The sequence below is a fragment of the Arvicanthis niloticus genome, chromosome 4, assembly GCF_011762505.2.
Source record: "Arvicanthis niloticus isolate mArvNil1 chromosome 4, mArvNil1.pat.X, whole genome shotgun sequence".
Classification (NCBI taxonomy): domain Eukaryota; kingdom Metazoa; phylum Chordata; class Mammalia; order Rodentia; family Muridae; genus Arvicanthis; species Arvicanthis niloticus.
The window spans coordinates 122,760,983-122,882,878 of NC_047661.1; the positions used below are offsets into that span (position 1 = coordinate 122,760,983).

The window sequence follows — 121,896 nt, forward strand, 5'->3', positions numbered from 1 at the left end:
AGAGACCCCTACCCCTCGCCCCATTTTTCTCTTCATTCTTTTCCTCACTTCCTCCCAATAAAACCTCTTCTCATGGGGCTGTGTTAGCCAGGCGTGACCTGTTCGGAAAAGGGCCGCTTGCTAACACAACACCTTTCCCCCTCTAACCTCCCATCTTCTCTGCTCATCTTCAAATGTATATAATATTGAATGCATTTACGTCTTTGTACATACATATATATTGCTAAATACAACCTGTTGCGTTCATATACTGTTACTCGGGCATATGTTTTCAGAGCTGATTATCTGGCTCTGGACAACCCATGTGTGTGCTCTGCCCCTGGGGACAACGTTTCTCTGCTCCCAGCTTTACCCAGTTGCCTAGAGCCCTACGTGTAGGGGTAGAGCCTTGAGGGCTTCCTTGTCCAACTCGGCATGTCCAACGGTGTTCTTTTTGTTCTACTCCCATTTGGGTGGTCATGTTGGTGAGACTTTATGAATACTGTTTCTGATGTTACTAGGAGACACAATCTCACAGCAAACTCCAGAGCGTCTAACCTTTACAGTCTGTCTGCCCCCTCTCCCTCCAAGTCCGTTGAACCTCAGGGGTGGGAATGTTTTTTAGATGTATCTGCCAGGACTGGGCTCTGCTGTAGAACTTCTGTTGCTGAAGAATCTCTGCAAAGCTCTGAGCTGGTGCACACAGCAAAACAAAACAAACAAACAAAAAAACCCCTCTATTTTGATTATCTCAGAGAATTTCATCTATGTATGCAATGTATTTTGATTGTACAACCCTCCACACCTCTCTGCCAACTTTTTATTGGCACATCAGTCGACTCTACTCTCTCAATTCTTCTTCTCTTATATTAGAAAAATAATTTTTTATAAGTCACTGAGTCAAATCACTGCTTCCTGTGGGTGCATGGGTGTCAGACCATCGACTGGAGCCAAAGAAAGACTATTAGGAGCCATACACCTGAAGAAAAACATTGCCCCGCCCCCAGCAGCCATCAACTACCACCAGCTCCTTAGCTAGGGATGAAACCTGGTGAGTTCCTCAGAACCCTAGCCATGCTGGGATGCTAACTGGCTTGATCTCCTGTAGGTACTTGCAGCTGCTGTGAGGTCTGAATGAACTGGCTGTGTCACATCCAAAAGACATTTTTTTTTTTTTTTTTTTTTTTTTTTTTTTTTGCAGCTGTCCTCACCAACCTCTGGCACTGAAAACCTTTCTTTCTGCTTCCTATTCTATCGTAGTCCCTGAGTCTCTCTGCCTCTCTGTCTCTCTCCTGTGTGGTATACATGTTCCATTTAGTGCTTGACACTCCATGGTTGCTCTGAACTTTCATCATTTGTGAGGCTCAGGATTACCCATCATCCACTGCAAAAAGCAGCTTCTCTGATGAGGGATGAGAGCCGCACCAATCTATGGGAACAGAAGTAAGCATCGAGAAGGAAGCCTGACACTATATTGCTCATCAAAATAGTAGCAACAATGTTCTCCTTCAGGACCTTGATATTCCTGGCCACAGGTTCTCAGCCATGGTTCATAGTACCAGACATGAGTTATATGAGCAGAGCAGACCTTAAATCCAGTCAGAAAGTGGTTGGTTACTCCCACGTCATCCATGACACGGTTGCACTGGTGGGCGTGTCTTGCCAGGCTGGTCATTGTTGTAGCTTGCTTGGTTCACAGCTAGGTAAGACTGTTGATGGCTTCTCTCCCAGGACCCTGCATGGTACCTTCTGACTCTCTGCAACCTAGAGAGTAGGGTAGAAGCATCCATGTCCTGTTACAAAAATGCACAGTGTCTTTAGCAATAGGGTCTTACTGTCCTGTTCTTGTGGGCAACCAAGAGCAATGGCAAATTCCTGTATTGTTTTAAAGATTTCGGGGATCCCTTTGCTCGATAATGCAGATGGGGATATTTCACATCTGGTGCTGGGACTTCTGTTTAGTATCTCTGTCTTTCAGGAGGAACACAGTACTAAATCTTCTCAAATATAAGGTAATTCCATTCAAGCTCTTAAACATATTTCTTAGGAAGCTTGTGAAGGCGAAGGTTTCATGTGGACTTTTCAAGCACCTTTTGTGTTTGTTAGCTTTTCTCCGCTCCCGCCTTTCCTTTCCTGCCAGTCCTTTCTCCACTGAAACCTTCCCAACACATTACTTGCCTTTCTTCCTTCCTACCAGGTCCTGTTATCTCCACCTCTTAACAAAGGCTTTTTTTTTTTTTTTTTTTTTTTTACAGGCATTCCAAGTTAACCCACAGTAGATAAATATATTCAAAACTTAATTTAGCACCTGTGAATGCATATGGGTGTTCGCAAGAGTCACAAGACAACTTGAGGATGTTGTTCTCTCCTACCACGTGATTGCCGGGGATCTAACATAGCTCAACAGGCTTGGGAATAAGTACTTTTACCCAATGTGCCACCTTGACTCCCCAAGAGCAATGACCCATGAATTTACTAATCAATTGACTTTAAGAGTTACTGTCTTCATGACCCAACCAACTCCCAAAACTCTAACTCAAAATACTATTAATAAGTGACTTGGAGGATTAAGGTCACTTTGATTATCCAGTTGCCATACAACTTAGTAAGGCAACGTAGGTTGCATTTGCCACGTGCTGTCCAGATTAACGAAGAAACGAGGGAACTAAACATCATTCAACTTGGGGGATATGATGCTCCTTGCTGTTTAAAGCATGAATCTTAACATAATTACTAGTTCTTGTTTGGGGTCTCAAAATACTAGGGCTTTATTAAAGTTGATTTAATTCAAACTCAGAAACTAAGTTTTCTCTCTCAACTAATTTTAACACATAGTTCCTTTTATTGATCATTTTTTCCCACCTAGATGTAATGTAAATTAAATGAAAGAAAGAAACTTATGCGACTTCGCATCTGACTATAATCAGTAAGGTACCTATTGGTTAATTAGTACTAGTGTGAACACACACAACCTCATGGTTCTGTTTTCTTCTCTTAATGTGATAAACACCATGACAAAAAGCAACTTGGGGGCGACAGGTATGGGAGTGCGGCCAGGCAGACAAGGAAGCATGTCATCGGCCAGTAGAAATGGTTCTTGGGCTGCCAGGAGGCTCAGGCCACCACCAGGCCACCTCAACCCTTGGGTTGCCGTGTATGCCTGGGGCATGGAGTCACTGCTGCCCTGTGGCCTCTCATGCTACTGACCCTGCTGGTGGGAGGGGAGCACCGGCAGCTGCCCATGGGCTCTGTGTGTGTATCAGATACCAGTTACCGGCAATGCCTCCAGCAAGAGCGGCACGGTGTACAACAGCCTGGAGCTGGAGCAGATCCTGCCCCCAACGCATGCTGCCCAACTGGAAGACCATCCTGACTTTGAGCAACAAAAGGACATCTAAAGGAATTGTGGATCATTTTCTGAGTTAAGTGTCCTCAAAAGACTTCCACAGTTCCCACTGTGGCTAAAGCCCACATTGGTGTCTTTGCTACCAGAGGCCAGGTTGTATTCTATGGTCCCTGTTGCCACTGGAGACCACAGTGACGTCCATGACCCATGCTGCTGCTGGTTGCTATGGGCAGGCAAGTTTCTTCAGCAGTGGTATCAATGACCACAGATTCATAACTGAGATCGAGAGATGTTGAAAGCTTCTGTGACACTTACACCCTACCCCCCACCCTCAAAGAAACAGTCTAGGCATGAAGCTATTGAAGAGAGTCCTTAAAGATGTGATAAAGATGCCAAAGTTTAGCTCTTCACGGTTGATAGCTTAGGCAGAGGCATCGGACGAACTCCGTTTTCTTCGAGAGGCTGCCCCTGGAGTTTGAGCATACTCCAATGAGTTTACAGTCAACACAGGTCAACACAAATTGGACTTGGTGGGGTTTTTTTGAGGGGGGGTGGATGCAAGTGTGAGAACATAGACCTGGGAGGAATGAGAACCGAATATAATCAAGGTGCATTGCATGAAATTCCCAAATAATTAAAAATATTACGTTGGGTGGGGGGAAGCAGCTGGGAAAGAAAGGGTTTATTTTGGCTCACAGCTCCTGGGTCATAACCCATCAATCAAGGGAAGTCAGGAAAATAACTCAAGTCAGGAACCTAGAAGCAGGAACTGATGCTGAGACTTTGAATGCAGTTTACAATTAGATCAAAGCAAAAGCAAGGCTATAGTGTCAACAGCTCAATGTCCAATGTCTAGGAAGCACTCCTGATTTCCTGGGCTCCAAAAGTGTTGGGCAGCCCCGTCTCTCCACCTCTGCCATTTGCAGCACATTCCACAACTAGTCTTGCAGGCCCAGGTCTACTGATGGGATAGGATAGTACAGAGTAAAGGTCCCAATAGTAATCTTAGCTTCTAACTGCACGAAGATTTATGATATCCTAAGGTACAGACTGCACAGATTCAACTACTATCCATCCATGACAAACCAGCCTGGCGCCAGAAGGACAACTGCGGGCAAATTCAGTCTTCACTTTGAAAGTCATCCGTCTGTCATAATCAAGAGATTCGTTCTTCCAGGCTCTGAAGGGCCAGCACTTCTTAGTCATTAGGAAATGTTGATTTAGCAATCTTAGGGACAATTTTCTATTTGCTAAAGTTGCTTACATTTTATATTCATGTTGACTGCTTACTTAAAATTCGTTTGATGATATTAGTGAACAAGATACTCTCTGTAAGGTTCTCGGAGGACTAAAGTTTCCTAAGTGTGTTTCGGGACAGATTGCGAAATGCTTGTTATTTTGCCTCTACCCGGGGGCAGCTAGTCTTAGAGAAGGTGCTTTCTATTCCCACGGGTGGGGGGAATATTCCTGCTGGTGCTAGTGTGCTGAGGTCCAAGTGGACATGGCTCTGTGTCCTCTAGTTTGGCTCTAATTTTCTCTCAATTTGTTTGTCGGTTCGTCCAGTTGAGAGCTGAAATTGGCTGATCAGTGCCTTCCATGTTGCCTCTCTGTTTTGTCTCCTACCCTTTGATCTGAGTGCTTGTTTCAAAAACCAGCTTTGGTAACTGCCCCACACTACTGAGTCTGTATCCATCCAGTAAAACGCCTCTGGAACTTCACTGCCCCTGCCAGAACCACCCAGTGTTTCAGGGAATCCTTAGCACTACCTGAAAGAATCTGTGACTCTTCTGGTTATGAGGTGCAAAATGAGACAAGATGGAAGGATAGATAAGTGGAAGTCCTTCTGACCAGAGAGGCCCAGCAAAGCACTCCTATAAAGGTGGAGGCACTTTGCTTAGGAAATAGGGCATACTGGTGGAGACACTTCAAGACCAGTAATGATTGTTCTATAGTTCTATGCTGTTTTTCAAGGAAACATAAAATTTTGACAATTTATTGAATTCTTATTGTTGTCAAATCTAAATATTCCACACACACATTACTTTACTCAAGAATTTGAATTGGTATTAAGTAATGGCTTTCTAGAGGTTATAGTTTAGTGTGTACTGGTCTCCTTGAATAGGGGATTATAAAGCATGGCACCTTAACCTATGTTCTTGTTTCTTAATTGGGTCTTTTGTAGCTGAGTTGGTTCAGAAATCCATTTCTTTTTCATTTGAAGATTTTTAAAAAGTCAACTTTTAAATTCTTTCCAGGATGTTAATTATCAGAAATTTAACATTTAAAAAATACTGTAGGAGAAAACACCAGGGAAGGTCTATTCACTGTGTCCAGGTGGCTGTGTTTCAAGGGCTCCCAGTCACTACCCCCACCCTAAAGACAGAAAACAAGAGTGTAAAGAGAATGAATTAATAACAAGCATTTGCACTGTGCCCTTTACCCTGGCGCTTCTGGCAATTTCCCAAGTCACATCTCCTACCCTTTAATAGCAACAAAGCCAAATGCATATGCCTAGAGTGTACTTATTCAGAAAGCAAATGACATATTTGGCTTCATTTAAGGGAGGACTTCCCCTGGTGGCAAGGGACTGGAGAAAATTTCCCATCAGCTGAGAGATGCTGAACCCTTTGTGTTACAGTACAATGTTCAGCAAAAAAAATATTCTTTTGTAAGACCAGGTTGACTTATTCTTAATAGAAGACAGAAGATGTGAAACACTCAGCTACCTCAGGACAGCAGAGACATCTCTATGGATCTCCAGCAGTGAGCTTCACATGGCATAGTGAAAGCACCCTCCCTGGAAGGATCTGAGGTTGAGTTCTGCTGCTCCAACTATATTTCCATGTCTAATGATTGTTGTGAATTCAGTTTCTTCCATATAAAATGGAGAAATAACATTACCCTGGAAAGACTTATAACAGGAGTAATGAGATGTTCTTTTTAAATTGAAACTGGTCTGAATATTTTGCAGAACACTATGGAGACCTCATTTTTCCAGGTCCTCAGTTAGAAGGGCAAGGAGGGGAGTAGGTGACATTTGCAATGGATTTGAGTCTGAGCCTCTCCAGTGTCATAATGAGACTTTGAGCCCTGGGTCTTGCCCTTTGAAGGTTAATGGCATTTTTCCTCCTGTGTGAACCTTGACCTCCTCTGGTTGCTTGGGTGCTTCCTTCTGGGTCTCAGTGTGTTCCTGGAAGAGACAATGCTGAAATGAGTCAGAATGACTCTCCCTTGTGTCCACAGGGAGCTCAGAGTTCATTCTCAAAGGTTCTATCTCTAGGCTGGGAGCTAACCACCTAAATGGCATCCTGGCCCAAGTATTTGAATCATGAGTATAGGATCTTTAAAACAGAAAGGCGTTCTTGCATGCTTTGGTGGTATATTTGAGGACCTCTAGAAACCTTTAGGTCTTAACTGAAGTAATGATATTGATCTTACAACTGTGCCAGATGATTTCATGACTTAAAAATAGAGTCTTAGGGCAAAGCCTTAATACTCCAGCCCCTCACCTTGTGGGCACTCCGAGTATGTTCATCAACATTGTGAGAGCCCTCGTCCTTCTTTGTAACATAGGAGTCAAGATACCCATTTATGGATGTAATAAAAGCAGTAAGTGGATGTCAGACTTAACATGCCCCTCCATATGCAGTAGGACCCCCACAGGACAGTTCTTTATGAGCCAGAGAACACATGGAGACAGCCACAAGGAATCAATAAGGCTACAGATGTTTGCCGGAAGTGCAGCCTGCATATCCTTCACCACTCACATGTGACAAACCATGCTTTCTTACAATACCAGTGGGTTTCCTGTCCACAGTGCCTGACTACTTGAGATGTGAATAGGGGGTGTCACCTAGACCCTCTGGTAAAGAGACCCACCTTTTGTTCCTCTTCAGCACCTTTTCTGAGACTCTTGCAAATCCACACACAGAGCTGCCTGATTCTAAAGCCAACATGGAGGAAAATGAAGAAGAAAGAGGGAATATGAAGGAAAAAAAGAAAAATGAAAAAAGAAAGGATTGGATGAAAGAAGGGAAGAAAGGCAGGCAGAGAGAGGGAGAATCTTGACTGTTTCTCAGAGGTGCCTGGAGGTTTTCAGATGCATGGATTGACCAGTTTTCTCTGTTACTTTGGCCAGTTGGGTTTTCTGTTACTCACAACTAAGGAAGATAAAATTAACACTGGCATCTGGACTTTATACGTCCCAAGGAAAGGATGATGCCTATGTGGCGTGTTCCCAGAGCTAAGAAGAATGCCTGGCACAGGGTAAGTGATTGGGACTAGCCTCCATCATCCCTGTCTTTGTTCCGTTCATGTTCTGTTTTCTGCGTTTCAGGTCTCTTCCTTTCTTGGATAAGGTAATTGCTCAGTTCTGTTTAATCCTGAAAATAGAAGCAAGCAAATGACAACATAAAAAAAAAATCTTCCTTATTATGCTGGTTGTTTCTAGCTTCTTGACCTACTTTTCCATCTTGTCTGAGATTTTCTAAGGCATGATATTAACCCATTGTAGCATGACTGCTGTTACAGCTCTTCCGACATTGTCCCAGTAGTTGGGATATAACTGGGATGATGGCATGTGGCATGCTCTACCAGCTACTCTTCTTACTTTCTCCAAGGCCAACTGACTCCCTTCTGCTTAGACAGCAGGACATTTCTCAGCTTCCCGGATCATAGTTCCATGATCTTCTGTGTGTCTGTAACTCATCATGGGATTCCATGCACATGTTAACATATAACTGAAGGCGTTTGTTGCTTGTTTTTCTTGCTTCAGACTTCCATGGCACTACCTTCTCTCTCCTGGGTGATTTTCCTCAAGTGCCAAAAACACATCAGTCCTTCATCAGACACCATGTCCAGGGCTCAGAAGATATCACATTATGACTTTGAGAATTACAGTTGCTACCTCAGTCTTTCCCTTTGATTAGTTATCAAGCTCCTGTCAGGCCAGGCTCTGAGGATAGCTCAGAACTGGAGATATGCTCTGCAGTGGGTCACAGTTAAGAGAGAGATGTATTTCATTTACCTGGGCTAGTGAACTGCTAATACAGGTAGTTTCAGGAGAGAAAGTATAAAAGGGAGTTTTTCCACACTGATTTCAGAATTCCTTCGTAGATTGATCCTGGCTGTCCTGATCCTCTGAGAAGCTACAGAAGATTCCAGACATCTAAGCAGGGCACCAGCCATAGGACAAATAGTTGTGTATAAGAAATCCAAGTTATTTAGTTTACATAGGCATAAATGAATCTGCTCATTCTGTTAGTATTAGGAAACATTACAGAATTAACAATGTTCATTTAATTTATTTAGCCATCAAATATTTAACAAGTACCTCCAACCCACAAAGAATTTATTATCTACATAGAGGCAAAACATGTAGATAAGTAGTTTTAATAGAATATACGGTCTAATAGAAAAACCATATGGGTTTTCCTCTGTGAAACAGCTCCACAGGGCCTTGAAAGTAAGCATTAAGTAATAGGTATGAGGTGTCTGTGTAACTCATAAAACACCAGGTCACTTCATCAGTGACCAAATCTGGCTGCATATCAGCATCTTGTACAGTAGTTTGGTGTGAACCTTGGGGACTCATATTCTTCAAGGATGTGCCGTTGGTTTGATCATTGATATGATTACAACTTGCTTTCATAACTGGACATGAAAAGTCACTGACTATTGATGACATCAAGGGACTGAGCAGGTGGTGGTAGCTCCCTTCATAAAGTGCTTGTCACAGATGTATGACGAGGACATAAATTTGATCTCAAGAACCCATGTAAACAAGCTGGGTTTAGTGGCTCTCGATTGTATTTCCAGTGCTGAGGAATGAGTGACAAATGGATCCCTCAGACTTAGTGGTTGCCCATTGTAGCCAGCAATTCAAAGTTCAGTGAGAAATCTTATCTCAAAAATTAAGATAGACACATCTTGAGGAAAGATACTGGAAAGCTTGACCTCTTACTTCAGCGCACACACACACACACACACACACACAAATGTACCATGTCTTGATTCTTTATACATACTATCTGACATTATCTTTAGATTATGTTTAGAAAGCCTCATTGGGTAAAGTTAAGGTATCCAGAGCTCTGTTCTGTGAGCTCCAGAGGACTCACTACCAGGCTCTAAGGAAGGTCTGGCCCTCCTCTACTTTCACAGTAATACTGGTCAGGTATCTCTCTCAATGGATAGGTCCCACCATGCTTCTGACTATATCTCTCATGGATCCTCCTTTCCTGCCTTCCTCTGCCATTTTAAAACATTCTTTTACTCCTCCTCAATTGGGTTAAATCCTCCCAGGCTGCCAATCTCCTCTTCCTCTTGTCTCCATCTTCCATGGGCTAAGACTTCAGAGATTGTATTGGGCTCACGGAGAGAGAGGGAATCCTGGACACTGTTTTAAGGACATCTGATGAGCCATTTTAGTTTTCTGTCTGCTTACAGACAGAAAACTTACGGTAAATCCCAGGTTCCAGGAAGTGCACATGACCATCCTTGGGAGAAATTATCTCCCTGCAGGCCTTTTTCCTGTTGTTTCTTTCTATCGCTCTCTTTGTAAGTTCAAGCTGTCTGATAGGTCAAGGGAGTGGAGCAGGGAGGAAGATAGAATGTGGTACTAGATGTCCCTTTAAAGGGGCAACAGTTGACTAAGCCTGATAACATGTCATATTGGAATGGGAGCCCAGTTTTCCCAGATCTGCTTTCTCTTTCACAGAAGCAAAGTTTTCACTCTTTACAACATCCTTCAACTTTAAAATATTTAACAATGGGCTTGTTAAATACTTCAAAGCTTTATGTAAGCTAACCAGTCTGCCTGTATCTGCTGCTATGTCTGGCCTTAGGACGTCCATTTGTAACCTCCTCTCCTTTTTCTCCTGGAAATGATCTCATCATGACCAAAGACTCAACTATTAGCATGCACTGTGCATGGCAGCCTGTAAGGCTGTCTGTCCAACTAGATGTCTGTGATGAGCTGAGACCATCCCAGCTGTACACTGGATAGCCCTATCAACTCAGATCTGCTTCTCAAACTGAGTCAGGCAGTCCTTCCTTCCCTAATGTGCTCTGAAACCATTCCCTCCAGCACACTTTGCAGCCAGTCTGAATTATCTTCTTGCTAGATTCTTATAACACTCTCAGTGTATCTTTTAAGATCCATGTTGCTTCCTGCTTCCAGTCTGCTCCAACAAGATGCTGAAAACACACACACACACACACACACACACACACACACACACACATACACACACACACACACACACACACACACACACACACACACACACACACACACACACACACACAAAACCCTAGGGTTTCTTTCTTATGATTATGAAGGCCAGATGTCTCAGACTATGGTGCCTGCACTGTTGTTTATGGTATAAACAAGGACATCAAAGGGTAACTCCTGTACATTGGTTCTTTCCCTCTACCATGTGCAATCTTGGGATTGAACTCTGGTTACCATGCTTGGAGGCCCCACCTTCTATGTGCTGAGTCATTTCAAAAGCTTTGTGCCCCTTTCATATTTACCATTCTCCAATGATTCCCAACAATCTGTTGGGTGAAGTGCAGAGTCTTTATATCACTTGCTAGCTGCCTCTCATGATAGGACTGAAGATCCCTAACACTTCTTCAGGGCTCACTGCTGTGGCCAAACGTTCACTGTAACTCCCTACACACAATGGTGTTGACCACTCTCTCTCTCTCTCTCTCTTTTTTTTTTCAGTATTTTTTTATTCGATATTTTATTTATTTACATTTCAGGTGCCATTTCCCCTCCCCATTCCCCTTACCCATTAAGCCTCTATCCCATCCCTCCTCCTCCTTTTTTGCCTTTATACTGTTTAAATTACGTGCAAGTATTAAGGTCAGTTCTAGGTTGAGGAACTAGCAATACAGTAGATGCAAATAGTCAAGGAACAAGAAAGACAATAAACCAAGATAATCAAAGAATATGCATGACAATAAACAGAGTCCCGTGATCACTCCTGTGATCACTATTTTTAAGGGCTTGTCAGGATGATCAAAATATCTGAACCTACTTCCCTGTCCTAGTCCAAAGTCATTTTCATGCCTGAAGCCTACTTCTTTGTTCTAGCTTAAGATTTAAATTTCTGCCTAAAATTACTTCTTTGTTCTAGCCTAAGATTTAGATTCCTGCCTGAAATTTCTTCTTTGTTCTAGCCTAAGATTTAGATTCCTGCCTGAAATTTCTTCTTTGTTCTAGCCTAAGATTTAGATTCCTGCCTGAAATTTCTTCTTTGTTCTAGCCTAGGATTTAGATTTTTGCCTGAAATTACTTCTTTGTTCCAGCCCAATGTCAGACTCCTGCCTGCCATCCATTTCCTCATCCTTGGTCTATGTCAGATTCTTTCCAAGCAGCTCATTTCCTTGTCCTTGGCCAATGACAGATTCCTGCAGCCCCAAAAGCTCTCCACATCTCCCCCTTTCTATTGCATAAACCAAACTGAGCCTGTCTTAGGTCATTATGACAAGAAAGCCTTCCTTACCTGTTGTGGAATATGCATTATCAAAAGCAATGCACTTCTGTCTTAGGTTGGCAAAGCTCTGTGCAGAATCTTACCCATCCTTGGGTTGCCAGCCTGTTAAATTAATAACTCTGTCTGGGGGTCCATTTTTAGTTTCAAGTCATGTACTTTGGCTGCCAGCCTGTTGATGTAGTTAGAGACAAGCTTTAACATGATGGGCAGGAATAAAAGCATTCCCAGGACAAGAAGGGCTAGCCTGACCAAGCTATATATGCCATTCCTGAGGTTTTATTAAATTAGAAATATTGACTTCAGGCCATGGACAATTTTGTTGTCTCTATCTGCAGCATCAACGCTCAACAGAGCAGCACTTTTTAAATTCATAATCTCACTATGCAAAGTTGACACACCCAAAGAAGTGTTAGGATTATGCCAAATACCCTACAGGTGTCTTTAAACTTCTTTCCTTTCTTCCTTTCTCTCTCTCTTCTTTCTTTCTCTTTCTTTCTTTCTTTCTTTCTTTCTTTCTTTCTTTCTTTCTTTCTTTCTTTCTTTTCTGAGACAGGGTTTCCCTGTGAAAGCCTGGCTGTCCTGGAACTCACTCTGTAGACCAGGCTGGCCTCGAACTCAGAAATCTTGTCTCTGCCTCACAAGTGTTGGGATTAAAGGTATGCACCATCACTGCCCTGCCTAAACTTTTTTCTAATTATTGTGACAATCATTGTAAATTCTGGAAGTAACACTACTCCAATGATATTTGTCATGACACTTGGAATGGCTCCTAACTCTTGAACCCTGAACCTCCTTCAGATAATTTGAATGGGTTATAGAGCATCATCCATTATCAGATACCTATATAAATCCTTTTGTATACTCAATAAATTAGTAACATTTTTTGCTAGATAGTTAACAAAAATAGTTGTCTTAACTCCTTGTGTCAATGCTATTGCAGAAGCAGTGGTGCTAGCAATTAATGGAATTAAAGCTGTTATACCAGCAATAACCAAGCTCGATACTCTCTTGCTTCTGCTTAAAGCTTATCTCACTTCTTCCAGCATTTTCAAGATTTTTTCAGAGAATCAAGGTTTTCTAATACTCAGGGCAGTGAGACAAAAGCTGGTTGATAGACATGCCAGGTTTCAACACACTAATATAATTGGAAATTATACAGTTAATGCAACTTACAATAAATGCTATAGAAGAGACAAAAACCAATTTTAGCATGACAATTAAAAGAGCCTTAAAACATGTACTAATACTTGCTTGAAATCCGGATCCTGTCCCAACTTTATCTCTTACTATCATAACAGCATAGTGAACTGCAGCTAGCTTCCAAATATGTCTCTGAAAATGTCCAGATCCAACCTTCTAAGTTAATAACAGCCTTCTAAGACTGTTATTTCCATTATTGGATTGATTTCTAGACCAGTACATGATTGAGTCCTAATAGCTGGGCACCTTTAAGAAAAATACAAGAGACATGATAATTTATTTTTTGATTCTCTATCCCACAAGATCTAAAAACTTGAGGCAAGGTGGCTTGTCCCATCTGGGATATAGGCAAGCAAAGGTGGGTCAGGAACATATGTCCAATACAGCTCCCCAGTCACCCTGGTCAGGGCACTCAGCAAGCTCACAGGTCAGCATAATTCTCTGTCTCAGCAACAGCATGTCTCACCAATTTTCTTAAAGTTTCATAGGCCTCTTCCACAATACCTTGTCCTTGAGGATTATACAGAATCCCCATAATAAATTATTGACAAAAAGTCTCAACTGCTCGACTACAATTGCCAGAACCATTATCTGGGTTTTTTTTGTTTTGTTTTTTGTTTTGGATATTTTACTTATTTATCTTTCAATGTTATCTCCTCTCCCATTCACCCAAAACCCCTTATCCCATACCCCCTCCTCCTACTTCTATGAGGGTATGCCCCCACCCCTCCACCTGTTGCCGTCTCCCTGCTCTTGAATTTCCTAACACTAGGGAATCCAAACTTTCAGGGACCAAGGCCCTCCTCTTCCACTGATGCCTGACAAGGCCATCCTCAACTATCTATACAGGTGGAGCCATGAGTCCCTCCCTTTGTGTTCTCAGGCTGGAGGTTTAGACCCTTGCAGCTCTGGTTGAGTATTTTGATACTCCTTCTAAGAAGGCCAAAAGCACCCAAACTTTGGTCTTCCTTCTTCTTCTTGAGCTTATGTGGTCTGTGCATTGTATCTTAGGTATTGTGAGTTTTTAGACTAATATCCACTTATCTGTGATTGCATACCATGTATGTTCTTTTGTGATTGGGTTACCTCACTCAGGATGATATTTTCCAGTTCCATCAATTTGCCTAAGAATTTCATGAACTCATTGTTTTTAATAGCTGAGTAGTATTCCATTGTGTAAAGGTGTTGACCACTTTTTGTGACTGGAATGCCTTCCCCCATTGAGAAACTGGGCCCCCCTGCATTCTTGAAGCAGAAGGTGCCTGTGTTTTGTAAGGTGTTCCTTGTATTTTTCCGAAGTAGCTCTGAGCTTTCATCTTTTTTTATGCCTGTTTCCTATGATTTTATTTGTACTCAGTTTTGTTTCGTATCAGTTTTATGTCACAACTCAGCACAGAACACACACACACACACACACACACACACAGAGAGAATAATATCTCTGAGGGAACAAATGAATAAACAAGGAGTCATCTAAGCAGATGGTATCTGTCCTATTTACGATCAAAATTACTCCCGAGGAGGTGTCATTCTTTGACGTGTTTCTTGTTCCTCTTTCCAAATCGGCTGCTGCCTTCCGCCAGCTGCAAAGCTCTCTGAATGACTTCAAATGTGGGATTCAAAATTGGCTGCCAAGAAATGCTACTTCATCTCTTTTCTAGAGTAATGTGATTTTTTTCCCTCTGATCCAGGGACAACATCAGTCTTAGGTAAGGGAATTTTTTTTCCTAGTGACAGATAGGAGTTAACAGGAATAGCCATGAAATTTGGTCATTTCTTTGGTGTTTCAAAGGTGTCCTAAGGCTGCTCCCTTGTTCAGAGTGCACAGGCAAAGGCCACAAGATCAGAATTTTAATTATATAGTGCGAAGAAGTGTCAGCACTCTGTCAAAGTTGCAGACTTCTGCAATATTATTCCAAATCTAGACATGAAATGAAAATCACAATGTGTTGCTCTCTTAGTTCCAGAGCAAATTGGTCATCCTTCCAAAGCTAGGAGGCACAGACATAAAGGGATACTGTCTACAGGCAGCTGAGCCCACAAAGGCTGTAGACCAACTCAGAGAGACTTATCCACTGTTGTCCCAACCAGAGGGCACTCAGACACCACAAGCAAATTAAAAACCAACGTACCTGAGCCCAGTTATCAGATGCTATATTTTTAAAATGTCTGAGCTTTTCTCTCATTTTCATAGGCACATTGTATAATCTACATGTCCTTCTGGAGGAAGGGAAAAGATGAGCTGTTGACCTTAAACCATAATGTACTTTGGATGACTTAGATGCTTTGAAAAGAAACATGAATTATATGAAAAATATGAAATATGAATTGTATTTTTGACAGAAGCAGCAGAAAGTAGGGTTGGGACTTGTTGGAAACCACTCTGCCCCACGATTGGGGGCCAAAATGTCGGGGACCACTCTATCAATGTTGGAATCCGCACTGCCAAAAGCCTTGGGGGCTAAATTGTTAGAGCCTGCACTGCCCCAAGCTGCTATGGTCCGAGGGTGGGGGTTCAGCAAGAGAGAGAGAGTGAGAATGGACTCGAGGAATGGAGACCAGACAGAGTATGATTCAATCCTGTTTATTCTTCAGTCTCTCTTCCTAGTCCAGGTCCCAAGTCTTGAGTTCCTAGTTCCTAGTGCCTCCAAGTGTCTCAAGTGCCTACTCTCTACTCCAAGTTCTTCCTCCAAGTGCCAAGTGCCTAATACCTAATAATTTCTTCTGTCTGCCTCTTGCCTTTTATATGTCTCACTTCTAAGTCACGCCTTTAAGTCACGACCTTAAGTCTCGGCTCTAAATCACACCTTTAAGTCTCACACACCCAAGGGAAAATCCTTGGTATCTAAAACAAGATGTTATCAGAATGTGCTCAGCTGTTGTAGGCTATTGTAAACAAGTCTCTTGTCAGGGTATATGGCTCAAGATGGCTGCAAGGATGATAGCCGCCTTCTGTCGGCTCCCCGCAGGGACTTGACTCTGGGTAGATACTACTTGGAAGTCTATGTTCATTACAGTTTCTGCTTCTGATGCAGAAAACGGTCATAGAATAATAAGCTTTGTGTTTCTGTGTCATTATCAACAACTTTCAGCACATCATTTACTTCTGATGACACCTCGATGGGTCAATGTGTCTAGAGTATTCTTGGCCTAACAACTGAAGAATCAATCAACACATTAGGGAAGGTACATGCAGGTTGATAGATAGGCCAAGGTCAGCCCCTACCTGCCAGGAGGACCACAGCCTGTCTAATAAGAGGAAGCCAGCAAGGAGACGCACTGGAGCCACAGGACAACACAAGAGTTGTCTCAGGTGATCAACTCAGCAATTCCTTATGCTGGCATGATTCACATGATGCTGTGATCTGGTGTGCCATACACATCCCTGGGTGTCTGTGAGTTCAGAGGCATCGCCCTTTGCCCACTTACAACAATATGTTAGAATGTAAGTGATTGGGAGACTGTTATTAAAGGCATCATTCAAATCTGCTGTAATGTTAAATCAAAATATATCCATCAGGATCTTGGGTGTCTGAGTTATTTGCAACTAAATACCAGCTGCTACATTACCGACAGATGATGGTACACCCATGTGTTCAGAGTTATTATGCCTGAGAATCACTGCTTAGGATGGACAGAAGCCTAGCGTAGACAAAGCTGTTGTAAGAAGAGGGGACATTGGAGGCTAGGCTGGGAAGACTGGGGTATCTTATGCAAATTTGTGATGCTCAGATTAGTGTCTACTCTAACGTGATGCCTGACATAGCAGAAATAAATTGAAAACAGGTAGGGCCTCATGTCAAAATGTAGCTGTCCAGTTACTCCCCTAAGTCCAGTCAGTCTTGCCTCGATGCAATAAGGATGTAATAATGATAAGCCTTCCCCATCCTTCTATCTGAAGATTCATCCATTGCCTCAGTCTTATGGATGATCTCTGAGAAACTGTTTCCTGAAGCAACTTCAGCTCATCAGACTGGATTGTGCTTAAAAATAATATAAGAGCAAATTATTTCTTCCTTTGACCAAATGGCTGGGAGTATTTGGGGATGGATGTACAATTAACTAAAAAATACATAGATTATATTTTCTCTGTCCTGAGTTGGGTATGTGGTATGGCCAGTCTTGGTTGTCATCTTGACCACATCTGGAATCAACTAAAACCCAAGCAGCTGGGCAAACTGTGAGGCATTTTCTTAATTGGATCATTTCAGGTGGAAGGTCTACCTTAAATCTAGGCTTTGCTTTCTGATGCAGCCCATATAAAAGGACATGGACAAAGGATGCTTTTGCTTTGCCTGCTTGTCTTCAGTCTCTCTGGTGAGTTCATTTCTCCTATCTCTAGGGCATTTCCTCACTGGTATTAGAACCATATTCTTCTAGACTCCAACATAGATTGGAGACCAGCAGCTCTCTAGGAATTCTCCAGGACTCCAGCACCAGTTTGGAACTGTTGAGGCATCCAGTCTTGTGGACTGAACAACTGCCTGACTTGACCTTCCTGTCAGGAGACATCTATTGTTGGGTTACCCAGACCACAGCCTGCAATAATAATATTACTCTATAGTAAAGTAATAATAATACTATAGTAAATCCTATATGTGATTTATTATATATAAATATAGTATGTATAATAAATCATATATATTTGATTTATATTCTACACAAACATGTGTGTTCATGTGTCAGTGCACATGTGCATGCACACACACACACATATACACACATACACACATATATACTCTATTAATTTGGTTTCTTTAGAGAACTATGACTAATACAATATAAGATCAATTTTGTCACTTACTTGTATTTGTATTTTCTGAATCTTTGCATATTATTTGCTCTCATAACACTTTCTCCTCAGAGGGTGATGATTTCCCAGAAGCGAGAAAGGTAAAAGAGAAAAGGAATAAAAACCATGAAGGAAAAATTTAGGCGACGTGAACATTCCTTTGTTCCTCTCGTCTATAATATTGTTTAGAATAAATTAATGATATGGTACCTCTTAAGTTTGACATTAGATAAAAAACCACAATCTTCCCCAGAACATAATTAGTTTAGTACAAAATGATTGTTGATATCTTGAGATATGATCTGCCTTGTAGCCTAGGCTACCCCAGGATGATTATATAGCCCAGGTTGGTTTGCAAAATGTAATTCTTTATTCTCCCAAGTGCTGGGATTATAAGCATGCCTGGGTGCAGTGATTACTGAAGGTCCTGTCTAAAGATGTAGACTGTCAGCTAGTCAGTTCCAGTTCTGTTCCTGCTTTTCCATCCACACAGCTCTCCTAAACTCTTGTTCATGTCATTTCTTTTCATAGCCCAGGAGACTTGAAAGCTAGAAGACAGAGTCCCTGTAGGGCTTGCTCCAGTGATGAAGAGGCCTTCTTCCCCCCCCCCCTCTTTGGAAATGCTATCCTAGAGTGTGGCAGGCAGGGGCACAATTCTGATGGCATGTTCCAAACTTCTAGAGCTCACTTAGAGAGAAGACAGCAAGTGGATTTGTTGCTGGTGTGTCCTGGCTTCCCTTTCCTTACTAAATCTGCTTAGCACTGACTGGTCCATCTATGACCAGCCAGTGAGAGGTCTGGATTACCACCAACTTCCCAAATATCTAAATGATACTTATGACTCCCCATCTTTAGCAACAATCATAAGGAATACAAACAATCCAGCAAAGTTTGAAGAAAAAAAAAACTATCAAATAGCCTCAGGTTGCAGATCAACAGTAACCTTCCTGTGAACACATAGATAGGGCTAAGAAAAGAGCTTGAAGAATAACCAGAGGACAGTAATCTTACAGAATTGTACATACATATAAAGGATGTTAGAAATAATTCAACTTCACTAATACTATAAAAGAGTTTGTCAGAAGAAATTGAAATGAAAATTGAAAGGGAATTTTGAAGCTACTTTATGTATTTTTATGTGTGTATGATGGGTGGGGGCATGGCATACAGGTACCATGGCACATGTGTGGAGGCTGGAGAACAACTTCCAGGGCTAGGTTCTCTCTCTCCACCATGTGAGGCTTGGGGATCAGACTCAGGTGATCAGGCAAGTGTCTGTATTCCCTGAGCCTTCTCATAGCACTGTCACTGGGTTTAGCACAGTAAAAAACAAAAGTGGAAATCAAAACTGATAAAGTTCCTTTCCCTACAAAAGATTTACAAAATCATAACAAACACTTGTGGGATTGAAATCATCTTTCAACCACAGGTCTAAATTTAGATGGTTAGTCACCTGCTGTCCATAGCAAGGGAAGAAACTGGATATTTCTAGTCATCTCTTATTTCCTTCTTTTGTGGCTCTCAAGGGTTTTCTTTCTTTCCTTTTTTTTTTATGTTATGTCTGTTTGCTAAAGTTTGAAGCATATCAGCTCTATAATTACAGTGACCACAGCTGCTTTGTTTACACTGAGTCATGTTCACCTGGTTCCCATCGTTGCTAGTTAACCACTTCTTTTTATCCACACCCATTTGGAGATGAAGGAAGGGCTGAAGGATTTGTCACTCTTCTGTTTACTTAAAGGAACCTGTCTTGTGACTTTTAAGTGCAGTGCCATCTTAGCTGGGTATAATACTCTTGTCTCATATATTTCCATCTTGTGACATTGTAGCCACTGTGTAGTTTGAGTGTTAGTAAAGAGGCAGCTGAAGATGAAATCTCTTTCCTGCTCTTGTCTTGGTCTGGCTTGACTTGTTTGTTCATATTGAGACAGTTTTACGCATTCCAGGCTGGCTAAGGACTTACTTATATAGCTGTGGATAACCTTGAATATCTGATCCTTCTTTTCCCACCCCTCCAGTGCTGGGAATACAGTTGTGTGGCACTATGCAGGTTTTTATTCAGTGCTAGGGATCAAATCTAGGGTCATTCCCAGCTGGGGTGGATTGACTGTAATGCACAAAATTTTAATTGTCACAATTAAAAATCTTCCAAGATATGACTTAATGTTGAAAGATCTGTCTCTGCCCTGAGAAAAACCGAGTGCTCTTTCAATATATAAACCATTTTTCCTTTATTTTAGAGCAATGCTTCTACAACACATTTGATACTCTTTCTAGATACATTCAGTAGCTTCTAAATTGAGAAATGTCAACAGCTTCATTTTCTGTATCATTTGCCATTTCTGTCATTTCTTATCTTTTCCTGTTTGCTTCAAGGACCTCACTGTAGTCAGAACGTTTTCTCGGTGTTATTCTGTCCTTTGCCTTTAAAAAATCACTGTGTTTTCTGTTGTGAAGGTCTGATCTGGAGAGTTATCTTGTTTTTATTGTGATTTCTGTACTTAGAGATGTTGAGAACATGCTCTGTCCTTGCTATTTGCTTTGGAAGAGACAGTGGAGGGAAACAAGAAAGTTGTGAATGTCTTCACAGATCTGCCCAACAAGCATCCTCAGCTAGGTCTGAAAAGTAGTTCTGTGTTTATCTCATGTCCCATTCCTAATAAACATGGAAACATATTTGGGGGTTTGTCTCTCTTTTTGTTTTCCATTCACACTTCTCAGACTCCTTTCCCCAACACACAGTTGTAGGGCTCGAATAAGAATTTGTTCACAGAAAGCTCTTTCATCCGGAAGAGTCATTATTTTACCCTAGGTTTTTCCTTCACAGTGATGTCTGGTCATGGAGTACAGGGTAGTATAGGAATGTTGACCCTAGGAACAACAGTCAGGAAAGCAGAAGCCCCTCTACTATTAAGTGGAACAGAGTTATATATGTATGGAAGAGATGGATTACACAGCCATACAACTACTGCACTTTACAGGACAAAAGAATGAGTACATGTTACCCAGGAGGTTTAGTAAGACTACTAAAAATAGACAGGGTGGCTAAGGAAGTGACCCAAGATGAGTACCAGCAGTGTGTTCTGTCAGCCCTAGGAGAAATGAAGTAGAGGTTGTAGAGATGAGGAACTGCAGCCACAGGAGAAAGTGAGAGGCCATGGCAGTGGGTACCAGCTTGACAGTGGAGATCCACGAGATGGCACAGAAACAGAGAGAGCCTTTGGTTACCATTTTCCCATTCTTTAGTCTTTTCCAATCAATCTACCAGTCAGGCCTCCCTGGACCAGAGGGCTAGTCAGCAGGGAACTAGTCTCTCCACACTTGCTAACCCAATAGTAGTTGCAGAGGTTAAAAACTTGAAGTAAAAGACAGGATCGTTCACAACGTTGGCTCTCTGACTTCTGTTGTCTGAGGTTAATAAGAAATCACTCCTTTGTGTATAATCTAATTAGGATTTCATTGCAGAAATATTGCTTTTTTGTTCTGTCTGGCAGGTTATGGGCCAATGATTCAGAGGTGAGCCTTTATCTTGAGGGTGTTTCTTCTGTAAGCTCTTCATTGCTGCCATCTCTATATCCTCCTTTAGAACAGTTAGATAAGTATGTCCCATAGTGAAATCAACATGCTTGTTTATATTTTCCATCTTCAATATTCTTCCTCGGGGGCTGAAGAAATTACTTGTTAGTTAAGAGAGGTTGCTGCTCTTGCCAAGGACCCAAACTTGGCTCCATGCACTCATATGGCAACCCTCAACCACTTGTAACTCCAGTTTCACGTCTACACAGGCATCTGTACGTACCTGAGTAGACCCTTCACAGGAACACAGACACAATTCAAAAGAAAAAAATCTAAAAAAATTTACTAATTTTCTAAACTTATCCTCTTAAAGAGAATTACGGTGGTGGACAGACTTAAGGATACTTAACTGATCTCAAAATGGGACCCGAGTATGGGTTAGATAGATAGGCCTCAGATGATCAAAGACAGTGTTCTCTCTTGGGAGTTGGGGACCAAACCCCAGGCCTTATACCACAGGAAAGAGCAAAATCTCTGAGCTGTACCACCAGCTCTATCGCTTCAGCCCCATGAGCCATACTGTGGATAATAGGCAGCTGCAAAGTAATACATCTATTAGTTTAAGTCACTCGATTTATAAAGATTTTTTAGAACAGCAACAGAAAACTAATACCTTAAGGTCATTACCCTTTCTCCTGAGAAAAACACAGGATTGGACGATTCAGCTAGAGTTATAGAAAACATCACTGTTAATGGGTGAGCTGACTGTAGGTTTGATGGAATTAATGTGCTATTACTTTTCATGTTCAATTTGAACTGCTCTAAGAGATTAGCTTAATACTTAGAGACAATCTGTCTGGGAGTTAACAGGAATTTGAGTGAACCGTGTTGTCTCCAACTCTCATGTGTCCCAGTGGCTCTCCTAGAAACAAGAGAGAAGACACCTTGAGCTTCATGAATATACCTTTCTCCACCTTTTTAAAAACACCAGCTCCATTCTGGCCAAGAGCCAAGCACCTTTTGGAGTATGGGCATGTGCAGTTAGTTCTGTGGGTGCTTTAATTTGCTAGCACATCACAACAGAGCACTGTGGACTGCTGGCACTCACTTCTTGCCGTTCTGGAGTCTGGGAGTCCAAGATTAAGCTCTGGCAGAACTGACTTTTGTGGAGATGCTATGCTCATTAGCTGGTCTCAGCACAGGCCTCATCACGTGTGTGCATGATCATGCTTGGGTCAATTTGGTTTATAACAAAATTTAAACGAAGCCCCTCTGAGCACAAAGACTATTAAGCAGGTAGTCAGAAAAGCTAAAGTAAAAACAAATGTTTATCTTTACATACAACATCTGTGCATACAAGACATTTCATTGTTAATTAGATCTCAAATAATAATAGTTACAGGATAAAGACATGCCCAGAATTTTATTGAGAGAGAGAGAGAGAGAGAGAGAGAGAGAGAGAGAGAGAGAGAGAATGGGAATTTGTACTAAGCCCTGATAATGACTAAAAAACTTAGCATTGGAAACAGAATCATGTTAGAAAATGCATTAGTATTTGTACATGTTTGCAAAGACCATGAAACAGAATTGCAAGCTATTAAAACAATGACCTAAAACTGGTAGTTTCTCAAGGCAAACTGCTGCTGTAGCCATACATGCTGAACCATAAGGTTTAACTGTAAGGGTAGAGGTGAGCTCCCAAGAGGCCCTGAAGAATAAAGCACAAGTTCCCAGCTCACTGGCAATGAGAGTGAGGGCCCCTGCAGCACCAAACTCATAAAAGTTTACTCCTCTGTCGAGAGTAATCAGTAGCCAAATGAAGTAGGAAGACTTCTTAGCAACACCAGGTTGCGCTAAGCAGAGTCACAATGAAGGTCTAATTTGAATAGACGGTTGATTATTCACACTTTTATTGCTCTGGTCTCAGCCAAATGTCTGAAATTTAGGAATCCATAGCCATTTCTCACATCAGCAGTCCAGGATGAGGGGCACCGGACAGAAGACTCGACAGCTTTTATCTTTTGAAGATACTTTAATTTTGCGGTTATTGATGAATTAAAAAACACATTTTCAGCATTTCCTAGCTATAATAGCGCATCGGAAGCTGCACTCTAAACGAAGAACTAATTAATGAAATAACACACCTTACGTCTTACACTGAAAGCTTACAGTTTACAAGGTGCCTTTACATATACATTATTTCATTTGATTCTTACAACAAGCAGAAGGAAAGAAGAACAGTCAGTAGGAAAAGATAACCACTATTTAGGCTTACAGTGAGCTTTTTTTTTTTTTTTTTTTTTTTTTTTTTAAAGACCAAGGGGCAATCAGTACAGGTACATACCAAGAACAAGACAGCAATACCCATAAGCCACGGCATCTTTTTGGTAGGCTGACAATTTGATATCAAGTGTATATTTAGCATCAGTGAGGGAGTAAGGAGTGGCACAGACAAGGCCTTTATGATAGTCAGAGGATCTTCAGCACATTGTCAGAGGTAAGAGGAAGGATGCACAGAAATGTGTCACTGTACAGAAACAGTTCAAAGCATGATATCCCTTGGGAATATTAGCTAAGGAAGGAACCCTGACCTAACTTGGGGAATCAGAGGATCCCACAAAGAGCCTGTTCCTGCCCTCTGTTTGTACTTGATGCCACTCCAGCAAGCTTCCTGGTCTGTCCTACCCAATGCCATTTCTTAATTTTCTGGGCAAAACACCATTTCTTCTGTATTACATAATATAATTTGAATAAAATACAGGATTTTGCCACCAACTTACTATTTCAAGTTTTTAATAATGGAAATTTTAGGCATGTTAAAAATATTCCAATTTAGTGTATTTTTAGTCAGAAATAGACCCCTTGACACAGCTGATGGTTTGCTCATGTACTTCAAACAGAGACAGTAAAATGGAATGGCTGAGAAGCCCCAGAAACCAACATATGCCTAGAAGTCATGTACCTGGGTAGATTCTAGCTGGGTACTAATAATTTTATAGAAAAAAATATTTTTAGGATTCATAGAAATCTGTTCAATCTTTGAAAACTAAATTATAATAATCAAATTGTCATCCCCACAATTTATTGAAATAATTTTACAATAATATACAACAACGCTACCAGAGAATTTGTAGCATACATACAACACATGATTAGCATGTTCTTGGGTTTAAATGAAATACAAAAAAGTAAATAAAGTATTTTATATAAATGATGCTTTTAATTTATTAACACGATGATATATCTTTGTTACATAAAACTTGCTACAGCAGAGTATTTCAATTTTTCTTGCACATTTTAAATACAGGTGGACCAAATGAAATCATTATTTGTTATTGTGGGACATTGCCATGCAGAAACACCTGACAACCAAAACACATGCAGATAGGCAGAGAGAAGGTCTCAGCTAGGACTTTTAATGTCTTCAAGGGTTTGGTGGGGGTGTGTGTGTGTGTTCAGAGGACCGTGAGTGCTGTCAATGACCTACCTGCACCAGCAAGGAGGCAGATAGGCTCTATATACATCAGGGTGTTTGACTTAAAGCCATCTTAGATCCTTGGAGACTCATCATGAAAGGAGTATTTTAAACTATTTAGGTGAGCGGATTATTTAAGGTAGGTCACTGATACAGACATAATGAGACAAGAAAATTAAAAGTAATGAAAATATGGTAAAAAAAAGTTAAGCCATTTATTCACAAAGGAACACTGAACTAAATGTGCAAGAGTGCTTGAAATTTCCTCATGATGGCAACATTGTTAAGTCAATTGGCAAAAAGTATAGAAAAATCAAAAAAAAGCAACCATGGAAACTGTACCTGCATGATCATATACTCTGTCTATGAAGGAGAAAGGTTAGCAATTCTGATGTACTTAAAGATATCACACCTCAAAATTAAATACAAATGTGGCAGTTTCTTAAGCTTTGCGTTCTCCTGTCACTGGCCAGGCAGGGAAACACGTCAAGGCTGCAACAGTGCCGTCTTCTTCCCTCAGAAGAGGAAGCAACAACGACTGTTTTGCTTTTTTCTTACCTGTTACAAACCAAAGCAAACAGAAAAGTTCCCTTTAAGGAGAGAACTTCTAAGCTGCAAGCAGGAATCAAGGCTTCTGCTGACTTAGCATTTATCCAAATCCATGTTTGCTCATTTCCCTTAAGAACCTGCCAATGAGGACTGTCTGAGAAACCTCAAAAAGTGTCACTTATCAGTCACTTTCCTGAAATACTGGCTAAAGCCCCCATGGAAGAGCGAAGGCTTAGAAACCTTAGGCCTCTCTCCTAACCCAGAGATGTGGTACCAAGGGAGACAGCTGGGGTGAGAAGCCACGTCCCTCACTTTTCCTGACAAATGAGGCATCTGTCTGGTCACTTAATGTCTCACGGAGAGAAGACTATTAGAAGGCCAAGGGAACGAAGCCTCTTGTCCAGGAATCCCACTGCTCATCTAGGTGCTTGGATTTACTGCTCCATCAGTGACCCCTGAAAAGTTATCTTCATGTATGCAAATTCCCGTGCTCATAAGACATCCATCTTCAAAATTACTAAGAGTTTTGGCAAAACTGTGTCCAAGCTACTCAAATAAAAATAATCATTGGAGAGTTTATCTTCAAGCCACTGGTCAGCAAAAATATCGCTCAAAACTACAAAAAGCAACATGTAGCTTTCCTTTTAAATATCACAGCCATAACACTGCCCATCTTAAACACCAAGGAAATAAAGGGAGCACTGGTCAGAGAAGTGAATGAGAAGGATGTAGGAGGGTGGAGAAAAACCAAACCAGGAGGACGTGGTGTACACCGAGTTACAGCACAGACAACGCTGTGGAGCACTGCCTGGGTACACAGGTGGTTGCAGAGCGCACACTGATGACGCAGGAAAGGCCTCACGCAGTTGCTGGAATGAAGGGAATGGAACCCGCTCCAACTAGCAGGTCTCGGCCAGCTCCACCTTCCACCTCCACAGCGTGCAAGGACTGAGTGTGACCTCGGGGCAATCTTTCTCCTCCCTAAAATTCACAAAATTCCTTTCCACATTTTTCTGTAATAGACACACGGATTTCTTCTTCTTCATAGTCATCAAAGTTGCTGGTATCACCAGAGCCTCTGAACTTTGGTATGAATGGAGCCTCAACCTGTAATTAATATGAGGAAGAAAATAAGAGAAAGAATGACTCAGACCCTTCCAAACACTGAACAATGAACTCCCAGCATGCATCATTCTGACATCTTTAAACACAGGGAAGTGCTTGAAGTGTGACCCACCAGGAGTTAGCTAGAACCTCACATTTTCATTTGAGAGCCGCAACCAAATACTAGTGTACTTTCTAGGTAAATCAGTGAAAAGCAGCAGATTGCCAGCTCCCAGCTCTAGAAAACTACTTTATAATTTATTTCATTTTTATCAATTTATTTCCAAGGCTTTCATTATTTTCTTCAACTTCCTTTCTTCTGAGGTTAATACACTTTATACTTTAGATGTCTTTTCTAATTCCGAAGCTTACTTAAAATCCCTGACTATGAAAAGTCTAAGTAAGAGACATCTCACAGACTCACAGAACTCACATTCTAAACATTTTCTTTTTTTTGACTCTGAAAATCAAGACTTTCCATATAACCTTATGGTGAGCCTAACGGGCATGAGGGAAAGCGTTCAGAGCTGGAATGACTGCAGCTTTACTGCAGCCATGGATTCACAATCACACACAGTTGTTTGTTCAGTCCCCTATGTCTACTTCCCCACACTGCAGGGAAGCCAAGGCAGCCATTTTTCATTCCTGTTTTAAAGACTGAAAACAGAGCTGACTAAATTTATATCACTAATAAATGACTGAAGCAGGCATCAAACTCTCAAGGGCTTTTTCTTCTGTGAACAGAAGTGATCTCATTAAGTACTTTCTAGCATATCATTACATGGCTATTTATTTATGAATTGTTTCCATGACTGTATCAATATAGCCGATGCTATAGATAAGATAGACACATGAAAAGAAGAAAGTGACAAATAAGTGTGAGCAGAGATTCTAATGCTGTTTCCCAGTTGGACACTTTGCACCGTGGCCTGAGACCATCACTTTATCCTACATAGACTGAGCCAAGACTACGATTGTGTCATTTCTAGCTGGATGGTGGTTTCAAATCAGACCATCTCTAGAGAACGATTCTCGGCCCGAGCTGTCCAGGCCACTTCTGTATTCTGGGCTTTCTGTCTATCTTTCTGCTAGGTACATTTGGCTATTTCATTGCTCATAAACACTTGACAGGAAATAAAGTGTTAGATATAATATAATATAATATATAATATAATATAATATAATAAATATAATATAAAGTGTTAAATATAAATTAAATATAATCCTATTTTTATACTGCAATGTGGACAACTGAAAAGATATTGAAACCAATGTCCACAGTAAGGTAGATTTTACTTTTTGACTATTGCAGCTCCTCACACTGACTTCACTGATAACTGAGATTAAGATGTCCACCAACTGGAATTGTAAGCTGGTACAACCACTATGGAAAGCAGTCTAGTGGTTTCTCAGAAAATTGAACATAGTGTTACCTGAGGACCCAGCTATACCACTCCTGGGCATATACCCAGAAGATGTTTCAACATACAATAGGGACACATGCTGCACTCTGTTCATAGCAGCCTTATTTATAATAGCCAGAAGCGGGAAAGAACCCAGATGTCCTTCAACAGAGGAATGGATACAGAAAATGTGGTACATTTACACAATGGAGTACTACTCAGCTATTAAAAACAATGAGTTCATGAAATTCTTAGGCAAATGGATGGAACTGGAAAATATCATCCTGAGTGAGGTAACCCAATCACAAAAGAACACACATGGTATACAATCACAGATAAGTGGATATTAGTCCAAAAACTCACAATACCTAAGATAAAACGCACAGACCACATGAAGCTCAAGAAGAAGGAAGACCAGAGTTTGGGTGCTTTTGTCCTTCTTAGAAGGAGTATCAAAATACTCAACCAGAGCTGCTAGGGTCTAAACCTCCAGCCTGAGAACACAAAGGGAGGGACTCATGGCTCCACCTGTATAGATAGTTGAGGATGGCCTTGTCAGGCATCAGTGGAAGTGGAGGGCCTTGGTCCCTGAAAGTTTGGATTCCCTAGTGTTAGGAAATTCAAGAGCAGGGAGACGGCAACAGGTGGAGGGGTGGAGGCATACCCTCATAGAAGTAGGAGGAGGGGGTATGGGATAAGGGGTTTTGGGTGAATGGGAGAGGAGATAACATTGAAAGATAAATAAGTAAAATATCCAATAAAAAATAAACAAACAAAAAAACAGATAATGGTTCTGGCAATTTTAGTCGAACAGTTGAGACTTTTTGTCAATAATTTATTACGGGGATTCTGTATAATCCTCAAGGACAAGGTATTGTGGAAGAGGCCCATGGAACTTGAAAATGATTGGTGAGACATGCTGTTACTGAGACAAAGAATGATGCTGAACTGTGAGCTTGCTGAGTGCCCTGACCAGGGTGACTGGGGAGCTGTATTGGACATATGTTCCTGACCCACCTTTGCTTGCCTATATCCCAGATGGGACAAGCCACCTTGCCTCAAGATTTTAGACCTTCTGGGATAGAGAATCAAAAAGAGAAATTATAATGTCTCTTGTATTTTTCTTAAAGGTGCCCAGCTATTAGGACTCAATCATGTACTGGTCCAGAAATCAACCTAATAATGGACATAACAGTCGACACTTGGAAGGCTGGATCTGGACATTTTCAGAGACATATTTGGAAGCTAGCTGCAGTTCACTATGATGTTATGATAGTAAGAGATAAAGTTGGGACAGGATCTGGATTTCAAACAAGGGTTAGTGCATGTTTTAAGGCTCTTTTAATTGTCATGCTAAAATTGGTTCTGTCTCTTCTACAGTATATATTGTAAGTTGCATTGACTGTATAATTTCCAATTATGTTAGTGTGTTGAAACCTGGCATGTCTGTTACAGGGGTCAACCAGCTTTTGTCTCACTGCCCTGAGTATTAGAAAACCTTGATTCTCTGAAAAAAGCTTAAAAGTGCTGGAAGAAGTGAGTTAGGCTTTAAGCAGAAGCAAGAGGGTAGCAGGCTTGATTATTGCTGGTATAACAGCTTTAATTCCATTAATTGCTAGCACCACTGCTTCTGCAATAGCATTAATACAAGGAGTTAAGACAACTATTTTTTTTTTAACCATCTAGCAAAAAAATGTTACTAATTTATTGAGTATATGAAAGGATTTATATAGGTTTCTGGAACAATGAATGATGCTCTATAACCCATTCACATTATCTGAAGGAGGTTCAGGGTTCAAGAGTTAGGAGCCATCCCAAGTGTCATGACAAATATCACTGGAGTAGTATTACTTTTGAAATTCACAATCATTGTCATTATAATTAGAAAAAAGTTTAAAGACACCTGTAGGATATTTGGCACAATCCTAACACCTCTCTGGATGTGTTAACTTTGCACAGTGAGATTAAGAATTTAAAGAATGCTACTCTGTTGACCTTTGATGCTATAGATAATGCCGATAAAATTATCATCCATGGCCTGAGCTCAGTATTCCCATTTTGGTCAAACCTCAGGAATGGCATATATAGCTTGATCAGGCCAGCTCATTTTGTCCTGGGAATACTTTTATTCCTGCCCACCATGTTAAATCTTATCTTTAACAACATCAATATGTTGGTACCCAAAATACATGGCTTAAACCCAAAAATGGACCCCCAAAGTTATTAAATTAACAGGCTGGCAAGCCAAGGACAGGTAAGATTCTGCAGAGCCTTACCTACCTAAGACAGAAGTGCACCGCCTTTGATAATGCATATTCCATGACAGGTAAGGAAGGCATTCAGAATGACTTAAGACAGACTAAGTCTGGTTTATGCAATAAAAAGGGGAAGATATGAAGAGCTTTTGGGGCCGCCTGCCAGGAAATCTGTCATTGGCCAAGGACAAGGAAATGGTCTGCTTGGCAGTAATATGACATTGGCTAAGGACAAGAGTGTAGGCTTCAAGCAGGAATCTGACATTAGACTAGAACAAAGAAGTAATTTCAGGTAGGAATCTAAATCTTAGGCCAGAACAAAGAAGTAATTTCAGACAAGAATCTAAATTTTAGGCTAGAACAAGGAAGTAGGCTTCAGACATGAAAATGACCTTGGGCTAGGATAGGGAAGTAGGCTCAGATATTTTGGTCATCCTGATAAGCCTTTAGAAACAGTGTTTATGGAAGTGTTCATATACCTGGGTTTAATGCCTTGCTTTTTCTGCTTATTTTATGGTTTGTTCCTTGACTATTTGCATCTATTGTATTGCTAGACCCTCAACCTAGAACTGACCTTAATACAGGCATGTAATCAAAATGGTATAAAAGCATAAAGAAAGAAGGGATATAGGATAGGGGGTTCTAGGGAGGGGAAATGGGGAAAGGGGATGACATCTGTATTGTAAATAAATAAAATATCCAATTAAAAAAAAGAAATTAGAAAAAAATGTCCACCAACATGTTTCCTAGGATGACCTGGCCTGTTTCTATGAACCAGTTCTGGGTAGTTCGTGTACTATTTGGGATGAGTCAAGCCCTTTCTGAGATACATGAAATCTACATGAGCAGGAGTAATTCAGTTCTATTACAATTTTAGAAAGATTATTAATAATTCACTGTGTGATATAATTAATCTGTTTCCTGAGTACCAGCAGAAAATTTTATTTAAAAAATATTAGAATGAAAAGATTTACGATATATCAGAACTCTTTGGTTTTTGAGACAGGGTTTCTCTGTGTAGCCCTTGCTGTTCTACAGCTCAGTCTATAGACCTGGCTGGCCTTGAACTCAGAGATCTGCCTGCCGTTTCCTCACAAGTTCTGGAATTAAAGGAGTGCATCACCACACCAAGCTTCATACATCACAACTATCAAATACTAAGAAGCCAGGCTGTGGTGGCACATGCCTTTAATCCCAGCACTCAGGGGGCTAAGACAGGAAAATCTCAGTAAGTTCAAGGCTGGCCTGTTCTACAGAGTAAGTTCCAGGACAGCCAAGGCTATGTAAGAAAAACAAACAATGTTCCCCCTCCAACCCCCACCCACAAACTAACAAATCACAACACATGTCACAGAAATATATACTTAAGTACAGCACTGACTAGCAATAAATACAATAAAGATGATAAAGTCAATAATAACAGCAGGGATAATTCTACAGACAAACATCAGTTTCTAAAACTGGCTGGAGAAAAGTAAGTAAGTAAGTACGTAAGGTTTTCTCTTTTTCTGCTAAAATTTACAAGGGACAAATACAGATAATTTTGTATAAGGAAAGTTACAACTATATGGGGAACTTTAAAATTGCCAAGTAATGCCAGAAAATTTTAAAATAAATATAGAGCCATCGTATGTTTAGAAATAGAGTCAAATGTATAGTTTAGTACTCATAAGGGGCTAAATCAAGGTTACTCAATAATGCTAATAGTAATGTAACAACAGGCTAATTATTGTGCAACAATAAAGAAGAAATTAGATCTCTAAGCCCAGAAGGAAACAGGTGTCAGGCAGGTTCTTTTACAGTGGTTCTGGGATGTCCAGGAAGGCACCTGAATGGGATGTGTGCCAAGCAGCAAGTGTTGGGGGTGGGGACTGACTGTAGGCCCTGAGGTCACAGCTGGAATGCAGGAATGAGGACTAAGGAAGGAGCTGGCAGACACCCAGTGTCAACACAGGTCCTGTCTGCGTGGGCGGAGCCCACACCTGTCCCCTGGGATCAGAACCAGGACCTGCTGATGTAGTCTTTGTCAACACTCCATGCTCCCTGTTGTACTCTCTACCTTACCCCACACTTTAAAGTAACAAAGCTTCTGTTTACATAGCTTAACAATGTGCTCAAGATCATCCTGTAATGCACAGCTGATCTGACTCAGGCTCACAACTCCCTAAGTCCAGAGTTCAGGGTCTTGGTTGGTCTCTCTCCTCATTTCTCTCCCCTCCCCTCCTCTTCTCTGTCTCTCCTCTTCTCTGTCTCTCCTCTCTTCTCCCTTTCTTTCTCTCTCTCTTCTCTCTCCTTCCTGTTGAAATAGCCTTCCCTTTTCCCAAATGCTCAAAGCTACAAGTTAAACAGGTGCCCTGTAAAATCTGAATGATTTTATGAAATATGGTATTTAATGCTTTGTACCTTCCTATAATCCTAGCACCTGGGAAGCCAAGGTCAGAGGATTACCCCCGGCCCCTAGCAGGAGAGTTAAGAATAGACCTATGTAGTTCCAAACCAACTTGAGTTACAGAGTGAGAATCTGTTTCAAGAAAATGACCCCCACAAAACCCAAGAAAAAAAAAAGAGGGGACAGATTTTCAAATAGTAATGTGCTGAGATTTGAACCTGGTGAAGCTGGGATCAAATTGAGAAGCTATGTGGTAGCACTGATATTTAAAGCAGTTATCCTATTTGGGGGTCATGTTTTTAACCAGTAAAATGAAAACATAATAAAACAAAACATGTATTCTCCTTTTAACAGGAACACCTCAAAGACTGATGAGAATCCCTTTTATTAACTATGAAGAACTATCTTTATTCGAGCAAATCTAGAAAAGACACAAAGCATGTTTTACGAGCTGGAAAGACTGTTTGAGTCACCAGGGCCCTTATTTGTGACTACTTAACAGTGTCAGTGATGTCCCAAGCATAGTCCTTTTGCTTGTCTCTGAGCTTTGGGAGTTTGTGGGGCATGGTGACTGTACTGTTTTGGTTTTGCTATGCTATTAGCTGAATTTTAAAATTGTTTTACAACTTTGTTTTTATAATCTTTTAAAATTGTAATGAATCAGGGAAGCTGCTTTCAATATAAAATAAGAGTGTTAAATTATTTTCCTCAGGAAATGTGCTCTGTAGTTGTTCATCAGGAAATGTGGCAAGACTCTGAAACATCAGAAGCTGTGGTTTTTGTGGGGGTGAGGAGGGGAAAGCTAAATATATACACTTCATGCAAGTTATTTTTAACTTAGTATTCAAGAGTGAAAGGAGAGATAAAGTTAACAAACCAAAATCTTTCCTTAGATTTCCCAATTTATTACCATGGTAAAGTAATTACTATTAAGTAACATACTGGTGCTATTGCAGCTCTTAGCACTGAGAACCTGGGAAATAAAGCTAGGTTCTTCAAAACACTGCTGGCCAGCTACAGCGGTCCTCTATTTAATCATTGTTCACAATGATTGTTCACAATTGCTTGATTTTCTAATACTTGAGAGTCTTGGGAAGCAAGCAAGCAAATAAAAACATCTAGCCACTCAGGTGCAAACTAACTAGATTCCTTCAAAATTTATTAGCACAACAGGTTGATTTGCCTTCCATCCCTTTTAGTCTGAGGTCTAAACTGGAGGAGTGAGGCAGATTTCACTAATCACTTAGCACTTTGAAGAGTACGCCCAGCACAGGGTCCAAGCTAAGAATGCTAAGCAAATCAATAAAGATTGAAGGACACACATGGAGGACAGTTGCACATGTGTAAGACAGCAGAGGACAGTTGCACATGTGTAAGACAGTGGAGGACAGTTGCATGTGTGTAAGACAGTAGAGGACAGTTGCATGTGTGTAAGACAGCGGAGGACAGTTGCATGTGTGTAAGACAGCGGAGGACAGTTGCATGTGTGTAAGACAGCGGAGGACAGTTGCATGTGTGTAAGACAGTAGAGGACAGTTGCATGTGTGTAAGACAGCGGAGGACAGTTGCATGTGTGTAAGACAGCGGAGGACAGTTGCACGTGTGTAAGACAGCGGAGGACAGTTGCACGTGTGTAAGACAGCAGAGGACAGTTGCACGTGTGTAAGACAGTGGAGGGCAGTTGCATGTGTGTAAGACAGTGGAGGACAGTTGCACGTGTGTAAGACAGCAGAGGACAGTTGCACGTGTGTAAGACAGTGGAGGACAGTTGCACGTGTGTAAGACAGTAGAGGACAGTTGCATGTGTGTAAGACAGCGGAGGACAGTTGCACATGTGTAAGACAGCGGAGGACAGTTGCATGTGTGTAAGACAGTGGAGGACAGTTGCACGTGTGTAAGACAGTGGAGGACAGTTGCACGTGTGTAAGACAGCGGAGGACAGTTGCACGTGTGTAAGACAGTGGAGGACAGTTGCATGTGTGTAAGACAGTGGAGGACAGTTGCACGTGTGTAAGACAGTGGAGGACAGTTGCACGTGTGTAAGACAGCGGAGGACAGTTGCATGTGCAGAGAGACGGGGCTCAGTGAGGGACTGAGCAACATGTAGGCACGTGTACCAGTGGCTTCTGCCTGGGAGAGGGTATAAAACAAGGGAGATCAAGTTTCTGTTCACATGAAATATTTTAAAACGAGAGAGAAGATACAGCATAGCTAGGAAGGACATGCTTCAGAAAGAATACCAGTGAAGTAATAATTGAGTTCTTAAGCACTCAGTGGAATATAGAAGGTGAGCAAACTGGGGAACATCCTTGGGAGTGGAGAGCAGACATGCAGGAGTCGGATCTGTGAAAAGGTTGGCTCTTTCTGGGGAAACCCCATGGAAAAAGTTGCAACCTTGGTAAATGTCTACAGCAAGGCTAAAGTAAGAGAAAACATTCCCAGAACGTAAGCTGATTTCTGTGTGGCTATGTGCTGATTTTGGATTATATTCACTTATACACTATCTTTTAAATGTGGCTTTTATAAGTTTTAAAATTCAAACCTGTGGAATATTGTCTAAAATCCTATTTCCACAGTATTGTCAAGAGTTAGAATGGATAGTAAAGGTTTACAAGGGAGGCCATGTATGCGTTCTCTTTTACCTAAGAGAAGTTACTCTGAGATCCTGCAGAGAATTAGTTTAAATGGTAAAATAATTATAAATATGCTGAAGCTGACAGCATCTCTGCTACCTGATAAATCACACCTCAAAGGCATTAAACGAGGAACAGAGGCATACCTTTCTCTGGTAAATAGCAATCCAGTCAGTCGTGGCAAACCACTTGTGGGTCTTTATGTCACTCACGCCGTTCTTCAGGTTGCCGAATCGCTTTGTCAGATCCACCTGCAGCAGGTTCCGCAGAAGGTCCTTGAGATCGGAGCTGAAGTGGGATGGGAACCGGACCTGCAAGAACACAGCAGAGGTGAAGCCCAATCCCAGCTGCTGGACACTTCTGTTCTGATTTCATATAGGCTTTATTCAGTGACCAATCATTATGAAAACAGAAGGCAGGGTGACCTCCAAACACTTCATGACATACCAGCTCTGCAGTCATCTTAAAGCATGAACATGATTTAGGTAAAGAGCTAAAACTTCCCTGAAAGCCTTGCTTCAGTTGTGTTAGAAACACAAAATGGTCTCTAGAAACATAAAGCAAACATGCAGTCACCCATCACCATCAGAAGGCTCACCCATTTTCAAGAGCACTCCCCTTGGGCCTCATTATGAAAATGTTCAGAGACGTACAATTTAAATTTGTAATCTAAGTGGAACATGTAGCATATGAAAAACATTAGTAAATGTGTTTTGAAATCAGCTTAAGAGATCTACCAAGGAAGAATCTGAAAAGAACTTTAAACTCCCATACTGCCTTTCCCACCATAGGAATCCATTCCATTTATTAGACATAAAACAAAAACTTTTAAGCGGAATTCTGCTCTTGGGAAGAACACAGCAGTGCTAGGACTGACTACTTGGTGTTTCCTGGCAGAAGCAATTACGACGCGGTGGGGAGTGCGTACCCTCTACTGTCAAAACAGCAAGACAGCAATCGGGACTTAGGAAATGAACAACAAGTTCTCAAAAGATAAAACAAAAAGGAATGGCCGTCATGAGAACAAGTCACAGTGCTGGTGAGGATGACGAGCGGAGGGACCGTCCACACCTCAGGATGTAACTGATTTAGCCGCTATGGAACCTTAAGGAAGGAGGCTCCCCAGCAGCCAACTACAACTACCACAGAGCTGTTTTATCACCCTCGGGGATCTGGCAAAGGAGCCAAGTCAAGACAGCCCCGAGAGGGCCCTGCATATTCCTATATGACTATATTCCTATATGACTGCTAAAGCACTGTCACAGTCACCTAGGAGTCAGTCAACAGGTGAATGCAGAAGGAAAATGTGACCCATAAGGCCCACTTCGAAAATGTCTTCTCTCAGTGGTAGGTACATGCAGTGTGTGTGTGTGTGTGTGTGTGTGAGAGAGAGAGAGAGAGAGAGAGAGAGAGAGAGAGAGAGAGAGAGAGATATGAGAGAAATGACTCTGAGGTTAAGAATGAGACTAGGAGAAAACCAAAGACATGGGGTGCATATATGGGTCAAGAACAAGATACCCCCAAGACTGTTTTGAGGGCCATCACTTTGTGCTTTTGCCATTAAAATTAACATTACTTCCTCTCCAGGATTAAATGAGACTTTTCTTGTGGTGCATCTAAACTTTGTTTAGGTTAAAAAAAAAAAAAAAAAAAAGACATTTCAAGTGTCTCTGACTTGGCTTAGAGTGAAATTTGCATGGAGTGTATGGTGGCAACGTACCAGTAATCGATTATGATGCTCACAGTTGCAGACAGTAATGTACTGCACATAAGTTATTCTATGAATTCAGGTAATGTGCAATATAATGCATGCATCGCACCCAAATGAAGCTGTTCTTTATTCTGCAGTGCAGAGTGATGGCACTGACTAGTTAATGTGGGTAAATGTGTGCACGTTTACATTTCAGAACAGTGACTCTCAAGTGGGCCAGAGTGGCAGTGAGGCCATATTTAATTGGGAACTTTCCACTACACATGTACCTCCATCGCCACATCACACCCTTCAAAGATGCTGACGGCTAGCCTGCAACCTCCATGGTCCATGTGAACACTGGCACAATAACCTGGACCAAACAGTAGTTCCTAAGATAGGAAGCATGACACACTGTTTTTTCAAAACTGTCTCCAGAAGGAAATTAGTTCTGTCATTACTACTGGCTACAAAAACTTCAGAAAGTGAAATCACAAGTGTGGAATCCTGGAGCTGGTGAGAGCCTTTGTTAAGACTGGGACCCTGAGTACCAGGGAGGCCACATTTGGGGAAATACCTCAGTCCTCTGACTTGTATATTTGTGACTTTCTGCCAGTATGTAAATGGGCAGATAGTGCTGAAGTAGCTGTAAAATGCCACAGGGCAAAATGAGGAAGTCTAACCCCAGCAGTCCATCAGGGCAGAGAGATGAGGGCACAGGAACTGGGCACAGTTGGTATGGAAAAGGTGTCTGCAGTGTGGCACATGCCTCTCTTTGAGTATTGGCTTCTATGTTCCTTATTATCATTTCCTGTGATCTTTTCCGAGCTTCTGAGACCATGCTAACTCAGTTTCCTGATCATGCACTGCTCAGGCAGGATCTGTTTCTCTAGTAAACTACAGATGTGCAGAACAAGCTCACAGCAGATGATGAGCATCAGAATTGTCTGCAATGTTGAACTGCACAGAAAACCTGAGCCAGTGACTGCAGGGTGGGGCGCCAAGGATGGAAACCACACAGGTGGGCAGAGACCACAACTGACTAGCTGTACCCAACAGATAGACCCGCTCTGGCATTTATAAATACTCAATAAATACTTGATTCAAAACCACTTGATTTAAACCTACTATGTGCTATGCACTCATGTGCTTGGGGCAGAGAGAAAACAAAGGAAGAGAGAAATCTGCCTTCAGTGAGTTTTTCTTTTTACTGAGAAAGACACATGAATAAATAAGGACAGCAACGAGGGTGATTAGAAATGTGACCAGCATTCCTCACAGACTTTTACTCTGAAGAATACGGGAATCAAGGAAAAAGTTTTTCCTTTACCACTTTGGTTTTGGCTCTGGGGACTGAACCCAGGGCTTGGAGCATGCTGCTGGCATGAGACCTCGGACTGCAGCTGCAGCCTTCCATCACAGGGCTTTAAAGAAGTGACAGGATGGGACTTGTTCTCAAAGAACTAAATGCTCTAGTGGCTTAGGTGAGATGACAGTGGTGACAGTGGACAGGTAAAAAGCATATTCAAAAGCACAGCCAAAGCGTTTCCCCTGTGTGTGAGACACGGGGTCACAAGTTACAAAAGCTATCAGGCTATTCATTTTTGGCTTTCAAGTCCTGACTGCAAAGGTAGGCTCTTATAATGCTGCCTGGACTGGACTGACTCCTGGGGCCAGTGATCACCCTGCCTCAATCTCCCTGACTCCTGGGGCCAGTGATCACCCTGCCTCAATCTCCCTGACTCCTGGGGCCAGTGATCACCCTGCCTCAATCTACTGAGCAGCAAAGATGACAGACACCTACTAGTACTCCTGGTCAGGCCAAATTCTCAGAATATCCTGACTTTCAATCTCAACTTGAATTATATACAGTCTATGACCGATAGAAAACCCATTTACCCTTTTCAGTTTCAATCTATCCTTATAATATGACAAAATAAATTTTATTTGACAGTCTGAAAAATCACATAACATTTATGAAAACAACTTTTATTATGTCCAATAGTAATTCACTTCCCATATTTTTAAGCTTTTCTATTAGATACCACTTTAATAAAAAAAAAAAAAAAAAAAAGCCTGGAAGATAGAAAAATCATAATTTAATGTTTCCAAAATACCAAAATATAGTCATGTCGAAACTGTGGTAGAATGGAGACAATGGATGACCCTAACCATGCTTTATAGGATCAGTGCTGCGCATGCAGCTGATGTCCTAAGTGACTTGTTCAATTGACTTCTATCCCATGTAACGCTCAGCCCAGGATGAGCAGACCTGACAGACTCTTGTGGTCTCAGCACCAATTACAGGCTCATGCATGCCAATTTTGGAATAACTATTATTTTCTACAAATTTAAATTTATAAATTTATTTCTCAAAGGTGAAGTAACAGTCAAACAGCAAGTGATTACAAGCTGTCATGGTATCTATCACTTACATTCACTAACTAGTCATACTGACCCCCTCCCATTTAGCAATAAAATAATTTTGAATCAAATTTGTCTTCACAGAATTTAATATCAAAAGTTATAAAATTGATTTTTGGCTGATAGAGGGAGCATCCTGTTAGTATTCTACAGTTATTGGCATTGGGGAAAGATTATATAAGTAGCAAAATTTCTGTGCTCCTAAAAACTTGTGAAGCTTAAAGCGACTCACTGAAGAGCTTGGACACTGTACCAAGCAGCACTCTGTTAACTTCTGATCACAGCACACTGGATTATGTTATAAGAAATCATTTCTCTAAATCAGCTGTCGCAATCTTAAATAAAGGATTTATTTAGCAAGAAAAAATTATACATTAATTAAATTCTCAAAGATAAAACATTTTAATACCCTAGGCTTTCTATAGATGTGCCAATATTCACACTACCTGTGTTCCTCAGAGGACAGTGAATCAGCCTGCATTCCCTAAGTGGAAAGAGGATGGGGGGGGAGTGGGCGAGTGGGGGGGCAGGAAAGTGTGTCTGTAAACACAGGTACCATGTCTGTGGTGTCTCTACAGATGCAGAGGGCTACTATTCACTCCTTCTTATTCCTTCTCCTCCCCCACAGAAGTCAGTGTTAAACTGTCTGCTCACAGACCAGTAAACGACTATGTGGAAGGAAGTGCGATGGATTAGTAAATCTCCACAACAAAACGTTTAAAATGGCCTGAAGAGAGCATGACTGCTTTCTATTTCATTAGGGCCAGAGATATAGCTCAGCTAGTAGAGAGCTTGCCTAGAAATCATGAAGCCCTAGGTTAATCCTGCTTCCAAGTTCTGTCAGAGAGGGACCTTGAGTGGTGCCAGTTCCTTACACTGTATGAAACTTCCCTGAAGGACAGCATGGCTCTTGGTGCACAGATCTACACAGACACACAGTTTGTCTAAATGTATGCTGTTGTTCTCAGAGTCCAGGACAGCATCATACGCTAAGGAGAGGTGCATGGGTGACGAGCTGCCAGTAAGAACACTGGGCACCGAGTCTCCCATGGCTGTCACTGATAGGTAACACTTTACACGTGTTGATGTTGGGGCAGTTAAATGCATCCCTCTGGTCCACAGGTGGCTCCTGGAGACCTACCTGTCTGTGCCTGGTCTCCTGTGAACTTGTTGGGCCTGCTTCTTCTTTGTACTGATGTGGCTATCTACCTTCTGGCTGTCACAAATCTAAATCCAATTACCAGTATGTGCTGGGCCTTCTGAGTCCTTAGAGTCACCTAACCTAGAGAGAGACTCTGGGATCCATTCCCAGAAGAGAATGACCTTTGGGCTACGAGCAGTTATTCATCACGTGAATACTAATTTCCCTTCAGCAAAAATTAATGACCTCGTTGATCAGTATACATTGAAGTATATGCTCCTACATTTCCTGCAGTATCTTGCTGCTCATGAAGAACAGAATAATATTTACATTATATATAGTAAACCTAAGTCATTTTGCAAGTTACATAAGTCAAAGACTCTAGAATTAGGTTTTCTGTAACAGCTGTTACTTGATTATTCTGTTCTCACATACCATTTTGGAACTCAATATTGATTTTTATATTCCCATCGGTAACATAGCCAGATAGGGTTGCTATGGAAACCATACCTGCCTCTCATTATACACTACTGGCACTCAGGTATGAAATACAAAGTCTATATACAGAAACAGTGTATGCATTGCTAGGATGGGCACAGTAACTACAGGACTGCAAATCCTTTCTGTCAACTGCATTTCCAAGTTGTATCTCTGAGCCTTAATAGTTAAGAATAATCTGACATTTAAATGCTACCTCCTCTGTTTTTCAAAGGCAAAATATGTGCAGAAGACAGTATAAAAGCTGACTGACTATCATTCTGTACATTTAAAAATACCCATTTGGGTTATAATACTGTAATAGAGAAATTGCTTAACAATCCAAAATTCAAATGTATGTATATAAGTGAATTAATCACTTGTTAACTTTTAACATTGCACCTATATTATAGCAGGGTTTCAGAACAGGATGCAATATTACTGTATTAAGTAATCTGCTTTTGAAAAGATAAGCCGAAGCCATTCCTTTGTGTTCCTTTCTGTTGCTGTTGTCCATCCATCCAGCCCAGTCCGGTCTTAAACTCCTTAACTTAGTCTGGCCTCCTTTCCAGTGTTAAGGGCACAGGCATGCACCACCTTTCCCAGCATGAAAAACCAAATTTGAATTAAAACTACAAATATAGAATACCCAAATATAAGACTAAAATTGGATTTTAATGACATGAGCTATTAAAATTAAAAGTTAGTTAACATCCAATTTGGCTTGTATGTATTAATGGAGGCAGCAACAGTCTTGCAGTATGGACAGACAGCCTTCTGCTTAGATCTGAAGCTGAAACAGTATACTGGAGAACTGGGAACTAGGACTTGTATGTCACACAGCACAGACTCTGAAATGATGAGGTGGTGACTCTGTACGTGATCTCAGATAGGGAAATGGTAGAGACTATCTAACAAGGGGAGAGGACCAAACCTTCAGCTAAGTATGACAGCACCGAACATCTGCTGTACTTCCAAATAAATGATGAAAACCATCCTAACATGATGTCACATATTTATGCTATTTTAAAAGTGTGATTACATTTTACATTATTTATTAATGTAATCTATTTAGAACATATTCACTTATTGAATACAAAATATTAAAATTAGATATAAAATAAAAAATTTCACCAACAGCTGACAACATACTACCCAAGGGAGAATGACCGTCAAACTGAGGTCAACCATACCAAGACACATGCATCGGTTTGAACTGGAGCAACTGTTCTAAGGAAACATAAATTTAGTTTACACAGCATCTTTGTTATAGTTTGATTTCTCTTATGAAGAAGAATAAAAGTTGTATAGTAAAGATTCAGGAACTTTATAATTACCTCCGTTAAATTATTTAAAACATTCCTATAATTTCTAAATTTCTGTTCTGGCCATATTTTTACTCTGCATGAATAAACTATTCTCCACTTACAGTTTTAATATATCTCAGTTTTCTTAACAGTCTTCATGACCTTGGGCTCTTATACTCTTCCGAAGAGTATTCACTTCTCACATTCTTTCTTTTTAAAGATTTATTTATTTATTCTCTTTATGTGTACATGTGTGTACCTGCATTAGTTTGTGTGTACCATGTGTGTGCAGAAGCCCATGGAGGTCAGGAGATAGCATCAGATTCCACTAGAACTTGAGTTATCAGAGGCTCTGAGCTGCCATGTGGATGCTGGGAACCAGACTCTGGATCTCTGCAAGTCCACCCAGGTGAGCCATCTCTCTTGTCCCACATTCTTCAAACAAAGTCACTCCCTTCTCTACTGACTTTTCCACCATGTTTTACTTTGTGCATATTAAACGTTCTTACTGTGACTTTCATGCAACTGTGCCCGTTGAGAACCCTGAGGTACAGAAGCTCAAATGTAACAAGATCAGCAGAGCTTCTGTCCCTCTGAAGAAAGGCTCGCACTACCTGCCCGCATCAGCTCAGCACTGTTCCTCCTTGAACGCTAGTCTCAGCTGATTTACTTGCAAGAGGTATTTGCTGTTTAACTATGTCACAGTTAAGGTTAATGTTAGTGGTTAGCCCACTAATTTGTAAATACTAATCTAGCATCAAAGTATCTCAAGAAAATGTAACAAAATGCCAGGAAAAAATTCCCCTAACTCTGTCTCATAGATAGCACAGACAGTGGGAGATATGGAAATACCACTGGTGTGTAGAGGCAGTAGCCCCAATGGTTGGACAGACAGTCTACTGAGTCTTTCCAAGAGGCCTCTCTGTGGCTGCAATTAATTTAAATTTGGATCCTAGCATAAAGGATAAATTATTAAGTTACTGGATATTCACAGTACCTTGTGAATATTTAATGTTGTAAAATTTAAATTCATTGATGCTAAGCTCAACTTTACAAAATGCCAAGTGTGGATCTGGTTAGTTAGAAAGAAATGGAGACTTCCCTTCACTTCTTGGCTGATCAGACTTATCTCTGTCTAAGAAGGTCATAAAGTAAGCAATAACGAAAATGGCAAGTGCATCCATCTCAGGGCAATATCAGAGCCGCAGGCCCATTCCTGGTAGATTCCTCACTACAAACTAACATGAGGGGTGTGGGATAAGTGCTAAGCAGAATGCCTCCTCCTGTGAGTGGCTGAGGTTAATCACATGCACTTATTTCTGTGGGGGAAGGGCACATGAATGGCGCCCAGATGACAAGGCACAGGAACTTCCTCCTCCTTCTATCAGTGAACTCAGTCCCTGGGCTTGGAGAAGCTGCTTTTCCTGTAGAGCTGCTCTCCCCAAGGCCCAAGCTGTGAATGCCGTGCTCTCCTCTCTACTGAAGACAGCAACAGGACTTTAAAAAAGTCTCAGGCATGAGGTAAGGTGAGAAGGAATGACTCTAAGCTAACACTTCCAGAAGAAAAATTAGAGACGAAAAATGCAAAACAAGAGTTGATGGAGTAATTTTGGACAGTCTTATATGCTCAGTCCACTCATGGTCAAGGATAATTGTTATTTTCTACTTGTTAAAAATCAGCCCCAATTAAAATTACATTAAATATAAGTAATTCTGTTGAACTCAATTCTGTGAATTCTTTTTAGAAAAGGCCCATGCAAATTATTTTGACTTTTAATTTTAATGTAATTCAAATAAGACATCTGTTTGTAGAACAGCTACATAAAAACAGACCTAAAACTCCAAGTACAATCCACATGAACTCAGAACTCTGGTTTCCAGGAATACTGAGAATAATTACAATCACAGCTAGCTGCCTGCTTATTTGGACCCTGTTGACCTGCTTGTACAGCAGCTCTTTAGTCCAGAGGAGCAGCAAGCTGGAGAGTTTCTATTTCCCACCAGCTTAGGGCAATAACCTGATATGCCATGATATGGGTTCTAACCTGAAGCTTTAACTTCACTCACAAACAACAGGAGGAAGGAATAATTACACTTACCTTTCCAGAAACAATCTTCTCATAAATCTGAATTGGCTGGTCAGCAAAGAATGGGGGGTAGCCAGCGGCCATCTCATAGATCAGCACGCCCAGTGCCCACCAGTCCACCGCCTTATTGTAACCCTAGGATAGAGCAGTATCAGAGAACACTAAGTCACAAGTAATTTTAAAACGATCTGGAAATATATTAACACGATTATGGCAGTTTTTGGCAAGTGTGTAGAACAAAAAATGATAACTAAATCAAACCTACCACGGCAGGTTTAACTAAATGAAGCAAAGAATTTCCAGATATTGGAATGTGTTATTGGGAAGGACTATTAAATCTGAGCCCTAAAAATCACTGAGAATAACACTGACCGAAAGGGAATCAGAGTAAATTACTGCTGGAGGCCCATTCTAGGCCCAACCCTATGCATTCGGTGTGCAATAGTATAGTTAGAAAGATCAGAAATTAAAAACAAAATAGGATTACTGAAATAGCAAATGATGGGACTGACTTCCGAACAGCCTACATTCTGGGATCTGGAGGGTGAAAACACTTGACATAATCATGTCTTTTCAGTATCTTTTGAAAACTTAAAATTTAATGTGGCTTCTAATCAGTAGTGGTGTCCAAGTCCATGTGAATTTTGCTACTTGCTTGTCTATGTCTCATCCCCTGAAGGCAGTGGAAGGCAAACACGCTTAGATTGTGTGGCAGCGTATCCAGGGAAAAGGGCTGCTTAAAGAGTACACTGTGAGGAAAGACAATGCAGAGGTTCTGTCCAGTCTCACTTGCCACTTGTTCTATCAAGCTTACTGAAGTGCACATGCTGAGCACTGTGCAGGAGGATACCTGGAGATGATGTTCCGATGAACACATTCTCAAGACATAATCTAGTTATACAGCATCAACCATGGTCTCTGCCAATGGAAGACTATGAGGGAATGACAGTGCTCTACCTTTCTATTCAGATGTTTCAAACACCCTTTCACTTAGGTGGTAAGTTTGAGACAAAGGAAGAACTGACCACTGACCCATCTTGTCTCTTAGCTCTGCATCTGGGAGGGGCCTGGAACAAGCCTTCTGCACTAGGATCCTTCCTGTTGGGAAGAGGCAGCATGGCCTGGGCTGCACTAAAAGTTAGGTCATCACTCTGCTTCATCAGGACCCAGAGTCAAAACTAACACAACTTGGAGATGTGTGACCAGCTCTAGACAGATTGCCATTTAGGACTCAGGTCCTGGTAGACTCCATAACTTAAAGGACCGCAGGCTTTTGCCTGCATGCGCCAATAGCACCTAGTACCTTGCTGAGGATGATCTCCGGGGCCAGGTACTCTGGGGTGCCACACAATGTCCAAGTCCTGCCCTTGACTCTTTTGGCAAACCCGAAATCTGTGACCTATGAAGGGAAACAGAAATGTCAAAACTCACTGACACAGAACAGAGGTTCTGTACTTAAATCCAAAGTTAAGAATTCAGGATTAAAATAATATACATGAAAAACAAGTCAACATGATTAATAGTAATTCATGAAGGTGATTATTTAAACCCCATCTCATCTCAAAACAAAAACAAATCTAGCAGGGCCTAGACCCAAGCACCTTACAAGTGAAAATGAGGAGCAAGAGAGAGAGTCCAATACAAAGTAAGTGCTGATAAAAACACCCCTTAGTCCTGCATGTTTCTGCGCACAACGTGGATCATCAAGGGAACACCCTCTGAGGACACGCCTCTGACAGGTAAGCCATAGAAAGCCATGGCCTCAAGCCATTAAAGAAACCAGAGAGAAGATAGCCATTAACTGCTGTGTGCAGTTAGGTCTCAGCCAGCCATATATTTGAGTGGTAAACATTGCTAGACTTTCTGTGTTAAAATTATAATTTTTCCATTCTTGACTATGTACCTGGCCATGACTGAGACTCATTAACTTTAAGATCATAACAATATAAGTATTTATAATTCACAGGTTATTATTAGTATTAAAAAAGGCAACACAGATTGACTACCACTTATCCAAAGTATTTGGCACCAAAAGTGTTTCAGAGTTTGGATTTTTCCAGCTTTTTAAATAATTCCAAATGAGCATCGAGATCCTGGTGAGGGGCCAGACATGGAATTCCTGTTTTAGAGACAATGCACAGTCACAGCCTGGAGGAAGTACAAGCACTGTCATCAGTGCGCCTGACTCTGATCGCACCTGTCACATGAAGTCACCTGAACAATTTTCCACTTAGGGTGACACGTCAATATACAAATGCATTTCAGGTGGTTTTGATTTGCATTTTCAGACTGAGAGGTGCTCAACCTGCACACACAGGACTCCTGACACCCATGCCTACTCTCACATTTAGCCATATTGTTTCTTTTCGCAGGGGCCTAAGCTTAGTTCACAGCCACTGGCTCTGGGAGATACAAACAGGCTCCTCTTTCACGTGGGGGGATATACTCAACTGTAAAGGCAGAGCTATGAATTTACTTCAAGCCTTTTAGATAGAACCAATTTTTTCCTTCAAAACAAACCCAACTAACTAACTAACCAACCAACCAACCAACCAACCAACCAACCAACACATCAAACACTGACACTTGAGGCAAAATGTGTGAAGCTATTTCACTGTTTGCCAAATGTGTCCATGCCATGTGATCCAATCCTACCTGGATGTAACCTTGGTGGTCAATCAAGAGATTTTCTGGCTTGAGATCTCTATAGATGAGGTCGAGGGAATGGAGGTACTCAAATGTTAGCACGATCTGGGCTGCATAGAAACGGGCATGGGGCTCACTGGGAAAGAGAAAACAGTTTCCTGTAAAAATGGGTGAAGAATGCTCACTAGTGGATTATACACTAAATGATAATGGAGTGGATGCATTAGGAGAGAGGGTTTCCTTATTCAAATGTGGGTGAAGAATCTGTCATTCTCCAAACATCTATTGCCTTCGAATAACACGTCTTATTGCAAGTTCTCATTGCCCAAACTAGGAGATGGTGATGTCTTTGTAAACACAGCTGCCCTTGAGAGGATGGAAAAGCAAATGGCCACTCTGTGGTCTAAAAGAGCTACCACTCCAGTTACCAGGTCACAGGCTCCACTCACTTTTCTCACACATTTCAAAGATTTAAGGAATTTCATTATACAAAATTGCTTAATTGCATTCATCTGAAGATCAACACCGTTTTTCCCTATTCTGAAGTACTTTCTACTACTAACTGACTGGCACACACCCCCCATAATATAAAACCCTGGTAAGAGCACACATGATCCTATCTAGAACTGTGATCTTGTCACTCGAGTTTCCAAATCTCCAACTGGGCATGTTTATAGTCACAGAGACACAACCTGTGTGTTTGTAAAAACCAGGTGAGGTTCTTGTGCCTAGGTCATATATCTAGAAACTTTGAGATTAGTGTAATTTTCATGCTATAACCTTTGAGTTATTTGAAAATGGTATACCAAATTTCTAATTGGAATTTTACTTTTCAAATACATTGAGTCTGCCTGATAAACTCTTATGACTTTCAGATTTGTGTCTTTAATGAACAACCTCCATTATTGATAGAATTTCAAGGGATGGCGTCAGAATCAGAGATGCCTAAGAAGACATGAACACATACTGTTCTTTGTGCCCATCAGCACATTCCACAGGGCCTTCCTTGCTGGATTCACTTCAGGTGCTTAAGAAAAACTGTCTGACCTCAGGAATAAGCAGTGATATTTTATAATGCCTCTCCAGTTTCAGCCAGGTCCCAACAAACAGTAAAGAAAGAGGGAGACTCTGGAGTAGATACTGGGGGACTCCTCCCTGGTATGGCAGCATGCAACCGCAGAAGCTCTGAGAATTTGATCTGAAAGGCCCCTTCCTATCTTCTCTCCTCATCTGTAAATAGGAGATCTTCCTGGTGTTGCATTTATTTGTTTATACAACCTAATGCTTGTGTGAAGAAATATAGAGAGTGTAACAATCCAGGAATCAGAATGTTGAGATGTGAGAGAATATTCTAAAAGCAATGCATTAAAGCAGCTTTAAGTGCAGAACCAGTCTAAGTCAGGACTCAAATGACTGACTAGACTGATAAAAGCCACACTGAGCAGTTACTTAAGTCCCCTAGTAGGAATATGCAGTGCTTAGAGTTCACATACAGCAAATGTGAGTTCAAGAATTATTTTAGTCAGCTTGCTTTCCTTCTAGCAGCAGGCAGGGTGTGAGGAGCACAGAGATGGGCAGCCGCGCAGCAGACAAGTGCTTGAGAAAAGGAGCAGTGCCTGTGGAGGAGAGGTTTGGGTGTGGCGTCTCAGTGTAAGCATGGGATGACTATGGGACCAGGAGCATGGCTGCAATACTTAAGTACATAGAACTTCCTTAGAGTCCCAGACAAAGGACTAAGCAGAACCACTTAGACAGGGTGATGGGAAAGAGATGAAGACAGGACATAAAAGAAGACGATCAAGGTCAAAGAGTAGCCACATTTCACTACACAGTCTCCATACATGGTAGGTTCCCCTTGCACTAAAGGTCAATAAATGACTCTTGGCTTAGGCTCAGGCAACTCACATAACCAGTGGCTGCCCCTATGTTATTCTCCTGTGATGACCCAACTCTATGATCCCCTATTATGAGTCAGTCATAAGTCCCATGGAAACTCACACTTAGGTTCAACTGAGTTCTGAATACTGAGTAAAACTTATTCTGGTCTTAATCTTAGATACATTTTATAAATGATTACTAATTAACAGTGGTAGCTATGAGACTTATACATATATAAAAACTGAAACGTGTTAGTAATAACCTGGCACATTACTAATTATATATATAAATATAATGGTATATGTAATTTGTATATCTATATCTATACTATATCTATATCTATATATATCTCAACATGAGAAAAGCTTTAATTAAAATCAAAAAAGAATTTATAACACAACCTCATCCATCACCATATCACTATTATTTCTATGTCTCCTTCTTCATATTCACTCATTCAAATTTCTGTTATAAATGCCCATTAAGTATTATTACAAATCACATAGCATGTGCTGTTATATGTCTCAAATACTATTATTTTTTCAAAACATGTTGCCTTTTTAAATTGAAATTTTTTTTATTTTTTAGAAATTCTTCAACTCAAGTCATAATACTTACCAGTGGGAGGATATTTAAATTAGTTTCACAGTGCTCTCATTTGAAATGTAAAGCTCATATATGGTATAGCTTCCTATTACTGTGTTCACCTAATACTTTCTATGGATAAAATATGGGTTAATTAAATCAGATGCAGTTTTGGTTTAAAATAAACACAAGCATGTGAAAACTCAAGGAAGAAAGTCATGTGCACTAGTTACCTGAACCTTCCAATTCTTCTTAGATGTGAAAACATTTCTCCCCCAGGAACATATTCCATAACCATGTATAAATTAGAATTATCCTATGAACAAATAACAAGTACCGATTATAAAACACATTTTGAGATCATAGCATGTTCAATTAGAAAGGGCAAAGTCAAATCCATTTAACAGGTCAATAGAAACGAGTGGGAGAGACTGGAAAGACAAAGTGCTCTAGTTTTCCACACTCATCTCTACCCCCTTAAGTAGTCCAGACACAGAGAAACCCGAGACTTTGCTATCCTCTTCTTGAAAGAGACATTTAATTCAGAATAATGAAATATTGCAGCAATGACATACTAGCACAGCATATGCAAAGGAATAACAAAATTAAGAAACATTGGAAAAGCTAATAAGAATATTTACATTTTCTGTTTGCAAGATGGATGGTTGTAATACTTTAAGTATATAGGGCTTTAATAGATTCCCAAAACAAAGGACTAAGCAGAAGCAAGATGGCGCCTATTATTCAGCAGTCCTGAGAACTTCTCACTTTATCTGACTTAGCAACAGTGGCACAGAGATTGTTCTCCCTTGTTCACAAAGTACCACCAACGATAAAACCACAAAAGCCCAGAATACAAACTGGTACAGGAAGGAACATCCCAGGTCCTAACAGAAGGAAGGGTTAAAGCTCTGTACAAAGTGTACAGCATCATCTTCACTTGAATGAGCATACGGCTGACTAGTAAGATGTCCGTTCGAGCATCACACAGGTCATCAACAGCTGCTCCAGGGAGAAGCAGAACTCCCCCAGTGTTGCCCAAGCTCACGAGTACAATGGACTAATCCCACAAAGGCTTTTCTTTTTTTGCTCATGTCCATTTTCTAGTTTCATCATTTTACTAGAATTCTCCTACTGTTTCATATGTCCAAAGCATATCTGCGTGTAATACCTTTATTAGACAGTGGGGAACTGACCTTAAAAGAATACTCCAGCCGAACAAGGAATGGAAACTCCACTGCCTGCAGTATTCTCTTCTCATTCAAAGTGTGCTCTATTTGCTTCAGCTTAACGACCTGCAAGGGGAAGACAGACTTGAGTGTACTTAAACAAATGTAAACGCTATTATCATTTCAGAGAAAAATGTCTCCCATGTAATAATCACAATGGATGATTACTAGACTTCAATAAAGAAAACAGTAACCAGCCTAGGAAAGAGTTCCAGCCTCTGTCTTCTGGTCATGTATGTTCCAGCTGTGCTGAAGTGTCTGCTGTCCCAACATACAGGTGGCAGAGTCAGCAAGAGTATCATAAATTCAAGGGTAGCCTAGGCTACATAGTGAGATACTGTCTCAAAAAAAAGGTCAACTATAAATCAAGTTAAAACAAGGGTTAAATGGGAACCAAAGCAGACCCACTACTTTCAAAGTTCCTATGTGAGAATATCTGCTAACGACATGGTCAAATCACTTATTATCTCAGTAAGTAGCAGAAAATTAAAGAAGTCAACTCTAATCACATGAGATATAATATGATTAAGATTGACACTAATTCAAGATTTATAAACTGGTAAGACATATATGCTTAGCCAATTTTTAATAAAAGTTTAAAAAATTAACTACTAAATTGAATTTACTTTCATCTACCATATAAACACCATGAAGAAAGACCCTGAAGGGACATGCTAAGAAGTGTCCGCCTTCACGCTGCAGAGGATTTACCTGAAGGACACATGAATATATAAATAGCAATACATGAGCGACTGGCAAATGACAGCTATGATTTCATAAGACAAGAGAGAATGGTGGTTTCATTTAGCTATGTTTAAGGAGAGTGCTTCTCAAAATGTGGTAAAGAAAGTGCCAAAGAAAACTTTGCAAATATCTCTTGAGATAGAGCTCATATATTAGCTTCAAAATTCATATACAGGCCACACAGTATCCCTGTCCCCTCAGAAAATCAGGCATCCTTTCAAGTCAGAGAAGTAGACACAGAGACTACATCCGACAGCATGAGATAAGAGACCCCAGTACAGTTTAGGAGACACTAAGGACAGGCTAGAAAGTAGGAAGAATAACCTTAATAAATGTTACAGGCTTCCAGGTGAGCTAAACAAATGCTATGGTAGGGTAAAAAACATTGTGTCAGAGAGGAAGGAAATACAAGTAAGAAGTCTGGAGCTTTGGGGATCATGGTATTACTATAAAATACTAGCTGACTAGTTTGACTGGGCATCAAACAAGAAGAATCTTGGAGATAAAATACGCTTTATAGAGACAATAATGAGGTATAAGGCATGGAAATCAGATAAACCTTGGTTAACATCCTGGTCTACCTTACTAGCTGTCAGACACTGGGAAATAATGTGGAGCAGTGGTTAGCTTAAAAGGGAGACCAATACCACATACAACTGTGAAGACTTACTGATACAACAGGTGCATGTTTGTTACATGTGTATCTATGTGCAGACATGTGTGCATATTTGTACACACACACGGGTTTGCCTGTGCTCGTGTGTGTGTGTGTGTGTATATATATATACATATATACACACACACACATATACACACACACACACACACACACACACACACACACACACACACATATATATATATATATATATATATATGCAAGCAATATCTGACACACTTGTACAGAGAAGTGATGTGATAGCCTCAATCTCTGTACTAATTTAATCCCTCCACTTCACGGACTCTAAGGCAGGAGAAGCTAAGCTTAACTGAATGATTTTATGATCCTACTGACAAAGGGGTTATTATAGCTTGTTATTTTATTATTTATCTCAAGCAAATTAAATAGACAAAAATCCAAATATAAAGTTTTCCGTAGTAATTTATGCCAAGACACAGGGTACTGCAGTAACAAAAATGACATTAAACTGCAGTTACTTTTCTGCAAAATACCCATTACCATGATTTATCTACAAGGTAGCCATCTTAGTAAACTACTTCACAGGTTCTACAGTATGACAAGAAGCAGCTAAATATGTCTTTCCAAATATTTTAAAGCTGAGGATGGTAAATATCATTATCTTCTCAATATCTCTGAAGTAAAGCATTTTATAAATTCTTTAAGAAAGATGACATATTAGAAGCTATCCTGACAGTATTTAATAAACATTGTAATGATAAGTTTATGAAAAAAGATGAAGCTGAAGCCTCTTTTCTTTTTGTTACTAGCATGAGCAGGTGAGTTGGTAACCCACCTTGAGATCTATAACCTCATCGACAAAATAAAGACAGGAATTAAATGGCCTGGAAAAGTTCCATGCTCAGACTGAACAGCATAGGAACAAAAAGCCTGAGAAAGGGTTGAGGTTGTTGGAATATATAGGAAGAAAAGGGAAATAAGGAAAGGGAGAGACAGAAAGACAGACACGGATACAGACATAGCCATACAGACACAGACATGCAGACGCACACACACACACACACACACACACACACACACGGCAGGGGGCAGACAGAGACAGAGTGTCATTCTAGAGCCTAGAGAGATGCAATGCTCCAAAAACATGGAAGAACCCAAATGAGGACAGGAAAAAGAAATACAAAAAGGACCTGAGAAGTAGAGGCAGGATCAGGAGAAAGCTCCATTTCCAGGGGCTGGGGCAGGACCATGTCAGGAAGAGTGGCCACCATGGTCACATGCTCCAAGAAAAGCCAAGTAAGATGAGCGGAGGGCCCTGGAGTTGGCAATTTGATTACTGGCCTGGTGACCCTTGGCAGGGACGTGCAGGAAGACAGTGAGGGGACGGATAAGGAACATCTGAAGTGTGGGGTCAGAATGGACAGGAAGTGAGTGAGTGAAACTACTGCTTAAGAAGAATGGTTAGAAAATGCATGACTGAGGGCAGCCAACAACAATGTTCAGTTAAATGTATGTAGTATTACCTTTAATTTGAGAGACGTAAGCCAGTATCTCCTTTTCATGTGAGAGATTAATCCAGTTTCAATTAAAATGAGGGTTGGGACAGGCTGATGCTATGGTGCCCAGCATGTGTGGTTATTTAACATAAAATGCAGCTAATCAAAATGTAAAATACACAACAGATTTTGAAATCTTAGTATGAACCACAATAATTCTGTATTTGTTAAGCATTAAACACTGGGCCACTAAACAAACCAAACTTTAAAATCTATTTCTTATTTCTTAAAATGTGGTTATGAAGTAATGTAGAGCCAGAAGCAGAGCTTCTTTATATTCTAGAGGACCAAGTTACTCTGCATCTGTCCCCTGGCACATCTTCCCACAAGTCAGTTACACTGCATGTCTGTCCCTTGGCTACTTTCCCACGATTCTGCTAACAGTTTCCTAGTAGGATCCCAGTAGGCCAAGAAGCTAGTCTCTGAAAGGTGAGCACTAAGTAACATGCACCAATATTACCCCGGTCTTTCCTAAATTGGTAAGTGATTGCAAGATAAACATAAATGCTTAACATTTAAGGTAGCAAATGCTAACTGCCTCAGACAACCTGATTTATTATGCTGGCTCAGAAACAAAAAGTTCTTTTACATAGAATATAGGTTTTACTGTTTTCCACAATTTAACTGATATTTTACATTGACCAAAACCAAGTCATGTCATGCAAGGCAGTGTCTGTTATAAACTGCAAAGTTTCCACTCATTGGTCTGCGAGTACAGTCTGAGGGGAACTTGTTCTGCACATACCGAATTCTATACTGTCAGTGCACATCGATATTTGCTATCTATTGAGAATTATAAAAATGACATGTTCTCAGACACTAAACCCCACATAATCATCCTCATAATAAAGTCATAATAAATAATAAAACTGCAAACAGCAACATCAAGTATTATTTGAAGGTATCAGTGGCAGGTTTGCTCACTGACTATATTTTAAAGTGAAGGGCGTAGGCCACAAGGTCACCAACCTTCTGCTTGTCTAAGATCTTCATGGCGTAGTACTGCTCAGTGGCTTTATGCTTCACCAGCATGACTCTTCCGAAGGACCCCGTTCCAAGGGTTTTCTTCCTTTCAAAATCCTCAAGCCCAGCATTACTCTATACAAGTATGAAAAAATACAATAAGAAATTAGAAATTCCCACAAAACTACAATTATTATCACTTTGGTGTTATATAATCAGGGTGGACAATTTAATTTGTAGCTATCCATGTAGAAACAATTCATATATACTCTTTAAATTTCAGATTATTAATTCTATATTCTCCTTTGATTAATAAAAGTCCAATAATAGAGAGTATTTTATAAAATGGAGTATAAAATGAAGGAAATAAGAGCCTTGGTTAAAATATTAATGGTCATATTTCAATTCCAATGTGAGCTCCTAACATATCTAATGAACTACTTGTACATTTTAAGAATTAAACCCATAGTCAAATAACATATGCGGTCAGGGAATATCTTTAAATAATTGTACAAATGAAAACTGAGAGATCAATTCTCTCATGCCTCCAAGGAAAGTGGTGTGTGTCTTTGCATGTAGAGAACTAGACAACACCCATAGAACTAGATGAAAGCCAAACAACTATCAGCCATCAGCCGAGGAAGTAAGCAACAGCCATCGAACTATGTAACAGCCGTAGAACTAGATTAACAGCCTTAGGACTTGGTAAGAGTCATAGAACTAGGTAATGGTCTCAGACAGACCAGTGTATGGTCCCAGACTTTCTCCTTGATTGTGATAACCCAGCATTACCTAAAACAGGAAGGGGAGAAATGTCTTCATTCTTCAAAGACCCAAAGCCAGAACAATAACCAGATTCTTCTCCTAGTTGAATAGATGCTTTGTTAAGCAAACATCTTTGTTTGGCTTTGACTAGTGCACAGAAGCAAAAAATTAGAGGCATCAATCTACTCAATTTGTTGCTGCTACAACAAAACTAAATTGCTAGGAACAAATTATGTGCTAGCAACAAGTAGTAATTGCTGACCCATCTGTTCAATAGGCTTCGTTATGAAAACACCCATGAAAATCTCAGAAAATGTTTCCAAGGCTCAATCTGCAGCATTAGCTTGAGCAAAGCCTGATGTGTCATAGCTCTTCTATATGCGATCAGAACACTGCAGTGTGCACTGCAGTAATTTAATCTCCACAGAAAAACAATGTTGCTTTTGAGAGACATCTTATTGAATCATTACGGAAGGAAAGCAATAATATTTTACTTATAAATGTGTTTATACTGTATGTTCATTTCACATTTAGAGACATTATTATCAAAAATAAAAGTCCTTACAATTCTGATTGAAGCAAATTTGTGGTTTTACAACTCATTGTTGGTTTTACTGAAACAGGTGGATTGCCATGGCTAATACAGTCACATTCAAGTAGCGGGAACAAACAGTATACAACAAGCCATCTCTTCACGTTTGGTCACCGCTTTGCATCATATCAGAAGAATGCCCTCCTCGCCCCTTTCTAATGTTTCATGTGACAAGCGGTATAACTAAAAGGATTTCAGAAAGTATTTAGCTTATTTACAGCAACTTGGAATTGGTAGCCACACTTACAACAGTCTTAGCATACAGCCTGGTGGGAGAAAGCTTGTCTTCTAGTATACATGAGGCCCTGTGTTCAATTCTCAGGCTGTGTCAAGAAACAAAACAACAAAACTCCTTCTCCATCTCCAATGTAGGTATCCATAACATTATCAATTAATGAATTATATCACAGCATTATGGTGGAATTGCCACCATATTATATGTTTACCATTAACACTTAAAAACTAAAACTCAAACTTGTGGAGTAGCAATAAGTTAAATAAAAATCATGAATTCACTTCCAAATGCAGAAAAACATACAGCTTCCTTACCGGGGGAGGGTTCTCCCATTTCCTCAGAAAGTCTTCTTTGGCTTTGGCTAGAAACTCTTTCACTGGAAAAATGAAAAGAAAATAGATGGTGCTTACATTACATAAAGCAGACACGTCACACGTGGCTGTATGAGGTACAAACACTCCAGTCTGAGCAACTGTTGTAGGACACGTGTATCCATCAGTGTGATAGCCCAGGGAGCTACTGGTGTCTTGAACTTCTAAAGGCTCACTATTGCTCTACATGGGGAGCACTCTGATACCATCAAACCCAATCACAACAATGCTCCAGAAAACAGACCTAAGTCATGTAAAAGAGGTCAACTGATGACAGACTAGCGACTGAATAAGCTGTGGGTGGGGTCAATGAGTCTGAAACTGGAGCTGAGGACATTCGCATGCCTTGGTCTGTGTATTTTGAGAACTGGCTATGGTAAAGGGCAATTCCAGGTACGGCTGTGTGCATTAGATCTGTGGTCTGCACCAGCAGAGAGCAGAGGAGAAACCATAGACTAACAGGTACAGACAGGATCTACAAACCCATAAACCCCAAAAGGAACAAAACACTAATCACAATACAAACTACTTAAAAACTAGCTCAGAACTTACAACAAAAATTAAGCTGAATGTCTGATTTAAAATTTACATTAAAATAAAGTCAAACAAAAGCAGATTTTTACATAATGGTTAATAATAGCTGTATTTGTAGAGCTGTGGTTTTTATTGTTAAATTTGTTAACCAAAGATGAGTCATTTAAGAATATGTCCTGTTTACACACTCCTCCCATAATCACTAACAAAGGCCTCTGTTTTTAAAACAGATTTTGATGTTTTAAAGACAAATAACTGTAAACATTTAAAAATGCTATATTCTTATTTTTATGCGAAAAAAATGAGAATAAAATTGGATTACACAGGCTCCTTTACTATCTCTCTTGTTCAGCAGATTCCGGATCTTTCCCTAGCTGGCTCTATGGAGGAGCAAAAGAGAGAGCAGGGTGAAAGGCTACAGAACAGTAAGATGCCAGGGAAGACAAGCTGCTACATCAGCCACTGCCCTAGAAACAAAGAATGGCTGGAATAAAGCCAGAATTATGGTAGGCATGATGAGGTCTATAATCCCAGCTTGTTGAAGACTGAGGCAGGTGCACTACAGTGTTTAAGTTCAGGACCAGCCTGGGCCACACCATGATTTCCAGGCAGGGCTAGGCTATAGTGCAAGGACTCTGTCTCATATAAACAACAAAACTATCCTAACAAATTCCCAACTAGGACAAAGCAGAGACCTGGAGGGAACAGTGGGGACCTGATACGCCTTGTGCTGTGCATTACTCTTTCTCACTTTCTCTGCAGGACCTCTGGCCCAACACAAAACCAAAATGGCACTTGACATTCTGTTCTGCCATTTTAATATGATGACAACGAGGAACATCAACAGTAGACAGTAGTTTTGAAAGAACACTAGCTTATGCATTTCTGGGAATAGAATTTTACTACTTTCTAAGTATTGTATTATACAGTATTTCTAAAATGCTTATTTTTAAAAATTAGAGAAAATTAACTTTCAAAGTTAAATTTCTCATGTACCAAAACAGTAAATTAACTGTTGCACCTAATTATCAACATGTGATCTAATTCACTGTAGGACTAAAAAAGTCAAGAGGTTTTGGGTCATAGTCTGAACTCTGATTTTTGGAAAGTTAGTATGCTAGCTGCAGCTGAAAAGGGTTGGCTTGTTTTGAGTGAGCTCCATGACTCCAACCCAGGGACTAGCATGTATTCTACCACTAAGCTTCATCCCGGGCTCAAAAAGGCTGGTTTTATATTTTATAACTAAGGTTTTTGTTTGTTTGTTTTTTGTTTCCATGGCCATGACTTGGAAATAATGGGTGTAAGTTAAATTAGAAACAAAACACATCAGAACATACACCTGCAGTTTCTTAAAAAAAAAAAAAAAAAAAAAAAAAAATCCACACTTAGTGATTCTGAAAATAATACATCTCTAATTTCTTCTGAAAAATATTTCAGTTCCCATGTATAACAGAACTTGTATAAGTTATGGTGTAAACTCTCCAGATTTCTGCAGAGTTCAGATGGATTGGAGAAGGGAGAAATGGAGAGAGAAAGAGAGAGAACCTTGAGTGTCCTGCCATAGCTGCTGTCATGTTACTAGGAGCAGGTTTGAGGGACAAAGGTGAGTGATCAGTGGGAGCAGTGAGAACAGATGACAAAGACGTGTGCTGGGGACAATCTCTTCTGTCTCTGTGATGAGTTCCATGAGAAAGGTTTTGATGCTACTCAGGATTCACTTGTGCTTTGTTCTCCGTACTCGTGAGTATTGTAAGTTTACTGACAACTCATACTGGGACAAGCAAAACAAGTTTTATGTGAAAACATTACTAAGACACATAATGTGCACTGGTAAAATAATAAGTTTCAGTAACGTTTTAACATATAAAGGCATTTTCTTTTAGAATTCAGGATATAATAGCTATAATGTTACTAAATAATACCATGAAGAAGACTGTACTTGAAAGACACTTTTGTCATATGCAGTATGTACAAACATGGAAACTGTAGTAGGTATATACATTATTTAGATGCAAGGCAAATATAATCAGCTCTCAATACCACAGTTGTGATATACATTTAATGTCTTTAAATGATCTTTAAACGACAGACAATCCAGAACCAGATGGATTTGCCATGGACTTTCATTATTTTCAGACATGGGTGGGTTTAACTTCTAACTACTTTTCTATGGGCATTGCCAAACTTGTTACCCACTGAGATGTCCGTGGTAATGAAGGAGAGGGAGGGATGACAGGCAGGCTCACACCCTGGACCTCATTCCATTCAACGTGCCATAAAGCAAGCACTGTGAGGTTCTCAATTTTCAGTTTTCTTTTCTTCTATTATATAATCTGTATATACATTTAACTGTTTGATCCAGTGAGACAAGCTAATACATAGTTTTTGGAATACTTCATAGCTGTGTCATCAGAAGCCTTCAGCAAAGCTTCTGACAGTAACTGATGACTATCCTTAGAATCAGCACATCAGGGTTTTCTGCAAACGTGTTTTGTTCTGTATTGTTTAATAATGGAGCAAAAGAAGGCACACCAAAAACTCAATCAATTCATTCATGTACAATTTTACTTATCCACATGAAATGAGTTTCTCTTCAATTTTTATCATTTCTAGAATCTACCATGTTGCACTTTAAAAGAGCATACCAAAGGAATCTATACACTCACCTAGGGTTTGTTAGCATCAGTCACCTACCCAAGAGATGAGGAAAGATATAACAAGAGACATGTCTCATAGATTTCTACAAGTAAAAAAAAAAAAAAAACAAAAAAACCCCACTAATCTCTTACTACTTTCTGTCCCTGGCACGGATATCCTTGTATATTAGTTGGAAGCAAGTCACAACTTACAGTTAGATTAGTCTGACTTACGGTAAGGTTGTAAGAGAGGACATTGCAGGCTGAGGTGACTTCCACTGCTCTTCACTATTACACTGTCCAGTTAAGACTAAGAAGGATGGGAGGTGCCTGGTCCTGTGGAGGCTCGATGCCCCAGAGAAGGGAAGTGCTAGAGGGGTAATGTAGGAGTGGCTGGGTGAGTACCCTATTAGAGGCAAAGGGGATGGGGTGGGGTATTTGTGGAGGATAGACCAGGAAGGGGGACATCTGAAATGTAAACAAATAAAATAATAATAATAATAAAAGACTAAGAATGAGACAAGAAAAGGGCAAGAGGCAGAACTGTAATTATTTATAGGCAACTGCTACTCAGACAACTCAAGAGACTCTACCAACGTGATCTTAGAGCCCACAACTGTGGTGAGTATAGCTTTAATCTGTTCTTTAAAAATAGTATCAATTAAAAAGATTTAGCTCTTGTCTATATGTACTGTTCTATTAACTTTCATTCATGTCTGTTACTCACGCCACCTGAGTTCTGATCTATCTGTGCTGGATTTTCACCAACTGATTTGCTTACATGGTTCTTTTCCTGAACATTTCATAAGCCATCTTAAAAAGGTAGCTCAAAACCCACTTTAGCCACACTCTATAAATTTTAATATATAGTTGAATTTTAATTTATAAAAGTTACTTCTTGGCTCATGAGTTACTGGTATTTTGTAAGTCCACAAGTGTGATGCTTTGTATATATGTTTGACCTAGGGAGTAGCACTATTAGAAGGTGTGGCCCTGTTGGAGTAGGCATGTCACTGTGGGTGTAGGCCTTCATCCTAGCTTCCTGGAAGCCAGTATTCTGCTAGAAACCTTCAGATGAAGATGTCAAACTCTCAGCTCCTTCTGTACCATGCCTGTTTGGATACTGCCATGTTCCTGCCTTTATTGATACTGGACTGAACCTCTGAACCTGTAAGCCAGCCCCAACAAAATGTTGTTCTTTGTAAGAGTTGCCTTGGCCATGGTATCTGTCACACCAGTAAAACCCTAACTAGACAATAAGCAAACTTTTTTTTTTTTTTTTGTTAATGAGACTTTACTGACTAAACTTAACTACTCTACGTCAAATACTATAAGTAAATATATCTCCACTCTTTGGAATTTGTTGACTATGCTTAATTATGTAATTAGCAGTCTTTATATTTCTCTTTATTCTCAAATGACTAGGAAAGAAATATCTCTATATATAATCTATAAATTTTATATTTTATAATTTCTCCCACATAGGCCAGTTTTGTTTTATACATTTTGAGAAATCTCTATGTATAATCTATAAATTTTATATTTTATAATTTCGCCTAAATAGGCTAGTAGTGTTTTGTGCATTTTGAGACTCGGAGGTATACATAGTTTTCATTTCTTCTTGTCATTGATGTTAAATGGGGACCCATAAATGACCTGAATCTCTGGATCTTACCATAAAAAAAATACTTTGATATAAAGGTCCAGACCCTTCCAAATGTGAACTAAAACCTGAACATTGCTTTACCTGTAGGAAACTTGAAGGGGCTGTCCTAGCAGAGGTTTTGTATTTGTTTCTGCTGTTGTGAGTGTGTTACCAGCCTGGATCTGTTCCAACAGTATGTTTTATTGGTAGTCCATAGACCACAAAATTAATATTCATTAAACTCGAAATGTTCTTGAGAGGAACCTGCTGATTGTCATTTCTTCGAAGAGGCGCCCTACATGAACACACACACACATCCCACCCTTGACCCCAGGGACTCAAGCCAAGCCATGTAAACTTCCTGTGTATCTTGCCAGCAGAAGTTGAGTTTTCTAAGCAACACGTTCACTGAGATGATCATCTTCTCAGGATCCTGACAGCCCACAGTGCCGGAAGAAATCTCATGATGGATAGATTGAAGGGCTTATCTTCTGGTTTTATGAGGACGTTTACAGCAGTCTTAGCTGGGCATGGTGGCAGTCTTTAGTCCCAATGCTCAGGAGATAGACCTCTGTGAGCTTGAGGCCAGTTTGGTCTACACAGTGAGTTCCATAACATCTAGAGCTACATAGTGAGACCCTGTCTCAACCCCCACCAAAAAGGAGAAAAGGCTTTTGGTCAGGGAGGTATGAAGTCTCTTCAGTGTAGTCAATCGGCATCTTTATGGCTTCTTTCCAGTTCCCACCTTCTTTTCTGCACCCTGGGAATTTAATTCTGGTGAATTTAGAATTCTCTTAAGGTGTCCTTGTCACAGAGTCTTCAGCATTCTAAGGTATTGGATCTTCACTATGTTTTCCCCTTGGAAGGAGCTCTAAGTTATGTAGTCTCCAATTCTAGATTTCCCTCCTCCTTCTCTGGAAAGCTTCACGTGAGATTTTAAGATACAAAGAGACCTAGAAGTTTGATGATTGACTTGTTACCTTAAAATTCAAAACTGCCTCCAGAAAGTGCATGGTGCTGCTATCGTGTTGATTTTGTCAAAGCACAATGACTTCTGACTGGCAGATTCAAGCTTTAAGTTTTCACATGTGCTAGGTATGTGGTGGTGTGTGCTGGAGGTCCCTGGCACCAAAACAAAAACTTGTTTTCATTAATTAATTATAAAACAAACAACAACTACTTTCTTTCCTGTACTACTGCCTCATGTGATTCTGGCTCAGTGAATCTGTAGACTGACCTGCTTTTATGTAACATAGTATTCACTTCCTAGGCTCTCCCGTTTGTTTTCTGAGACAGGGCTTTGCTGCACCAGTTGCTATTCTGTATATTTTGAGGCAGAATCTGGCTGAAGAGCAGCTCAGGTTGGCCTCAAACTCCTGAGCCTAGATTACAGACTGTACTGCCACATCTAGCTTCCAATCTCATAATTTCTCCTATTTATATTTACCTGTGGGTGCATATGTGTGTGGTGCATGCGTGCATGTGAAAGAGAGAGAGAGAGAGAGAGAGAGAGAGAGAGAGAGAGAGAGAGAGAGAGAGAGAATGAGAATATGAGAATGCAGGCACATATGGAGGCTAGATGTCATTCCACTCCCTGACTCATGCCACCATCTTATGGCTTTGAGACTGAATCTCTCTCTCAAGCACAAGGAAGTTGTTTTGGCTATAATGGCTGGCTACCTGTCTCTCCCCCCAATGCTGTGGTTACAGGCTCATGAAGCCAAGCTGAGCTTTTATGTGGGTCTTGGAATCCAAGCTCAGGCCCTTATGCTTGCCCAAGTTCTGTTTACCATGGAGCCACCTCCCTAGTCTATACACATTAAGTCTCATCTTGCCCATTACCTTCATGAGGCTGGTCCTTCACCTCATTAATTTACTTTCCTACAATGAGCAGTGAACACTCTCCTGACCTAATGCAGTTTGCCTGTTATCTTGCAAGTACCAGGTGAATTTTTTCATCATTTCTCCTTATCATAATATTATGCTTCTTTTCTATTCTATTTTCAGCCCCCTTTTTCATCCCAGCTTTGTTCTTATGAAAAGATTCATTTTATTTATGAATGTGTATGCAAATGCCTATGTGTATGTGTGCATATACATAAGTGTGCTGGTGCCATGGATCTTTGGGAGTTGGAGTTACAGACGATTGTATGATGCCTGATATGGAGGCTGGGACTTGAAGTCAGGTTCTTACAACTGAGCAGAAAAGGCTCCTAACTGCTGAGCCAGGTCTCCAGGTCCTGCAGGATTACTTCCTCTGTCCTATTTCATAGATTGTGTGCTCACTCAAAACGCTGAAGAATTAATTCAGATGCTAACTGTAGTTTTTTGAAACAAATATTTCTGAATATAACTCCATTCTTTCCCTATCAAAGGCTGTGATTTTATCCTTTAATCATGTATAACCCTTTTTATAGAATCCACATTCCTTTTTTTTTCTTATTTATCCATAAACAATGAAAACGTTTTAAAATCTTTATACACAATCTAAAATAAAGTAGTGAGTTTTTCCTTGGCTCTCTCATTTTCTATATAGGTGCTATTAGAATTAAAATTAAGTTCTTGGATACTTTTCTCTGTATGCACATAAATTATTATATAATAATCCAGCAACTTTCAGAAATGTGGTTGTAGGAGCTGGGGAGATGGCACAGCAGTCAAGAACACTGGCTGCTCTTGCAGAGGACCCAGGTTCAGTTCTCAGCACCCACATCGGCTCATAAGCATCTGAAGCTCTAGTTCCTGGAGATCCAATGGAGATCTGGTGTCTCTGTAGTCACATACATATAAGCAGGCAAAACACTCCTACTCATTAACAACAAAGAAATGTCTAAGTGTCCAGGACCACAAGGAACTTGCTGGTATTGATGCCAGCACACCAAGGGAGAGGCCTATTGTACCCAGACAAAAGGACATCCTTTCAATTTGCAATGACCTAATGAATTGCTGGCTGTCCCAACAGAGCTGGGAGAGGCAGAAGCAGCAGGCAGTGTTGTCCTGCTCCCATTTCCTCACAAGCCTCATCCTGGGAAGTTAGGATGAAAGGTTGCTTCTCTTACTTGAAGGCAAGTAATCCAGAGCAAAACTGACTCTAGAGTGGTCCTCATCTGGCCTGGTCCATTCCTGGGGAGAGAGGCCTGTCCTCACCTGGGGGGCTGAAGCAACACTTTTACTGTTTTGTTCTGTGTTTTCAGTTAGAGGAGAGGGAAATTAACCAGCTGCTAATTCCTGTTTAGGTCTGCACACTTCTGAGAACCATTAATTGATGCTTTCTTCTTCAGACTGACCCTCAATTGAGTTGAAGCAAGAAGCAAGCTCCCCAAGGAGCTTAAAAATTGTACATACTTGCAGTGTGTCATATAATGTTTTCATATGTGGATATACCATATGATGTGCAAGTCAGAGTGAGCATATCTGTCTCCTCATGCCTTATTTTTGCAGTGAGATCATAAGAAATCTTCTCACACTGAAACAATAGACTGCAGAAGCATCTTCTCATCATCCCACTGTGAACAGAACATCCGCTTTTGATCCCCATATCTAGCTGTAACAAAGGACCTGTTGACTAATGTTTCTTCTCCACAGCTTCCTGGCTCCTGTTTTTCATATAGGATTTGGTATGTGAACCAGGAGTGCACAGTAACTGAATGTGTCAGATGACTCAGCTCCATCTTACACAAACGGCACCATAACCTGCTACACACTGTAAGGATAGAACACCAGACACAGAGAAAATAATCACGTGGTCTCAGAAAGAAAAGCTGAGAAAGGTGTTATGATTCCAGGCTCCTTCACCAGTCCCAATGCAGGTCCTTGTCAAAGTTTAGCTCTTCCTTTGCCTTGGAACTCAACAGCTTCTACATTCTGACAACATCTATATCTGTGTATGCTCTGCCTGTCCGATTAGGCTTTTATGTCTTCTTGTCAAAGGGCCTTAGGGAACCCAACTGAATTTTGGGAGAACTCCTTTAGAATTTTTTCACAAAACAAGAGAAAATCACCAAATGAACTCAACTTACAAGGGGGCAGCCAAGGCTCTTCTTATAGTTACAAGCAATGTTTAGATGCCAGAGAGAGAAAAGAGTGGATAAGTATAATTAAAGTCTTCAAGGGATGGCTTTCTCTTAGGAGGTCCAGATCATCTACAGTCACAGACTCACAGGCAAATATATAATTTGCTTTCTTTGCTTTGAAAGTACAGAAACACCACCCTCAGAGTTTGTAATGGAGGTACTGAAAGCTATTATGGGCTTAGGATTTCTACAAAGAATATAAATATGGAAGATCATAACTCATTCATGACGCACAGGTGAATCTCCCCTGACTTGCTAAGGAGTTTAATCTTTACTTTAGTGGCAATTCCAGAATTGCAAGTTTCACATTGTATTAAGAAATGGACTTATTTCAATTTAAAAATCAGTATGAAAAGTCATCTGAAGAGACATGAAACATGAAGCTCAGGAGGAGTACAGCAAGCCAGTCAGTGTAAGGGTGCTCAAAAGAGAGACTGATACCCAGCTCGAAAGGCCTTCCCAGTGTTACTGGGTCTGGAGAAAACTCCTGATGTACAATTAATGGAACTAAATGACCAAATACACAACCAGGGTGACAAGTTACAAACAAGCCCAGATTCTGGCTTTACTTCTTCCCATGTGGGTTGTGGAGTCACTAAGAGAAGTGAGGATCAACGATAAAGGAATAAACATCAAGGGAGAAAGATGAAGCCGACTCTTGTAATGGATGTCTCAGGTAATGACTGAGGCGTGGGCAGGGATGAGATCACTCAGAAGATGCAGCACTGAGAGGGCCAAAGACAGATTCTCAGAGAAGAACATCTAATTCTCAGGAAGGAGAAAGGAATAGCTTTACAGGTATCTCCACATAAACATAGCTGTGTGTGCGCCACACACAGAAACACATTATAATTTTAGACTTAGATAAAACGGCCTAATATTTGATTATTTCTATTAATGATGCCACACTTATAATTTCCCATAATTTAAAATGGCTAGAGCACTCAGTCACAGCAGAGGTGAATTGATTTAAGATTGACCGTTCTTGGAGAAGCCGATGTCTACTTGTTATTAGCACGCTTGTGTGGTAGAAAAGGCTGTAGGGAGGAGACTGTGATCAAGCATGTAAGCACTGTCTTCCAGCCACAGCTTCAAGTAAGAGAGGAGCAGCAGCAGTGCCCTCAGTGAAACATCAGACTGTAAGACTCAACAGCACTACAGCAGCTGGTAAAGATTCTAAGGTTATGTGCAGACTTTAAAAAAAAAAAAAACATAGCTTTATTTAAATAAATACATAGCATGATAACCAGGTTTCATATATGCAGAATTGGAAGAAATGTCAACACATTGCTTTCACAGTATCAGCCTAAATTTCAAGGACTAAATCAGAATATTTATTCTGGAAACAAGAACATAATTATCCAGACAATTCTTAACATTTTGCATGTAAGACAACTCCTTGTGTATCAAACACCATGCTATAACATGGATAGCATTAAGAGGGTAATTTTAGATTGCAGCAGTATAAAGAGCACTTCTTCATTTTAATGAAGTCATCTCTACTTATGAAGAAAAGATTCTTTGGCTTTGAATGTCTTCACTATTAAAAAAAAAAAAAGCAGCCCAAATCTTTCTGATCCAGAGGCCAATCCTGCACGTCTTAGGCATGAACCCTATCATCACAGGGCCACATAATGCTCCCCCTGTAAGGGACACCTGGACCAGCCCTTTCCAGCTCAGCAGAGATACTAATGAGTGATGCTCTGAGCAAACACTCACTCTGACAACAGTGTGTCTATTTTTAGCTGCAGGTTTGCTTGAAATGAACAGCTCCTGCCTCATGATAAGCTGCTGCAGTACACACTATGGCAGATTTTCTCGAAAAAAAAATAAATAAATAAAAGCACTTTTGAACATGCTTAGGAAAATAATCATAGCAAAAGATTAATTTTTCACAAGCAAATTTAGTTTCATAAATCATTTTCCCAAGATAATTTTAACAAAGCCTCCAAAGCCAAAACATACATATTTATTTCATCCTTAATTCACTATCCTAAACCACTTATAATTAAAAGCAACCCTCAAAAAGAAAATCAATAAAATTTTGGCAGTATCTTATTTTCAGAATTAGTATTTTAAAAATAGTGCCCCAAAGAAGCTAACAAAAAAATAGTATTTAGATGACAAAGAGGCATGTTAAATATGGTTATCTTGAACGCCACATACTAAATAAAATAAAACGTCCTTCTAGCATATGGGTCTTCTACTTGTTTTTACAATACAGAAGACAACAGCAGTGTTAGCGAACAGAGATCGACCATAGAGACAATCAGAGCTGGCTCCTGGAGCTGAAAGCACTGTTACTGTTTACAGTTCCTAACGGCATTTACAGGCTCCTTACAATAATGTCTACTTGAAAAGCAACAACACAAATGTCATTACCACAGCGCTGGCTTTTATAACCACCTCTACAAAGCATTTTTCCTTGTAAAATTAAATATTTTTAAAAGTATATAGCTGAAGAGTCTCGGAGACCAACTCACCATTCATGATGCCAGGCAGCGTCTCCAGAGCATATTGCTCAGAACAACAGCGACTGCAAAGGGAGCTATGCTAATCTCTGGAGGCTGCGAGGGTGTAAACACAGACGCTGGAGCAGGCAGCAGAAAACCAAGAGCTCTCTTTTGTTTTAAAAAGAAAAGCCCCCAAAGCAACGCCTCACTGCCCAGTAGGAGGTACTACTAGATAAGACAATAATGCCAACGAGGTTTTATGTAACGAGGTTTAGTTTTTTTCCCAGCTAGCTATCCTTGCTTCCTTCATATACCTCCAGAGTAACTCAAAATGGCAGGGAGAAAATGCAAACCAGGATGTATATTCTCAATCGTACCAGCATGAGCTGTTACCACGGTAACATTAGACCAGCATTATCAGTTTCCTTCTAACCAAGAGGTAGCTTTCCTGAAGCTTTAACCAACTAAAGCCAATAAAATACCTTTTTATTTTAGGGTAACATGATCTCAAAATTACCACATTCTTTCCACTTAAGTGCTGAGCCACCCTCTTCATACACCTTTCAAACATATCTTTAAAATGCTGTTTTCTTCACATACTCACACAAGCCCATGTTGAATCCAGCGAGGAACGACAGCAGAATGATTGCGCCTAAATGCCTTTCATTACAGCAGCTCCTACGGCTGCAGATCTCACGGAGACTCAAGTGCTGTGTGCTGTTGCTAGAGACTATTGACGATGAATCTTACTGCCCAGATCGCTGACAGCTTTCATTTTTCATGAGCCAAAAGCTATACTGCAGCACAAACGTTAACTATTTAGACATTCTGTATCATGGGAGAGGTATAATATAATGCTATCTGTAATCTTCTTTCATAAAGGAAAATCAGGGAATAACACTTGTAAATTTCCATTAAATTCAGCATTAAGTATTACCCAGACATTATTTTAAAAAGCCCACACACAACAAATTTACTGGTAATCATTATTCAAGAGTTGCTTTCCTTCCATAACACAGTACTCTGAGAACAAACTGTATGGCAAGGTGTGTAGGCTGAGAGCATGACGAGTGAGCTGTTCTAATCTCAGAGATCTAAGATTTGTAGCACTAGTGACATGAAGGAACTAGAGAACCATGTCTGTGAGGCAGAACTTCAGCAGGTGAAGCTGCACCTTTAAAGATGCCAGAAAAGGCAGCATTTGTGGTGATGAACAGTCAGTCAGCAAACCTCCCCAAGAAACAACGAGAGTTGCACAGAAGAGCTGGAAAGGACTCTCACTGCTCTGGGACAGACCCATGGCAGACAAGCTGAGAAGGAGGTACTACTGGACTCCGGGGTAAGAACACTCACATCTGCTTTGTTCTGGTCTACTCAGATCCCTCCAGCTTGGTCTGGAAGGTTTAGTTGTAATATTATCAGTAAAAAACCAAGTGAAGTGTAAGGAATTAGTAGGGTTATGCCTAGCTCCCCTAGGTAATGTCGGAGCAGAGGCAGGCAGCAGACTGATGGTCTAGACAGAGGTTCAGCAAGGAAATGGCTGCACAGGGCATTATGAGCCCCATTTGAGAAAATTTAAAGCTGCTGTGGACCCAATGTGTGCTTCCCAGTCTATACACAGCCCACCAGCATGATCTCAGATAGCATACAACACTGAGTTCTGGGACTCAAGGCAAAAACTAAAACCAAGGGTAAGTAACATCCAATTAGAATTGAGAGATGAGCAGCACACACTGTGAAGGACACTAAACCTACAAACTGGACTAAAGATGCTGAAAATGAAATGAAAAGACCAATCCTTGGAGGAAAAAGATTAAACAGAATACAGAGTTACTACAAATACCTTTTTGTAAGGACTTGACTTTTGCCCAAACACACATCATTCATGATGAAAAGAATAAACAGAAATGGGATTTACATACAATTTAAAAAATATTTGCAACCGGTTAGTAAAATGTTCGATGAAACAAAAGGGAGCTGTTTCAAAAGTTGACAATGATACAGTAGATGGAGATTTCAGTACAGAAAAGAGAAATATGAAAAAACAAAAAGTAGAGATGTGACAAATTAATATCAAAAACTTAAACTCACTATAATACTAACATCACATTTCAGAAGGAAAACAATTTAATCCTGTAAATGTGAGCTGCAGACAGATGTGTAAATATGAAGAACAAACACCAAGGAAAGTGAAAGTCTTACACAAGTATTCAATCTGAGGCCCCAACATACATCTAATAGGAAACAAGATAGGAAACATGTTTAAAAGAATAGTGACTGATAATGTCCTATTGAACGATGAACCCTTAGTCCATGAAGCAGGCAAAGCTAACAGTTAAGCTAACTAGGACAAACACAAGATACCCACACCTAGACACTTCAAATTCAAGTTACTGAGAAATGAAGACAGAGAGAGAAATCTTAAAAGCAGAAAGAGAAAAACCAATACTAATGTACAAAGGAAAAACAATTCAAGGAGTGCTAACTTCTCAATTAGAACTAAGAGTGGCCAGAAGACAGTGAAATGATATATAGAAAATGCTAGGAGAAACAAGAAACAAAACTGCCCAGTAATAACTGTATATCCAGAAAAACAATTGTCCACAAATGTAAAATAGAGCATCCATTGTATCAACTATTACATTAAATGTAATAAAAGAAACATAAATCAAAACGCAGTAATTATCAACCTGATTAAAAAACAAGGTTCAAATATGGATCATCTATAAGAGATACCAAGCCTAAAAACACAAACAGGAAAAATAAAAGGAGGAAGACACATCACCACAACACCTACCTAAGAGACACTAGAGTGTCTATCTATATTTTGTTGATAAATATTTAAGAAACGAAAGGCCATTCGTTATACAACCAACACAGCTGGAGAAGTAACAACTGTTTGGAACAACATAGCTCCTACAGTATGAAAACAGACATGGACAAAACTAAAGGAGAAGTAGGTGATTTAAAAACTGTGCAACCATATGCTGTTGGAAGCAAGAATACAGTACAGTACACAGGATGTGTCTGTAAGCAGTTCTGGTGTGTAGACATCTCAACAGTAGACCCCATGACAGACCTACACATATAACAGGTGCAGCCCTGTTGCTCTACCAGCTGTATTCTGGCAAGCAATTTCCTTCCACATTAGCTCACTGTGCAGTTTCCCCTAATGCTTCATGTCTATGAAGACATGACCCAGAGACCACCCATTTTAACTTTGTAATGAATAATGATTTTTAATCATGTAAATACCCAGAGCTAGTAGAAAATCCAACATCACTGTAAAATCCATGTTTCCCTTTCTACATTGCAAATATGAGTGTTGTGAACCTTGTAGTGCTGACAGAGATACACCTGTGCACCTGGTCTTCAGTGCAAGTCATCATGAGAAGTTTGACTTTGTATTTCTATAAAGACATGAACAATGCATTGACCTATGGAATTAGCACAGCTATGGCATCACTATGCAATATGAAGGTTTGTACTACATTATAATCTAGTGGAGCTGCTACTACAGAGGAGGTTCACTGAAACTCAATGATGCAAAGCATGGCTAGAGTTGGCGACTTCAAGACTCTTTCCTTAATAAATCATAGGAAAAGTAGACAGGAAGTGATTACTTGAACAGTGACACTGAAAACTCATACACATAATATATACTACTAAAAGTAAGTAGAATGTCATTCTTTTAAAATGTACATGGAAATGCTCTGTATTCGTATGTAAAACAAAATAATAAATTAATTCAAAAGGCTTTTAAAATATATTCTCTTATCAAGTATAATTAAGGGCTTGCAAGACGGCCGTGTGAAAGGCATCTGGTACCAAGCCTGATGACCTGAGTTTTATCCCCAGGCGTCACAGTGTGGATGGAGAGAACCAACTCCTGTAAGTGCTCGGTCCTCTTATTTCCACATATGTGCCATGGCATGCACATATCTCATATCTATCTCTCTCTCTCTCTCTCTCTCTCTCTCTCTCTCTCTCTCTCTCTCTCTCCCTCCCTCCCTCCCTCCCTCCTTCTTTCTCTCCCTCCCTCCCTCCTCCTCCTCCTCCTCCTCCTCCTCCTCCTCCTCCTTCTTCTTCTTCTTCTTCTTCTTCTTCTTCTTCTTCTTCTTCTTCTTCTTCTTATTCTCTCTCTCTCTCTCTCTCTCTCTCTCTCTCTCTCTCTCTCTCTCACACACACACACACACACACACACATGTTCAATAATTTTTTTAAAGCATAATTAAAGAATCAACAACAGGAGAGATTTTGGAAATCCTCAAATCCTCAGACACTGTATCACAAAGAAATCACAAGGAAAACAAGGAAACATTCTATATAAAAGGAAACAACCTATAATCCTTTCTGCTGTGCTCCCAGGGCTCCATGTTGGCTGCATGTGCCCCATGTCCAAGAGGTCCCACAGCCTCACAGTAAGTGCTGTGCCACCATCTGTGAACCAACTGTGCAGATAGAAAGCTGTGGGTGCTTAGCGGGTCCCAAACTGGTCATTTCTTCCATCTTGTTGAAACTAATAAAAATGGAAGAAAACTACCAATAAAATTGAAAATATGATAGAGATTGAAAATTGTAAGTCTTACCAATAATACAGAAGTAGAAATAATGAGGAGCATTTACATATGCCAAAATACTACTCAATTAAATAATAAAAAAGAATATACTGACAAAAGGCTAGACAAAAGAAACATTATTGGTAATTTCATGCTAAGCATATAAGATGATTTAGGTAAATTAGTAAAAAATATAAATTATCAGAACTCAATCAGAAAAAAAAATGGATAAATTATTTAAAAGTTACAAATTACCAAAAACTAATTTACAAAGAAGTAGAAATCTTGAATTGGCATATAAAAATATTAAAATAGGGAGTGGTGAGATATCTCAGTGGTTAAGAGCACTGGCTGCTCTTCCAGAGGACCCAGGTTCAATATCCTGCCCCTACATGTTAGCTCACAACTGTCTGTAACTCCAGTTCCAGGGCTTCTGACATCCTCACACAGGCATATATGCAGTCAAAATACCAATACACATAAAATAAAAAGAAATTTGAAAAAGATTAAAATAGTTAAAAGGTTTTCCCATAACTGAAAGCTCAAATTCAAATGGGTTCATAAAGGAATACTATGAAGTTATCAAATACAAAACCAATTTTATACAAGGATTCAAAATTATACAAAATTCACAGAAAAAAAAAACCACTTGTGACTCATTTTAGGAGGGCTGAAAACAAAACTGGGCAAAGACTTAAACAAAGCTACAGATCAGTATACTCCACAAATAGAGACTCAGATCTCTACCCAAGTGCCTGCAAGTCTATAGAAGGCATTATGCTCCTGGTCATGCAGGCTTATCTCAGGAAGGCGAGACAGTTCCTTACAGAAGACTAAGGAATCAAACACATTAGTGGCACAAAGGACAAAGCACATGACCACCGCATGTGCAGAGGCAGCATGCTATAAACTCCTGCAGCAATAAAATCCTCTCAAGAACTAAGAGTACAAGGGGCTTTCCAGACTGATGTGCAGAGAAAATCCCAGTGATTTATATCACACTTGACAGTGAGAGATGGACTGTCTTCCCATAAGATGGGCACAAAGCACTCATCTGAATAAACTTTGTATAGCCAAGGGAAGTAGGAGAAATATTAAAGACATTTCCATACATAACAAGCTTTATGTGAAGACAACATGATCCAATCTGAAGAGAATTTTAAATTGATAAAGAAACTACTAAGAATCGTTTAAAAAATAAGCAGGAAAGAATTTAAAAGTGAAATTAAGAAACCGTCTTGTTCACAAAAGCATTAGTAGAAAGAAAGTAGCGATGAACTCAGAGGTTTCACAGACAGTAATGAACATCTAGAGAGAAGGAGAGAGACATGATTGTTGTTAAGATGACAAGTTCTCACAAATTGATCAATAGCTCCCACACCATATCTAGAGAAATTCAATAGGCTTTTCTTTAGAAAATAATAAGATGATTCAGAAATTTATATAAAAAGACAAAGCCCTCACAATAGTTAAAATAATTTTGGTGAAAGGACAAAATCAGAGAAATTATACTGCTTGATTTCAAAACTCATAGTGACCAAGTCAGTGTGGTTGGCGTAAGAACAAATAGACATCATTCACTGACAGAGAGCTCCAGACTCATAGATGAATGTATACTTTGAGATGCGTGAGTTCTGACAAAGAAATTAAGATAGTTCAATGGAGGGAAGTTTTCATAAAAAGTGAAGTCATAAAAACCAGCTACACATATAAAAACTACTTCAGTCCAGACTTCACAGTAAATATAAAACTGAGAAATGGACCTGTGGGAGAGAGCACAGGTTAAAAATATGGATGGATTTTGGTAAGACAAAGATTTCGGAAGGCACAATACACAAAGGAAGAAGAAGATAAAACTGACTTCATTAAAGTGGTGACCTTTCCTTCTTCAAGGATATTATTTTAAGAAATGATGAGACATGGCAGAAGCAGAGAGCAAATGTTTGCAAGTTACAAGTCTTCAAAAGAATTTGGGCTCAGAATATATAATGGATTCTTAAGACTTAATAAAAAGAAGACACTTTAATTTTAAAAGTGGATAAAATATTAAATATACATGTATCTAAACCATATAGACAAATGGCTTCTGAGATTGTAAAACTAACCAATGCTACTACTTATGATGGACACAAAACCTGAAAACTACTGTGAAATATAAATTCAAACCACAAACTGTCTATGCCCCAAAAGACTGATGAACACATGAAGGAACTCCACTCCTCTGAAGTACAAGCGAAGGGTAAAGTGATGCAGCTACTTTGAGAAAGTATGCTGGCTGTTTCTTCTTCTTTTAAAAAAAGATGTATTTATCGTATGTATAAGTATATTTATTTAATGTATATGAGTATGCTGTCTTCAGACATACCAGAAGAGGGTGTCAGATCCCATTACAGATGGTTGTGAGTCACCATGTGGTTGCTGGAGATTGGACTCAGAACCTCTGGAAGAGCAAGTCTGTGCTCTGAACCGCTGAGACATCTTTCCAGCCTTGGCTGTTTCTTCAAAATATAAAAAATATATGACACAAGCATTTCATTCCCAGTCTACTCCTATATATCTACTAAAAACCCTGTTCACTTAGACTTGTTTTTAAATGTTTATCATAACATTATCCAAATAACCAAAGAGGCTATTGTTTAGAAACAATTCTTTTTAGTCAAGAACAGATAAAGCAAATGTGTTCTAGCCACACAACACAGATGATTTAGCAATAAACAGGAAGCAACTACTTGTATACTCTGCAACATAGTTAGATGAAAGGTGTAAGAAACAATAGGTTACATACAGTGATGTAACCAGTGATGTAAAACATCTAGAAAAGGAGATGAACAGAGAGAGGAGGCAGCTGAGTATGTGAGTCTGAGGGAAGCGTGGAGCTCAGCTCCTTCTGGAGTCAGAGAGACAGTGGTCTGGCGATAGAATGCTGATGCTCACGCAAACGCCTGGCTACTGAAACACAGTATTTGCTAGGGGAGGGTGAGGATTTTGGTATTTTTACTAAATATCTACAAACCTTTCAAAGAAACTGCAAACACCATAATAGAACAAGTTAGAAGAGTCCATTAGCATAAGTCTAAAGGATATAAAACATTAAGATAACAAAGCATTTACTCACAACAGTGTGTCAGAATGATCCCACACTCTTTATGTCTCCAGAGAGTTCAAAATCAAACCACACAGACACAACACAAGGACTAAAAGGTACCCAGCTCTAACACCACAGACTAAGTCTTACTAAAAGTGAGCAGAGAACGATCAGAACACGAAGAAAGGAATAATGGGTCTAATAAGAATCAAAGATGGAGGAACGGGGTACTTTGACAGTCTTGTTAAGAGCTAATATCTCAAAGGCATATTAACTATGAGCAAATCTTGACACGGGGAAAAAACTGCAAAAGGAAATTTCCATCAGAGTATTGTGAACAAATATGGTCAAGCAGCGAATTCACTATTAGGTTATCATAAACTGTCCTATCTGCTATAGTTTTAATAGCATTAGCCTGAATTAAAGACCAAACGCAAACAGAAAGTATGCTAGCTATATGTACTTTTTTGTAGAAGACTAAGCAAATTAAATTATCCTCAATTATATATTACAGATTCTTTTGGTTCTTTTATCTAAGGTGTCATTATATTATGATTCCCCATTTTTAAAAATGATGTTAATATGGCTGGAAATATCACTCGCCTACCCACCATGTTCAATTATCCTCCCAGCATCACACACACAGACATGAGGGGAGAGGGAAGGGGATGGGAAAAGGATGGAGACACTATATAGGCTCTCTACTGTTACAATCCAACATTCGGAATATTAAGTGTTATACTGCTTCCAGCTGCTAGTGGTTCTGATTTCTAATTTCCCCAGCATCTTTATAATCATAATCTTTACAATCATAGTTTTAAAAATGATTTATTTTTCTATCATGAATATGAATGTTTTCCTACAACAATGTAGGTGTAGCAGCTCTGTGCCTGATGCATAAGGCCTGAAGAGGTCTTCAGATCCCCGGGAACAGCAATCACAGGATGTTGTGGACTGTCATGTGGGTTCTGGGTACTGAAGCCAGGTCCTCTGCAAGAGGAGAGCAAGTAAGTGCTCTTAACTCGAGGCAATTTCTCTGACCTATACAATCAATTTATAAACTATGATATAATAAATATTAAAATATTTTCTATATGAGTAGAAATTGATTATAACCAATGAGCTCATAAAATAGTTGAAGAATTAAAAAAAAGAGAGATTGAAAAATAATTTAGAAGTTACAATTACACAAATCCAACAGACTAACACATTGGATTTAAAGAGCCTCAAAAGGATAAAAAGGATAGTTTATTACAGTCTCATGAGCTATCAAATTCTGAGGAAATTCATATCCTAAGTCATTCCAGCATTTACTGTACAGTGCACTTTACTGAAATTAACCTGTATCCATGAAAGGAATTGATAAGCATTTCTTGGGAAGTCCAGGTAAAGTGTTGTAAGGTATAAACACATTTGCTCTTTAAACTGCTGCACTTAGACACTGCTAAGTGTGAAAATCAAAGGCTTACAACACGCAAACCTTCGATTACTTTCAGTTTTATATAACTGCAATTGTGATAAAGATATTTCAAAGGGAAACGCAATAAATGTTCTAGGAAGACAAGTCAATGAATGTCAATAGTTCATTTATTCTGAGTCAGGACAAAAGGAATTCCTCCGTGCTGTTACTATAACTGGATGTACTTAGGTGTGCATAGAGATAGCTATGACATATTTTATCAATCAGGAATTAGTAATTAATTAATTTGAAAGTAAAAGCTGAAATCCCTAGAAACAACTCTTTAGCAGATGTTCTATGTCTATTCCTACAAAAACATCCCTGGAGAAGAAAACAACTTTGATTAAAGTATATTACATTTCATATCTGCCAGTTGATGAAAGGAGTATGCCTACTATTCTCAGGTTGAAGCAGGACGATGACAGCCAGTTAAAACCAACATGGGTTGCTACATATTGAGTTCAAAGCTAACCTAAGTCACATTACAAGACAAAATAAAACCAAAACACCTTTTCAAAGACTAAAACTACATTTGCCTAAATTAACCTTCAATCTTCTCATAAGAGTCCATGTACCTAATTTTTAAATTGTGACTTTCACATTTAGTTGTTTCTTACAACAGCACTTTGGGATACAGCACCCCTTGGTGTGTCAGGAGGAATAGCCTTCCATTTTCTGGTAAAACACGTCATGCGTGTAAACTCTACTTAATAGCTTCCAACAATCCAACAATGCCTGAAAACTCCTTACTGTTCAGAGCTCTTCTTGAGTCTAGTGAGATGGCTCAGGGAGCGAAGGCATTGTCCCTGAACCAGCTGATCTGAGTTCAATCCCATGACCCACACAGCGGAGGAAGAGAACCAATTCCTGCAAGCTGGCTTCTGGTTTCTACACTTATTTACTTCCACCACGACCCCAAACAAGTATTTTTTTAAAAATCCATTCCTTAGCACATATACAAATGAATACAGAACTGTTTTCATCACACAAAACAAATGCAGAGAACAGAAAGGACAGGACCACAGTTTCTCTTCTCTGCATTTCCTCCTATGCACCAACACACCCCTCACATGCGGAATCACAGCGCCTACTAGACTATTTTGGGGATATGAAAAGGAGAAGAGGGTGGAGAGACACTTAGTGAACTTCAGGCACTCCTTGACCATTTCTTACTCAAGATCCTTATTCAAAGAACTCGAACGTTTGTCCTAATTGTGTTTGTACGCCATGATCCTAGTGCCCAGTTTTTGTCTTTTCAAAAGAAAAGATAAAACCAGTATTTCTTAAAGTCTATTTCTTTAAAAGAAATTATGTGTTACAAAACTGTATTCTGTCAGTGCATTTAACAGTTTCAGAAAGTATATAGGTCTTGTACACTTACAGCCCATTCAGTTTAGTTCAAACATAACCTCCAATGATTAAATTCCATTATATTCATTTCAAAGCAGAAAATCAACTGTGTCCTCATTTAAAATTAAAAACACCTTTAAAGAACACAGAAGTATCTCCAAAACGGTTTAGAAGATTGCAATTTACAGAACAGGCAACCAGGCTATGGAGACTTTGTCACATAACAAGTTCAATACTGAGCCATTATTCCAGTTTTTAACAGTTCACTGAGACAGACACGAGACTCTTCATGTGTTAACTTCCTATGTAGTGAAGATAACTCAAAGTAGTGCTATCTTTTTGAGAAGTTGGGCATGATGGTACAGAGTTAGAATCATAGCACTCAGGAAGCTAGGCAGGAGGATCTACTTCCTTGAATTTGCAACTGTATTGTGAGATCTTATGTGAAAACACACAGACAGAGATAAAGACACACACACAGATAGAGACACAGACACACAGAGACACACATGCACACATCCATATATATACACACATATATATATACATACACCTGCACACATAGATATATATACACATACACACACACACACACACAGAGAGAGAGAGAGAGAGAGAGAGAGAGAGAGAGAATATTGAATGAAAACCGTTTTGTACAAAAATGTCCTTTTTCCTATCTCCCTAAAGTAGCTTTGAGGAGGTAAAAAACAATTCTGACATACTAAAACTGTAGCCTGAGCTTCTCCAGAGCCATCTACATGTATTTTTATTTTAAAAATGAGTTCTCTTACTTAACTGCTTTACAATGCATGAATATCAGCAGGCAAATGCTAGTTCTATTTAATGACCACATAAACGCAGTAGAAAAGGCTATAGCGCCAAGGGCAACGGCTGCTTCTCAGTCACACTGCAGGCTCCTTGGGAAGGGTCCAAGCTAACATGGGAATGAAGGCACCACTGCTGTTTGTGTGGACTCAGCCTTTAATCTTCTTGCCATCAAAGACACCAAATCATTTTAGCAAAACAGTAAGTCTGAACATTTTAACAGATCCTAAAGATATGTAATACGTTACACAATTTGTTTAACCTATTTTATACATGATATAAAATACAAGTATGAAAGATTTTGATGTTCATCATGTAACAAATGTAAAATTTTACATAGATTAATAATGTGCTTTTATTAGAAGGCCTTTTCTATAAGACTTGAAGTAACTTTTACATGTGCAGTAAAATAAGATGACAAACCTGATACAATGTACATAAATGTTTCTTTTCACTTTAAAAACATAAGATTAGTTATAAATAAAAGAAATTTAAAAGCAGATAATTGTTTATACTTTAGAACAAAAAAACCACGTGACATAATAGAAATTATGTAAGAATAACACTGATGTTTTGTAATTTACATTTGACCTAGGTACTCATAAAATTTAAAAAAAGAACAACACAACTCAATTTATTTTTATGAACTTTGTCACCATCTTGAAAGAAAGTCCTTATGGAAATCAAAAAACAGACAAAACTAGATTCTTTGTGTTTGATCCTAAAACTCCAAGTACTTTAGCTGCTAATTACAACATATTTAAAAAATAAACCAAACCACTTACTTGATTTGTCCCATGAGGCAGCGTGTTCAGAGACCCGAAGGCCATCCTCTTCCAGAGCTGCCCTCGGATCATGTGCAGAGCCTCTGGAGTGCCTGTGGAATAGTCGGCTGGCAAACCCCTCCAGTTTCTGGAGGGCCGTGGGCGTGCCAGTGTGCTGGCCACAGGACAGTTCCTTGTGAGCTGCCATTCGTGTGCATTTACACTTGAAAGTAACTGTAAATGTTTTCAGAAGGAGCTCAACTTCCTACCAAGAAGCTAAGAGCTATGCATGTGTTAAACTTCCTGTCTGCAGGGTTTGCAAACCACCACTGCTGCTGTTTCCTGTTAATATAAAACAGCACATTAGTGTGCCTTCCTTAGTGAAATTCCTCGTCTCTGCTAGAGATGCATGCTTTAAAACTTGCAGTATCTGCTAAGGGCTCTAGGTCTGCGTGTTCTGATATTAATATGCCTGAGAATGAGCACAGTAACAATAAAGGTTCACATATAGAGAAGGAGAAGTACTTTTGAAAATGCAGAAAACTAGTTAAACACGAATTGCAACCCCATGCAATAACCAGAGGCCAAATATTAACACGCTAGAATTAGTTTACAGGAAGTCAGTTGACATACAGACTTTATGAATCTTTATAAGCAGTTAACTTTTCATCAAAATTAGTATGAAAAGATATCAATGTATAATGTCGTAACTAAGAAACAATCTGAACTAATTTCGTAATTTTCAAAGGACTCAAAGTTGTTAATTCACTGCCTCAAGGTTAATACATATGGGAATTATAGAAACAGCATACCAGTACTGCCTATTAAATTTATTTATAGATATGTGCCTGTCTATAAATAGTACATTTCAAAACATTCTAACATTTGAAAAGAAATGATAAAAAATCAGATTTAAATTATGAAATCATATGATACCCATAAATTATAATTTTAGGCTATTAGTCATACCAAGAAACTTTCATTGAGAAAAAAGAATCCCTGTCACTTGGCTGATGAATGTTAAACTCCTAACACAGAAAACTGCTGCTTCCTTGGTCTTCTAATTTAATGATCTCTTAGAAACATCACATACAATTTAAAAAGAAGTCATGTCTAGTTTGCAAGACAAAGGTGGCATTTAAGAAGGATTTTGAGTGTTTTCCTCTCTTTTGACATCAGGTGTGTCAGAAATGTATAGTTTTTCTGTTTGGAAGTTCAAATAAAGAAAAAGAGGGGAACGACTTTTAAAAACTCTTTCTGAAATATATCTGAGTTCATATTTCCTGTTAACTATTGTAATGCAATCAATAAGAACAAACATGTTAAATGAAACAAGCAGTAGCACAGTCACACTAGGGCAGCACACATGCCGGCCCACAGGCAGGCCTGCCAGGGAAACCCTGAGCCGAGAGCTCTGCACCTGAAACCCTGCAGCGACTGCAGGGAGGAATACAACCAGGGTAGTCAGGTACGTAGCAAGACCTACATGACCAACCTTTCAACCTTAAAATGTGTATAATCTCTTAAAATCCTCAAATGTGTATAATCAGTGATTTATTAACACATGGTGATATCTTACACAGAACAGAAAGACTAGGAGCCTGCAGTGTCTAAATGTGTCTAGAGCACAGAGTGACCAGTAGGCAGAAAACAGATGAAAGCTTTCAGTTCCCTTGACTGGCTCTCCGGATGGAATTCTGCACACTGTCATGTTCAGCCAGCCACTTTGTCAGCAGAGCACTGCTACAGAACATAGGAAAGCAACTAACTGTTCATGCTTCCACGGCCCTTATCATGGCATACTAATACTGGCTGCTTATCAACTTGTGCTCCTGTTGTATTATTTGAATTTGTGAGCACATGATTATATATATATGTATATAAATATAATATATGCATATTATTACATATTATTACATATTATTATAAGATTAACAAAGCATATAAGTATTACTTTTAGCATTCCAAAGGTCTAACTAAAATCACCAAAATACTAGAAAACATTATTGTTAACAAGACTCTAATTGTAAATAAACTAGTAAACACTAAGTAATATATACAGTTAATAATAGAAGTGATAACTTTTCATAGTTTTCTACAATCAAAGTTTGTCTTCATTTTTTTCCATTCATTAAGTGCAAATGTAGATTTCCAAAAACACTCCTAAATTCATCTCTGCTGCATGGGCCTCCCCAGATAAGACTCCCATGGTAGTCCCTTACCAAACATAACTAAACATAGTAGTTCAGCTATTAAGCTTTTTAACAGACATCTAGCCAGACTTATGTTTGATGTTGCTTAAATACAAAAAGTCCCACATTCAAACAACAACACTGGGATTCATTTAACTAAAGTACATAAGATTTAAAATTATAGCAAAAAAGGTAAACTTCAAAAACTGAGTATCTTGAAAATGCTATGTTTGATAGTTTTTTGTTGTTGATAATAAAGTTTTATGGTTCCTTTTGTTCAAAAGATTTTGCAGAACATAGAATATTTAATTTTTAAAATATTTGTAGTAATGTGACCAGGAAGCTGTGGCTCTGGAGGTGCCAGAGAGAGCTGATTTTTATTTTAAAAGAACTCTGCTGGCATCTACTGCCTGAAAGAAACAACTGCAGCTCCAACTAAACTGGAATTTTAAACAAGAAACAGCAGCAGTTTTTGGAAGTAAACTTACTGATTGCCAAGAGATATGCAACACACACACAGTACACAGGCTTGCACAAATACGCATATTTAATAGCAAATATTAGCAATATATTTGCTAAGTACTTTACTATATGTAAGATCTGCACTTGTGATATTAAGACTCACCAAGTCTTTACAAATGAATAACAGCACCAGTGTTGTAAGATTCCCACCACCCACCCCAATGCTATTTGGGGATTCAACCAGGGGTCTCACACATTCTAAACAAGTCCTATACCAACTAAGATTTATTTTCAGATATTTCAAACACTGTATTTTGAGGCAGGACTTTGTTATGTTGCTCAGGCTGGCCTGGAATTTGAAATTCCCTTGTCTCAGAGTCCCTGAGCACTGGGACTGCAGATTAAGGCACCATGCTTATCTGACCACGCCCACTTCAAGAGGAGGAACCAGCCCTGGGGCTGCATGAGCTGACTCTCCAGAAGCACCTTTCAAGTCAGTTTCAGTTTTACATGGATGGGAAGGGAGGTGAAAGTGGTTGGGCATGATGGGCTGCTGGGTTTGCAACTGTGCCATGGTATACTTTCCTTCAGATGGTTGGTCACCTTGGAGCCTTTCAGTTTCATGTCCATATCTCTGTTTGCAAGCACACTGGGGCCTAGCAAAATTATGTACAGAAGTCTTAAGGTTAAGGATGACATGGAATCAGATTTAGTATGTAATGACATTGCCTTCAGGTGGAGGACAAATAACGGACACAACCATGACCTTGTTACTCAAATATGGCTTTACACAGCAAGTAAAATTCATGTAGCACAGCACAGTGACTGACATTTAAATACATAGTCTGAATAGTCTTTACTATTTACATTTAGTATTTTGTTGTTTTTACAACAACGTATATTCATTAAACTTAATTTGCACCTATTGACACTCAAGTGGCTGGATATGTGTATATCTACTTCTGGATGCTGGTCTCTTATGTTATCAACTTGTGTCAAGTCCCTTCACATGTACCATACTGACTTAGAAGCTGCAGAATTGCCAGTCAACCTAAAATCTTACAGCGTAAATCTTCTAACTCCCATCCCATTACCTTTCTACACTCTGTGTGTGTGTGTGTGTGTGTGTGTGTGTGTGTGTGTGTGTGTGTGTGTGTCTAAGTTAGAGTTTTACTGCTGTGAACAAACACCAGACCAAGGTGACTCTTATAAGGACAACATTTAATTGGGGCAAGCTTACAGGTTCAGAGGTTCAGTCCATTGTCAACAAGGGGGAAGCATGGCAGCATCCAGACAGGCATAGTACAGGAGGAGCTGACAATTCTATACCTTGTTCTGAAGGAAGAAAAGACAGGCTTCCAGGGAGCTAGGATGAAGGTCTTAAAGCCCATACCTGCCGGGCGGTGGTGGCGCACACCTTTAATCCCAGCACTTGGGAGGCAGAGGCAGGTGGATTTCTGAGTTCAAGGCCAGCCTGGTCTACAGAGTGAGTTCCAGGACAGCCAGGGCTACACAGAGAAACCCTGTCTCGAGAAAAAAAAAAAAAAAAAAAAAGCCCATACCCACAGTGACACACCTACTCCAACAAGGCCACACCTTCTAATAGTGTCAACCCCTGGGCCAAGAATATTCATACCATCAGATTCCACTCCATAGTCCCCATTGGCTTCTTCAAACACATGAGTCTATGGGGGCCATACTGAGGCATAGTATAATAAAATAATACATGTAGTCCAACTTCCAAAGTCCCCATAGTCTATAGGAGTCTGAAAAATGTTAAAAGTCCAATGTTCAAAGTTTCTTCTGAGATTTACCCAATCACTTAACTGTAATCCCCATGGCAAGACAGAAAATCTACTGGGCAAACTCCAAACTCTGCATCTCCAAGTTTGATGGCCAAGTAGTCTTCAGATCTCCAACTCCTTTTTCATCTTTGTTGATTGCAACAAACTTCTTTCTTGTGAGCTGGTTCCACTCCCTGTTAGCAGCTTTCCTCAGCAGATATCCCATGACTCTGGCATCTTGAACATCTTGGGGTCTCCAAGTCAATTTCAACTTCACAGCTTCTTGTTCTAACGTCTAGGATCCAAATATGATCTCCTGGGATCCTCCAAAGGGCTTGGGTCTGTCAAGACTTCTCCAGCTCTGTCCTCCCTCTGTAGCACTCTAGGCTCTGGTTAACTCCACTCCACTGCTGCTGTTGTTCTTGGTGGTCATCCTATAGTACTGTCATCTCCAATATGCTGGGGTCTTCTGATGCAGCTAGGCCTCACCAATAGCCTCTCATAGACTCTTTTCATGGTGGCAAAACTCATCTTCTTTGCATGACTCCTTCAGGCCTTGGCCATCAACTGCAACTGAGGCTGCACCTTCACCAGTGACCTTCCATGGCTTCTCACATCTGGATCAAAAACTTGTGTCCTCTCTTGTTGAATGATACGCTGAAAGTCATAGGCATTCAATATAACAAGGGAGGTAAAGGAATGGCATAAGTCTTAGGGAAACACTGTTCAAAATGATTAAACCTACATATAAAATTCCAAAAAATGTACAAAAACAAGGGAAGGACTAGTAAGTTAGCATTTTAGCATGATGGTGATGCTTTGTATATGCTTGGCCCAAGGAATGGCACTATTAGGAATAGTGCCATTTGTTGGCACTATTAGCAATAGTGCCACTTGTTGGAGTAGGTGTGTCACTGTGGATGTGGGCTTTAAGACCCTCATCCTAGCTGCCTGGAAGCCAGTTTTCTAGGAGCCTTCAGATTAAGATGTAGAACTCTCAATTCCTCCTGCACCATGCCTGCCTGGATTCTTCGGTGCTCCCCTGCCCCATGCCCATGATAATAATGAACTGAACCTCTGAACCTGGAAACCAGCCCCAATTAAATGTCCTTAGTAGAGTTGCCTTGATCATGGTGTCTGTTCACAGCAGTAAAACCATAACTAAGACAGGAGTTGGTACCAGGGACTGGGGCACTGCTGTGATAGGCCTGACCATGCTTTTGTTTGGAAGAATGTGGATTTTGGGACTTTGGGTTTAGAAAGCAATAGAATGCTTTAAATGGGGCTTAATTGGCTATTCTAGGAGGAATATGGAAGACTTTGTTGCTGAGAGTGATTTAAACTATGGAAGCCTGGTTCTAGAGGATATGGAGGAATTTTAATATGTGGTCTAGAGACTGATTTTGTGATATTTTGGTGAAGAATGTGGCTGCTTTTTGCCCTTGTCTGAAGAGACTACCTGAGGCTAAGGGAAAGAGATTTATATTAATTGCATTGACAAAGGAAGTCTCAAAAAAAACCCAACAGAGACTTTGTTTTATTGTTAAATCTCATGAAGAGTGTTTTGAACAAGCGTAGCAAGCTTAGAAAGGAAAACCATAAATGTATGGTTCAAGTAATAATGAAAGGGCACCAGGAAATGAAATGCAGCTAAATCCTGTATTGAAGTGATAAAGAAATAAAGGAAGTGATGATCTTAGGGTAAGAGTGTTTGCAGGTGAACAAGAAATAGTTTGGATTTTTAATCTGGAATGAACTACAATCCAGAAATGGAAAGCACACTTGTGATCCAGATCTTGTGATCCAGATCTTGAAGCTAGAGACACAGGTTTTTGATCTGGATCTTTAGGAACAGTGGCCCAGGCATGGTGGTACTTTCAATTCCAGAAGTCAAAGTCAAGCAGATCTCTAAGTTCAAGGCCTACCGGGGACAGAGGAAGTTTTAGATGATGAAAAGCTTAAGTCCAGGCCTTTAATCCCAGCATTCCAGAGACAGAGCCATGTAGATTTCTGAGTTCAAGATTAATCTACAGAGCAAGTTCCAAGACAGCCAACCTTAGGCATTGATCTCTCTGTTGGAAAACAGAAAACTGGTAATAGAATAAGGGAGGGGGCAGGCATGTACCATACCCAGCAAGCAGCAGAACTCAGAAGCTTTGGCTATGGGGCTTTGGCTTTAGAGTCAAGAGACTGGGACAACTGATGCTGGTTAGCTGGAGCTAAGAAATTAGCGGTGATTAAGAAGAGACCAGCATCACGGAGGTGAAATCTTCTGTTAAAGTTTTTCTGAGAGCACAAAGAAGCTGTGTTCCAGAAATAGCCATGGTTGTACCTTGTGCTGCAGCTGGACTTGGTAATGTGTAAGAATCACCAGGTGGTGCTGGTTTTGAATGTATGGGACATGAAGATGAGCTGAGACTTGGCACTGTGAGAAGCCATGGAAGGCCACTGGTGAAGGTGCAGCCTCAGTTGCAGTTGATGGCCAAGGCCTGAAGGAGTCATGCAAAGAAGGTGAGTTTTGCCACCACGAAAAGAGTCTATGAGAGGCTATTGGTGAGGCCTAGCTGCATCAGAAGACCCCAGCATATTGGAGATGACAGTACTATAGGATGACCACCAAGAACAACAGCAGCAGTGGAGTGGAGTTAACCAGAGCCTAGAGTGCTACAGAGGGAGGACAGAGCTGGAGAAGTCTTGACAGACCCAAGCCCTTTGGAGGATCCCAGGAGATCATATTTGGATCCTAGACGTTAGAACAAGAAGCTGTGAAGTTGAAATTGACTTGGAGACCCCAAGATGTTCAAGATGCCAGAGTCATGGGATATCTGCTGAGGAAAGCTGCTAACAGGGAGTGGAACCAGCTCACAAGAAAGAAGTTTGTTGCAATCAACAAAGATGAAAATACCTAGAAGATACTCCAACATATAACAAGGACACATGCTGCACTATGTTCACAGCAGCCTTAATTTGAGAAATTCTTAGGTAAATGGATGGAACTAGAAAATATCATCCTGAGTGAGGTAGCCCAATCACAAAAGAACACTCATGGTATGTACTCATTGATAATTGGATATCCAAGATAAAACTCACAGACCACATGAAGCTCATGAATAAGGAAGACCAAAGTGTGGGTGCTTTGGCCCTTCTTGGAAGGGGTAACAAAATACACATGGGAGCAAACGTGAAGACAAAGAGTGGGACAGAAACTGAAGGAGGGGCTGTCGGGAGACTGCTCCACCTGGGTATCCATCCCATGTGCAGTCACCAAAGGCAGACACTGATGTGGATGCCAGGAAGTGCATGCTGACAGGAGCCTGATATAGCTGTCTCCTTAGAGGTCTGCCAGAGCCTGAAATATACAGAGGCAGAAGCTCACAACTAACCATTGAGATGATCATGGTGTTCCCAATGGAGGAGTGAGAGAGAAGACTGAAAGAGCTGAAAGGGTTTGAGGCCCCATGAGGAGAGCAACAATATCAACTAACCAGAGCTCCTAGGGCCTAAACCACCAGCCTGGGAGCACATTGGGAAGGGCCCATGGCTCCACCTGTATACGTAGGGGAGGATGACAGTGTCAGGCATAGATGGGTGAGGAAGTCCTTGGTCCAGTGAAGGCTGGACACCCCAGTGCAGGGGGAATCGTGGGTGGAGAGGTGAGAGTGGGAGGGTGGGTGGGGGCATATCCTCATAGAAGCAGGAGGAAGGAGGATGGGCTGGGGGGGTCCTGGGGGGGAGAGGGGATTACATCTGAAACATAAATAAAATATCCAATTTTTTTAAAAGAGTATTTTAAAATCTAAAAAAAAGAAAAGAAAAAGGAGTTAGAGATCCGAAGACCACTTTTGCCATCAAACTTGGAGATGCAGAGTTTGGAGTTTGCCCAGTAGATTTTCTGTCTTACCTTGGGGATTGCAGTTAAGTGACTGGATCAATCTCAGAAGAGACTTTGAACTTTGAACTGTAAGCCAGACAAACACATACCCTTTAAAGTATATATACACACTTTATATTAGTTCTGTTTCTCCAGCGAAGTCTAATGTAATAGTGTTGCTTATTAACTTCTATAGCTTAGATTTTGCCTATTTGCTTTCTGTTTTACTTTAAAATTAACTGGCATCTCCAACGTTAGGTTTCAGTGTGGCATTTCAAACAAGCTTTGTCTTTGCTAACTCTCCTGTCTTCCTCTACACCCTGACCCTATCTGGAACATTTGCTCCCTCATCTCTGCTGTGCTTTCATGACATACCTGTTCTTCCTCACGCTCTCCACATCTCTCCAGCTCCTGTTCCTCCTAGTCCCACAGCCTATGCCCACACTCACCCCCACTTACAAACATGCACAGACATTATAACTTAAGATCCTTATGAGAAAGAACAAACACATCACTTGATGTGGGTTTATAGCTGCATATAGTTTTTTTTACATATCTCATTGTTTTGGAGCCAAAGTAAATTCCAGTGTGCATTTATTCTCCTAAGGACCACTTTATCTAGTCCCTGTCTTGTTTCTTATACATTTTTTAATTATTCTTTCTAGTTTTTTTTGAAGAATGCCATCTGGAACTTTGATGGGAATTGCGTAGCATCAATTAGTACCTACCTCAAAAACATGACAAGAGGTTTGTTTGTTACTTAGGTAATTCTACATTTGTCAAAACGGGTTTAAGTGTAATGATATTTATATGGTTAATTCTCCCCCAGTTCTCCTGATTTTAAACAATCTTCAATATTGTTTCAATGAACAAGATAAATATTCAATGAACAAGAAAAAAAGCAGATTGCTGGATGTTGTATAGACCAGTTATATTTAATGTAATTGTTGGCAAAACTGGATTTAGGTCTACAACTTCTTTTCAGTTGTTCTCCTTATGTTTTAATGAATAGACTTGACATGCTAGATTCCCTGCCTTTGAGAATGCACTAGTTTCACTCGTCTCGATACACAACTACAACAGTGAGATCACATGCCCAAGAAGATGATGAGAGAGCCTTCATTGCCTTCATAATTTTTCCCATGCTTCTTTACTATTTCTCCCTCCTGCCATTCAAAATCCCCAGGCAAGCAGTGCTTTTGACAATGCAGATTATTTGCATTTTATAGACTTTTACATATCAGAATGTCTTTCATTAAACTAAGATTTTATTGTCCAACAGGTTGAGATATACAATGTTGCATAAATCTTATGACATCTTGTTTAATGTGGTGGCTTTTTATAATTAGTCAATCAATACTGACACACTAAGGTTAACCAGTTCACTGGTTTCACAGAATATCTTTTTCTACTCCAAGATTCCACCCAGGATGCCACTCTCCATTTAGTACCCATGCCTCTTTATGCTTCTCTTGGCTAAATCTAGGAAAATCTCTAGATTTTCCTCCTTTTCCGTCCCCTCACAAATTCAGGAAGCACTGGTTACTTACACTGTAAAAAATCCCTCAGCTAGAACTGGTGTCCTCAATCATCCCTTCAGTCACTTTGACCATTTCATGTACCTAATACTGAGCGTTAGAATCCTGTCATGCCGGACTCCCATACTACATTCTGGGAAAGGAAGTCACTACGCACAACACACTTAAGGAGCTATACTCGGCCTCTCTGAGGGCCAAGTGCAATTGTTCTCTATGGGTAGTGGGGACCTTTGTCCCGATTAAGGTACGAAGTCATCAGCTCATGTATTTATACTCTGGGCTCTAATTCGACACCATATTATTTATTCACACTCTGGCCACCGGAAGTTTTTCTGATTGCCTGTGTCCCAGTGATGTGCTTCACCTTGTACATGCATGCTCAAGCATGCACATGTCTAAACACATCCTCACTTTCTCTAGCAACCTGGTGCCCCACACTCATTTTGCATATTCCCTGCCCATATCTTAGATTCAGCACTTTCTCCAAGGCCTATGCTTCCCTTTTATTGAACAACAATATCTGAAATCAAGATCAGAAAAACAAACTGCATGGTATTGGTACAGAGACAGACAGGTCCACCAATGGAATAAAATTGAAGACCCAGAAATAAGCCCACAGATTTAATCTTCAACAAAGAAGCCAAAAACATATAATGAAAAAAAGAAAGCATCTTATATAAATGGTTTTGCTCTAACTGGTAGTCTCTACATAGAAAAATGAAAATAGATCAATATTTGTTACCTTACACAGAGCTCAAGTCCAAGAGGATCAAGGACCTAAACATAAAACCAGATACACTGAAACTAATAGAAGAGAAAGTGGGAAAACCCCTAAACTCACTGGCTCAGGGGGAAATTTCCTAAACAGAATTCCAATGGCTCATGCTCTAAGATCAAGAACTGAAAAATGGGAGCTCATGAAACTGCAAAGCAAAAGACACAGTCAATAGGACAAATTAGCAACCTACAGATTGGGGAAAAAAAACTTTACCAACCCCATATCCAATAAAGGGCTAATATTCAAAATACATAAAGAACTCAAGAAGCTAACCTCCAAAAACCCAAAGAACCCAATTTAAAAAAAAGAATGCTAAACAGAATTCTCAACTAAAGAATTCAAATGGCCAAGAAGCACCTAAAGAAAGTTCAGCATCCTTAGTCATCAGAGAACTGCAAATCAAAACAACCCTGAGATTCCACCTCATACCAGTCAGAATGCCTAAGATCAAAAGCTCAGGCAACAGTAGATGCTGCAGAGGATGTGGAGAAAGAGGAACACTTCTCCATTGCTGATGGAATTACAAACACTCTGGAAATCAATCTGGCATTTTCTCAGAAAAGTGGAAATAGTTCTACTTGAAGACCCTGCTATACCACAACTGGGCATATATCCAAAAGAAGCTCCAACATATAACAAGGACACATGCTCCCTTATGTTCACAGCAGCCTTATTTGTAGCAGCCAGAAGCTGGAAACAACACAGATGTCCCTCAAAAGAAGAATGAATATAGAAAATGTGGTACATTTACACAATGGAATACTATTAAAAAATGATGACTTCAAAAATTTTGCAGGAAAATAAGACTGAACTAGAAAATGTCATCCTGAGTGAGGTAACCCAGACCCAAGAGGACATACATGGTATGTACTCACTGACAAGTAGATATTATTAGCCCAAGAGCTCAGAATACACACCATTCAACTCAGACACCATATGAAGCTTAAGAAGAAAGGCCAAAGTATGGATGCTTCAATCCAACTTAGAAGGGGGAACAAAATAATCACTGGAGGTGTTCTTTCTGGAGACTGAAGTCATAGACTCAAACTTGATAGACTGAACTATCTGCTCAGCCCCTATAGGGCATTCATTGGTCCTCAGTATAGCAAATATGTCTGGCTACTTTAGGACACTGCATTCCACTATCTTCAGTGTATCTATTTTAAATGAGCAAACAGTATTTTCAGAAGTCAGTCTCTGTCTCTCTGTCTCTCTGTCTCTCTCTCTGTCTCTCTCTCTCTCTCTCTCTCTCTCTCTCTCTCTCTCTCTCTCTCTCTCTCTCTCTCTTGCTTTCTCCTTCCCTCCCTCCATCCATCTATCTAGTCCACCTACTTGCTAGGTATATACTCCAATCACAAAGCTAAGCCCCCAACTTTCTTTCCATAAATGTTTTTAGTAACTTGGAAATACTTTGGAAATGTGAAAATATATCAAGGTGCCACAAAATCAGGGATAAAAAGCACTAAGATTTTCTGATTTTATTCTAATTTTATTTTAAAGTTCCAAGAAGAAATTACTACATACATTAGTTTCTACATTAGAATTTTGTACTGCTTTATCAATTTTCATTTCTATATTACTTTCCAAGTTATTTCTATTGGTACTGTGGTAAACAGATAATAAATTTGACAGTTTTAATATCAGGTAACATTTGAAGGAACTTGAGAATTGTGGAAATGTAGTTCTAAGCACATGTCATATAATAAATAGCCCCATGTTAGCCACACACACCACCATGTATTCTCTTCCCATAACATTTAGCACATCTTACAACTAAGAAACAGATGTCAGTCTGAGGCTTTGAGGCTTACAGTGAGAGTGAGATCACAGCTTAAGTGACTGATATCTGAAGTACCCCAGCTTCAAATAGAATCTGCTACCATGATATGAATAATTAGATGACATTCAAGTGCATAGTAATATAAGAAATGGAGTCCACCAGAAGGTGGCAGAATGGGGCTGTGTAGAATTGAAATTCAAAAACTACAAAATTCTTTTGTCATTTCTATAGACTTGGGATAACAGATGAAAAATACAAATTTAGACCCTTATACGAAGATGAGCTAGGAATACACAAGAACATTATTTCACATACACAAATCAGGTTATAAAATCCCCCAAAAGACCATCCTATCAGAAGACTAATCTCCATTTTCCTGCTCCCAGAAGCCTATTTATACAACACTAAGAAAAAAAGGATGGCTCTACCCATCCTTTGTATCATTCTAATACTGCATTTGAAGCTGCTAACAATTCCATGGAGAATTACTACAGATGTTATACAATTTAACGTATTTTATATTTGGTAAGGTTGGTAGCAGTTATCACTAACAACAAGGTGAAACTCTTTATAAAAGTTCATAATACTATTAAGAAAAGTTGTTTCTATATTAAGAGGGTGTAATAAGGTTTACTACATTTTTTTTTCAAATATCACTTGACTGTTTACAACAGATTTGTTCATCTTTGCTTTCCTGATTCCTACTACAGAGCCTAGAACACATAAATGCTAGAAGTTTTTGTTCAACTGAGTACAAAATCAAGGTGAAAACTCAGAATGAAACCATTAAGCAGATACCTAAGACACTAGGATGTAGTTCATGTTACTTTTTCATCTGAAAACAAAACAAAACAAAGCAGTTGCTAACAGCTCTCAGTCAGGGAAGGAACCACATACAGACAAACTGGTTGATTTTACAACTACATCTGCCAATAGCAGCAATTCACTTAAGCTGACCAGAATGAAGGGTCCAGGAGGGAACAGCTGATGGTGGCAGGCTATGAGGTAGTTCTGCAGTAGTATTCAGTGGAGGCAAGTGCTTCACCAAGTCTTACATGAGGGTTCCACAGAGTAGTGGTGGCTTCCAGAGCCACGAGCCAGGGCTTGTTTTTAGGGGGTTCACAGAATCAATCAGAGTTAGGCACTGCATAAAGGACAAAGCACCCTTTGCCTAAAGAGCTGGGAGGGAGCTCCCCGTGGCAGTCACAGGAGTGTGTGTCATGAGGAGTACAAAAGGTGAGGAGGGTCGCCAGAGGAAAGGCTGCCTCTGGAAAGAACAGAGAAATACGGTGCAGAGCAGACTGGTACATATGAAATTTCAGGACTCCTCCAATGCCTTGGGAGAGTCCAGCACTGTATCAAAGGGAACAGGATTTTAAAGAGTTTTCAGATACTATACAATACTTTAAGTAAACAGATGACAACTGCTGTCACTGTTAACTGTACTTCCTCTCCTTCACACTGCGCATTTTCTCAGGTGCAGGGGAATGGCTAAGGCATTCTGGAGGGGAACCAAGATGCCAAGAGGTCTTTTGAACTCTAACTAAGAAGAAGCTTGGAACTGCCCATGAAAATATTACATTACCAAGGTCTAATCTGAATGCATATGAATATAATTTACATGTCAAAGCATTCAAATAAAAGTTAGATTAAAAACACAATGAAATGTCAGATTATTAAAGATGAGACATAGATCAATAAACCACCAATATTCTTACACAGAAAAACAAATCATACAAAGTTTGCAGATCATTTCAAAGCATCAAGTAGAGAAAATTTCCCAACAGAACACTCACTTAGTTACATAATCAATATAAGAAAAATAATATGAACAATGGAGGCAGGAGAATAGACTCCCTCCTGAACTACATGAGAGCTGTTGGAAAAATAAGGAGCAGACAAGAGGCTCAGCAAGTGCCAGCTCCTGCTGTCCATGTTCTGACATCTTAAAGCTCACACATGAAAGAGACTCATGTGTGACTAGCAAACAGTGCTATTTCTTCCACTGTAAAACGTATTTGGGAACTGCAGACCTCACTACTCTATTTCACTAGTTATGATTATAAATTCTAAGAATTATCATTCCTTCATGTACTGCAAGAGAAAAGCCTAGACAGTTAACTATGGTATGCTTTATTAATTACAATTTTATAGTTATTTATGAAGAGAACTCCTTAGATTTCAATTTAACTTATATTGCTTTGAACACATATAAAATTAAAAAACATTAAAAAATGCTAACAAATTCCTCAAACCCATTTACATTCAGATACTAATTTCTGAACCAATCTGTGACTCAGTCATTACTGAGTTTTCAAATCATTATTTATTTTCTTTTACAATATAAAAATAATATTGATATTTAATGCTGAGTTATTTCTTGCATGGCTTTATCATTTCCCACATTTTCTTCCAATCTGTGGCTATTGATTTCAGGATTTGCGTACATAACAATGACAAGTCTGTCATAGCTGTCTAGTTGACCATAACTATAAAACCATAAAGTTTAGAGAACAGTCTAATATCAAATATCCAATGTTAAAAAATCAAGCATGTTAGAGTCACTGGAATATAGCTCCATATTTTATTCACTGAAAAGACGTCTGCTTTCTGCCCTGAAATTCTGTTTTATAAAGCTCAGACCTTGGAAGAGATGATTTCTATCATTATAATAAATTTCTTGACACAAAGTTGAGAGTGCCACCTGGGTATTCTGGATACCTCATTTCACTGAAATAATAGGCAAGAGAGGAATGTCTATCTTTGGGTGATTTGTCAATGAGGCATCGTTTCCTGCCATAAGATGGAGATGTGGAGCATGTTGGAGGTCCATGCAATCTTGTGTGTATCATCTGGTAATTTCAATACTGACAACAAAAACAGATAGATGACTTCAGCAACCCAATACAATGATTCTTGATTTACAAAGGTTTAAATTATAAGGGTCCAAAAATAACACACTCAGTAGAAACTGATATTTTAAGTTTTGAATTTCCATCTTTTCCCAGGCTGGCAATATGATTTAAGATACTTCTTGAGATGCTAGGCGGTGTCAGTGAGGTGCAGCTCCTAACCAACCTTATGATACTCTTATATGCTGTACTGTTAAGTGATCATGGTGCTCAACACATTCTTAATTAAAATATTTTAAGCTTAAGAAGGATTTATTAGGAAGTACTACTGAACTCTCAGTGGTGTAAGAGTAACTGTCTGAACTACTACCATGAAAAAGCACCCTGTCTATCTTTTACACTGTTGGTAGAAACATGGGATCAATGATAAAGTTATAAATAGCAATTCCTAACAAGATGACTGACTATACTAGATACCTAGAAGTAGCACCTCCTGAGTTTTATGTGTGCATGCATATTTGTGTGGAGTGGAAATTCAAAGTTTCTTTAACAACTCAGTTGTATCACGTGACATTTTTCTGGAAGCTGTCTTGTAAGAGGGCATGTTAAGTTTTGCTGAAAACAGACACTTGAGAGGGCGCATGGTGTTTACAAAGAATATAAATGGAACACACAAACAGTGAGCGGATGCTCTTGCATTGCTATGCTGTGTAATGCTTTGCTGGTCTTAGCTGGTCTTTGTTGGTCTTCACTTCGCAGAAACGTGCCAAAGAACTTCTTGTGGTATTCTGGCCACTTGTGATTAGGGGGAGCCTTGCTGTTTCTGCTGAATCCTGCTACCATTCCTGACTCCTGGTTGGTGTTTGCTGTAGAACTGGCCTGCTGGGATCCTGACAATGAAGAGTGAAACTGCTCTAAGGAACTAGTTCTGAACAGGTCCACAACATCCCTTTCCCATTTAACCTTCTTTTCCCCCTACTTCTGGTTGGTGGGTTAGAAGGAAAGTTGAAATGTTTAAGAACCCTAAATAAAGTAGGTTTTGAAAAAAATCTAAGCCTACATTTGTGTGTTTATATAAACATCAAGGTTTTTTTCTGCTTCCCTCAATAATTTTATGTAAGGTATGATTACGGAAGTTAACAATAGTTAGCATCAGAACTGCAAGAAATCAAGGTGAGTATCACGAAGAAATGACTGGAGCAAATACCCAGAGACTGACAGAGGGGCTGATGGTATCTGGGTGTCTCTTTGGTTCAAAGCTGTATTTTCATGTATATGAATGATGGCAGCATTATCTGAGATGGAGCATATAGCGAATGTCCTTGCTGGGGACCAGCAGTAGAACGGTATAAACAGGTAAAGAATAGAGCCTTGAAGGCACAAGGGAGCTCACCCCACATTCTTCCTGTCTGTGACAGTAGAAGAGGAAAGCTCTAAACCACACTTTGTGGACTCTCTATTGATGAGTTCTGACATATAAACCAAGCCCCCTACTATGAGTGCTTCTATGCTGTCTGCAGCACTTCTGTGGCAGGCAGCAGTGTTCAGTTACTTCAGCTCCACCTTCAGAGTAACAGAAAAGGTTACATTAGTATTCTAAGACAGAGTTGACAGAGGTAGAGACAAAGAAAGACATAAGGATAATTACAGTATTTAAGATACTATTATGCCTAAAGTCCATCTTACTACTTTTGTTTTCAAATTACTTTAAAAAATATTTTCTCTCTGGTTTCGATTTTTTTTTTTTTTTTTAAGACCACATCTTATTATGTAACCTAACTGGCCTTGACCCTGTGGTCCACTCATCTCTGCTCTCTGCAGTTACAGTGTCATAGGTGGTTCCCAGCATAGGCTCCCTCCCTTTCTGTTTAGTTCTTTGAGTTAAGTTTCTACATCTTGGAATGAAAAACAAAGAAAGAAACAAACAAAAGCCCCAACTCCAAAATACTCAAAAACCAAGAATAATTTATATTATCCTACTTTTATATGCATCAACTATTCTGTTTAAGCGTTCTTTTAAGAGCTACTCAGTTATGATGATACCAAACCTATGTTGCTTTCTTCAAAGAAATGAGTACTATGGATGGTTAGAGCAACTTTTAATCATAGATCATGTTGTGACGAAGGAAAAAAAAGAGGATAACAAGAGTGTCAAAAATACTTACAAACCAGTTCAAGTATCACACTCAAGATCTCCAACATTACATTCCTACCAATAAAACACAATGATCCCTAAGATCTGTGTCCAGCAGAGTCCCGGATCTTCTCGCTGTAGTTACTGTCAGTATCTTCTGATGCTCAGTGACCTTGACAGACAGCTGGTTTTCCGGAAACCCAATTTTATCCTCAGTATCCAATTAATGGCAAGGAATAACCATAATAAAGAATCATGAAATTTTAATTGTATTCGGAATTTTAAAATACAGCTAAGACCAAAGAAGTGTGTGATGAATAGCAGGGCATGGCTCTTAGTATTCATTTTAACTTACAAAGTAATAATCTGATATTAGAGAAGAGCAAAATTAAAACCAACAAGTGAGTGCACTGCGCTGAACAGGAAGTTCTGAAACAGCACAAAGGTCGGCTGTATGACAAAAACACAAAAGCAAGCGACAAGCCCAAAATCTAATATATTACCAAGTACCTCAGTCTATGAGGAGACTCTTTGAAAATAAAGGTTAGAGGTGATTAGCAAAAGCTCAATTATTCTAGAGAAGTATTGAGAAGTTAAATTAAGTATTGAGAAGTTATGAGCCTACTGAGAAAGTATGTCCTACATATGCTAGCAAGAATTAGCAGACGAGCTAAGCTAACCTAACAGATGGAAGAGGGAAATATTATAAAGACACTCGTAACTATAAAAGACAGATCCACAAATCATCTGCCTTAAAGTCCAGAAGTCTTTAAAAATGAACTTCAGAGACTGAAAAGAAGCACACAGATCCAGTAAGATTTTAAATATTTAGCTATAATTAACATTAAAACATAATCAATAAAAATAAGTAATACTTGAGAAATGGGAAAACATTGTAAGCAACAAGCAGAGCATATAGAGTCTGCAAAACTCCACAGGATATTTATCAAAAGCAATTGGTCCCTTATACAGTGATGTGTGCGACACATGTGTATCTCATATACATATCCCTTATATAGCAAGTCCAATTTTTTTCATTTTTTAATTGGTTATTTTATTTATTGACATTTCAAATGTTATCCCCCTTCCCAGTTTCCCCTCCACAAACCCCCTAGCCCCTCCCTCCTCCCCCTGCCTCTATGAGAATGCTCCCCCACCCACCCACTCCTGCCTCAGCACTGTAGCATTCCTCTACCTTGGGACATTGAGCCTCCACAGGACCAAGGGGCTCCCCTTCCAGAGATGCCCAATAAAACAATTCTCTGTTATATATCCAGTTGGAGCTTGGGTTCCCCCATGTGTACTCTTTGGTTGGTGGTTTAGTCCTTGATAGTTTTGGGGTCTGGTTGGTTGATACTGTTGTTCTTCCTATGGGGTTGCAAACCCCTTCAGCTCCTTCAGTCTTTGCCCTAACTTCTCCACTGGGGACCCCATGCTCAGTCGAGTGTTTGGCTGCCTGCTTCTGCATCTGTATTGGTCAGGCTCTGGCAGAGCCTCTCAGAGGACAGCTCCACGGGGTTCCTGTCAGCAAGCACTTCTTGGCATTAGCAATAGTGTCTGGGTTTGGTGTCTGTGGATGGGATGGATCCCTAGGTGGGGCAGTCTCTGGATGGTTTTTCCTCAGTCCCTGCTGCACTCTTTATCCCTGCACTTCCTTTTGATGGGAGGAATTCTGGATTAATATTTTTGAGGTGGGTAGGTGGCTTTATCCATCAACTGGGGGACGTGCCTATCCACTGGATATGGTCTCTATGGGTTTTCTTTCCCCTTTGTTGCGTATTTCAGCTAACATTCTCTCTGTTGGGTCCCTGGCATCTAGGACTTTCTAGTGGCTACCCTCAGTTCCCCCTTCCCACTGTTACTCTCCTCCTTTCAAATTCCTGATCTTCTGAACTTTTCTCCCATCTCCTCTAGTATCAGAGCCAGCTCCCCTTCCCCCCCCCCCCAGATCCCTCTAAGTCAAAAAATTTTTAAGACTGAAAATCTTTCAAAACCAAACACGCAAACATTTGAAAACAAAACATTAGAAAATATTAGTCAAAAGTCATAAATATCAAAATATAACAAACAAAACTCATTTCTACATAAAGCATTCATAATGATTATATTTAACAATGAAGCTGAACATTTCCTAGGTAATCAATACTGGTTTAACATTTACAACTCATAGCCATAAAAAGAACTTTTAACAGACTGCCCATTGTTCTGATTTGGTTTTTGCTGTTGTGATAAATGGCATGACCAAAAGCAACTTGGGAAACAAAAGTTTATAGGCTTACACTTTCAGGTCACCAGCATCACTGATGGAATGAAGAGGAGGAACATAAGCATGGTGCTGGAGGCGAACATCACGGTGGAACACTGCTGTTCACTGGCTCGCTCTCTGGCTGCTGCTCAGCTAGCACATATGTACGTAGGTATGTACGTATGTATGTATATCTCACAGATCAACCTGCTTATGGATGCTGCCATGCTCATTGGGCTGGACCCTCACGTAGCAATCAATCATCCATCAGGATAAGTCTCAGGTCAATTGGATCTGGGCAATTCCCCAATTAAGACTCCCTCAGATGACTCTGAGCTATGTGAAGCTGACAGCTGAAGTTAACATGGACATTCATTTTCTATTTTATATGTATAGACTCTTACACATATGAGAAATACACATGAAAGTAGCATGTGCTCACACTGTATATTTATATGTATATATATTAGATACATAGTATATAACATATATACACACTATACACACACACACACACAGAGTTTGTATATGCTAGACAAAGATTAGATCTTCCTCAATCAGATAAAGGTATCATTAGAGGCACACCGTTGGAAGAGCATTGAGATCCAGAGCCTTCCTGGCTGCCACGATGTACAGTTTCGCCATACCACACACATGCTCACCCTTACAATATTCTGCCTTGTTACAGGTCAAAGGAGCAAAGCCTGCTGACCATGATCTGAGAGTCACTGACACAATAAGCCAAGACAAATCTTTCCACCTTCTAAGTTCTCAGATATTGTCACAGTAGCAGTAACAACAAAAATAATCTAATAACACACACACACACACACACACACACACACACACAAAACTTAGAATTAATAAACTTACCAAGATTCCTAGATAGGTCGGTATGAAATATCTCCAAACTATAAGCTGAAGATGAAACTTGATAAGAGATATACGTGACTTCCTATCTGATGTTTTCATTGTAATATATGAGGTTAGATTATTATTAGAAGAGGAAGATCGCCGGGCAGTGGTTTAATCCCAGCACTTGGGAGGCAGAGGCAGGTGGATTTCTGAGTTCGAGGCCAGCCTGGTCTACAGAGTGAGTTCCAGGACAGCCAGGGCTACTCAGAGAAACCCTGTCTCGGAGAAAAAAAAAAAAAAAAAAAGAAAAAAAAGAAAAAAAAGAAAAAAAAAAGAAGAGGAAGATCGTGCAGAAGCCAGACAGAAGAATGAAACAGGAACCATAAAGAATCAGAGAGTTGTTCGGAGAAATGCAGTCTGACTGTCTGGCTGACAGCCCACTTGAAGATGACAGTGAATTTAGAGCATCCTTCCGAATGCCTTTCTCCAAGTGTTCAATTCTTGGCTGAAAGCATGGAGGAAGAGGAGAGCAGAGTCCAGAGTTGGGTTTATCAAGCAGATACGATAAAAAGAATTGCAAAGGTTCTGGGCACCATGTCATCCTGACTGGTTAAGAAGGAAATGAAGTGAGAATGAGTAGATGGACAGATAAGAACGTTTTAAAGGCAATCATAAAGAAGCCACTGTGACAGAGAACTGATAGCTCCCCTGGCAATCAGGGAGCAGTTCACTAACATGACTAGGTTCTTGATGAGGTGAGGTGTCCAGATGAAGCACAGGGAAGGACATTACAGACAACAAGGAGGGTCTCTGAGCCAGCGATGATGACTAGATAACCATGCAGAACTTGAAACTGCCCAACATGAGTGCTGCCCTTAGGAACCGAAAGACACTGTGATGTCCATGCTTTTGGTAAATGAGAAGCAAGCCACAGATTAGATAATAGCAACAACAGGCAGCAGTAGCACAGATGAGTGACAGACACTGCAAAAGAAGGAGTTTTCAAAGGGTAAGGAAAACATTTTACTCCCCTAAGACCAATTTTCTCCTCCCATTTCAAATGTTGTAATTTTGGGGCTAAAGAGATGGTTCAGTAATTGAGAGCTTGTATGACTTAGGTTTCTAACATGCATTCCAGGTGGTTCAAGACTGTCTATAACTCCAGCTCCTGACACCTGTGGCCTTCATAGTCACCTTCACTCGTGTAAACACACACACACACACACACACACACACACACACACACACACACACGAGAGTGCACAGGCACACATGCACCCTTTAAAAGAAGTGATATTACGCCAGGCAGTGGTGGTGCACACCTTTAATCCCAGCACTTGGGAGGCAGAGGCAGGCAGATTTCTGAGTTTGAGGCCAGCCTGGTCTACAGAGCGAGTTCCAGGACAGCCAGGGCTACACAGAGAAACCCTGTCTTGGGGAAAAAAAAAAAAAGTGATATTACTTTGATACATTAAACTGTTCTCTACTAAAGAAAAACCACCTCAACAGATCAAGTAGCTATTATCCCCAAATGGTCAGTGCAGTACAGATAAAGTATTCTCCCATAGCACTCACAAAATAGAATCCAATTTCTATTCAAAGTACAATACAAATGTATATGTATGGATGTTTTGTCTTCATGAATGTCTATGTACCATGTGCATGCCTGGTGCCTGTGGAAGCCAGATGAGAGTGGTAGATCAAATGCAGAGCAGGCTTCCATGACAGAGCATGGTGATCTACATAATTTCAGAGTGTTACATCCCTGGAACAAATCACCTTTAAGTTTGGTCACTTACAGAAAGAAGCAAGTGAACTTCCCCCCAAGCCAGAGGATGTAGATAGAGGCTTGATGACCCAGAATTTGTGACGGTCTTTACAAGTCCATGAGAAAGATTTACATCAATGGCTCCTGTACTATTTATGCCAAAATGAATACAGGCTGAAGACTATTGTTTCATGGACTGAAAGCCACAGGTTTCAGTCTAAAAGCTTCTGCAATGGTTACTGGACATCAGAATGGAAGTCCTCCACCATAACCACACTACCTAGACCAAGGTAGCTAGATTCTAGTGCACTATAATGAAGATGGCAATTTTTGTCATAAAGGGGTATAAGATTCAATAACTGATTTTAATGAAGTCCACACTGCCAAGCGTTTTAAAATCACAGAGTATAGAAAACTAACTATGTAGAAGTTTCCAGCATGTGAAGAGAAAAGAACTTAACTTGTTACGGCCATACAATGAATAAGTGACTTATAAACAACAAACAAGTGAGTGACATTTTCCTAGGTAACAGAGTTAACAGGCTCACATCACTTAGGACTCAGCTGCCTCGCCCTTGAAATAAGAAAAAGGAATCTTATGGTACTCGCACTACCAGAAGATCCTCTTTCGGCCTCTTTGCTGATGCAAGTAAGGGTGATGCCCTGTCTCCTGCTGGCACAGCAGATTAGATCCATGTAAGACTTCAGCAGAGAAACAGCAGGAAGATCCTCACTACTGACCAAGGAACTGCTGATGATCTCACAAAAATGAACAGACAGACAAAAACTAATGAAGGTGTTTAACATGAAATCTGACTGCAATACTATAATTGAGCATCTCCATAAAAGTATTTCAGCTATAGAGTGACCAGCCTAAGAACAGATGGCAGCTCCTGATGTACACTGGGCAGGCTGAGAAAGTCCAGGAGGTACATGGGTTTTAAGAGCTTACAGCACTCTGAATTGTAAGTGAGGATTTTCTTGCAATGAGTAGATTTTCCCTTCTGTCACTTGTCACAGGTTTAAAACCCTCACAGCATGTATAACGTAACCATGTGGGGCCCACTTTTAACTTGGACTAGTCTAACTTCATCACATAATCAATTAAAAAGAACCATTTAAGAAGGCATCTTCCAGCCTTGTGGGATAACACTGTTGAAACTACAGTAAAGTCTTGACTGTGTGTGTATTCTCTGCCTTATAATTTTCGGTTGTCACCATATGTACTTGGTAATTAAAAAAAAAAAAAGTCTGCTACATTTAATGTCAAATCAATCTACTAAGTCATTTTATTGTTTACAAAGTTTCCTAGCCACAAAGTCCTGTTACTTCTTGTACACACAGACTGCCCAGCAGTGTTCCAAGCCCTTCTGGTATGTTAGTGGCTTTTACTGACCCTCAACCGCTAAAGGGGCTACACCACAAACTGCTTTGTGCATTCCTCCTTTTTCCTCTGATGGCTTCTGTTGTTTACAGCAGTAAGCTTTGGGGGACCCCTTTGGGGGTTACTTACCAGATATCCTGCCTAGCAGACATTTACATTACAATTCATAACAGCAGCAAAATTATAGTTATAGCGTAGCAACAAAATAACTTTATGGTTGGGGTCAGCCCAACTTGAGGAACGGTACTGAAGGTTCGCAGCATCAGTACAGCTGAGGAATGCTGCTTTACAGCATCTCATAACTGGTTTCAGATACTTGGATCAGGGCTTTCTGGGTCCCTATTGGCATGCAAAGAAAGTTTCCCAGAAATTCTACAACAGTGGCTTCTTGGGACACTAGTTTTTAATCCAAAAACTTGAAGCACATGCCCTGCATGTGAATGCTTGCTTATTTTCATTCCCTTGCTGTCTCCTCCCATCCACTTCCATGGTAGCCATAGATGTTGGCAATTTTAGAAGTTTTGCCCGTTGTTTAATCTTCAGAATCTGCTGTAGGTAAAGCAGATGTTGTTAATATGCTTTACTACCTTCTGGCAGGGTTTCTATACACAGGCAGATCACACAGCTGAGATGAACCAGTGGGCCAGGAACTCTGGGCAGCACCTTTCTGCTGCAATCTGTTCTTAAGGCAATGCTAGTGTTTTCATTAAACTGTATGTAAAGCTCCTTCCAAAGTACTCTTCCTCCATCCGCCTGCCCACTATGGACTCATATATCCATAGTATACCACCTTCCCCAGTATACTGGTAGGTATGGGGGTGATCTCAGAAGGTGTAGGTAGCATGATAACAACCCAGTAATGGCAGATTCATTTATACTGCTTACACTTGGATAGCAGGCCTCAGGAGAAATCAGTTTTTGAAAAACCAAAGTAGTTTTTGGTTTTTCCTATCTGCCCTCAAATACAAATAAAAACAAAATAAAGTTTTACTTCAGATTTCTTTTTACTCAGCAATCCAGTCAAGCAGTGTGTAAGGGAAAGCTGTGTTAGTGTTTTAATTTCAAATAAAATACATTTGTATTAAAAAGCACACACGCTGGTAGACACTGTTTCTGCCCCACAGATCACATCATCCAGTAGAGAAAACAAATGGAGAAAAACCGGTAGCTGGAGTGCTGTGCACAGAGGTGTGACACGGGGACCCTGCACTCTTCCCTATATAAAGTCCCAGGCTTCACTTCTGCCTAGCACTGAGGCCAGGCCATGTGTCCAGTGCCTTGCCACAAACACTTCTGAGTAGCTGTCTTCCAGCCTGAGGACAAGAATCAAGTCTCACTTTTATTTGCATCTATAGGTAGCACAGTACCTAGTGTGAAGCAGACACTCAGGAAGTCCTGAGTGAGAAGCAGCAGAGGACTAAATGACAAATACAGAGATATTTCTGTGTAAGTCTGAGCTGTAGGATGATTTGTCTCACAACTACAGCTGAAGAGAAAACATACTGTCCCCTATGAACATTTGTGACTGCTCAACTTAGAAGCTGAACTGGTATTCAAGGAGCTAAATTACCAGGACAGCCAGCCCTTATAAAAGAAGCTAAGTAATGCTTATATGGTCACTTCCAAAAAAGAATGACAAATTTTACAACCATTAAATAGTCAAATCTCAAAGACTCAATTTTTCAGAATGAAATCTACATGGAAAAGATAGGTCTGCCATAAGCTTTCACACTGAAGTTCAACAATTGCCTTATGTCAAGCATAGTCATAGGGCGTGACACTCATCTCTTGCTACAGCAAGCCTGGTAAGACACATCTCTACTGGATTTCTAAGGCAGAACTAATTTCAACTAACTAGTGCAGTAATTCAATTAGTGCTTTTCTGTCTTTAAAAGAATCCTAAATTTAACCCGAAAGCATTTGCTTAGACATAGAGCAGTAAATCTAATTTACAACAGAGCACCCAAGTCTTTCAGTACAGGAGCTACAGGAGAGCAGCTCATTGCCTGCGTCCCACACACTAAACCACACCAAAGGCCTGGGGCTAACTATGCACAGCAAGGTCAACAACTGATTTTTAAAACAGAAATTTTATCAAATCTCTTTCCCTGACTTCAAAGGCTGTAATAGTTGTCTTTAGGATCAAATTCTGAGTCTTCCCATGTGGCCTGTCTTCTGAGTTCTCTCATTATACAAACTTTGTCCCCAACTCCATAGTCTGCTGTTTAGTTACAACAAGCAATTTCCCTAATCTTGATATAGTGTGCTGTTTCTATCCTTTGGTTTTCTCTTACAGCCTCCCTGGTAAATGTTTCTCATTTCAGTATCCCACTAAGGGTCCATCTCTTGGAAAGTCTTAACTGAACCTCGTCTACCTCATCCTACTGGAAAAGACCAGTCCTTCTCTTGGCTTCCCTGCTAACCTTTCTTGAAGTAATTTTGTTGTTGTTGTTTTAGAATTGGAAATAACCAATCTTTATTTTTACATCATCACAGATACTCTGACACATAGGCTTACTTATGTGTACTGAATAAATGAATGAGTAAATGGATGGAAGAACAAGAAAAAGAGCTTTATAAAGTATTATGTCTGTCCCAAGGCTTCTCATGTATGGCAGAGGGAGCCTTTAACTCACGGTCCTCCTACTCCAGCCCATCTACTCCTGGGATTACAGGTGTGTGCCACAACTACAAGATACTCTTAGAAGAGCATGCATGGGTGTGTGCATGATATGTGTGTGAGTATGGATACATATATGGAGATCAAAGAAAAACCTCAGCTGTTAGCCCACAACTTCTACCTTGTTTGACACAGGGCAGAGTACACTAAGCTAGCCTCCAGGGATTCTCCTAGCCTGGCCTCCCTCTCACCATAAAGGCATAGAAATTACAACTGTGCACTACTGTGCCCGGCTTTCCATGAGTTTTGCTGATATGAACTCAGGTCCTGCTGCCTGCACTTTGTTCCCTGAACTAGCTCTCCAGACCTAGAAGGAGTATGCTTTTTCGAGACATTAAATGCTATAAATAATACAGTACTGATATTTTATCTTCTATAAATTCCATATTTTTATATTTAAAATAACTTTTCAGTGGAAATTTATAATATATTTGCCAGAGGAAATTTGGCCACAAACCTATTTATTAACATGTAACTATATTCTTAAACTTATGAATGATAATGATTGCTTTATTTTGTTAATTCACTGGAATATCACAATTAACTGTGGCTAACTTCTAACTGTCCATCAGAATGTTGAGCTACTCTGGCTTACCCAGCCTCTCCTCTTGGTCTGTTTTTACCTCTCAGACACAACTGCCCTTCCTAAGCCGGCTTTCTTGCTTCTCAATTATCCTGCTGCCAGAAGTGGGAAGCAACAATCAGCCTATGTCTTGTGTGAGCAGAAGAACAGGAAAAATGATTCCCAAATGGAAGATAATTCTAAACAGTAATCCATACAGAAATAAAAATAAAGAACTAAATGAGATCATATGTGTTTATCAATCAAAGTTGAGTTCATAATTCTGTTTTTTTAACCCAAAGAAGACTATTCCCAAGTACCTTTGCCAGTCTGCTGACTCTCTACTTCTAATTATCCTTTAAGAAACTTGTCAATCTGATAAATAAAAAGTTCAAAGATATAAGAAGCAAGAGAAAACTAAATTCATTTCTTGTCAACAACTGACCCTAAAAAAGGGTCAATCAAATATACAGTCTTATATTTATGACTAAGTTCCACCAAAGGGAACTTTGTAAGTTTATCAAACTACTATATCTTAATTTGTCCACTATGTTTATAAATTGTTATTTGGAAGAAATGCTAATGATTTTGAGAAAATATATATCAATAATTTTGTTCATCTAAATACTCGTGATTATTACCAAATTACCGAAATTATAGGATAAGAGTTGGTGTTTTTATTATATGTAAAGACAGCTCTTGTCAAAAACAGGCTGTCAATCTACCAAACACCATCTAGACAAGTGCAAGGTAAAATATCAGTTCTTCAGTGATGCAGCTGCATTTCAAGTTCTCAACAGCTACATCTAGGTAGAAACCACTTCACTGAGCATCGAAGGGGAGAGCATATCTATCGTCATATGGCAATTTAAAATCATGGTAAGAAGCAAAATTCTAAATTCATTTATAACAGCAATGTAAGTTCAAGTGATCTCTTGGCTTGCTACCTAACAGGAAGATAAGGTACACAATTAGAAATGAGTAATAAACCATATAGCAATGAAGGTTTTAAGACCAGAAAGTTAATTATATATGGTTAATTTAGCATTTTACTGAATAGAAAATGAAATACCTAAAGAAAGTAACTTAGCCCTTCCTCCCATTTTTAGATGAGGATATAAATCCCAAAAATGGTACAGAAATGATAAACTTTCTTATTTAGGATAGTTAGCAGATGCAAACAGCCATCATTGGAAGCAACACAGTGTGTTATCATTAATAAACTAAACAAAGAACTGGCTATTCTGTGTGTCCTGAACCTGACTTTCTGCTGAGTACTCAAAAGGACTGCTCAGCAGGACCCTTCGGGTCAGAGGCTCTGTGACTAGCCTGCCTAAGTTCAAATGTCACTCCTTGATTAACTACTACGCAACCTTTAACAAATTACACATCACTTCTTTACCCATTTTTGAAAATGGGGCAACATTAGAATCATTTCACAGGGTTTGAAAGGTACATATGGCAACGTGTGTGAAGTGCCCAGAGAAACCGACAGGGACTGGTTCTCCAAAATGTTAACAAGTTTGCATTTGCTGAACTTGATCTACTAATGACTTTCTTTGATCAGTTTCTACCTACTGTCAAGGTCTCTTTTTCCTTTTCTTTCTTTTGAGGCAATATCTCACAATATATAAAGCTGGTCTCAACTTTATATAAAGCAGGCTAGCCTTGAACTCAAGAGATCAGCCTCTGCCTCTCCAGGGTTGGGATTAAAGGTGTGTGCCACCTCACCCAGTCTAAGCTTCAAAATCATCTCCATGACCGTTCTATAACCACTGGGCTATAGCGTGGCTTTTCTACTTCTACTCATGGGAGAACTAACAGTTTTCACCCATAGACCTGGACATGCTTACCATGTATAATACATACATAACTCCACAGAAAGCCTAGAGATGTAATATATTTTTTAAAAGAACAAAAACATTTCCCAAATTAAAAAAAAAAAAAAAGCATGGGGCTTTTTTTCTTCTTTTTCTTTTGTATTAATAAGGCTAAGTGAGTACTACGTAACTCAAAAATAAAACATTCTTGAGTTACAAGGATTGAAAATATCTCTGAGACTCATGGCCTCCTGTTTCTAAAAGTTTAAGGTTCTGTATATTAAATAATGTTTAAATAAGTATACTCAAATTTTGGAAGACATTTATTTCAAGAGTAATTTTAAAAACACATATGAGACTTACATAATGGCAAGAGTTGTTCTTTGAAATACCCCAGTTCTCTGAGGAATTCAAATTAGTTTATCTCTTAAAAACTGTAGAGATCAGAATGGAATCCTTTAATTTTGTGGGTGTAGGAGCAAGGCCCTGGATGGTCAAAGCTAACAACAACAACAAAGTCAAATTAAATCAAACTAAAACAACACTGAAAACAAAAACAAAACAAAAACAACCCCCCCCCAAACAAAATGAAACAAAAAACAACAAACCCCCAAAGCCGTCTCATTTATCTTTATACCTAACTTCATTCTTTGGGAGTATTTTTAGAACTAAGCTCTAGAATTGCCTGTCTGTGGGAGGCTTCTTCCCATCGAAGTGCAGATCTTACCTTTGTATCTTTAATTAGCTCTTCAAATCAGACACTTCCCTGCCGATAACTTCTCTGTTCTAATTTGCTCTCAATGCCAGCACTGACAGTCTGCCTCTCACCTGATGCTACATAGTAACACTTTAGGATTTTGTCCACAGGTCTACAAGGAAAGCCACAGCAGGTGGTAACTACTCTTGCAGAGGACAAGAGTAATTAGTGATGTGGGATACAGGCAGAGCGTCCGAGCTTTTCTTTACTCTCTTGTTAATAACATGATCTCAACCCTTGCTTCTTCAGGTCTGGCACTTGGTTGGCTCTTGAGATAGGATGATTGCATAGACTGAACTCTTAAGATCACATATATTTCTAAAAGTGTATTCTGTGTATTAAGAGAAGTTAAATAATTATATTTAAATTATGAGCCACAAATTTTCAAGAATAATTCATTTGAAAAATATACAGAACAGTTAGGTACACAATGGTAAGACATGTTCTGTCATTAAGTTTTACAACCTAATACCACTTCTTTGCTTCAGAAGAACACTAACAAACAGCTAATGTTTCTCCAAATGAAGCCATGTAAGCTGATCTACAAACGTCTCATATGATTTTCCCATGAGTCATCTGCTATCTTCTTTTGACACTTCACAATATTTTACAAATATTGATCTTCAGATTCTATAAATAAATTCACACAAGACTTTGTCATAGGTGCCAGTTTAAATTCACATCATCTAGGGGAAACCTAGTGGAAGCATAAGAGCAGAAATGCACAGACTTGGAGAGTGGACTATCATTAAAAATATAAGAACTGTGCAAGAAAAGCACTTGCTGAGTTTTCCGTGAGGTTATTAGATATTTAATCACCTAGCCCTCTAGTAGGTTTTGTTCTGTATTCTTTTGAGCTTTTGCTATCTATGCAAGCACATTTCCATAACATAGTTAGCATATATTGTACATGAGAAATAGGGAAATTGCAAGGTTAAGTGGATATAAAATGTTCTCATACTTCATTTTTTGTGAGTCAATTAGTTACTACTACATTTGCACAATTAACAAAAGATAACATGGAAGTCCTATTTCTACACTGGCTTTTCAAGTTGTCACATGCTCACCTACAGTTGGCACTGCTGTTCACGTAACTTTCCTGGAACAAACCTTATTGATGAAACATAACCCATTAAATCTGACTGTTTATATTCCACAAAAGCAACAGCTAGGCCCTCTTCTGTCAATTCAATTCTGTTTTACTCATGAGGATCAAAAGCTGTTTGCTTCAGGCTAATTACAAGATTAGCTTCATTCTTCTGTTATAAACACAGACACAATGGAAGATATGATTTACAGAAACATGAGCAAATTGTCAGACTTACTTCAAGGGCTGAAATGTCATTTACCTATGGCAATGTAATAAAAATCAAGTACCGGTTCTTTAATTATTCTGAATTATAAATTATAATATGAACCGTATAGTGACACACAATTTTTCACAACCTGTTACACTACACGAGTATATGTGTATGCTTACATATAAAACCATGCTGCGACATAGAAATTGAATTTCCACGACTCCTTTGTCTTGAAATTTTGTATAAAGTACTGAATGTCTGCACTTTGAGCTCTCAGAAGAAAGCACTTTAACTCGGAAATACCTGTAAGTTTTACAGGCATCCTGGCACATTCCTGGATGTCTAGAGTAAAAGCAACGCTGTCTCACTTTTTCTTCTCCAATGGATAAAGTTGCTGCTTGTGTTTGTTTGCCATCTCTAATCTCCTGGGTGAAAGAAAGAGCCTTAGACACTGAGGGTTCACGTCACCTTTGGAGACCCACACGGCACTCACCTTGTGATAAAATTGATATACATCCAGGAGGAGAAAAAGAGCCAACTCAACCCAAACGCACAACCTGTAGCTCCCTTAAAAGAGGGTCAGGGTGTTGGGGGCTCTGGGAGAAGGGAGAAGAGCTAAGAGTGCGATCACAAAAGGGACTTCTTTTCAAGGACCATATTTGGGGAAGCGTTCCAGACCGAGGCAGCCCTCCTCGCTCCTACTGGAAAGGGGATCACAGGGACCGCGCTGCCGGCCTTCCCTCTCTCCAGTGCTTGGCCCTCACCCCCGAGCCTTAGTGGGGGAGGGGACAGAGAAGGAGGCGGCCGGCCCCCGGGGCCCCTAGAACTGCTAGCCGCAGCCACTGCAAGGCCTGGCCCGTGGCTCGCGGCCTTGGGGGACTCCGGTCCAGGGCGCTACACCGCGGCCCATCCGGCGGGAACCCTGCCAGGGCCTTCGACTCGACTCACCGCTCTCCACTTCGCTGCCTTTCTTGGCGATCGCAGTGTTCCCCATGACCCGGGTGTCGGCGAGCAAAGGTGACGGAGGGGAGGGGACTGGGGCCGTCCCGCCGCCCCGCAGTCTGCAGCAACTCCCGCTTTTGCTGGGCGCCCACAGACCCTGGAGCGCGGCGTCCGGGTGCACAGAGTGGCTGGGTGTCGAGGAGAGATGCTGCGAGCTCTCCCGCAGAACTGTGGCGGTGGCGGCGGCGCGCGGACACTCCCCCTTCCCGAGCCCGCCCTCCACGCGCGTCCCCGACACCGCGCGTCCCCAGTAGCCGCACACCCGGAGTGCGACCTCCGCCTCTTTCCGGGCGGGCGCGCCGGAAGTGACGTACTCAAGCCCCCCGGCGGCTCGGACCCCTCTGTGCAGTCCTGCAGCAGTAACTTATTGCTCTCCGGTGTGGATGCTGGGCTTGTCCTCGGAGGCTAACCTCGAGGTAGCGAGGGACATGGGAACCGTTAGCTTGGAAGCACCCCAAATCCTTCCTCGCCGTGGCATCCGGTGCCCTAGAGCCGGGCGGGGGGCACAGTGCCAGGGCTCGGCCTGCTCCCGCATCCGAGTGGCGCGCGTTCCGCACGCAAAGACTGCTCTCACAGGCTCTTTCTGTGTGGGTGGAGAAACGAGCGTGCGCCCCTCCGCGTTCTGCTGATCCTCCGGTCAGCATTGGCTAGGAATGCCTTTTCTGTGCTCCCAGCTGTCGTTGGAACCTCTTCCCTTCGTTTTTCTGGGTATTCTCCCAATACACCAGGTCAATCACCACTTTCTTGACAGGTTACGAGTTCCCTCTTCATGGTCTCACCTGATTACCCTCGCAAATTCTGTCAGACTTTCTAAGAAGAGATACAGGAATATTTTACTGTTTTTACACAAGTACGTTATGTGCATCATCACAGTCACCAGTTTCATGTGTAGATTTCAAAATAAACACATTCCCAGTTGATCTGTGCGCGTCTATGCATCTTGGAGTGCTTGAGTTTTCCGTGAGGCTATCAGATATTTAATCACCGATCCCTCTAGTAGTTTCTATTCTCTATTCTTTTGGGCTTTTGCCATCTAAGGAAGCATTCCAAATTTAGAACAGAAAGATCAACTTCTGTAAGGGCCGAGACCATGTAAATTTATTTTGTGTCTGCAGCACAAACCACAAATGAGCATATAATGAACGGATGGTTGTTGACTGGAAAGTAAGCTAAGGAGATTTCTCACAACATTTTTAAAGTTTTGTTACTGGGGGTGAAAAGCAGCTGTGACTGGAAGATTCTAAACAAATTCATGCATCTGTTTCTTATTGGCAAGTATGTTAAACTGACAAGCATGTACACCGAGTATACTTCGTTCTGAGTGTCGTACAAATAGTAACTAGTTTCCTCATAAAGTCCCTATGAAAATATAGCAGTACTACCATTGTTTTACTTAAGATCCAGCTGAGGCACAGAGACATTAAGGACTTATCCAAAGTTGCACAGCTATTACCTAATTAGAAGAATTTGAAATGAAGAAAGTAAAGCCATAGCATCTCGAAAAGTGCCAGAATGCTATCTTTATTATTTTGATTTAAAATGAATTGAAAATTATAACTTCAGAATAGACTATGGGTGCTCTTTCATTACAGCAAGCCATACTGTGTGGGGACGATGTCCTTTACATACCAAGGTCAGAAAATAACCTTAATCACCAGATACTATTAACTGGGGCTACCATGAACTGGAATAAACTGTGACATAACTCTTGAACATACCCTTACATATATATCTCTTCAGACCATGCCAGGAACTTAGTGTGCTATCATCAATATATATATATATATATGTTTGTTTAGTCCTTTCCAAGTGTGTTATTTGTCCAAAGAAGTATGAAAACACTCTATCAGTCACTTCTTCAGACTTTACTTTTTTGTGAAGATCTTCATGTGCTTGTAAAATTAATAATTTACCTGTTTCTCTGGCTAATCAGCTCTGATTTTTTTTTTTTTTCATTTTCTAGATCCAACCAAAGAACCCACACAAAAACTGAAGTGGGATGATGTGGTGGTTTGAGTAAGCATGGGCCCCATAGTCTCGTGTGTTTGAATGCTTGACCATAAGGAGTGGCTTTATTAGGAGGTGTAGCCTTGTTGGAGGAAGTGTGTCCTTTTAGGGGTGGGCTTTGGGGTTTCCCCTGCTCAAGCTAAGATCAGCGACACAGTCCTTCCTTACTGCCTGTGAATCAAGATGTAGAACTCTCAGTTCCAACACCATTCCTGCCTGCATGCTGCCATGCTTCCCACCATAATGATAATGGACTGAACTTTTGAAACTACAAGCCAGCCCTAATTAAATGTTGTCCTTTTGAAGTGTTGCCTTGGTTATGGTATCTCTTCGCAGCAATAAAACCCTAACTAAGACAGATAGAGGGTTCTGTCCCTCTGATAAGCAGCTGGGCTCCAAAGTGTGAGCTCAGTCTTCATGTGGGTACCCTCAACAACTGGAGAGGGGGCTGTCCCTAAAGCTGTTGCCTGTTTGTGAATCTTAGTCCCCTAACTGGAATGCCTTGTGTGAGAGGATTTGCCTAACCCTACAGAGACATGATGTACCAGGGTCAGGGAGGATACCCAGGGGGCCCACACACCTGAGAGGTGAAGGGGAGGGAGTGGATAGAGGGACTGTGTGAGGGGAGACTGGGATGGGGGACAGCAATTGGGATGTAAAGTGAATGAATTAATAAATAAATTGGAAAAAGTGTGACTTCTGTCCATACTGGCAGACATTTTGTCCATAAGTCAGACATCTGTGTTGTGGTGAATTGCATTCCCTCCATTTGAAATACCACTGAATTGAGAAGATAGACAATTAGTTTACTCCTTGAGAATATTTAATATATTGTTTCCTGAGTTTCCATTACGAACAAATAGAATAACAATAATAAGGAAGCAAGTAGACCAGACATGGTGGCCCATACTGATAATCCCAGACTAAGGAAGCAGAGACAGGTGGATCCCTGAGTTTGAGGTCAGCCTCGTCTACATAATGAGTTCCAGGATAGCCAGGGTTACACAGACCCTGTCTCAAAGAGTGATGGGGGCGTTAGGGGGGAGAAAAGAAAACAAGTAGACCACAGGGTGTGAGGTTTTGTGTCAGCACCCAGTAATACCACACCCTTTTCCAGTTTTAGCTTTGTGAATGTGATTTTTTTGTATACTTTAGAAGTCCACGAACAAACACTGCAAACTTTATCGACTTTGTCTGAGAAGGACCTTTCTAGACCCCTTAGAATACTCTTGCTGCCTTCCTAACAGTAACTTTTAATATGTGTACAGACCTGAAAACTAGCTTAAATTATGAAAGTGTACATGATTTTTCTCTTCCCTTTACATTGTTTTCTGTCATGAGTCTCTAGTAAGAGAGAAGCCTCCATGTATCCTTCTTCTGAAAGGAGGCCATTGTCACCTCTCAAAAACGTGGCATCTTAAGAGATGGCTTGTCAAGTACAGCTCTTTCTTGGCAGACTTAAGGACCAGGTTTCTGTTTCTGCAGCCTGCTTAAGAAACAGTGGGGATGCTAGCTACCAGGAAGGAAGAAGAGATGCAATCCTGAGAGTAAGCTCAGTAGCCAGGCTAGGTGAGGCAGAGGATAGAAACTAAGAACTCTAGGTTCAGCAAGTCATGCTGCCTTATAAAAGGTTGAAAATGATGAAAGGAGACTCCTAACATGAGTGTGGACCCTGCACATGCTCACACGAGTGCACCTCCACACACAGGTGTGTCTACATTATGTGAACATACATACATACATACATAAAAGGAAGTTATGTATCCCCTCACAACATCCTGACAATAAGTAAAGTTTTTCAAAAGTCAGCTCTCTTTCCTCTGTCCATTTTAAGAGGAAAGTAAATTACTTGTTTACAATATGGGAAACATGATCAGCAACTTTAAATTTCTTGTCATTTTTATAGTATCATGGTTTGTTTATTCTGCTCATTTAGTAATTATGATTTACTAAATAGATGTCTGCCCTAGTATCAGAGACCCATGATTGAAAATATTATTAAAAGAAACCATCAAATTATGCATAGTTACTTTTTTCATTCATGCTAGTCATTAGACATATATACAGGCTTTATAGGGGCAGTGGAAGTATTCTAAGTAATCATGCTTTACAAGTACAGTGAGGTTATTGATTAGTTAATATTAATGATCATTTATAATTGCATACATGTGGCTTTTGATAATTAGAAAAGCATTCTCAATAGGAAATCATTACATATGATATAAAAATCTATCTCTGAATTGTACAAATGGTAAAAATCTTTAGCTGTCCAGTTGTTCTGAAATAGTTGAATGGAACACTGGCTGCTTTTGGCCACCAACCACTTTGCTACACCATAAGCAAGCATGGGGTAAGCCTGTACTTCATCTCTCTATGGGCTGTCACCGTAGGAAGCAGGTTGTACAGAGAAAGATAGTCCTTCTGTATCATATTTTCCCTGACCTATGACTGTGTAGTACTGTGTAGAAGGAAAAACTGTGTGAACTGCTTTAGAAATTGGTTTGTTGTTGTTATTGTTGTAAAAGCATTCTTGTCATTTTAACCGAATAATCACAACAGTACCTAACAAAGAAGAAAGCTTACATATCAAATACATATATAATGCAATACATATTACTGGCATTTTTTTCAAATAAATAGATGTCAAAAGGGATTAAGTAACTTGGCCTGAGATTTTCAAGTGGTAAGTGCCATAACAGTAGCTTATACTTTGTTATATGAAGCAACAATGACCCCAATCTTAATTAAACTTAGATTTATTGTCTCTATTTTACAGAGGAGAGCCTGAGGCTTCTAGACAGTGAGGCTCTGCTGTCTACGTCCCCCAGTTCCCATAAACTCAAGAGTGAGGAATTTTTTTTAAATACTAAATACATATTTACAATCTAGTTTTTTTCTTATAATTCCAACTTCTTATATTGTTTACTTGATTGTTAAGAATTTTTGAAGTAAAGCATCCTCTAACATGACATACAGGAATGAAAGCACTTGGGTTTTTTATTTTGTTTTATTTTTTCTTTTACCAGAACAGATAAACAAATTGATTGTTCTTTGTATGGCCAAGCTATTTTGATTTTATATCATATCACATAAATATAAACAGGGACTCAATTTGCCATCAGAGGACTTTAGTTATTATGAATACTTAGTTCACATAATCTTTCGCTGTTGTGTAGTTAGGTCATGAACTAAATGTAATATCAGGTAAAAGGCATAATAATGTTTCCCAAATTAAGAAGTCATTTTATAATAAATTAGAAACATAAAAATTGCTCACATCTAGAACACTATAAAGTTTTTTTGTCAGGCAGAATTAGACTACCATTATTCAAGATTGATTTATTATCCAAGGTTATTATCTTTTACAAGAAAGAAAGTTAACATCTCTAATTGTTACTAAGTAACTTGCTCAGAGAAAGAAAGGAAACACTGTTTAAAGTCTAAATGGAATTATGGCCTGTCCTTCTTGCAGAGGGACTGAAAGACAAGCTCAGAATGTTGGTTAAAAAATACAAACCAGAGGGAGATACAACAATATATTTGCCATTTCCTATATGTAAGATAGAGAAGATTTATATGTGATCTGGATGTTCTGGTTTTACTAGTGTATTTACAAAAGGCACACATAAGGCTTTGGTGTATGAGTGTTGAGTTGTGTCTAATTTGACTCCTTGCCAGAACAAGCGTAACACCTAACCTAACGTAACCCTTTGCTGCTCTGTGAAATCACCAGATTTAACATAAGTAAGACCTGTCATGAATTGTCAGTTTTTCTCTTTGGAGCCTTTTACCAAAGTGAAAGGGGAAGACTGGCCTGCTCTATGAACTTAGAATTGTATTCATATTATTAATAGTGACAACCCATAGAGTTTGGTGTAGTACTGTAGAAAGAGTTGAAGCATTGTCAGAAGAAAAATCTGGGTACAAGATATCATTCTACTACTCTCTGTGATTTCCATATACATTAATTTTCTTTGGATATATATATATATATATATATATATATATATATATATATATATATAAAGTTATATAGTTAAATATGAAAAGCACTCAGGATAACTTTGATTTTAAATAATGATGAGGAGGAAGAAGAACAAGAGAAGGAGGAGGAAGAAGAAGTAGAAGAGAAGGAGGAGGAGGAGGAGAGAAAGAGGAGGAAGAGAAAGAGGAAGAGGAAGAACAACAACAAGAAGAAGAACAACAACAAGAAGAAGAACAAGAAGAAGAAGAACAACAACAACAAGAAGAAGAAGAACGAAGAAGAAGAAGAAGAAGAAGAAGAAGAAGAAGAAGAAGAAGAAGAAGAAGAAGAAGAAGAAGAAGAAGAAGAACAAGAAGAACAAGAAGAAGAACAAGAAGAAGAACAAGAAGAAGAACAAGAAGAACAAGAAGAACAAGAACAAGAAGAACAAGAAGAACAAGAACAAGAAGAACAAGAACAAGACAGTAATAGTAGTCAGGAAAGGAGCCAGTTTAGTTCACAGTCAGAAATTCAAAAGAGACTTGGAAAGACTCATGGAAGTGGCCCCTACAGAGACATTCACTGGAAGGCTCTGCAGCTGCCAATGCTCAAGAGCTGCAGGAGTTGGTGTTTTCTGATGATTCAGCCAAGGGAATCAAACAGAAACAGACCAACCATCCATTCCCACCCCCTTCTAGTCTTATTTCTTTACCACAATTCAGTCTATCAGGAGGAAATTCTATTGGCCTATGTTGACTGAATGTTCTCTGTTTACACAGAAGAAGGCAACTGGTTGGCAGTCTCACGAGACTCATTTGCAGGGGAGCAGGATTATCTGAAAGATTGGAATAAAACCGAGCAATACAAAGTCTGCTGTGTGCACAGCATCAACGGAGCATCAGTCTCTTAGTGGAACTGTCTTTGAGTGCCTCCCACTCCTCCAAATGAGCCTGAATTTGTCATAATGTCATAGGTTATTTGGGGGAGTTGTTGATTTTTAAACTTATAGATGTAAGTAATATGCTATTACCTATATGAAAAGGATACTCATGTGCTCCCTAGAATATGTCTGTAGTAATTGTATCTTCAGTGACAGGGAAATGAATATATCTAGTTACTATTATAAAAATGGGACATTATCCTGGAGTATTCGTGTGGCCACAATGTAATCACCAAGTTCCTTAGCAGGGGGTCAGGGAGGCAGAAGAACATATTGGATGGCGTGATGTGAGGAGAGCTGGGCACCTTTTCTGGTTTTCAGGATAGAAGAAGGCAAGAGCTGCAGAATGGGAGTGGCCTGTAGAAGCTGGGAAAAGAAACGGAATGTCTCATCCCTGGAGATATTAAAAAAAGACATCCAGCCATAGAGACACGGTGATGTTATAACGAAGAGGCCTGAGTCAAAGTTCTGACCAACAAACTAAGAGTTTTATTGCTTTAATACAATCTTGTATTGCTTTAATAACTTATGATAATTTACTATGGTGACATCAATGTTTAGTAAATCTAAAATAGATTCAACAGAAAGTTAGGATAAATGATTTGTTAGTTGGCCTGGACATAGGATCCCAAGCCAGTGGTCAGTGAACTTCACAGCATTGTGGATACACTAGAAGTTCTTACGTTTAGAAACACAGACAGGATACAGAGTGGAAGTACTTTTAACTCTGATAAATTTAATCTTAAATTATTCTGATAAGTAGATAATTCTTTAGGTTGCAATTAATGAAAATGAAGTTAAATATGCTTCCTTGATTTCTGACCTGAAAGCTCAAATGGTTATTTAAGAGAAGTCTTCAGAATATGACATGACCATTATAAAAATAAATGTAGTTTTCCTTTTTATAACTTTGGAATTGACAATTACTTTTGTATTAATTGGCACGCAAATGATTGACTTTATACTCCATGCTACTTGAAACCACAATTGTTTTGTTGAAATGATAAACTGTCCTAAATAAGGGATTATTGCATGAGCACATCTATACATTTAGGGGCCAGAGGGAGCTGAATCCCCGTCTAAAGAGGAGGAAATGAAAGGATTAGCAAGATGTGTGGAGTGTGAAATTGTGTGGGGTGGTAAGAGCCAATGCAGACAATACAGATCTAGCATAGGCTTCAGAGTTGTTTCCAAGGCAGCGCTGAAGGTCGCCCACAGTTCTTCAGAGTAAGTTCTCCCACACGCAGCATCCTTGTCTTTGAGGTTGCTCTGAGCAAGATGATAAAAATGATCATGTAGCCTCTGACTTGAAAGAATGGCAGAGAAAGGATCATAAGCTGCAAACAACAGAAATTTCTTGCAGGAAGAAAACCAGTGCAGAGGAATCTGTGAAAAAAAAAAAAAAACATAATCAAAAGCTTATATACAATCAAGAAGGTTAGATTTGCTAGCTAATTTACAGAAAGTGAAATGCTTGGTCCCCAGTTGATTTCTTGTCTACAAAATCACAAGCTCACTATCAAATCATTACTCAAGATTGAGTGCAGCTCTCGTCTATTGTAGCGGACTCAGAACAATTCCTGATTATACTTTTACCCACTTTTCTAGAATCATTAGTCAACTTTCTTTCTTGGAGCCTTGACTATTTCTTGAATTCTAGTCCTTTGTAGTCCTATATAAGGTGTTAATAGTATTCTCACTACCCAGGTTATTTTTGATGTGTGTAATGTTTCTTAAGCTTTGTAAAAAATAAAAAAATAAAAAAAACTAATGTATTCACGTATGCACTAAGGCTTGAAAACTGTTTGCACATACATGAAGCTGTCCCCACAATCACAGTAATCAGCACCTACCTTTCCTTCACAAGTTTTAACATACTCCTTTATACTCCTTCTCCCATGACCCTCCTCGCCCACCCAACCCCAGACAATGATTAACGGGCTCTGAGTTCCTATAGATGTGTACAAGCATTTAATTTTAATATTGGGCTCATGTTGTAAATGTTCTTCTGTGTTTTGGCTTCTTTTCCTTAGAATCATTTTCAGATTAAAATGCTGTTTGGTATATCAAGAATTACCTCATTTTTCTTGCTGACGATATTACACTTTATGGTTTGCTTTCTACAAATACCTGTTGATAACCATCTACATTGTTTTGGGCCATTACTAGAAAATCTACTATGGATATTCATGTGTGGGTTTACCATATGGGGTATCCATTCATGATCATGCATAAATTCTAGATGTGGACTGGCTTGATCATAATGCATTATTTCTAAAGGATAAACAGACTTTCCTAATGTATTGTATAGTTTCCCAACACATGTTTTCAACTGTTCTACACCCCTGCCTGCCCTCCTGTGTGATCCTTTTATAATTCTTTCTAGTGTTCTGATATGCTAACACTGTTGTGGCTGTAATTCACATTCACTTAGTGATTCCTGATGTCGAATAGCTTTTCTTGCTCTCTTGCTATCTGTATATTCTTATTAAAACATCTACTTCTATTTTCTTCCCATTTTTGAAGTTAAAATTTACTGTAGTTGTTTCATACAGCATAAAACTATACATACTTTTGTAGCAGTATATGGTACTTGAAAAATGCTACAAACATTCATTATTTCTTTGTGTTGAATTTTCTAATTCCTTTCTTCTGTCTTTTAGAAATACACAGTCCATTATTAACTAAAGTGAAGCTACTATGTTTCTCAGTTGTATCTAACTCTATCCTTTGATTGGCCTCTTTCCATCCTTGCATCCTCTGAGTCTCCAGCCTCTGGTGAGCACCCTTCTGCTTTCAATTATTACTGTGTCAAGTGTTTCTCGGGAGAGAGACTGTTTGCTAACGTCTGAGAATGTCCTATTTCATTTAACACATTGGCATTCAATTGCATGCAGATTGTCTTAAGTTTCAGTAATAACACATTCTTACAAATCAACTTAAGGAAGAAAAGGTATATTCAAGCTCACAGTTCAAGGATACAGCCCACCACAGTGGCAAAGTCAAGGCAGCAAGAATTCCTGGAAGCTGGCCACAAAGCACCCAAAGTCAAGAAGCAGACAGTAGTCAAAGTTAGCATGCTAGTCGTCAGCCTTCTATGCCTTACAGAGTCCAGGGTCCCCTTCCATGGATGAGTTCTACACACAGTTAAGGTGGGTCTTCCCACACCAATGAATATAATCAAGGAAATTCTCCACAGGCTCTCAGTTGCCCATCCCCAATGGTTCTATCAAGTTGACAGTTAGTTGTCACTAACCATCACACATGTTGTCACAGACAACAAGACATCATTCTCTTCCATGACTGAATAATGTTGCACTGTGTATAGCATTCCAACTTTCTCTGCCCACCCATTCAC

General features: G+C 39.8%; 1 protein-coding gene across 5 annotated transcripts; it reads right to left on the reverse strand.

The window, feature by feature from the left end:
* Window positions 1-23,352: 23,352 nt before the first annotated feature.
* Prkacb (protein kinase cAMP-activated catalytic subunit beta) lies at window positions 23,353-111,897 on the reverse strand. 5 transcript variants are annotated; one of them, XM_076933353.1, is made up of 11 exons: window positions 68,424-68,891; window positions 67,850-67,933; window positions 56,422-56,483; window positions 54,522-54,650; window positions 50,580-50,678; window positions 49,617-49,699; window positions 46,930-47,056; window positions 45,578-45,673; window positions 44,287-44,409; window positions 35,295-35,459; window positions 23,353-26,471 (listed from the first exon to the last, which is right to left on the reverse strand). In XM_076933353.1, exons 2-11 carry the CDS (start codon window positions 67,854-67,856, stop codon window positions 26,346-26,348), a joined length of 1,017 nt encoding a protein of 338 aa, XP_076789468.1. In that variant the 5' UTR covers window positions 67,857-67,933; window positions 68,424-68,891; the 3' UTR covers window positions 23,353-26,345. The 5 variants fall into 5 exon arrangements, with proteins under 5 accessions (XP_076789468.1, XP_034355466.1, XP_034355465.1 ...); XM_034499575.2 differs by lacking the exons at window positions 67,850-67,933; window positions 68,424-68,891 and adding an exon at window positions 111,574-111,897; XM_034499574.2 differs by lacking the exons at window positions 67,850-67,933; window positions 68,424-68,891 and adding an exon at window positions 79,884-80,152.
* Between the last annotated feature and the right edge of the window lie 9,999 nt (window positions 111,898-121,896).

What these genes read in the sequence shown, in the direction of transcription:
- Prkacb (XM_034499574.2), bottom strand. Translation starts at nt 80,070, where the DNA reads ATGGCAGCTCACAAGGAACTGTCCTGTGGCCAGCACACTGGCACGCCC. An exon ending in TGCCTCATGGGACAAATCAA is followed by an intron (nt 56,484 to 79,883) that starts GTAAGTGGTTTG and finishes TCATTTTTCCAG; the next exon opens with TGAAAGAGTTTCTAGCCAAA. An exon ending in GGCTGGAGTATTCTTTTAAG is followed by an intron (nt 49,700 to 50,579) that starts GTCAGTTCCCCA and finishes ATTTGTTCATAG; the next exon opens with GATAATTCTAATTTATACAT.